This window comes from Carassius auratus, unplaced genomic scaffold (genome assembly GCF_003368295.1).
Source record: "Carassius auratus strain Wakin unplaced genomic scaffold, ASM336829v1 scaf_tig00016635, whole genome shotgun sequence".
Taxonomy (NCBI): Eukaryota; Metazoa; Chordata; class Actinopteri; order Cypriniformes; family Cyprinidae; genus Carassius; species Carassius auratus.
The window spans coordinates 83253-217219 of NW_020524698.1; the positions used below are offsets into that span (position 1 = coordinate 83253).

The window sequence follows — 133967 nt, forward strand, 5'->3', positions numbered from 1 at the left end:
AACATATTTTCAAACATTCTAACAACACTTACTATGTGCTAAAGGATGCTATTAATACTATGAAACAGGAAGTTGTTGTAACCTATGCATACAATTCCCAATCTGACCCAAACTTCACATGTTTTATAAGAGTCCTGGCCTGAACACAACTAAAGGCCAATATTCAATTATAAGTATAGCGCCGCCTGCTGGCAACAGGAATGACTTATTTCATACTAACTTAAACATGAGATGTCTGATCTCCCTGAAACTTTGCAAACTTTTCCCAACAGGAAGTAAGTTTTTTTGAATTTCCTGTATGATTTTTGTGCAGTTTTTTCCATTTCCATGCCTCGTACTTTGACGAACTCCTCCTACAGTTTTAATCGGATTATCTTAAAATTTGGTGAGCGTCATCATAAGACCTTTGTGATGTTAAATTGCAAAGGTTTTGAGTTTACACCAAGGGGTGTGTCCCTGGCGGCCTGACAAAATTTGATGTTTCACAGTGAAACAGGAAGTTGCTGTAACTCAGGCATGCAATGTCCGATCTTCCCCAAACTTCACACATGTAATAGGTGTTCTGTTCTGAACAAACACCTATGACCAAATTCAGTTATAGTCATAGTGCCACCTGCTGGTAACAGGAAGTGACAAGGTTAACACTGTTATGGACTCCTAGGAACAAATTAAAAAGTGTCAAAAAGTGTTAAATAGGCTGGCAACATGCTAGAAACATAATAAAACATGCTAGCAACACTTAGCTAAGTGTTAAAGCATTCTACTAAGGCAGTGAAAAAGGAAATTGCTGTAACTCAGGCAAGCAATGTCCGATCTTCCCCAAACTTCACACGTGTGATAGGTGTTCTGTTCTGAACAAACACCCATGACCAAATTCAGTTATAGTCATAGTGCCACCTGCTGGTAACAGGAAGTGACATGGTTAACACTATTACAGACTCCTAGGAACATATTAAAAAGTGTCAAAAAGTGTTAAATAGGCTGGCAACATAGTAGATACATACTAATACATGCTACCAACACTTAGCTAAGTGTTAAAGCATGCTAATAATGTAGTGAAAAAGGAAGTTGCTGTAACTCAGGCATGTCCGATCTTCCCCAAGCTTCACTTGTGTGATAGGTGTTCTTTTCCAAACAAACACCCATGACCAAATTCAGTCATAGTCATAGCGCCACCTGCTGGTAACAGGAAATGACAATGTTAACACTGTTATGGACTCCTAGGAACAAATTAAAGTGTCAAAAAGTGTTAAATAGGCTGGCAACATGCTAGAAACAATAAAACATGTTAGCAACACTTAGCTAAATGCTAAAGCATCATATTACTGTAGTGAATTAGGAAGTTACTGTAATTCCAAAATGCAAATGTAAGTCCAAAATGCAGCAGCAAGAGTTCTTACTAGAACCAGGAAGTATGACCATATTAGCCCGGTCCTGTCCACACTGCACTGGCTCCCTATCAAACATCGTATAGATTTTAAAATATTGCTTATAACTTATAAAGCCCTGAATGGTTTAGCACCTCAGTATTTGAATGAGCTCCTTTTACATTATACTCCTCTACGTCCGCTACGTTCTCAAAACTCAGGCAATTTGATAATACCTAGAATATCAAAATCAACTGCGGGCGGCAGATCCTTTTCCTATTTGGCGCCTAAACTCTGGAATAACCTACCTAACATTGTTCGGGAGGCAGACACACTCTTGCAGTTTAAATCTAGATTAAAGACCCATCTCTTTAACCTGGCATACACATAACATACTAATATGCTTTTAATATCCAAATCCGTTAAAGGATTTTTAGGCTGCATTAATTAGGTAAACTGGAACTGGAACACTTCACATAACACCGTACTTTCTACATCATTAGAAGAATGGCATCTACGCTAATATTTGTCTGTTTCTCTCTTGTTCCGAGGTCACCGTGGCCACCAGATCCAGTCTGTGTCCAGATCAGAAGGCCACTGCAGTCACCCGGATCCAGTACGTATCCAGACCAGATGGTGGATCAGCACCTAGAAAGGACCTCTACTGCCCTGAAAGACAGCGGAGACCAGGACAACTAGAGCCCCAGATACAGATCCCCTGTAAAGACCTTGTCTCAGAGGACCACCAGGACAAGACCACAGGAAACAGATGATTCTTCTGCACAATCTGACTTTGCTGCAGCCTGGAATTGAACTACTGGTTTCGTCTGGTCAGAGGAGAACTGGCCCCCCAACTGAGCCTGGTTTCTCCCAAGGTTTTTTTCTCCATTCTGTCACCGATGGAGTTTCGGTTCCTTGCCGCTGTCACCTCTGGCTTGCTTAGTTGGGGTCACTTCATCTACAGCGATATCATTGACTTGATTGCAAATTAAAACAGACACTATTTCAACTGAACAGAGATGACATAACTAAATTCAATGATGAACTGCCTTTAACTATCATTTTGCATTATTGAGACACTGTTTTCCAAATGAATGTTGTTCAGTGCTTTGGCGCAATGTATTTTGTTTAAAGCACTATATAAACAAAGGTGATTGATTGATTGAATTCAGGCATACAGTGTCCAATCTGCCCCAAATTGAACAAGTTTGATGAGAGTCCTGCCCTGAACACATAAATGGGTCAATATCAGTATCAGCCTTTTGGTGTCCTGAACATAAATAACTCATTTGCCATGATAACTCAACATACAAATGACTATGAAAGGTGTGTTATATTAGCTAAGTTTTTTTTATTCATAACAGAAGCATTACTTGGCTCTTTAGATACATTTTTAATATTTTCTTTAGTTTTGTTTGAGAGGATGTACGTTGTTTTGCTATGTCCCAGGCACTGCTCATTAAATTTGAATGAGAGTAAAATAGCCAAATCAAAAAAAGAAAAAAAAAAGTTTTCCTATTAATATTTTGTTAAATACGATATTACTAAAATTGAGTGTATTGATCATTTTGTAATAAAAACAATATTTTTATTTAATAAGAAAGAAGAGTTTGTCCATGTCCCTTGAATGGTTGTCCACCCTGTTGTATTGCGGAATCTGTCCCTTTAAGAAGAGGCCATCACCATTAGTGACATCATTACAACAAATTTTTTATATCTTCAGTGGCGGGAATTTCAACTGCTGAGGTGAGTAGCAGTTGACTTTTCAACTGACAAATTTTCTTCATATAAGTTTGCTTACTTGTTTTGCCAAAGCTTAACATGTCCACCCTGTCGCCATAAAATATACAGGAAGTGATTAAAATACACTATTTTCAAAATATGTAAGTTTAAATATACCAAATTCTTTTCAACAACCAGACTAACTATTTAGCTAGTCACAGTTTGTTGTAAGCTAATATGCTAATTGAAGCTCAAAATGTCCACCCTGTCATTGTTAAAAAATGTCCACCCTGTTGGCCACTTAGACTTGACGGGGTGGACATACACATGACAGGGTGGACATAGCACTCATTTGTAGTTAATATTGCAATTTATAGAAATGTTATATTACATTTTATAGAAACATTTGCTGTAGATAATAGTTGTAATAAAAAAAAAATATCAATGCGATTGAGAATGTAATTGTATATTTATTTTTTTAAGTTGATGTTTCATTGTCATATTTTGTCATGCTTTTTGTGTTCTGCTCTATGTGTCCACTCCGTTGTGGGCTCGTCCACCCTGTCATCTTGGTATTTTTAAATAATATTTAAAATAATAATGTAATCATACCTATATAATCCATTGTGCTAGGTGTGGGGGCAATAACATGCAAACAAAAAACTGCGTCCAAATATTCAAATATTTCTCCAAATAAGAAAAAATACATGTGCAAATTGTTTGAGTTTCTTTAAAAAACATTGTTTACATAAAATCTTTTAGGTATTTATAATTTGAAAGCAAACAAATAACCCTATTTAGGAAAGGGACATCATACCTTTCAGAAATTATAATTTGTATCTCAATAGTGCAATGAAAACATATTTAACTGTAATTTATATGTCCACGACAGGGTGGACATATCTATGCTTTATGCTCTAAAAAATGGACCATAATTAAAAAAAAAAAAAAACATTGTGGGAGCTCAGATAATATATTTATTATAGCATTTGAGTGTCTACTATTATGACATGACATAAAAAGAATGGTAAATTAAAATCAAAATGTGTGAATATTGTGAGGGTTGAAAGGCACTCTATGATGAAATTGACCCAATTATGCCCGTATTCGATTCTAGTCATAGCGCCACCTAATGGCAACAGGAAGTGGCATGTCTAATACTGTTATGGACTCCTTACAAAATAATAAAAAGCAACAATAAGTATTTAATAGGCTGGCAACATTCTAGAAGCATACTAAAACATGCTGGCATCACTTAGCTAAGGGCTAAAGCATGCTACTAATGCAGTGAAAAAGGAAGCTGCTGTAACTCAGGCAAGCAATGTCCGATCTTCCCCAAACTTCACACGTGTGATTTGTGTTTTGTTCTGAACAAACACCCATGACAAAATTCAGTAATAGTCATAGCGCCACCTGCTGGTAACAGGAAGTGACAAGGTTTACACTGATATGGACTCCTAGGAACAAATTAAAAAGTGTAAAAAAATGTTAAATAGTCTGGCAAAATTCTAGAAGCATAATAAAACATGCTAGCTAAACTTAGCTAAGTGTTAAAGCATGCTACTAAGGCAGTGAAAAAATGAAGTTGCTGTAACTAAGGCAAGCAATGTTGGATCTGCCCCAAACTTCACACGTTTGACAAGAGTTCTGTCCTATACACATCAACATGCCTGTATTCAGTTATAGCCATAGTGCCATCTACTGACAACAGGAAGTGTCATGTGTAACACTGTTATGGACTCCTAGCAACATATTAAAAAGTGCCAGCAAGTGATAAATACATTGGCAGCATGCTAGAAACATACTAAAACATGTTAGCACCACTTAGCTAAATACTAAAGCAGCATAATACTGCATTGAATCAGGAAGTTACTGTAATTCAGGCATACAGTGTCCAATCTTCCCCAAATTTTATAAGTTTGATAAGAGTCCTTTCCTGAACACAATTTTCTCTGCAAAATTGGCATTTATTTGCCATGTTCAGGGGTTTTACATTGATGAACTCCTCCTAGAGATTTATTCCGATCAACACCAAACTTGCTCCGTTAAATCTAAAGGCCTTTGCGATGTTAAATTGCGAAGATCTTGAGGTTTCGATAAAGGGCATGTCCATAGCGGCCTGACAAATTACGATGTTTCGCCATTAAAAAGGAAGTTGCTGTAAGTCAGACATACAATGTCCAATCTGCCCCAAACTTCACATGTTAGATAAGACTTCTGCCCTCAACAGATCTACATGCCCATATTCAGTTATAGTCATAGCGCCACCTATTGGCAACAGGAAGTGACATATTTTACACTGCAACGCACTACTCCTAGAAATTTTATGACATCAATGTCTTTTTTGTTGTCATTCTAATCTAAAGGCCTGTGCGATGTTAAGTTGTGAAGATCTTGAGTTTTCATTAAAATGCGTGTCCATGGCGCCGTGACGAAGTTCGATGTCTCGCCATGGGAATAAAAGATGTTATAACTCAGGCATAAAATGTCCGATCTTCCCCAAACTTCACATGTGTGATAAGAGTACTGGCCTGAACACATCTGAAGGCCAATATTACATCGGGTGTGGCAAAATGGCTCGATAGCACCACCTATACACTTTCAACAGAGTGCGCCTCAAGCTATGTTTGAAATTATAGTCATAGCGCCACCTGCTGGCAACAGGAAGTGTCATGTTTAACAATTTTATGCACTATTTGCAACAAAAAATTTGCCATTGTTTGCTAATCATGCTAGAAATATTTTCAAACATTCTAACAACACTTACTATGTGGTAAAGGATGCTATTAATACTATGAAACAGGAAGTTGTTGTAACTCATGCATACAATTCCCAATCTGACCCAAACTTCACATGTTTTATAAGAGTCCAGGCCTGAACACAACTAAAGGCCAATATTCAATTATAAGTATAGCACAACAGGAATGACTTATTTCATACTAACTTAAACATGAAGATGTCTGATCTGCCTGAAACTTTGCATGTTTGGTAAGAGTCCTGGCCTAAAGACATTTACATGGCAACATTCAGTTATAATCATAACGCCACCTGTTGGCAGCAGGAAATGTGGCAAAAATATTTACTATTTTATAGGCATATGGTCCAACGTTCACGGTTCCTCCTATGGGCACCGGATGGTGTTGAGCCCTGGTGCGAGGGCCCGTTCATCGCTGCTTGCAGCTTTAATTATTAGGGCCCGAGCACTAATGGTGCGAGGACCCTCTTGGAATTGCTCCGTTTATTATTTTTATTATTATTAGGGCCCGAGCACTGCAGTGCGAGGACCCTATTGGAATTGCTCCGTTTATTCTTCTTCTTCTTCTTCTCCTCCGTAATGAAGCACATTTTTGAGGGCCTAAACATGTTCCAAAACTCACGAAACTTTGCACACGCATCAGGACTGGCGAAAATGTACATCTGATATTGGTTTCAGAAGTGGGTGTGGCAAAATGGCTCGATAGCGCCACCTGTTAAATTTCAACGGAGTGCGCCTCGAGCTGTGTTTCACGTACATTCATGAAAATCGGTACACACATGTAACACACCATTACCTACAAAAAACCATTTGCACCATTGGTACAAAATCCAAAACCCAACAGGAAGTAAGTTATTTTGAATTTCCTGTATGATTTTTGTGCAGTTTTTTTCCATTTCCATGCCTTGTACTTTGACAAACTCCTCCTACAGTTTTAATCGGATTATCTTAAAATTTGGTGAGGGTCATCATAAGACCTTTGTGATGTTAAATTGCGAAGGTTTTGAGTTTTCGTCAAGGGGTGTGTCCCTGGTGGCCTGACAAAGTTTGATGTTTCGCCGTGAAAAAAGGAAGTTGCTGTAACTCAGGCATGCAATGTCCGATCTTCCCCAAACTTCACACGTGTGATAGGTGTTCTGTCCTGAACAAACAACCATGACCAAATTCAGTTATAGTCATAGCGCCACCTGCTGGTAACAGGAAGTGAAAAGGTCAACAATGTTATGGACTCCTAGGAACAAATTAAAAAGTGTCAAAAAGTGTTAAATAGGCTGGCAACATGCTAGAAACATAATAAATCATGCTAGCAACACTTAGCTAAGTGTTGAAGCATTCTACTAAGGCAGTGAAAAAGGAATTTGCTGTAACTAAGGCAAAGCAATGCTGATCTTCCCCAAACTTCATACGTGTGATAGGTGTTCTGTCCTGAACAAAAACCCATGAAAAAATTCAGTTATAGTCATAGCGCCACCTGCTGGTACCAGGAAGTGACATGGTTAACACTGTTTCAGACTCCTAGGAACATATAAAAAAGTGTAAACAAGTGTTAAATAGGCTGGCAACATACTAGATACACATTAATACATGCCAGCAACACTTAGCTTAGTGCTAAAGCATACGAATAATGTAGTGAAAAAGGAAGTTGCTGTAAAAAAGGCAAGCAATGTCCGATCTTCCCCAAACTTCACACGTGTGATAGGTGTTCTGTCCTGAACAAACAACCATGACCAAATTCAGTTATAGTCATAGCGCCACCTGCTGGTAACAGGAAGTGACATGGTTAACATTGTTACAGACTCCTAGGAACATATTAAAAAGTGTAAACAAGTGTTAAATAGGCTGGCAACATACTAGATACATACTAATACATGCTAGCAACACTTAGCTTAGTGCTAAAGCATGCTAATAATGTAGTGAAAAAGGAAGTTGCTGTAACTCAGGCAAGCAATGTCCAATCTTTCCCAAACTTCACACGTGTGATAGGTGTCCTGTTCCGGACAAACACCCATGAATAAATTCAGTAATAGTCATAGCGCTACCTGCTGGTAACAGGAAGTGACAAGGTTAACACTGTTATGAACTCTTAAGAATAAATTAAAAAAGTGTCAAAATGGGTTAAATAGGCTGACAACATGCTAGAAGCATAATAAAACAAGTGTTAAAGCATGCAACTATGGCATTGAATAAGGAAGTTGTTGTAACTCAAGCTAGCAATGTCCGATCTGCCCCAAACTTCACACGTTTGACAAGAGTCACATACTGAACACATCAGCATGCCCGTATTCAGTAATAGTCATAGCGCCACCTACTGGCAACAGGAAGTGTCATGTTTAACAATTTTATGCACTATTTGCAACACAATAAAATTTGCCATTGTGTGCTAATCATGCTAGAAATATTTTCAAACATTCTAACAACACTTACTATGTGCTAAAGGATGCTATTAATACTATGAAACAGGAAGTTGTTGTAACTAATGCATATAATTCCCAATCTGACCCAAACGTCACATGTTTTATAAGAATCCTGGCCTGAACACAACTAAAGTCCAATATTCAATTATAAGTATAGCGCCGCCTCCTGGCAACAGGAATGACTTATTTCATACTAACTTAAACATGAGATGTCCGATCTGCCTGACACTTTGCATGTTTGGTAAGAGTCCTGGCCTAAAGACATTTACATGGCGATATTCAGTTATAATCATAACGCCACCTGTTGGCAGCAGGAAATGTGGCAAAAATATTTACTATTTTATAAGCATATGGCCCAACGTTCACGGTTCCTCCTATGGGCACCGGGTGGTGGTGAGCCCAGGTGCGAGGGCCCGTTCATCGCTGCTTGCAGCTTTAATTATTATTATTATTATTCCGCTCCTCCAAAATGAATCACATTTTTTAAGAAGTGGGTGTGGCAAAATGGCTCGACAGCGCCACCTATAGACGTTCAACGGTGTGCGCCTTGAGCTATGTTTCACGTACATGCACGAAAATTGGCACACACATATAACACACCAATACCTACAAAAAAGAGTCTTGGAGCTAAATTCTAAACCCAACAGGAAGTCGGTTATTTTTAATATTATGAGCAAATTTTGTGTCATTTTTGCCATTTCCATGCGTTGTATTTTAACGAACTCCTCCTAGAGCCACCAACTGGCAGCAGGAAGTGAATCATTTTCAGAACGCTTTGAATTTAGCATCTTATTTTTACTTGATTTGCTTCAAACTTAATCAGAATAATGACAAAACACGGCCGATGTAAATCTGTTGTGGGGATATTGATATCTAATATAATGTTGCCATGGCAACGTGTCAAACTTGAATGTTCTGTTCTGGTGATTTTTAGGCAGATAACTAGCTCAGATTTACATGAAACTCGAAACAGATATCAGTATTAAAGATAGCTAGACAATGGCAAAAGCTTTTAAAAGGGCGTGGAAGAGGCACTCTATAGCGCCACCTTTTGTCAAAAGTGGGGGGGTTAGTTTTAGCTACAGACACCAAACTTGGTACATAAATTGTTCTTATCAAGACGGACAACTTTCTAATTCGCAGTCATAAGCTACGACCAACAGGAAGTTGGTTATTTTGACTTGAATATGGATTTTTGGGAATTTTCTTTTGTGAATTAATGCATACTCCTCCCAGGGGAAGTACACTATACACACCAAACTTTGTCTACATTAAGAAAAAACATTGAGGAACTTAAATTGCGAATGAATTTTGGATAGCTTGAACAGTTTTGTCGTGGTGATTTTTTGAAATAACAGTAAAAAGTGAAACATTAATCGTCTTGTATTTTTAAATTGCAGCTTCCAAACCTTTAAAAAACATTTTTCATTTAGAAAACCAGTGATTCTGAGGAAATATGCATAGTTTCATGACTTTACAGCACTGTATGATTAAAAGAAAATTAAAAAACTGTCAGACATCTGATCTCACTCTGTCACTCTGTGTGAGGAATGTATGTGTGCTGACTGTGTGTGTGTGTGTGAGTGTGAGTGTGAGTGGGGGAGAGGTGTGAGGTGTGAGCTGAGTGGCAGACAAGACAGGGAGAGAGAGAGGGACTTAAACATCTCTTTAATCACCAGAAAAAAATATTATTTTAAATTGTTATTTTTTTGTTGTTGTTGCTAATTGTGCTGTTTTCATTACAGCTTAAGAAATATCTTAGGCCTTATCCTTTTCTGACAGTTTCAGGGATTAAAAAAATTCTAAAAATACTTATTTTAGCTGCAAATAATAATTTCAAATTAATTTGATACTGACCTCTGACACCCTGTGACATGACATTTATTTGAATTTACATAATCTCATGGATGTAACAGTAAAACTGTTCAGCTCACCGATGAAGACTAAGCAAGCAGAACTGTTTCACAAATGCTTAAAGGTTAATGAAATCATAACAAAACACTTTTAAATTATTTAAGGATTTGGTAACACTTTAAAATAATGTCTCAATTGTTAACATTAGTAAATGCATTGTTAACACTTCATAATAGCTGCACTCCTAGCTAAGCATTAGTAAATAGCCAGTTCATTCTTTATATATCCTTCTCCCAAAATTAATATTTTAGTAAGCATTTTATAAATACAGCTATAATTAAATTGTTCATAGTTTATATGCACATTTATTTTGAGGAGATTAAAGGCTGTTATCTTCCAAAATAAAAAATAAATAAAAAAAATAAAAATAAACAAACACAGAACTAAAAAGGGAATCATTAATTGGCTTGTATTTTTAAATTGCTGCTTCCAAACATTTCAAAGCATTTTTTCATACAGATATCAAATCATTCTGAGGAAATATGCATAGTTTCACGACTTTACAACACTGAATGGACAACAGAAAATTTAAAAACTGTCAGACTTCTTAACTAACATGATCTCACTCTGGCCACTCTGTCTGTGTGAGGGAAGGGAGGGGGAGAGGGAGGGGGAGAGGGAGGGGGTTGGTGACTGACTGCATTTTTGGTGACTGACAGTGTGTGTGAATTGTAGGGAGGGGAGGTGCTATCTGGCAGAGAGAGACAGAGAGAGAGAGATCTTTTTAATCATCAGGGGGGAAAAAATCTGTATTTTAAATGTTTATTGTTTTTGTTGTTGCTAATGGTGGTGTTTTTTTTCCCCTTTCATTACAGCTTAAGAAATATCTTAGGCCTTATCCTTTTCTGACAGTTTTAGGGATTTAAAAACATCCTAAGAATCCTTATTTGTGCTGCAAATAATAATTTCAAACTCATTTGATACTGACCTATGACATCCTGTGACATGACATGACATTTATCTGAATTTAAGAGTTATGAATCTACATCCGTCTGCATGGACTCTTGTTTGTAGGTGTTCTAAACTTGCTTACTCCTATTATCAATGGCAACGGCATTGGAAAGCCAGTACATTATATATATATATATATATATATATATATATATATATATATATATATATATAATTTGTTTATATTTCATTTTTGTAAATAACTTAATTTATAAATGATAAAAAGATCCTTAAAAAAGTATGAAAATTACAACAAATATTTTCCAGGACTTGTGATATCACAAATACGGACGAATGGGATGTAAATTGGTTGAGCTGCACTAGAAAAGGCAATGAGTGTTATATAGACGTAGTTGACAATGAAGACTGGAAAAGAAAAAAAACTCTGTATATTCAGGTGTGAAGAATTATTAGCCATTTTTCCTTTACTGATAAAATGAGCCAAAAACAAAGGTTTAACTCATACTGAAAATCCAAAATTATTAGATCCCCATGAGAAATATTCAAAATAAGTACAGTACAGTAATTGCAGAGTTAAGACATGACCACTGGACAGCAAAATGCTTACTGGGTCACAGGGGTCAGAAAAAAACAAGTGGAGAAGAACAGAAACACATTAACTGGAAAATAATTAAGAATTAAAGTGAAGAATTATGTGTGAAACTATCAGGGAGCATTTAGTCTACAGTCCCACCATTTTTCAGAGCTGCAACTTTCCTGGAGTCTCCAGAATTACAAAGTGTCAGGTTCTGAGAGACTTAAAAGATCCCAAAAATGACTTAATTAGAATAGCATGAAATATTGTGAAATACTATATATTGAGCCTTTATATATAGGCTTATGAACAGATGGGTTCTGAGTGACTCTTGTACGACGCTTTGGGGAATATATCTTCCAGAATCTAGCATTAGATTTAGGAGCTTATTTTTATTCCATTTCCTATCCTGAAAAGTCTGTCTTGCAGAATTGACTAAAATTAATATTCACATTAATTCTTAATTCTTTTGCAATTCTTTTTGTCATTTTTTTCACCTATTTTTTTTCTTCTTCTGCCCCCGTGACCCAGTCACCATTTTTTTAAAATGTCTTAACCTAATTATTGTTAATTATCTTAAAATAATTATTGTTCATGTTAAAATAGTTAATGTTTATGAATTAAATATTATTGTAATGTGTAACTAAAGTTATATAGATTGTTCTGTGAATGTGATTTCAAAGTCTAGATCAGGGATCCTCAAATCTGGACCTCGAGATCCACTTTCCTGCAGAGTTTAGCACTAACCCTAATCAACACACCTGAGCATGCTAATCAGTGTCAATCAATGTCTTTGGGATCATTCGAAAATGGCAGACAGGTGACTTTATCAGGGTTGGAGCTAAACTCTGCAGTGCATTGGACCTCCAGGGTAAGATTTGAGGAAGGGGGGTCTAGATGATTCGGATTAACCCTTTAACTGCCGTATCCTTTAAAACCTGACTGCCAGAGGGCTATTGTGAATGCATGTGCCCGCTGGGCACAATTTACCTGATGCCACAGAGGTGGCGTTGCACTGATGGCTTGAGCCCGCCATCGCTGCTTGCAGCTATATTTATTATTATTATTATTCCGCTACTCCAATATGAATCACATTTCTGAGGGCCTTAACATGCACGAAAAGTCATGAAACTTTGCACACACCCCAGAACTGGCGAAAATTTACGTCTGAAATGGGTTTCAGAAGTGGTTGTGGCAAAATGGCTTGACAGCGCCACCTATAGACGTTCAACGGTGTGCGCCTCGAGCTATGTTTCACGTACATGCACGAAAATTGGCATACACATGTAACACACCAATACCTACAAAAAAGTATCTTGGAGCAAAATCTGAAACCCAACAGGAAGTCAGATATTTTTAATTTTATGAGCAAATTTTGTGTAATTTTTGTCATTTCCATGCATTGTATTTTGACAAACTCCTCCTAGAGATTAATTCAGATCAACACCAAATTTGGTATGCCTAATCTAAAGCCCTTTGCGATGTTAAATTGCGAAGATTTTGAGTTTTCGTTGAAGGGCGTGTGTGTGGCGGCCTGGCGAATTTCGATGATTCGCCATGAAACAGGAAGTTGCTATAACTCAGACATACAATGTCCAAATTTCACACGTTTGATGAGACTCCAAACCTGAGCAGATTGACATGCCCATATTCAGTTATAGTCATAGCACCACCTATTGGCAACAGGAAGTGACATATTTTACACTGTGACGAACTACTCCTAGAAATTTTATGACATCAATGTCTTTTTTTGTGGTCAGTCTAATCTAAAGGCCTGTGTGATGTTAAGAAGTGAAGATCTTGAGTTTTCATTAAATGGCGTCTCCATGGCGCTGTGACGAAGTTCGATGTCTCGCCATGGGAATAAAAGATGTTATAACTCAGGCATAAAATGTCCTATCTTCCCCAAACTGTGTGATAAGAGTCCTGGCGTGAACACATCTGAAGGCCAATATTCCATTGAGTGTGGCAAAATGGCTCGATGGCGCCACCTATACACTTTCAACGGAGTGTGCCTCGAGCTACGTGTCATGTACATGTACGAAAATCGGTACACTGTAACACAACAATACCTAGAAAAAAGGTACGAAATCCGATTCCCAACAGGAAGTCGGTTTTTTAGAATTTTCTATGCAAAATTGGTGTTGTTTTTGCCATTTTCAGGGGTTGTACTTTAACGAACTCCTCCTAGAGATTTATTCAGATCAACACCAAACTTGGTCAGTTAAATCTAAAGGCCTTTGCGATGTTAAATTGCGAAGATCTTGAGGTTTCGTTAAAGGGCGTGTCCATGGGGGCCTGGTAAATTTTGATGTTTCGCCATGAAAAAGGAAGTTGCTGTAACTCAGACATACAATGTCCAGTCTGCCCCAAACTTCACATGTTAGATAAGACTTCTGCCCTTAACAGATCTGCATGCCCATATTCAGTTATAGTCATAGCGCCACCTGCTGGCAACAATAAGTGACATGTTTTACGCTGCGACAAACTACTCCTAGAAAACTTTTTACATTAATGTATTTTTTGTGGTCAGTCTAATCTAAAGGCCTGTGCAATGTTAAATTGTGGAGATCTTGAGTTTTTGTTAAAGGGCTTGTCCATAACGGCATGACAAAATTTGATGTCTCGCCACAGCAAGAGAAGTTGTTGTAACTCAGGCATAAAATGTTCAATCTTCCCCAAACTTCACATGTTCGATAAGAGTCCTGCCCTGAACACATCTGAAGGCCAATATTCCATTATAATGATAGCGCCACCTGCTGGGAACAGGAAGATTGGCACATATATGGAATAAACTGTGAAATATTCCACTTATATTTATCAGTTTAAATGCATATTTATCACCGTTCACCTATTTACTAAAGCCACTCTCTGCCGGTGAGCCTGGGTGCGAGGGCCCATTCATCGCTGCTTGCAGCTTTAATGTATTATTATTATTTGATATGCTTTGTTATGAACACAACATTTCAAACATACTGAAATACTTTATTCACGGAATGAAGGCGGAGCGTGTTTCTGGTATCAGTGCGCATGGGGGGGGGGGTTGTTGTTGCTGCTCACACACTCTGCTGCAAGTGAGAGAGATGTTTCACCTGACAAAATGAAAACGACCGTGGCAGCACAAGCACAGCACATCCACCAAAAATCAACCTGCAGCAATGCTCGTTGATCAACTCGCTAAGCTTTACTTTTGTTGGTCACATGGCAGTAAATAATTTGATAATATGGCCATGCAGTCAATACAGATATTTAATAAAAACATTAAAACAAGCAGGGCTGTAAAATAAAACAATAAAAAACGCATGCCAGGTCTACACCAGACACAAGTGGAACGATCCAACAAAAGACAACAGAACACAGTGGATACACTGGACACGATCCCCGTCATTGAACTGATGCTCGTTCTGTTTATGATGAAATGTTCTGACACTGCGTTCAGATGATTTGAGACTATAGTGTTATGTCATCAAGTTTAGACACACTTTTCGCTGTGGGGCACAGATGACAACTCTCGCGTCCGGTGTAGACACAGACAGTGACTGCTCTATTTACAAATAAGTTCAATAAGAAAAAAAAAAAAGAAAAAAAAAAAAACAAACCAGCGGCATAACTAGATGGAAATATAAACTAGAAAAAATATGAACAGGTCCTCCATCCATGACATTGACTCACTGCTGAGCTGCCAGTTTTAATCTGAACAGCTTTTAAAGCTGAGTGGATGGTTAGATGCATAATGGGCTAGTATTAAAAAATAAATAAATAAACAAAAAAATAAAAGGTCTTTCCAGCATTTAGGTATAACAGTACTGTTTTTTTTTTTTTAATCATCTTGTTGCAGTTATAAATTTGACTGCTAAGTGAATGATAAAGAGCTATATTAAAACTTGTTTTGTAAAATTTCTTTGTCATTTGAATATTGGTTTAAAAATCGGTTTAAATCATAAATCAGATTTTTTTTAGGCCATGTGATGTTACCCTACTTTAAAAGCAAGTCAATCAATCAATCACCTTTATTTATATAGTGCTTTAAACAAAATACATTGCGCCAAAGCACTGAACAACATTCATTAGGAAAACAGTGTCTCAATAATGCAAAATGATAGTTAAAGGCAGTTCATCATTGAATTCAGTTAGGTCATCTCTGTTCAGTTGAAATAGTGTCTGTTTTAATTTGCAATCAAGTCAATGATATCGCTGTAGATGAAGTGACCCCAACTAAGCAAGCCAGAGGCGACAGCGGCAAGGAACCGAAACTCCATCGGTGACAGAATGGAGAAAAAAACCTTGGGAGAAACCAGGCTCAGTTGGGGGGCCAGTTCTCCTCTGACCAGACGAAACCAATAGTTCAATTCCAGGCTGCAGCAAAGTCAGATTGTGCAGAAGAATCATCTGTTTCCTGTGGTCTTGTCCTGGTGCTCCTCTGAGACAAGGTCTTTACAGGGGATCTGTATCTGGGGCTCTAGTTGTCCTGGTCTCCGCTGTCTTTCAGGGCAGTAGAGGTCCTTTCTAGGTGCTGATCCACCATCTGGTCTGGATACGTACTGGATCCGGGTGACTGCAGTGACCCTCTGATCTGGACACAGACTGGATCTGGTGGCCACGGTGACCTCGGAACAAGAGAGAAACAGACAAATATTAGCGTAGATGCCATTCTTCTAATGATGTAGAAAGTACTGTGTTATGTGAAGTGTTCCGGTTCAGTTTACCTAATTAATGCAGCCTAAACATCCTTTAACGGATTTGGATATTAAAAGCATATTAGTATGTTATGTGTATGCCAGGTTAAAGAGATGGGTCTTTAATCTAGATTTAAACTGCAAGAGTGTGTCTGCCTCCCGAACAATGTTAGGTAGGTTATTCCAGAGTTTAGGCGCCAAATAGGAAAAGGATCTGCCGCCCGCAGTTGATTTTGATATTCTAGGTATTATCAAATTGCCTGAGTTTTGAGAACGTAGCGGACGTAGAGGAGTATAATGTAAAAGGAGCTCATTCAAATACTGAGGTGCTAAACCATTCAGGGCTTTATAAGTAATAAGCAATATTTTAAAATCTATACGATGTTTGATAGGGAGCCAGTGCAGTGTGGACAGGACCGGGCTAATATGGTCATACTTCCTGGTTCTAGTAAGAACTCTTGCTGCTGCATTTTGGACTAGCTGTAGTTTGTTTACCAAGCGTGCAGAACAACCACCCAATAAAGCATTACAATAGTCTAACCTTGAAGTCATAAATGCATGGATTAACATTTCTGCATTTGACATTGAGAGCATAGGCCGTAATTTAGATATATTTTTGAGATGGAAAAATGCAGTTTTACAAATGCTAGAAACGTGGCTTTCTAAGGAAAGATTGCGATCAAGTAGCACACCTAGGTTCCTAACTGATGACGAAGAATTGACAGAGCAACCATCAAGTCTTAGACAGTGTTCTAGGTTATTACAAGCAGAGTTTTTAGGCCCTATGATTAACACCTCTGTTTTTTTCTGAATTTAGCAGTAAGAAATTACTCGTCATCCAGTTTTTTATATCGACTATGCATTCCATTAGTTTTTCAAATTGGTGTGTTTCACCTGGCTGCGAGGAAATATAGAGCTGCGTATCATCAGCATAACAGTGAAAGCTAACACCATGTTTCCTGATGATATCTCCCAAGGGTAACATATAAAGCGTGAAGAGTAGCGGCCCTAGAACTGAGCCTTGAGGTACTCCATACTGCACTTGTGATCGATATGATACATCTTCATTCACTGCTACGAACTGATGGCGGTCATATAAGTACGATTTAAACCATGCTAATGCACTTCCACTGATGCCAACAAAGTGTTCAAGTCTATGCAAAAGAATGTTGTGGTCAATTGTGTCAAACGCTGCTCTAAGATCCAATAAAACTAATAGAGAGATACACCCACGATCAGATGATAAGAGCAGATCATTTGTAACTCTAAGGAGAGCAGTTTCAGTACTATGTACGGTCTAAATCCTGACTGGAAATCCTCACATATACCATTTTTCTCTAAGAAGGAATATAATTGTGAGGATACCACCTTTTCTAGTATCTTGGACAGAAAAGAGAGATTCGAGATTGGTCTATAATTAACTAGTTCTCTGGGGTCAAGTTGTGGCTTTTTTATGAGAGGCTTAATAACAGCCAGTTTGAAGGTTTTGGGGACATATCCTAATGACAATGAGGAATTAATAATAGTCAGAAGAGGACCTATGACTTCTGGAAGCACCTCTTTTAAGAACTTAGATGGTATAGGGTCTAACATACATGTTGTAAGTTTAGATGATTTAACAAGTTTATACAATTCTTCCTCTCCTATAGTAGAGAATGAGTGGAACTGTTCCTCAGGGGGTCTATAGTGCACTGTCTGATGCGAAACTGTAGCTGACGGCTGAATGGTTGCAATTTTATCTCTAATAGTATCGATTTTAGAAGTAAAGTAGTTCATAAAGTCATTACTGCTGTGGTGTTGGGAAATGTCAACACTTGTTGAGGCTTTATTTTTCGTTAATTTAGCCACTGTATTGAATAAATACCTGGGGTTATGTTTGTTTTCTTCTAAAAGAGAAGAAAAGTAATCAGATCTAGCAGTTTTTAATGCTTTTCTGTAGGATATGCTACTTTCCCGCCAAGCAATACGAAATACCTCTAGTTTTGTTTTCCTCCAGCTGCGCTCCATTTTTCGGGCTGCTCTCTTTAGGGTGCGAGTATGCTCATTATACCATGGTGTCAAACTGTTTTCCATAACCTTTCTTAAGCGTAAAGGAGCAACTGTATTTAAAGTGCTAGAAAAGAGAGAGTCCATAGTTTCTGTTACATCATCAAGTTGTCCTGAGGTTTTGGGTATGCTAAGGAATTAGGATACATCAGGAAGATAACTTAAAAAGCAGTCTTTTGTGGTAGAAGTGATGGTTCTTCGATACTTGTAACAAGAAGTAGAATTTACAATTTTGGCTATATGAAGTTTACACAGAACTAAATAATGATCTGAGATATTATCACTTGGCTGAATAATTTCAACACTATCAACATCAATTCCATGTGACAGTATTAAATCTAGAGTATGATTTCGACAATGAGTAGGTCCTGAAACGTGTTGTCTAACACCAATAGAGTTCAGAATGTCTATAAATGCTGATCCCAATGCATCTTTTTCATTATCGACATGGATATTAAAATCACCAACTATTAAGACTTTATCTGCAGCCAGAACTAACTCGGATGTAAAATCACCAAACTCTTTAATAAAGTCTGTATGGTGCCCTGGTGGCCTGTATACAGTAGCCAGTACAAACATAACAGGGGATTTATCATTAACATTGGTTTCTCTGGATAATGTTATATGAAGCACCATTACTTCAAACGAGTTATACTTGAAGCCTGCCCTCTGAGAAATCCTGAAAACGTTATTATAAATTGAAGCAACTCCTCCCCCTTTGCCTTTTAGACGCGGCTCGTGTTTATAACAATAATCTTGGGGGGTGGACTCATTTAAAATAATGTAATCATCAGGTTTTAGCCAGGTTTCTGTCAAGCAGAGCACATCTATATTATGATCAGTTATCATATTATTTACAAAAAGTGTTTTCGTAGAAATGGATCTGATATTCAATAAGCCAATCTTTATCATTTGTTTATCCATATTGCATTTGTTTTTTATTTGTTGAACCTCAATTAAATTGTTAACCTTAACTTGGTTTGGACGTTTTTTGTATTTTCTAGTTCGTGGAACAGACACAGTCTCTATAGTGTGATATCTAGGTGAAAGAGTCTCTATGTGCTGAGAATTAACTGACCTCTGTGACGGGAGGCAGCTAGCAGACGGTCGGTTTAGCCAGTCTGTCTGCTTCCTGACCTGGGCCCCAGTTAGTCAAGTATAAACACTAAGACTATTTGCCATATTTCTAGACAGAAGAGTGGCGCTACCCCAGGAGGGATGAAGACCATCTCTTTTAAACAGGTCAGGTCTGCCCCAAAAGCTCGTCCAATTGTCTATATAACCTATGTTATTCTGTGGGCACCACTTAGACATCCAGCCATTGAGTGATGACAATCTGCTATGCATCTCGTCACCACGGTAAGCAGGGAGGGGACCAGAGCATATTACAGTGTCTGACATCGTGCTTGCAAGTTCACACACCTCTTTAAAGTTATTTTTAGTGATCTCCGACTGGCGAAGTCGAACATCATTAGCGCCGGCATGAATAACAATCTTACTGTATTTACGTTTAGCATTAGCCAGCACTTTTAAATTTGCCAAGATGTCAGGCGCTCTGGCTCCCGGTAAACATTTGACTATGGTGGCTGGTGTCTCTATATTCACGTTCCGTACAATAGAATCACCAATAACTAGAGCACTTTCATCAGGTTTCTCAGTGGGTGCATCACTGAGTGGGGAGAACCTGTTTAATGTTTTGATCGGAACAGAAGAGCGGTGTTTTGACCCACGACTACGCTGCCTCACCGTCACCCAGTTGCCCTGCTGCAGGGGCTCTGCTGGAACCAGACAATGTACAGGAATCCCTGAGCTAGACGCATCCAAAGCCATATCTAGAGCCCTAACATTCTTACTGTCCTCAATTAAAGTTTGGATGCGTGTCTCTAATTCTGAAATCTTCTCTGTCAGCCTAACTGTTTCCCTGCATTTATCACATGTGAATCCCTCATCAGCGACAGAGATAGATAAACTGTACATGTGGCAAGAGGTGCAAATAACAATTGTAGGAGAAGCCATTACTCACCGTGCTTGATGAAATATTCTTACTGCGGTTGTTTGATGAACTTGTGGAAAACTGCAGCGTGAGAGAGGAGAGGAGAGGAGAGGAGAAAAGAAAACGCTAATGACAAGCTAACGAGTGCTTACGCTTTGCAGGTGTGCTGCAGTCACGGAAGAGTGAACGATCCTAAGTAAAAAAGGTTCCCTTTAAAATCACTTTAGTTGTCAATTACTAAAGCTTTTTTTTTTTTTTTTTTACATCGTGTGAATGTTGTTGATTATAATGAGAGAACTTGAGTTTAATCGTGAGGACGTTTTATTAATTCTTTAGAGTTTCAAAGATTTAATCGTGCCGGTTTAATTTTTTTCTTGTTTTAGGCAAATTAGGCCTAAATAATGGGAACGAAATTATACAGTGCTTCACATTTAAACATGCAACAATTTCTTAATCAGTTTACAGACAAATGTCTTTTTCCCAATAAGTTATGTCAAAATAAAGTACAGGTAACGAATAACAAAAATGCATGTTGTTTTATTAAAGGAAAAAATATATTTATATTTAACATATAAATTAAAATATAGGCATAATATATTAAAATATTGACATTGTACATAATCCATGTATCCTACCCCCCTAAAATAGGCTACCACTTTTAATGCTCCGATGCAAAGTAAACCACAATTTCTTTTGAACAATATAACGGATAATTAATATAATATAAATAATACAGCACACCTTTTAGATGTGTCAAATCTAAAATATGGTTTAATACCATGTAGCTTAGAAAATATAAGCACAGACTCAGGCACAGGCTTGACATTTATCCTGCCTGAATTTGTTCTAAGAAATGCACATGACTTCATAAATACCAAACATTCATCTGTGAATATTAAATATATTAAATATTTAAACTATAGTGTTTTTCTTTCATTTTCCGTGACTGAAGCAGTCAAATGTAACACATCAGCAAGGCAAAACTGACGTCTATTTGCGAAAATGTGCTTTGATACGCTTGTTTGATAACTTGTTGTTAAAGCGCCACTCAGCGGTCAAAAGCTGTAAATGCACTTTATACCGCCGCCGCCGCGGTACGTGCGGCGGTAAAAGAGGCGTTTTCGATGTCTACTTAGTGTACAGCTATAGTAAACAGTCACTTTTGGACATCAACAAACAGTGTTCCAACATAGTTTTAGATCATCCTTTCGACTTCAGCGCACCGCCGCTGGAGCTACAGAGATCACCACGGACAAGCGAGCGGAAAACTCGCACCGACTGGAAGTGTTTGGCGTCGGGATCGTAAACAACGATGGAGAAAGCGTGGAGGGCTGCGTGTTAAGCTAAGGCTAAACCCACACCGACCATCTCTACCCAGCACCTTGCTTGCCAAAGTATGATCTCTGATGAACAAGATGGACGAACTAAATATCTGGTTCCTCTCACAGAAATGGCTTATGGACTGTAAATGTTATGTTCTTCACTGAAATATGGCTTTGCAACGATGTCTCAAACAGTGTGGTGCATATGGATGGACGCTCTTTCTTCAGGGATGACAGAGTAGCAGCAACCTCTGGTAAAAACAAGGTAGGTGGAGTATACATTTATGTAAACAAATCATGGTGCACAGACTCTGTCATTGTTGATACCTACTGTTCTGCTGATCTGGAGTTCCTGATTATCAAGTGCAGGCCATTCTATCTACCTTTTGAGTTTACTTGCATTCTTGCTGCTGCAGTTTATGTACTGCCTGACGCTAATGCTAGTGTGGCTATGAAAGAACTTTGGGCTGCTACTAGCAAACTACAAACCCTGCACCAGGATGGAGCCGGTATTGTTGCTGGGGACTTTAATCACTGCGCTTTAAGATCTGTTCTCCATAAAATTTTCCTGTCTTCCTGCTACACTAGACCCATTCCAATTTGCCTATCGCTGCAGTAGATCAACAGAGGACGCCATCTCAACGGCACGTCACTCTACTCTATCCCACCTGGACAGTCAAAATACACATGTGAGAATGCTGTTCATTGATTTCAGTTCTGCATTTAATACTGTAATCCCCTCCAAGCTGATCTCAGTCTGTTAAGGTAGATAACCTCTCATCCTGTGTGGTGTGCCACTAACAGTCTGGAACTAAACACCCAGAAGATTAAGGAGATCAATGTGGACTTCAGGTGGACTAGGAGTCATGCACACACACCCATCTATATCAGCACGTTTATTTCTTACAGTGCCTTAAGAGTCCCAGGATCCTTGTTGAATTCTACCGCTGTACCATTGAGAGCATACTCACAAACTGCATCTCAGTATGGTACAGCAATTGCTCCGCATCTGACCGCAAAGCACTCCAGCAGGTGGTGAAAACTGCTCAATGAATCACTGGCAGCCATTTAACTTCCATTGATAACATTTATCACCAGAATGCATTGATTGACAATACTATTGCACATTCAACTGTATTTACAACCACTGTTCTTACGTTGCTGCTGTACATAATGTATATATAATCCTATATTGCTCTGTTCATAATGTAGATATAATCGCTACATTTCCTATTTATATTCTGTATATACTAGCAACTCATAGCAACTCCACTGTACATTCTGTAAATCAAAGCTTCACTTACTCTGCACCATATTCTTGCATTTCTGGTTAGATGTTAACTGCATTTCATTAGCTCTGTACTTGTACTCTGCATAATGACAATAAAGTTGAATCTAATCTCATCTAATCTAAACAGAGTTACAAATGACCTGCTCTTATCACCTGATTGTTGTTGTATCTCTCTATTAGTGCAATAGTATTTTAGCACTGCATTTGACACTATTTACCACAACATTCTTCAGCATAGTCTAGAAAACTTGGTTGGCATTAATGGAAGTGCCTTAGCATGGTTTAAATCGTACTTATATAACCGCCATCAATTCGTAGCAGTAAATGAAGAGGTATCACATCGATCACAAGTGCAGTATGAAGTACCTCAAGGATAGGGCTGTTATTCTTCACGCTTTAAATGTTACCCTTAGGAGATTTTATCAGGAAACATGGCTTTCACGGTTATGCTGATGATACTCAGCTCTATATTTCTTCACGGCCCAGTGATATACCATACCAATTTGAAAAATTAGCAGAATGCATAGTCGATATAAAAAAATGGATGACGAGTAATTTTCTTACTGCTAAATTTTGAATAGACGGAGGTGTTAATTATAGGACCTAAAAACTCTGCATGTAATAATTAGGGCTGGGACAACGCGTCGAGGTCATCGATGACGTTGACGCAAAATATGCGCATCGATTCGTTGACCTGTTTTTATTTCTCAGAAAAACGTTTGCAAAACGTTTACCTTATGTGCGCTGAATATACGCGATGGCCGGATCAACATTCTGTCCAACGTTATATAACCAATCCAGGGGTTTTTCTGCATTGATCTTTTTTTTTTTGGCGGCTGTCAAAGCCTTATTTGATCGGTGAGTGATGTAGAATAGAATGACTGCTGCGCCTGACATGGCGCGTACGAGAGGAACTTTTTTGGAAAAGCACTCTCTGTATTAGCTTAAAGCCCTCAAGTTACATTGGTTACTGTATTTTTTCAGTTGCTCTAAACAAGTATTTTAGGTGACCTTTTTTATTGAATGCTAGACATCAAGTTGTTGCTATTTTCATCTGAAAGAAGAACTTTTTTTAGTAAGCTAGGCCCTATGTGTTCAGTAAGCTTGTTTCAGTAAGCTATGTGTTTTCAAGGCTTCAAGGTTTTATTGAATGCTATCTCTATACAAGTGCAAAGTAATGCATTCTTAGTCAGTCTTTTATTTTGTAATTTTAAGAGCAATAAACATATATTGCAATGTTAAGGAATTCATGTTTTTTTTTATTTCATTCAGATATGTAAATCAACATGTATAAATTGTTAGTAGTCAGTTAACGGGGAGATAATCGAAATTTAATCGGTCTGAAAAATTAATCGTTAGATTAATCGATGCATCGAAAAAATAATCGCTAGATTAATCGTTTAAAAAATAATTGTTTATCCCAGCCCTAGTAATAACCTAGAACACTGTCTAAGACTTGATGGCTGCTCTGTCAGTTCTTGATCATCAGTTGATAGCAATCTTTCCTTAGAAAGATTTCTAGAATTTGTAATACTGCGTGTTTGGATCTCAAAAATATATCTAAATTATGACCTATGCTCTCAATGTCAAATGCAGAAATGTTAATCTATGTATTTATAACCTCAAGGTTAGATTATTGTTATGCTTTATTGGGTGGTTGTTCTGCACACTTAGTAATCAAACTCCAGCTGTTACAAAATGCAGCAGCTAGAGTTCTTACTTGAACCAGGAAGAATGACCATATAAGCTTGGTTTCTATCAACACTTCACTGTCTACCTATTAACCTGTTTTCCAGCACCCCCATTATGGGACTCACAACTGAAAGTGCCCTACCCAACTTAAAATTCCTTACTTCATTGTGTTACACGCATAATTGTGGTGTCTTTGGAAAGAAGACCCTTTGGGCTGTACTTATTATCATCCAGAATTGATAATACTCAAAACTATTCAAAATTATAGACACTGAAGTGCCTTGAATTATTATTATTTTTACCACACTGAATTTTTTAAATGTTTTTATTTGATATAAAAATACGTGAAATCAGTCCTGGAGCAATCTAGAAAAAAATAATGGGTTGAAAGTCACATGTCTCATGAGTTTATATTTCAAATCTGATGGAGGTACCATGAAAAATGAAATTCCTGGAACCATTTTTTTGAGACTATAGCCCTATAAGGAACGGGACTAGTTTTACAGGGGGTCGTTAGAGAAATCTGCGTTTCCCAGACGTACTTGGTGATTTTAATCCCGTCCGAATCTGCCACGTCTGTGTTTTTCTCACACAACCTCTGTGATAATTCCAGAGCAAATTACCTACCGTTTTTCAGCAAACTCAGTGATGCTCTGAGAAAACTAATCCCGTCCGAATGCGAATGTCTGTGATTGCCGGTGATATTTTATTTCACAACGCGTTTCCTTGTGTGTTTTGGCCAACGTGAATTAACGTAGATGCTCTTACCACGCGGATGTTTGATGTATTTGCTTAGCGGCCAATAAATAATAATAATAAAAAATAATACAAATAATAAAATCAAGAGCATGATCGCGTAAAATGTTAATACCGGTTATTGTAATATCAGCATCAGGTAAGATTACTCACGTTCATTTATGTATTCAGTTACATAATGTTTTATTTACATTTAATTAAAAAAGGAAAAAAATTAAACTAAAGGAACCACACATTAACATTGTTATACTAGCCATTTAGTATTTATTGTGTAATAATACTAAGGCAATCATTCTGAATGAATGCAATGCACGCATACAGAGTGCGTGATCTCTGTGACGCCCAGATGCACAAATCAGACCCTCCCACCTCTGTAATAAACACGGAGATGTTAGTCCCGTCCGAATTGGTACATGAAAATCACAGATGTCAGGTGGTAAGAATAGAAACTCAAACGTACATTAGAAAACTAGTCCCGTCCGAATAGTGCTTATGTCTAGTGCCCCCACCCCCAACATATAAAAAAATATTTACCAACTGTTTTGAAGGGTTCTACAAACTATTTTAGTCATTAAACATATCACTGCTTATAAAAAACTAGACAGAAACTTAAGCATCATATAAGTGATTTACACTTATATGAAAATACAATAAGAATAATTTGAGTAAGAAACAAATAAAAATAAAATTAAGATGTAACTTTGTATGCCAATTACAGAACATCCTGAGATTGTTAAAAATTCAGCATTTACAATGACTTACAATGAAAATACGTGCTGATGTGCTGATGGCCAGTTATAGAGATGGTAATAATATAAATGTGCCATAAACTCAAAAAATTGCACTCTATTCATATAGATGTGTTCACATCAATAGCCGTGATTACACAGTAAAAGCGATCTGATTAGCACTCAAACAGATGTTAATCATGAAGATACAGGCACATTCAACATAAGACACACTCACACATATATGAAAACTGTTGAAAAATAAAACGAATAAATTAAAAGGCGATTGCTAAGTTCCGCTTCCATCAGATGACAGGTGTGTCACAAGCCATCACAAGAGAACGCCAGAATTCAAATAAACAGTCTTCCATTTTTCTTTCACTTTTTTTTTTTTTTGTGGATCCTCTCATCCTGTTTGTGACACTGTGCGCTACAAAACCATGCTGTTTTTTTTACTACCAAGACGCAGTTTCTGAGGTTGAGTTATTCAATAACGGACACAAACAATTCTGTCCCTGATAAACTGAAACATAAACAAAGGAATTATCATCCATATTACAACATTATTGCTTCGTTGGACTAAAAATGCTACATGAGATTTAATTCAGTGGACCCTTACCTTTCTAACTAAACCGGGATTTACAGCTGTGAATTTGTTTATGACTCGTTATTACGATGAATCATGTATGTACTGTGTTTTCATTCATCATGTTTTCATGTGTACTACTTACAAAAATCTAGCAAATACATTATTTAAAAGCTTGCCATTGAAAAAACAGTGATCTGTCTTAGATGCTTGAGACTTAGATGTTTATAGTGATATATAGTTTGTCAAGATTTAATTTGTCCCGTTTCATTTAATCTATTTGTAAACATTGACACGTGCAAACATGGGTAGTTGAGGATGCAACAGGTTGCAGGCTAACAGGTTAAACAATGTATAGATTAAATTTAGCTTATTACTTATAAAGGCCTGAATGGTTTAGCACCTCACTTTTTGAACAAGTTCTTGTTACAAAACAGTCCTTCACATTTGCTGCATTCTCAAAAGTCTGGCAATTTGATTCAATTCAAAATCAACTGCGGGCATCAGATCCTTTTCCTATTTAGCACCTAAACTCTGGAATAACCTGCCTAACATTGTTCGGGAGGCAGACACACTGTCAAAATCTAGATTAAAGACTAGTCTCTTTAACATGGTTTAAACATAACACACTAATATGCTTCTAATATGCAAATCCCTTAAAGAATTTCTATGCTGCATTAATTAGGTCAACCGGAACCTGGAACACTTCCAATTACACCCGATGTACTTGCTACAATATTAGAAGAATGGCATCTAAGCTAATATTAGTCCATTTCTCTTTTATTTCGAGGTCACCAGAGCCACCAGATCCAGTCTGTAACCAGATCAGATGGTGGATCAGCACCTAGAAAGGACCTCTACAGCCCTGAAAGACAGCAGAGACCAGGACAACTAGATGAGCCCCAGATACAGATCCCCTGTTAAGACCTTGTCTCAGACGACAATCGGGACAAGACCACAGGAACCAGTTTAGTCCTTGCTTAGTGGGGGACACTTCATTTACAGTGGCAGGACCTGCTCTTCATCCTCCCTGACCTTGCACATTGTCTTTGCCAGATAGATCACTGGGACAAACAAATACTTGCATGAGCCCTCTGGACATCTGTGTACCAATGTGTCCATGCCAAGTGTACCCTCAGTCAGGGAGGGAACAACTGGCAGTGAGAGATTTCTGGAGAAGCAAACAGGTCTACCAGAGTGGCTCTAAAAGTTTTCCAAATCAGCTGGCCCATCTGGGGATGGAGTCTTCATTCTACCATGAGTGTAGCTCGTGATAGCTCACCAGCCGTTTGGTTGAGGAGACCTTGAATGTGAATGGCATGAAGTGACCTCAGAACCTTCCAAAGGACTCCAAAGGAGTAGGAGCTGGGCGAGTTGTGACATGCAACCACCTTGTCAGATGATGTATGCAACGGTACCCATGTTGTCTATTCGAACCAGCATTTTTGAGACTGTTCAAGATAAGGTGCACTGGGTGACCACAGGGTGAAGGTTTGGCAACTGGCTGGTGTGACTTGGATTCAGTGAGTACTACACTGCCATGCCAACCTGGGGACTCGACCATGAAGCCAGTGCTGCAGCTGCCATATGCCCAAGGAACTTCTGAAACTTCTGAATTCAAGCAGTTCAACACAGACCACGCATGTTCCACTGTGAGTATCCAACTCCATACCGAAAAAGAGGTCCTCTCCTTGCTTTTTTTCCCAGTTGACACGAAAACCCAGCTAGCTGAGATGCTGGAGCACCAGGTCCCTGTGCTCGCACAACTGAACCAGAGACTGTACTAGTACATGCCAATCATCAAGATAGTTGAGGATGCCCCCTAAGAGCCCCCTCTGCAACTTTCGTGACGACACGGGGAGACAGGGACTGCCCAAAAGGCAGGACCTTGTACTGATATGCACGTCTCTCGAACTAGTGTCTCGACCGTGTCACCAAAGAGGCCAGCCTGGGACACAGGAGCATTAAGGAACCAAACTTTGTCAGCATCCCTTATATAAACCAGAGGTCAGTAGCAGTTCGAAGCTCTTTCAGAACTCATACAGGAAAATCTGGTTCAGTAGATCAGCCTGATATGCCCGGAGAACCGCCATTGTGTGCAAGAAAGCCACATCCTGACCTGCTGCTGCGTATGCCCTGCCATTTAAGCGTGATGTATCCTGAAGGGGCTTAGATGGCAAGGAAGGAGTATTAAGAGGACATCTCACTAATAGAGAGATAGCTAGCCAGCGTCTCTTCTACAGGGGGCATCCTCTCATAATCGTTTTTGTGCATCACCTTGAGGTTGGCATAACTCGTATTGTGGAATTGATGGATGAATGAGGAAATCATCCTCTTCCATTCCTTCTGGATCTCTGTATGGAGGTCAGGAAGAAATGGAAGTCTCACTTGAGCTGGAGGGCTATGGCCAGAAAGATAACGTTCATCAAGATTAATTTGCAGCGTTACTTTCTTAGCCCGCTTCCATGGGATGTCCTGCCTTGCCGTGGCGTGATCCATAAACTCCAACAGCTCGTCATATGCAGGGCAGGAGGATTGGGAAGGTTCAGCCTCAGCTTCTTTGCCATCCACAGACATCTTGCTCTTCCTGGGCCGAACCCAGCAGAGCACTGGCCCACAGATCAGACGATGTATGTTGTATGTTAAAGAAATAACATCATCCTCCAGCGGCTCTTTCTCAGATTTAGCCTACTACAGTCTGTGTGCACTGAATTTATTTAATAAATGCATTTAACAATTTGAGTTGAATAAAAAAAAACACACTTGATTGATTGATGTTGTAGCAGAAATGACTCGAACCAGACAAATTAAAGAGTCGATCAGGGCTGTGGCTGAAACACGAGCTGAATTCCTCAGTAAGGCAACTGGAAGTCATAAAACATTCTGTGCCTCAAGTCCCAAGCAAGATAACCAACCAACCAACACTTTCACAGAACAGCTTTCAACATTAACACCACTAGAACAATTATTGACAATTTGAATTCGCAGAAGAGATTGTCAAATTTGTTGTTCGTAATTGAAATGCAACGCTGGACATCACATGTAAACCCATGAGAGTACTACACAAGTTCCATTGACTTCCCCCAGCAGAATCAGACTGATATTCCTAAGGGGGGGGGGGGGATTTGAACCTCTGGTCTCCACAGAAATCTTTGTCAGATAATGAAACTGTCTTTTCTACATATATATGGATTATATATATGGACCAAAATGAACTCCAAAATGACTTCTAAATGAATATCAGTCCATCGCTTAACTCCATATTCATTTATATATAACCCACACATTTGACTATCATGTTATAATCACTTATTTTGTATGTCTTTTGATAACTATGGGATAGCTTAAGGATACATATTCATGTCTAGTATCGATGTAATCGAATCTGCTTGCTTGAAATAGTCCTGACAATCATTTATTTGTCAAATATATCATATTCTTGTTATAGGAATCATGTCCAAAATTAAACCCTGCAAGAGCGGAAAAATTCGGACCACATGCTTGGTAAGATAAACATATGATTTATGATACCCCCGAGCCAAGACAATATCTGATTGGTCAAGACAACATTTGAGGTGTGGCCAACAGGCCAGTTCAAATACTTAGGACACACTAAAATCTTGCTTTTAGTCTCTAGCTATGCTTCTGCTATTAGTCATGTCTGCTTTTAGTCTTTAGCTATGCTTCTGCTATTAGTCATGTTAGCTTTTTAGTTCTAGCCTTGCTTTTGCTGTCAGTCATGCCAGCTTTTAGCTTTGCTTCTTAGCTTCAGCTTTTAGCCATGCTGTTTGTCATCACTGTTCTTTGAGCGCGGTTCCAGCTTGCTTCAGCCTGCACGCCTGCTGCTACTTAGCCACGATGAGAAGAAACACAACTTTGTCTAGTCAAACTTTATTTCTTTTGTTTTCCGTTTGAGAGTTTCATGTTCTGAGTTAAGTTTTGTAACTTCGAGTCTCCGACGCCTGACCTCGGGTGCCCGTTCAACTTCAACCAGCGCACACAACTCTGCACCTTCAGCCAACGCCCCACCAAGGGCCTTCCCAAGACGTCACTTCAACGACTACTGAACTTCCAGCCAATCAGCGACAACTTTACACAGACAATGTACCTTCAGACATTTGTGCTGGTGTATCTAATATAATTTTAACCTCAGTGAGGAACTCAATTCGAGGGTTTATTAAGTGATTGATGGCTGTTCATGTCTATGCAATTTAACGTATTGCTGTAAACTTGGGATTCCATATTTCCATTCTCTTAAACTCATCTTTCCCTAACTTTCGATCTTCCTGCAACTTGTGTGAATGTGTAAGTGCGTGCGTTTATGTGTTAGATTAGTTTATATGTCTTAGATTTATCTAATAAAGCCTTATTCATATTGAAAAGAGAAGTATCTTGTGTTTTGTGCTTACAAGTTAATGGGCCCTATTTTAACGATCTGAAACGCAAGTGTCAAAGCGCGAAGCGCAAGTAATTTTGTGGGCGGGTCTCGGCGCTGTTGCTATTTTCCCGGCGGGATAAATGGCTCTTGCGCCCGGCGCAAATCTAAAATGGGTTGGTCTGAAGTAGCTTCATTATTCATAGGTGTGGTTTGGGCGTAACGTGAAATAAACCAATCAAAGCGTCATCCAACATTCCCTTTAAAAGCAGGTGTGCAAGTTCCATTATGGATTGCTATTATTATGGCGTATTTACCAGGCGCACGCCAGGAGCGGTTCACAGCCGAGGAGACTGATGTTCTTGTAAGAGCAGGGAAAGACAGAGAAGTTGTGTTGTATGGGGATGGGAGAAACCCGCCCAAAATTGCGTCGGTTAAACAGACGTGGGAGGAAATAGCCACAATTGTTTCATCGATTTTTTTCCTGGTTCTTGACGGACAAACATATTTGTCAGATGTCCTTACATAGCCTATATGTCTTGCCACTATTGGGCAAACAGGTCTGATCCTTAATTACTAAAATTAGCCTGAATAATTTGTAAGCTAGATTTATGCCTATTTTTTCACATCTTCGTGGCACACCACAATGATTTCCGTCATCTCATGTGTTAATATTTTTTTTTAGTGTAACAGTTTATGATTTGCAAAAATAACTGTTGCATCTGTGTAGATTACATGAGCAAAGTGTATGCGCAACGCGCAACGCGCCACTGACTTTAGACTAGGTTTTTTCTGGTCAGTGGCGCAATTGTTTAATGGAACAGCAAAATAGCACCAGGGATTGTTTGCGCCGGAACACGCCTCCTTTTTTGCGCTGAACCGCCCAGGGAGCGCAAGTTCATTCACTAGTTTAGCGACGTGCTTCTGTGGAGGGAAAAGCGTGCTTTGCGCAGGTGCAAAATAGGAATGACACATGCGTCGGTGTACAAAGTCAATTGCGCTGGGTGCAAGATAGGGCCCAATGTCTTAAACTGCCGATCTTGTTACTGTGCTAATTGATAGTGTTTTCACTATACTTTGGATATTAATATTGATGTTAAACGGCTCGTTCAGTGAATCAAGGGCGTCTCAGTGATCAGCCGTGAAACAGTGATTCTGTTCAAATTCCCTTTAAAATCTTAAATGATTCCCTTTGAGGTAAATTGACCTGTTTCCCTTACAATGTTACTTTTGAGTCCATGAGTTTGCTTACCAATGTTATGAAAGGAGCAGCTTTCACTTTCAACCAAACTAACATAACTAGCCAATAAGAATGTTTTGCTATTATAGACACAAGACATGCATAATAGTATCTAATTGCAGAGTCGCAGCCCTAATGAATGGAGGTAAAAAGATGCAAGGCGCAATGGTCAAAGATGCCCGGGAGATGACATGGTTGGTTCACTTAGTTTTGTCGTGGACACAACATAATAACATATGTCATGGCCACGAGATCATTTTGTCGAGGTAATGACATCTTTATGTCGTGGCCTCGAGATGCTATGTTGAGAGAACAACATTCATTTCTCGTGGCCACGACTTCTAATGTTGAGGGAACGACATGTTTTTCTCATGGCCATGAGAGAATAACTGTGTAAATAAATTATAAATAAAACAATAAAACAATGAAAAACAAAATTTCTAGTTTTCTCTCTTTTCTATGTGTGTTACAGAGGAGGCCCTAGAGGGGACTGTCCCCTGATTATTAGCGATCTCTTATCGGACTCCAATTCCCATCATCCCTCATACTGATTACATTACAACACCTGATTACAATCACACCTGATTATGCAACTACATCTACTCACCACATTATAGAGGAGCTTGTTAGACTTTGCAAGACCTCAGCATGTCACCACCCAGAGCCGGCTCTAATCCACCACCTGTCGCTAGTCAACCCCTCCTGGTTCAAACTCCCCCAGTCAGCCCACAACTCGCTTTCCCTGAGAAATTCAATGGAGAACCTGCCAAATGCAAGGGCTTCCTACTTCAGTGCTCGCTTTTTGTAAACCAACAGCCCTTGCTGTAGCCCACAGATTCCTTCCGCTTTGCATTTGTTTGTTCATTTCTGACCAGGAGAACTCTACCTTTGAAGCCTTTCTCCAAAACTTCTGCAAGGTTTTTGAACACCCAGCTGAGGTTAGATGAGCAGCTAGCAGCAGAGTCCTTCCATACACTAGCGGCTCAGACTGTCTGGATGGAGGACACATTAAAGCACTTGTTTTGGAGAGGATTCAGTTCAGAGCTCCAGTCCGAATTGGCTTGCCGAGATGAGGGAAGAAGTCTGGTTGAGTTAATTGATCCTACCATCCCTATTGACAATCTAATCCACTCTCAATGCTCAACTCGAGCCTGCCTCGTTTCCCCACTGAAACCAACAGTGGAGCCGAACCTACGCAGTTGGTGTCACACTTCAGAATCAACTGTCTCTCTATTGTGGTCAGGCGGGACAGCAGAAGATTTCTTGCCCAGTCCATCCATCATCCAGTACCCGACCGGTGAGTGTAAACTCGCATTGCAACCTCCAGATCAAGGAGACTCTGGAGAAGTGGACAGCTCTGTTCCTTATGAATACGCTAAGCAACATAAACTAAAACTCTCCCATAAACTGTAACTCTCCCCTGTCAGTGGAGGTGCTAGATGGACAGCCCCTTGGAGAGGGAAACATTCTAAGTATCACTGAAGAACTCAAGCTACAAGTTGGAACTCTGCATTCTGAACTCATTTGATTCTATGTCATCCACTTATCCAATTATACTATCATTCTCGGGCTACCATGGTTATGCACACACAATTCACTCAACTCTTTGAGGGAAGGACAAATTACTCAATGGTGCGCCACATGTCAATATTGTTGTCTGTCTAAAGTCGCTTGAACCTCCAGTAGTTCCTAACATCCGGTAGAGGCTAACTGCATTTTGTTCCCTTGTACCTTACATTTTCAATGACAAAGTTGAATCTAATCTAATTATTCTCACGTCCTGGGAACTCGTGGGAACTTGTTTAAAATAACAATCCAAAAACCTAGAGGTTTTAAACATTGTACTATAGGTAGTACTATGTGTACACCTCTGTTAAAGAAATGCATGTGTTAAGCCATTAGAATGTAAAATTTACCGGTGGTTAATCATAAGCCATTGCTATGACCTAACATCTGCCCTACCTAAATTTATGGTCAAGAGCCACTACTGGGCTCAACAATTCAAATATTTTTAAAAGAAGAAAATCAAACATACAAGTCATTGTCTGTGCAGGTCCAGTGGAACCCTCGTTTTTTTAAAACCTCTATTAGTCCAAGGATGGATCCCTGAGTGCAAGACTCCCTAGAGGGACAAAAAAAGGAAGCCAGCTATAAGATTAGTGTGTCATATAAAAACATTATTATATAATATTCATTATCCTGTTCTTGATCTGTATTCATTTCACAGCAGTATTTAAGTGTGCCGTTCACACAGCAATTATATCATTGGAGGTCACCAGGTACAGAAATTGTACCATTGGAGGTCACCAGGTACTGAAGATCACTAATAAGTGTTCCTGGATGGCCAGATATATTGACTGATACATTCATACTTGAAGTAAAGCATATAAATCATCTAATAATTAAAAAAAATGTTAGACAAAAAATAAGACTCCATTCCCAGGGAACACACATACTGGTAAAAAAAAATATATATATATATATAGCCTGAATGCACTAAGTTGCTTAGAATAAAAGCATCTGCAAAATGCATAAATGTCTCATTAGTGATTAATGCAGTTGTTGTTACTAGGAAACACTTGTTTGTTTACGGTGTTGAGACGTGCTGATTTTTGTCTCATACTCTATTGCATATGTTGTCAGTGTTGTGCGCTTGCTTAGACAGTAACAGTAAAGTCTGTTCAAGTGTTAGCAAAATACAGTGTGAAGAAATACCCTTTGAGAGAAGCAGTTAAATCAGTAAAGTGTGTTCAGCTGGATACAATTTCCATTTTGTCTGACGGTATAGAAAAGATTAGGTCGCGGCAGCCCTTCAGTTAAGACCTTCTTGTATGAAGACCAAAGAGTGTAAAGACCATCGACTCTACCTACCGTGCAACTACACCGGGCAGGGACACTGACAAGGGATAAAAATATTGTGTTGAGTAATGATTTTTTCCTTCTACTTGTTTTACTGCTGTTTCAGTTTTTATAACCAATTCTTACTATGTGTTTCCAGATCCCTACTATCACTACCACTCGCAAACCATGTAGGCTGCGCAATCTTAAAAACCTGCACACTTTGCCTATGTCTGCTAATACACTACTTTCTTTTTCTATTGGTCTCTGAAATTGCCAGTTTTCTGTAAACAAAGCCGATTTCATTACTTCTATTATTAGTAGGGCTGTGAATCTTTGGCAAGGCAGCAATTCAATTCAATTACGATTCATAGGTTTTCGATTTTTGCAAATTTAGAACGATTCGATACGATTCACAATTAAATTCAATTAGATTTGATTCTGTTTTCTTTAAGTGCATTCACGGGATTATTTAAATGCTTCTACTAAATTCTTTAAATGCTTAGTCAGGCGGCAAATTACAGTAGCATTTATGGTTAGAGAACCAGGTTAGAAAAAAAGAAAAAAAAACTTTTGTCCATTGTTAAATGCTAGTTTAATGTCAAATACAATTATTTTATGTATGTAGCCTATATAATAATAATAATAATAATAATAATAATAATAATAATAATAATAATAATAATAATAATTATTATTATTATTATTATTGTTATTATTATTGTATTTTTTTTTTTTTTTTTACAAGGAATTATCTTCTTTTTTAATTACTTTTAATTAGCTGTAATAAATCAAATACACTGCTGGAGAATAATCAATCATTTGTAATCTATATTTTTTTCCTAATGGCAATTTTATGATTGTTTCATATACTAGGGTACATTTAATTAGCAATTATTTAAATTTTCTGCACAGAATAAGGTAGAAAATATACTTTATAGTTTTTGTACTGTAATAAATTTCAATTAGCACTGCATCATTCATAAATTGTTTGTGGTTTTTTTTTAGTTTCATCAGTTCATTCTGCTTTTATTCAGTTTAGCTGCAGATAAAGCCTGGCACGTCTATGAGAGTGAGATCGCTTCTCTTTCAGTGTGAAAACGTCTTCATCTCTATTTAACTTTTCATCTCCATCAGCGAATGATTCTGAGAGAAAACGCGCCAGATGTCTGTTTGCTAATGAAACAAACGCTACTTTCATGCATCTGATTATCAGATAAATCTCGTGCTCTTGTTTCAAGGTCGTTGTTAATGCTGTGGTTAATTTTAAGTTTCCTTCGTATATTCGGTTCATCCACATTGTTTAAAAACATGTATCATTCAATGGATCTGTGCATATGATTTAGACACTTACATTTCTGCTCCGTCCATGCAATACAGCTGTCGACGGCTCTGGCACTGGCCACGAGTCCTAGATCACACGTCAGCTGCGTCAGAGACGAACGGAGCGTGAGCGCAATCCTGTGGCAGTCTCAGGGCGGTAAACAGTCGAGCGCGTTAAGGACAGATAAGAGGCACGATTCACGAACACTCTTCAAGGTCTCCATTAATTCATGCGTGTGGTAATTTAATGTGTATACATTTTGAAAGCATTGAATCTCTATAGAAATCGCGATTCATTCATTTCTTAGAATTTTGAATCGATTGCTGTTTAAGATCGGGCGATTCATGATTCAAAAATGTTTCAATATCGATGCATATGAATCGACAGGGTTTGTAATCGATGCATCGAGAAAACGAGTGAATCGTTACACCCCTAATAATTAGTCATTCAAATCTTAATCTCATGACCCTGAGAGAGACCTGGATCAAACCAGAGGACACTGCTACACCTGCAGCACTCTCCAATAATTTCTCATTTTCCCACTCCCCTCTTTTTCCTGGAAGAGGTGGAGGTATTGGTCTGCTCATCTCTGTAATCCTTTACCATTTTTGTGTATCAACCTTCCTAGTCAACTTCCAACCTTCCTAGTATCCAAAGTATCTTTGAATCTCATTCAGTTACGGTTACCTACCTCCTTAAAATACATTTTGTAGTTTTCTATCAACCCCCAGGACCTTATTTAGACACAACACTGCTCCATTGATAATGTACTGACTACTCCACTGCACACCTCGGATCACTTCCTCCTCACTTTTAACATCAACATGGTCCCTGACACATCACTTACCCCTCCACGTCATCGTTCAACGTAACTTATGCTCACTGTCACCCTCCCGGCTATCTTCACTGGTTTATCTTCGCTACCTTCCCCTAAACTTTTAGCATATTTCAATGCTAACAGTACTACTGATACTTTCTGCTCCACTCTTACATCTTGTTTAGACACCGTTTGCCCCTTGTCTTCCAGGCCAGCCAATACAACCTCTTCTGCCCCTTGGTTTTCTGATGTTCTATGTGTAAGGGTGTGGTGCAAATCCAAAAATACTACTGACCTTAATGTGTATCAGTCACTCCTCTTTTCCTTCTCTGCTAATGTTTCCCCTGCTAAAAGGACATACTACCAGAACAAAATTAATAATTCGTCTAACTCTCGCATGCTTTTTAAAACATTTCTCCTTTGTCCTCCTGCTCCCCCTCCTGCTTCATATCTAATAGCTGACGACTTTGCCACATTTTTCATTTATAAAACATATCTAATAGCTGACGACTTTGCCACATTTTTCATTTATAAAATTAAAAACATCAGTGCACAATTTTCCACACCACAATCTGTTATGCACATATCACCAGCAGACATGCCTTCATTCACATCCTTCTCTTCACTCTCTGAGGCAGAAGTCTCCAAACTCATCCTTTCTAATCATCCTACTGCTTGTCCACTTGATCTTATTCCATCTCATCTCCTTCAAGCCATCTCTCCTGCAGTTGTACCTGCACTTACTCACATCATTAACACATCCCTCCACACTGGTGTTTTTCCCACATCATTTAGACAGACTCATATAATTCCACTACTTAAGAAATCCAGCCTCAAGCCATCTCTTTTAGAGAACTACAGACCAGTTTCCCTTCTTCCTTTCATTACAAAAAATACTTGAACGAGCTGTGTTCAACCACGTTTCTGTCTTTCTCACACAGATCAACCTCCTTGACAGCAACCAATCTGGTTTCAGAGGTGGACATTCAACTGAGACTACCTTGCTCTCAGTTGTTGAAGCCCTAAGACTGGCAATAACAGAATACTCAATACTTATCTTGCTTGATCTGTCTGCTGATTTTGACACAGTTAACCACCTGTCAATCCTACAGGCAAAGCGCATCTCAGGAACCACACTCCAGTGGTTTGAGTCTTACCTATTAGATAGGTCCTTCAAAGTATCTTGGAGAGGTGAGGTGTCCAAGTAGCACCATCTAACTACTGGGGTGCCTCAGAGCTCAGTTCTTGGACCACTTTTCTTCTCTGTCTACATGGCATCATTAGGATCTTTCATTCAGAAACATGGCTTTTCATACCACTGCTATGCTGATGACACTCAACTCTACCTCTCAGTCCATCCTGGTGATCTGACGGTAGCTGCTCGCATCTCAGCTTGTCTAACAGACATTTCTTACTGGATGAAGGACCATCACCTTCAACTAAATCTTGCCAAGACAGTGGTTCCAGCAAACCCATCGTTTCATCACAATTGCACCATCAAGTTGGGCACATAAACCATAGCTCCTTCAAAAACAGCCAGAAACCTTGGAGCTATGCTTGATGATCAGCTAACTTTCTCAGACCACATTGCTGAAACTGTCCGGTCCTGCAGATTTGCTTTATTCAACATTAAGAGGATCAGGCCCTTTCTTTCAGAACATGCTGCACAATTCCTTGTTCAAGCTCTTGTTCTGTCCAGGGTGGACTATTGCAAAGCTCTCTTGGCAGGTCTTCCATCCAGTTCTATCAAACTTTTACAATTAATTCAGAACGCGGCAGCAAGAAACATTTTTAATGAGCTGAAAGAATACACGTCACACCTCTGTTTATCAGTTTACAATGGCTACCAATAGCTGCTCACATAAAATTCAAGGCATTGATGTTTGCATACAAAACCACCACTGGCCCTGCACCCCTTTACCTAAATTAATTACTTTTGACGTATATGCCCTCTAGAAGCTTGCGTTCTGCAAGTGAACATTGCTTGATTGTGCCATCTCAAAAAAGCGCAAAGTCATTTTTACGGACTTCAATTAAATGTTCCCTCCTGGTGGAATGACCGTCCCAACTCAATCCGAGCAGCTGATTCCTTATCCATCTTCCAGAATCGGCTTAAAACACATCTCTTCCATCTTTGTATGACTTTAGCACTCACTATTTAAATCCTTAAAAAAAAAAAAAACTTTCTACTTTTCTACTTTTCTACTTTCTAATATTTTTTGTATTATATACATTTTCTTTTCATTTATTATACAATTAGAAAAAAATTGTATAATAAAAATATTCTTTTTCTATTCTATCTGTTTTCTTTTTATTTATTATATTATTTAAAAGCCCTTGCTACATGTTCTGCATTTAACCTAACTGAGACTTGTTATTGCACTTATGTATCATTGCTCTTTTGTTGTTGTTGATTGCTTCCATTGTCCTCCTTTGTAAGTTACTTTTGATAAAAGCGTCTGCTAAATGACTAAATGTAAATGCAAATTCAATTTCGACAAGGATCTTAATTTTTTTTTTTTTTTTTTTGAGAAGGTTTTTTGTAAATTAACTGCAGTGTCAGTGCATTGTATTGAAAACAATATGAACAGGAAGAAATTTACTTACAAAAAGGGTCCCTCTAAGTTGTAGATGACTTTAATGTGTACATGAGTGACCATCCTTGGGTTTAGATTTCCCAGTTCCACACTGCCAAACATGCTGAGGAATGAAAACAAATATACACAAAAATACATACAAAACTGATTCCAAAAAAGTTGGGACACTGTACAAATTGTGAGTAAAAAAGGAATGGAATAATTTACTAATCTCATAAATCTATGTTTTATTCACAATAGACTATAGATATCAAATGTTTAAAAAGTGAGACATTTTGAAATGGCCTGCCAAATATTGGCTAATTTTGAATTTCATGAGAGCTACGCATTCCAAAAACGTTAGGACAGGTGGCAATAAGAGGTCGGAAAAGTTAAATGTACATATAAGGAACAGCTGGAGGACCATTTTGTTTATTAGGTCAACTGGCAACATGATTGGTATAAAAAGAGCCTCTCAGAGTGGCAGTGTCTCTCAGAAGTCAAGATGGGCAGAGGATCACCAATTGCCCCACTGCTGCAGCGGAAAATTGTGGAGCAATATCAGAGAGAAGTTTCTAAGAGAAAAATTGCAAAGAGTTTGAAGTTATCATCATCTACAGGGCATAATATCATCCAAAGATTCAGTGAATCTAGAACAATCTCTGTGCGTAAGGGTCAAGGCTGGAAAACCAAACCAGATGCCCATGATCTTTGGGCCCTTAGACGGCACTGCATCACATACAGGAATGCTACTGTAATGGAAATCACAACATGGGCTCAAGAATACTTCCAGAAAACATTGTCGGTGAATACAATCCAATGTGCCATTCGCCGTTGCTGGCTAAAACTCTATCGGTCAAAAAAGAAGCCATATCTAAACATGATCCAGAAGCGCAGGCATTTTCTTTGGGCCAAGGCTCATTTAAAATGGACTGTGGCAAAGTGGAAAACCATTCTGTGGTCAGACGAATGAAAATTCTTTTTGGAAAACTGGGATTCCATGTCATCTGGACTAAAGGGGACTAGGACCACCCAAGCTGTTATCAGTGCTTAGTTCAGAAGCCTGCCTTTCTGATGCTATGGGGTTGCATGAGTATGCGCAGCTTACACATATGGAAAGGCACCATCAATGCTGAAAGGTATATCCAAGTTCTAGAACAACATATTCTCCCATCCAGATGTCATCTCTTTCAGGAAAGACCTAGCATTTTCCAACATGACAATGCCAGACCAAATACTGCATCAATTACAACATCATGGCTGCATAGAAGAAGGATCCGAGTATGGCCAGCCTGAAATGGCCAGCCTGCAGTCCAGACCTTTCACCCACAGAAAAAATTTGGTGCATTATAAAAAGGAAGATGCAAGACCTCAGACAGTTGAGCAACTAGAAGCCTGTATTAGACAAAAATGGGACAACGTTCCTATTCCTAAACTTGAACAACTCAGTCCCCAGACGTTTGCAGACTGAAAAAAAGAAGAGGGGATGCCACACAGTGGTAAACATGGCCTTGTCATAACTTTTTTGCCATGAAATTTAAAATCAACTTATTTTGTACCTTAAAATTATACATTTTCTTAGTTCAAACATTTGATATGTCATCTATGTTGTATTCTGAATAAAATATTTGAAACTTCATTGCATTCTGTTTTTATTCACAACTTGTACAGTGTCTGAACTTTTTTGGGATTGGGTAATTTATTTGTCAAACGAAAAAAAAAACAAAAAAAAAAACAAGCTGATTACAGTTAATGTAAACAATGTTCTATAGTTCAACATGGTTTTGATAAAAAAAACTAAAACAACAATAATAATAATAATAATAATAATAATAATGAGCCATTGATATAAGCATGTGTGAACTGAGCATTTGAATGTAATTTAAAATGGTGAGTTGATTAAGACAATCGTGTAATTGTTAGTAATTGTGCATGTTAAAGGGTTAGTAGTTACTTGTTTAAATAACCAGTTCAGCAGTTTGTTTACATTTATCACGCAATAGTTTAAAGGGTTAGTTCACCAAAAAATGAAAATTATGTAATTAATAACTCACCCTCATGTTCCAAACCCATAAGACCTCCATTCATCTTCAGTACACAGTTTAAAATATTTGAGATTTAACTTTGACTAAATCAAAAATATCTTAAACTGTGTTCAGAAGATGAACGGAGATCTTACGGGTTTGGAACGACATGAGGGTGAGTTATTAATTACATAATTTTCATTTTTCGGTGAACTAACCCTTTAAACTATTGCGTGATAAATGTAAACAAACTGCTGAACTGGTTATTTAAACAAGTTTATTAAAACAAACTGCCAAGAAAAAAAGGTTTGCAGAAAAAAAAAAATTCAACATTCCCCAATTCACGGACACCATAGATTAAGTCAAGTCAAGTCGCTTTTCATGAGTTCACCCTTACATATAATCTGAAGGCGAATAGTAGGTATATTTTGGCGTGCTGTCCTGGGGGAGGGGTCCGGGCCCGGAGCATAGCCTGAACCCAAATAATTCCCCAAAAGAAGCTTAAAGGCATAGGACAGTAGCCAGAGAGCTAAATTTAGTTGCCCCCCAAAATATGCGTGTTGAGAAGAAAAATGCAGAGCGACCGGGAGAGCCCGTGCAGTGTTCGACGAGAGCTGCGGCTCGCAACGTCTTACCGGCGAGCCCTCCATGCCGCTTATGAGAGGAGCACGATGCCAGATATCAAAAAATGAGGGACTCCTGCTGCCTCCAAAGGGAGATGCGGCTCTGCTGCACCGGGAGAGTCCCTCTTGCGGCTGAGTACGAGGCGCGGTTTGGTGCATCTGATGGAGGGTTCACACTGCGACTGAAGGGAGCCAGCGGCTGTACCCCATCGGGAGGGAGATCCCAGGCCGCCATTGAGTATGTGACATAACTCGGACGGGGGGTTCACACTGCGACCGAAGGGAGCCGTGGGTCTGCTGCACCAGAAGGGAGAGCCCTGTCTGATGCTGAATAGGCAATGAGATTCGAGCTGCGGTTTGGCATGTCGGATGAAGGGCTCCAGTGGCTGTACCCCATTGGGAGGGAGATCCCTAGCCACCGTTGAGCATGCAACATAACTCAGATGGGAGATTTCCTGAAACGATTCCTCGAGTAACTCGATTACAAATAAAATGATCGTGGCAAATTCCTCTGCCTTTAAGCTTCTTTTAATTTATTTTAATTCTCATTCTTTCGCAATTATTTTTTTTTTAAATGTGACAACGCGTTTATGTTGGCGGAAAGAGATATAAGCGCTGCGTCCGAATTTGCATTCTGCATGGATTCAGCAGTGTTTTGATTTGAGGACACGGGCAAATGTCGAAAGAATGTTGTGGCGTGTGTCCATTGCAAGATAGAGCTTGCATACCACAACTAGGGCCCTATGATTTCTGCAATGCAGAAAGCACAGAGGGAATCGCGGAATCCAGTCATAAAAACTGAATTTACAGTTTAACGTGGAATGGCACGGAATTTGCCAAATTTGAAATGAATTAATAAAAAAAAAAACTGGTCATTGCACTTGCATCAAATCACGATATGGACTAATATATGTAAATATTAAGCCGGAACAATCTATTTAAATGTAAATCCTGCATGTTCTGTGTGTCTATGTTAATGAATGGAGCAGAAGCGCGACTTCCTTTATCACACACACTGAAGCGCGTGTGACGCTCGCGGTAATTTCAGTGTCTGCTGTCTCACTAAATAAGGATGTGAACACATGAACAACATCTCCAGAACTGCTCTGACAATCACTTCATGAGCATTTGACCGTTTGATTTAAGTAAAACTAGCGTCACCTCACATACACAGAATTATAAAGCTACGTCAACCCATCAAAATAAAAGTTCGGTGTCTTGACATTTTATCCTGCCGGTCAAATTTACTGCGCATGCGCACATCAATATCGTGCCAATATAATTAAGCCAAAACACATTTTATCCGATAACTTGATTAATCAATGGAATTTTTGGTAGAATACTTGATTACTAAAATATTCGATCGCTACAGCCCTACATAAGTTGCTTCCCCGATGCAAAATGAGTGACTGGAAAATTTTCTGTTGGTAGGCCTGATTGAGCATGGATCAGTTAATGTATTTTTTTTTTTTCTTTTTGAGGCTCCTGCGGGAGCGAGAACTGCTGCGGCAGTAGGGAAGGATGGAAATGGCTCCTGCGGGAGCAGACACTGCTGTGGCAGTGGTGAAATATAGGTGGAGGTTCCTGTGGGAGCGGACACTGCTGCGGAGGTGGGGAGATACAGAGAAGGCTCCTGCGGAAGCAGACACTGCTGCGGCAGTGGGGAGATACAGTAAAGGCTCCTGCGATACAGTGAGGCGAGCTCGGGGATTTGCACAATCTTTTGGCCACAACTTGTGGCTTGACATTGGACCTGTGTGTGGCGGCACAGTTGTGTGTGTACAGGGAGGAGTACAGGAGTGGGCTGAGGACACAGTCCTGAAGAGCACCAGTTTTAAGGGTCAGCGGGGATGAAGTAATGTTGCCCATTCTGACCACTTGACTTCTGCCTGTCAGGAAGTCCAGGGTCCAGCTGCACAGAGATCTGTTTAGTCCCAGATTCTGGAGCTTCGCAAAAAATGTGTCAGGAAATATGTTGTTAAATGCTGAGCCGTAGTCCACAAACGGCATTCTCACATAGGTGTTCTTATTTTCCAGGTGGGAGAGAGCAGTGTGTGGGGTGAAAACAATAGCATCGTCTGTAGAACGGTTGCTACGATATGCAAATTGTAGCGGATCCAGTAAGGCAGGCAGCACAGAGCAGATGTCATCTCTGACAAGCTTTTAATATCCAAATCCGTTAAAGGATTTTTAGGCTGCATTAATTAGGTAAATCAGGAACACTTCCCATACCACCCGATGTACTTGCTACATCATTAGAAGAATGGCATCGACGCTAATGTTTTCCGTTTCTCTCTTATTCCGAGGTCACCGTAGCCACCAGATTCAAGATTTGTATTCGTCACATACAAAATTATATATAGCATATAACCAGCAGTGAAATGGGAGTCAGGTCCGCTCCATGGACAGTGCAATTATTAAAGAAAACAACACAGATGAAAATATACATTAATATAGCTATGTAAGAATGTAATAAAAGTAAACAATAAAAATATAAGAATAAAATATGAAAAAGATGTATATTGTAGAATTAAATATAGAACGCAAAATAGTATGCATGAAAGTAAACTGTAGTCTTAAATATTAAGATATACAGGGATGTACAATGTGCATATGTGCATTATACTGTGGTCTTAAATATTAAGATACACAGGAATGTATAAGAGGCAAATGTGCAAACAGAGTGACACTGTCAGTGTGTCAATGTGAGGTAGTGAATAATGAATATCTTACTGATAAAGTGTAAATTAAGTGGAGGCATGAGGATGTAAAGAGGCTGGTTTAGAGTTTAAGAGCCTGATGGCCTGGGGGAAGAGACTACTCCTGAGTCTCTCGGTTTTTGCCATCAGGCTACGGAAGCGCTTACCAGATGGCAGCAAAGTGAAAAGATGGTTACTGGGGTGGGTGGAGTCTTTGATGATTTTAGCAGCTCTGCTTCTGCAGCGTTTGAGGTAGATGTCCTACAGAGAGGGGAGAGCAGACCCTGAGATGCACTCAGCTAAGGGCACAACTCTCTGCAGGGCTTTGCAGTCCTGACTGGAGCTGTTCCCATACCACACTGAGATACACTGAGTCAGTACACTTTCTATAACCCCAGAATAGAAAGTTTTCAGGATTGCTGGTGAGACCCTTAATTTCCTCAGCTGTCGCAGATGGTACAGTCTTTGCCTGCTTTATTAACCTGTGTTTGAATGTGAGTAGTCCAAGTCAGGTCCTCTGAGATGTTTACACCAAGGTACTTAAAGCTGCTCACCCTCTCCACAGGTGTCCCGTTGATCATAAGAGGTGTATAGGGCTACTGTTGTCTCTTCCTGATGTCCAAAATCAGTTCTTTAGACTTGCTCACATTCAGAGAGAGACAGTTGTCCTGGCACCATGATGTTAATTTCTCTACCTCATCCAAGTATGCGGTCTCATTATTGTTGTGAATGAGGCCCAGAACCACAGTATCATCAGCAAATTTGATTATAGATGTGGAGCTGTGCGAAGACACGCAGTCATGTGTGTAGAGAGAGTAGAGCAGGGGACTCAGGACACAGCCCTGCGGGGCTCCTACGTTAAGGGTGATGGAGCTGGAGATGTACTGGCCTAGTTTCAGCACTTGAGGTCTGCCGGTGAGGAAATCAAGAATCCAGTTGCAGAGTGAAGAATTCAGGCCGAGGTCTATGAGTTTAGAGGCTAGCTTTAAGGGGACTATAGTATTGAAAGCTGAGCTATAGTCAATAAATAGCAGCCTTACGTATTTCCTGTTATTGCTGTCAATGTGTGTGAGAGAAGAGTGCAGGATGTGAGAAATGGCATCATCTGAGGATCTGTTTGGGCGATAGGCAAATTGAAGAGGGTCCAAAGTATCCGGTCGGGAGGAGCAGATGAAGTTTTTAACCAGTCCCTCAAAGACCTTCATGACTATTGATGTGAGGGCAACACAGTCTTTATACAGATCAGAGGGTCACTGCAGTCACCTGCATCCAGTACGTATCCAGACCAGATGGTGGATCAGCACCTAGAAAGGACCTCTACTGCCCTGAAAAACAGCAGAGACCAGGACAACTAGAGCCCCAGATACAGATCCCCTGTAAAGACCTTGTCTCAGAGGACCACCAGGGCAAGACCACAGGAAACAGATGATTCTTCTGCACAATCTGACTTTGCTGCAGCCTGGAATTGAACTACTGGTTTCGTCTGGTCAGAGGAGAACTGGCCCCCCAACTGAGCCTGGGTTCTCCCAAGGTTTTTTTCTCCATTCTGTCACCGATGGAGTTTCTTGGGCAGAGGAGTGTCTGTAGCGACTTTAAGGTAGGCAGGAACAGAGCCAGTTTGGAAACACTTATTAATAAGAGACAGCAAACCTGGCCCAATCGAATCAATAATGAATTAAAACAAATTGGGGTTAATGATATTGTTAGAACAGAAAGAGGGTTTAAGATTGTCAACCACCTCCTTCAATTGCTGGAGATTGATGGGTTCAAAAGCATCCAAAAATGCAGAGGAAGATGACATGATTGGAGACATGGTTAAAGTAAAATTGGGGCAGATACCAAGTCTTAAGTTAGTAATTGTCACTAAAATATCTCAAGAAGCTTTCACAGAGAGCATCAGAGGCAACAGGCAAGGTGTTAACCGAAGGATTGGTAACATATTGAATAACTGAAAATAAAACCTTAGGTTTAGAGTGATTATTTCCAATTAGGTTAGAAAAGTACGCAGCTTTTTTACACCTAGCTGCAGTCTGGTAAAAAGTAAGAGAGTATCTGAACATTTGAAGAGAGATATGCAGCCTGTTTTGTTTCCATTTACATTCTGCCTTTCTATTGTTTTAGGAGATGGGTATCAGAGTTTTGCCACAGAACAGATTTTGTTTTTTGCTTGTAAGGCTTAAGGGGGGCAGTTGCATTGCTGCCTTAAACCAGGCAGAGTTCAAATGCTAAGATGTTGATCAGCATCCAAGTCAGATAGCGATTGATCCAAGTGCAACTGTGAGCAACATTCAGAAAAAAACAAGTTATAATTTGTGCTAAACTGTGCAGAGTAGAAATAAAACTTAGAGTTGTATTTGAAAAATAAGAGAGCTCTGGAAGAGACAGTGTGAATAATATAGGCTTATGGTCAGAGATCATAAAATCAGAGAGCACAATATCAGTCACATCAAGCCCATGTGAGAGTACAAGACCCAACATATGAATGTAATATGCAAAATGACAATGCAATATGTAAAATGGCAATGCATTTCTGTATTTACATTTACATTTTCCAGTACATTTGTGCAACGTTTGGTGCAAAATGAAAATGAAAATTAAATTACATAATTTTCATTTGCCATTTCACACACTAGTTTTAATATGTAAAATGAATACAAATTTTAATGCTTTATAAGTTGCAAAATGAAAATGAAAATGTATTACACAAATGATTAGATATGTATAACATGTTCAAGCAAAGACTGTGGCAAAATTATCATTCAAATGCTATTTTTCTTAATTGCATTAACACTCACAGTCAAGACACTTGACGCAATGAATGTAGCAAAATTCAATGTGCACATTGAAAATGCATTCCGAGCCGATCATGTCTTCACCCCCTCCCGCCATGTCAATCACTGCATGCACAAGGCAGGGCTTGCAGAAGATCAAGAGATTCAAGATTCAAGAGGATTCAAGTGAGAGAACATGGACAAGACAGTTGGATAGTTTGATCATTTCGGTTTATGGCTTCAATATTTAATTCGCACTTGTGGGCAGAGCTGAAACGCTGCTTTCATCTGATTGATCTAATCGCTCCACCTTCAGCTCGGTCTTTTCATTCTTTCAGGCAGAATAAGAGCCAGGACGAGTGTGGCACTATAATGTCTGAAACCACTGCTCACTGTTAATTAGCATCATATCTGAATCAGATGTAGCTGGGCACATAATTCGTGCTGCTGCGACCTGCAAATTATTTCTAGGTTGTAGTATTGTATGAATACTGTCCCACCGATAAATACAGTGCAAATAGTTCTGTCTCTTTGGATAAAAGTGGAAATAAAAATCAATAATAGACTGAACAGTTCCATGTCTGTAACATTTACCACTCTCATCTTTTAAGTCATAAGGCATTAGGTATGTGTGTATGACATTAATAAATAATTGTGAAAATTAATATAGTTAAATTTCTTAAATAAATTAGTAATATTAGTTTTATTACATACTAAATTAAATGATGTTTCTCTTTTTAGTCTTCTTTGTTGGGCTTGAGAAAGACAACATATATTTACCGTATTTTCAGGACTATGAGTCGCACTTCTTTTCATAGCTTGGCCGGTGCTGTGACTTACAGTCAGCGGCGACTTATTTATCAAAAGTAATTTGACATAAACCAAGAGAAATTAACCCAGTGAAATGAACCAAGATAAAACATTACCGTCTACAGCCACGTGTAACATTATTATTATTATTTATTATGAGAGCAATTGACACAGACTAGAACTTTAATGTTTCACCAAATTCAGCTCAGCTCTTCAGACTCTAATAAATGTAACTATATTTATTTCCACTTCACTGTTATCCAAGGAGACAGAATTATTTGCACTGTTTTTACCAGTGGGACAATATTTATACAATAAATACTTTAACTTTATGTCTATGTGCTGAGAATTAACTGACCTCTGTGACATGAGGCAGCTAGCAGACAGTCGGTTTAGCCAGTCTGTCTGCTTCCTGACATGGGCTCCAAATAGTCAAGTATAAACTCTAAGACTAATTAGACATCCAGCCATTGAGTGATGACAATCTGCTTTGCATCTCGTCACCACGGTAAGCATGGAGGGGACCAGAGCATATTAAAGTGTCTGACGTCATGCTTGCAAGTTCACACACCTCTTTAATGTTATTTTTAGTGATCTCCGACTGGTGAAGTTAAGAAGCTAACATCATTAGCGCCAGCATGAATAACAATCTTACTGTATTTACATTTAGCATTAGCCAGCACTTTTAAATTTGCCAAAATGTCATGCACTCTGGCTCCCAGTAAACATTTGACTATGGTGGCTGGTATATTCACGTTCTGTATAATAGAATCACCAATAACTAGAGCACTTTCATCAGGTTTCTCTGTGGGTGCATCACTGAGTGGGGAGAACCTTTTTAATGTTTTGATCGGAAGAGAAGAGCGGTGTTTTTACCCACGACCACTCTGCCTCACTGTCACCCAGTTGCCCTACTGCAAGGGGCTCTTTTGCCGGAACTGAACAATGTACAGGAATCCCTGAGCTAGACGCATCCAAATCCTTATCTAGAGCCCTAACATTCTTACTGTCCTCAATTAAAGTTTGGATGCGTATCTCTAATTCTGAAATCTTCTCTGTCAGCCTAACTATTTCCCTGCATTTACTACATATGAAACCCTCATCACCGACAGAGATAGATAAACGGTACATGTGATATGGAGCCAAAAGAGTCTCAATAAAGATAAATGCACACTCTCCATTCACACATGCACACATAGGATTCATACATGCACACACATGATTCATAAATAGACACACAGGATACACAAATGCGCACAAAATTTACAAATGCACACACAAAATTTTAAAAGCACAGAAGATTCACAAATGCATACAAAATTCAGAAATGCACACAAAATTCAGAAATACACACACAATTCAGAAATGCAAACAACATTTACAAATGCACTCAAGATTCACAAATGCACAGGACAAGATTCAGAAATGCATTTCTGATGCACACACACACACATATCTTGATTTACAAACTGCTTGGGGTCTGTGAACTTCACTGCATTCGTGTGTGAATTTTGAGACTCCCCTCACTTGGCTCGACACACAAATGCCTTTTTTTTAAACAGGGAATGATCTGCAACCAATCAGATATCTCCCTTGTTTTATCCCCCACGTGGGGGATTGTTTACTTATGAGCCAATCAGCGAACGACTCACTTTCCTCAGCGAACAACTCCCTTTCCACACGCAGCGAACGACTCACTTTCCTCAGCAAACGATTCACTTTCCTCGCAGCGAACGACTCACTTTCCTCAGCGAACGATTCACTTTCCTCGCGCAGCGAACGACTCACTTTCCTCACGCAGCCGGCGACCCACTTTGCGCAGCAGGAGACTCACTTTCCGATAGTCACTTACCTCTCGCAGTGAACGACTCACTTTCCTCATCGAAAGATTCACTTTCCTCACGAGTCACGCAGCGAACGACTCATTTTCCTCGGCGAACGATTCACTTTCCTCACGCAGCCAGCGACTCACTTTGCGCAGCCGGAGAGTCACTTTCCTCTCGCAGCGAACGACTCACTTTCCTCATCGAACGATTCACTTTCCTCACGAGTCACGCAGCGAACGACTCACTTTCATAAGCGAACGACTCACTTTCCTCACGAGTCACGCAGCGAACGACTCACTTTCCTAAGCGAACGATTCACTTTCCTCATGCAGCCAGCGACTCACTTTGCGCAATGCGCAGCCGGTAGAGGTGTGCGATACCGCTAGATTTGGTATCGATCCGATACCAAGTAAATACAGGGCCAGTATCGCCGATACCGATACCAATATCGATACTTGATTTGCATTTTGGGTTATTAATCAGTACTACGAAAGCTTTTGTTCAGAAACAACTTTTGGTTACTTCTGATTTATTTAAATAAACAAAGTTACAAAATGATTACTTCACAAATATAAAAAATGTAAAAACAAATTCTCTTTTCAAGTAGCATGTTAATAAAAAAATGTTTCTCCTCTTGTGCACTTCTTTTCAGGATTGTTTTCTTAAAGTCACAACATTTTACTTCACAATGTAAAACAAATTCTCCTTATACAAAATTCCTGAAGCCGACATCTTCCACTATGGAAAGAGGCTGCAGGTCCTTCACAATCATTTCTGATAGGCGCCTTGTAATATCCACTGCTCTTGGAGAATCAGTTATTGATAAAATAATAAAAAATAATTAATTCTGGTGCACATCTAGGTGAAGTTTAAATATAGAAACTAGTATCCCTTTCACAGCTAACACAAAAAGGGTAGATCGGCCTGAAAATACAGCCATACAACGCTCTTCTTTCTCTCCGCCTCTGACTGACTGCTGTTAGAAATGCGCGGCTGAGCGGTGCGCGCGCCTGACTGCTGGTGGTAGCGCTAGTGGTGAGTCACGTGACGGTACAACACAGGAGAGGGGGCGGAGAGCAGTGTCGAGCACGAGCAGCACTCTTAGAGCTTGCTCTGCTCTGTGACAGCAGCAGCATTTTGACAAACACGGCCAGGTGGCAAAACGAGAGAAACTGAAACTTAAGTATCGATATTTTCCCGTTGGTATCGATCAATACCGATACCAACGTTGGTATCGATATTATCGATATTAGTATCGATCTGCCCACCTCTAGCAGCCGGAGAGTCACTTTCCTCTTGCAGTGGACCACTGACTCTCTCTTCATTTGTGAATCTTGAGTGCATTTGTAAATGTTGTTTGCATTTCTGAATTGTGTGTGTATTTCTGAATTTTGTGTGCATTTGTGAATCTTCTGTGCTTTTTAAATTTTGTGTGTGCATTTGTAAATTTTGTGCGCATTTGTGTATCCTCTGTGTGTATTTATGAATTATGTGTGTGCATGTATGAATCCTATGTGTGCATATGTGAATGAAGTGTGTGCATTTATCTTTATTGAGACTCTTTTGGCTTTATACGTGACAACAGGTGTTGACATTTCCCAACAGCACAGAAGTAATGACTTTATGAATTACTTTACTTCCAAGATTAATAGAGATACAATTCTAACCATGCAGCCGTCAGCTACTGTATCACATCAGATCTATAGCTATAGATCCCATGAGGAGCAATTCCACTCATTCTTGTATATTCTTGAATTGTATAAACTTGTTAAAACATCTAGACCAACATGTTAGACCCTATTCTTTCTAAGCTCCTAAAGAGGTGCTTCCAGAAGTCATAGATCCTCTTCTGTATTTTTAATGGGGCATTGTCATAAGGATATGTCCCCAAAACCTTCACACTGGCTGTTATTAGGCCTCTTTTCCAAAACACAACTGGAACCCAAAGAACTAGTTAATTACAGACCGATCTCGAATTTCCCTTTTCTGTCCAAGATACTAGAAAATGTAGTATCCTCAGCCCTGCGAAACATACCAGTTTGAAAAACTAGCAGAATGCATAGTCAATATAAAAAACAGGATGGGGAGTAATTTCTTACTTCTAAATTCTGAAAAAAAAGATGTTAATTGTAGGACCTAAAAGCTCTGCTGCTCTGTCAATTCTTTGTCAGTTAGGAACCTAGGTGTGCTATTTGATATCAATCAATATTTCTAGAAATTGTAAAACTGCATTTTTCATCTCAAAATTATATCTAAGTTACAACCTATGCTCTCAATGTCAAATGAAGAAATGTTAATCCATGCGTTTATGACCTCAAATTAAGATTATTATAAGACTTTGTTGGGTGGTTGATCTGCATGCTTAAAGGGGGGGGGGGTGAAATGCTATTTCATGCATACTGAGTTTTTTACACTGTTAAAGAGTTGGATTCCCATGCTAAACATGGACAAAGTTTCAAAAATTAAGTTGTACGTTTGAAGGGGTATTTTTGTTCCAAAAATACTCCTTCCGGTTTGTCACAAGTTTCGGGTATGGGTCTGTGTGACGTTAGATGGAGCGGAATTTCCTTATATGGGTCCTAAGGGCACTTCTGCCGGAAGAGCGCGTGCTCCCGTGTAACAGAGCAGAGACGAGACATTCACTGACCAGAGCGAGAGCGAAATGTCACAAAAGAAGTGTGTTTTTGGTTGCAAGGGCAAGACAACCCTGCACAGATTACCAAAAAAAAAAAAAAAAAACATCAAGGGACCAGTGGACAGAGTTTATTTTTAAAGAGCATCGACGGAGTTGTGCAAGTGTTTTTGTTTGTTCCCTGCATTTCGAAGATGCTTGTTTTACAAACAAGGACCAGTTTGACACCGGATTTGCATATTGTCTATTTCTTAAGGATAATGCAGTCCCAACGAAAAAGGGTCACGATCGTGTGTTAATGTAGAAAGCTGTTGTGTGAACAAGTTGGTTGGTCATCTTGCTTGGTTCTTGTGGCACTAGAACTGATTTATGGTGCAGGCATCAGGATAGGTAAAAGAAGAACAGAACAAAACAAGGCTGCTGTGTGTGTTACTGGTGTAGTGCATGTGTGGTCTGATCTGTTCAAGTCTGTGTTGTCTCCCCCTTTTTCTAGTATGTCACTGCAGACTGGCTTTCAGCATCCTTGGCTTGGATGAGGGCGTGTCCATGGTCTAATGAGGGTCAGTTCTTTAGCACACAGTCGGAGGCAGTTTGGCATGGCTGTGTGAAGCTGGGTTGCAAAACTTTGTCTCCTATGTGTCATTCTACTTGTGGTGCCTTCTGGCTGTAGCAGACTTTCTGACCTTCTGTGCTCTGGTGGTTGCTGTTGCACAGACAGGGAATGTGGTTCTTGGAGTTGGAGTTCATTTGACAGTTTGTTAGTGACTGAGGTGATGTCCTTTAGTACCTCAGATTTTTCATCAACAGTTGGCCGTGAAAGACTTGTTCGTTCTGGGTCGTTGTTGAACAGGTGCTTGTCATCTCTGATGTGGTGCACCAGGTGATCACCGGCCTTCCGTTCTGTCGCTGGTCACAGCGAGCATGACTCAACTTTGTGGTCATATGCATGTAAATGGTCTTGAAGGAACTCTCTCAGTTGTTCCATGACTTGTTCCGTGTCTTCTAATGGTAAGCGGTCATGTTCTTGTGCATACTCAGCACTGTGCATGTCTGAGTGGTGCTGAGGTGGGTTTTGTTGTCGCTTACCCACACGAGTTGCTCTTGGATGAGTCAGGTGATTACCTTTGGATATCTGGTTAGGTTTCCAGATGTTCTTATCCTTTTGGTTTCTTGAGAAGCGTGGCTGGTCCCATGGATTTTTCCAGCAGTTGGGCTGAAAGCGGTCGTGGATATGGGCGTCACGGAAGACTCTGGTGTTGTGATGCCACTGGGTGTCATCCAGTGCAAGGCTTGAGTCTTTGTTGACAGAGTTCAAGAGTGTGGAGGTTCTGTTACCTTTCTTTGAGGCCAACTTCTGTTTGTTATAGGCCTTCTGTGTAAGGTCACGCAACTGATGGATGGTCATGGAGTTCGGACAGGCCATGACACCTAGATGGTGACTGACTCCAGGGTGCAGATTTTTTAGGAAGAGGGTTTTGAAGTTCACATCCTCTTCAAGGTCAGGGTTGTTGTGTGCACCAAAGTAGGCTTGTTGGAGTCGGTTGTAGTAAGCTTGTGGAGTCCCTTGACGACCTTGTTTGGTTTCCAAGGCAGTTATAAGTCCATGTTCAGACTCTGGGTCTGTAAACTCTTTAATCAGGACCTCACAAAGTCGCTGGTAGTTTTACTTGGTTTGACTGGGCTGTCGATCTAGAAAGTTTCGTACCTCGGGACTGGACGTGGCTCTAAGGAGATATAACCAGTCTCTGTCAGTCACATGAGGTCTCACTTCCAGATGAAATTCGATATCTCGCAGGTAAGCTTGGATGTCGGGGCTCTCTGTGGAGTCCAGGTTGAACCTGCTGATGTTTTCAGACAGCTTGTTTAGGTCTTTGATTGTCATCCTGTGTGCTGCTCCAAGGCCTTGGACGGGAGGTTTTCTTTCGTTGGCAGGAAAGGGTTGTGTGGCGAAGGCAGGTCAGGTTTTGGGTTGTGGCCCTTCGCTCCTTTCGTCATATGCCAGTTTTCTGACCATATAGAGCTCATCGTTGGTATCGTCTAGTTGTTGGGTCAGATTGTCCGTTTCAGTTCTGTACCTTTCAAGGTGGTCTTTCAAAGCACTATTTTCAGAATTCTTGTTTCTGATGTCTATCTTGGCTTTCTCTAGTAGCTGTTCGGCATACTGGAGTCTGTTTACCAGGTCTTTCTGAGCAGCCATTGCATGTTGCTGGTCAAGCTGAGCTGCTGCCAGGGCTGCTTGGAGCTTCATAACTTGTTCCGTTGTTTCCTGCTCCCTCTCGCTGGGTGCTTTTGAGTTGATCTTGAACTTTCACTTCCAGCTTGTCTATGCGACGTTGAGCACGTGTCAGCTCCTCTTGAAGGTGGGTTATGTGCTTGTCGCTCAGTTTCAGCTGGGTTGTGAAGGCATAGCTTAGTGAGCTCGTGATCTTGACTAGCTCCTCGTGGTTGTTGTTCTGGCTTGAATCTTGTGTCAGGAATCTTCTCAGGATTAGGATTATTATTAAAAATAATAACAGTTCAAATGTCTTTGGAGTGAGGCTGTCTGTCATGCCTCTCAGCCAAATGTTCACATCTTCCCCATGGGAAATGGGGTCTGCAGTCTGCGGCATGTTGGCACGCTGGGGAGAAGAGAGACTGACACAGATCTGTGTGGAGTAAAAGCCTATGTGTGGTGGGACAACTAAGTGTTGTATCAGTGATTGTGAACCACTAGTGAAATGTGGTGATGACTGTGTTGGTCTCAGGGTGTCTAAGTAGACTAGAGATGCGAAGACTTTGTCACTCTAATGAGGAGGAGGAAAAGAGAGAAAGAGGTGAAAAACAAATTAAATGACAAGCAAAATTTCTGTTTTTCAAATGAGGAAAATTATTATTTCTCCAATTCAACGTTATCAAAACGGTAAACAATATTATTATAATTATTGTTTTGGACTAAAGAATACAATAATAATTTTGATATCTCTTTTTTTAGTCTGACAGGATTGACACCATACACCTTTCAGTTGGACCGCTCACCAGGGAGGCTGCGAAGGCGACAGTTGTTCAACACGTATCTCTATTAAATTGATCTCAACGCTGGATGAGATGCTAAAACTTGGATTGCGTTTCCAAATGTAGGGGAGGTTAGGAAGAACAAAGGAGAGGATGATTACAATCAAAATTCATAAGGATGATTCGTCGTCTTTGGCACGATTGTGTATTTAATTCACTTAGAATTGATTGATGGTTCTTACATGTCCTACAAATGTAAAAAGAGAAGAGGAAAGTAAAGGAGAGAGAGGAAGGAGATGGTAAGTCTCAGTAGCGGTTATCTCAACTACAAAGAGAGCGTAGTGTTAGTTGCTATACAACTAATCAAACAAAATAAACTTTAAGTGAAAGAGAGTTGTCTTTCTAATTTATTTGAACTCGTAGTGAAGGATAACAATGTCTCCTTTTAGGGCTCAGGTGTGTCGTTCCCAGGCTAGGATACACAAAGTAAAGAAATGGTAAGCAAAAGTAAAAAAAATAAATAAATAAATAAATGGGCAAAATATGCAAAAATGAAATTAAAAAGAGGAAATCAATAAGTAAAACAATAGTGGTTAAGTGTATAACTAAAACAGGAAGAGGGGTAAAATGCAATCAAATAAGTAAAGGTCTGAATAGCATATATTCAGATGGGTAATAAATAGTGCTGTCAATCGATTAAAAAAAATTAACTAATTAATCGCACAATTTTTTAAAATTAATCGCGATTAATCGCAATTAAAAGACTGAAACTTTTTGGATATGTAAATGTAAAATGTAAATAATTAATGTAAACTCAAGACAAAGAAACTATTTAAATTCAAAATATGATTGTTTATTGGAATTTTTGTTTAACTTGTAACACAGATTTTCTCATGTAAACAACATACCTGCAATAAACCATCAATATCCTCCAAATTAACTGTTGGCTTGAAAGCCATATTTATTACAGAAATAAAAGCACAGGCATGTAAGTACCATTTGAATTTCAAAACAATCAATGCCAATAAAAAACAAAAATGATTTCTGTTATGTTGAATTCTAAGTGGACTGCAAAAAAATTCCAAAGTATAGTCATTGCCAGTGCTTTAAGTGGGCTGGTATGCACTCAGTACCGCCACTTCCAAATATAGCTCTTGAGCGTACTGCCACCTCTCCGTGCGCCCAGAATGTGCTTGTAGCGTACCGGTACGCTCATCTGGACATCTGTTTTAATAGAGGTTTTAATCTTTTACCTGCACTGCCGATTTTCAGAGCGCCCTTCACAATGCAAGCTTCCTAATTCATCCCACCCAGAGCAGAAACTACATTACCCATTCACCCTTAAGTTATACAAGTGAATAGCGCATGTGTCGCTTTCCCACTGTTAAGTGTCAACAACTCAACGTGGCCGGAGAAGGTGTGTGAAACTCGTTGTGAGTTATACTAAAGCAAAATCTTGAGTATTTATTGTCTGATAAACATTAAAAACTGTCTGCGGAGGTTGAATCGTCCTGCAGCCCCCGCTGGCTGTTGGCTGCAGCATCTTTTTTCTAAGTTCTAAAAAAATCCCGTAGACGGCAAGGCACAAATTTAGATATTCATTTATCTAATCAATCTATAGCCTATGCACAAAGACAATATGATCTTTTTGTCCCCTTTTTGTTTTAAAGCTTGATGAAGAGAGAGAGCGCAAGTTGCTGCAGCTGAGGAGGACAGTGATGCACGCGCACAGGAGTGATTGACAGTTCGCGGCACTGTGTACAAAAAATACTCCTCTACACAATTATTTCCTTATATTCGTTTGAGCTTATTAACGTTAGCGTTACAGAAAGGTCTGATTTACGCACTGTTACAGTCATTGTTTTTTTTTTGTTTTTTTTAAACAATGACATTTGAGTTCATGATTTTAATGTTGCTGTTTCTTGTGGCAGATTGAAGAGTAATCCGGCAGAGTTTTATACTGAAACCTTCCGTCTAAAAGTCCTTCCTTGGTCTTATCCATATTTCTTTGCACGTTGAACACACATAGGCCACAACTAGAAATAAAAAAAAACTGCAACCGCGTTAATTGCGTTATTTTTTTTTAACGCGTTAAATATTTCAAATTAATCGAATGCGTTAACGCGCTAATTTTGACAGCACTAGTAATAAATAAATTAAGAAGAATAAGTTTACTTAAACTTTCAAAGTTCACAGCTTATTCATTCCTAAAATAATTAGGCCCAAAAGAGAATGCTAGAAATAAAAGAAATGATCTGAGAGGGAAATTTTAAATACTTCAAAATAAATTTAATGTTTCAATTAAATTTCAATCTGTCACAATTAATAATTCTGAGTTAGTATTTCCCTTTCTAGTAAAATGAAAATAAGTGGTATAGTGAGAAAAGAGACCAATAAGTGAGAGAAAGAGACCAACAAGTGTTAGTTAAAATGTTTAAAGGGTTAAATCAAGTCAGCGTTGCCCAAACAAACACACCCTATTCATCCACCGAATTGTAATGCAAACGGCTAACCTTTGAGGCTAGTGGCTTTAGCATAGACTTCAATGTAAATGCAACGGTTTCGTTAGCTTAGCAACACCGTGGAATTTGTTTACACTAGTGCGCTGCGCGTGCACAGTTCAGAGTTGCTCCGGAAGTACGTTAAGGCTTCCGGGTCACGGTCGTCACTATGGCAACCAAAACACACTCTTAGTGGATTAACGTTAGCACATGAATCGTTGCATTGTTGCAAATACAGTTAAGCATGTTACATGAAATGTCGGCTCATTTCAACACTGTACAAATAACAACACCGCCTTCAGTTGGTTTTGCGATGTGGCACTTAAACTCTCAGTTCGTATAGAGTTAAATTTATCTTAATTCAAATAGCAGCTTCCTGCTGTAGTTAAGGGAACACAGTGATGGCGATCTGAATCTCGGTGCCAGTTTCACTGGACACAAACACAAAAGTTTTCCTTCGCTGTTGGTACACAGTTAAAATTTACTTGATTCAAATAACTCTCGGGCACATGCAGTGTTCGGTGAGAATGCATTCACTCTGTGAACAGACACAAACGGGCAAACATTATTCTCTAATGTTTAACGTTAACTTAACGTTAAAATATCAAATTTGATTCAGCAGTGGAACACGTACTGGCAATCAGACTATATGAAATATGAATACGGGAGCTTTGATAAATAGATTGAGGAACACGCTCAAAACTATTCTTTATTCACCGATTTATATCCCTTTTGAAACACTAACAGTTTAGCTCCGTTCAGCAAACAGTGACTGAGATAGCTTTTGAGAGAGACACTGGAACACGCAGTAAAATCCAATCAGCTATAAACAAGGCATTACAAAAATGAGGAACACGCTCAATTTCTACCTTATTGTACGATCTCAGATGTTCACTTACTGCTGTTAACAACGGAGAGACGGACTTGAGTTCTAGCTGCTTTCATTCATTTGAGGGGGCGCGCGCTGCTTACGTCACGCGTCACACAAATACACACACACGTCTCGCTAACCTCTCATCTGTCATTCCTTAAGCAAAATCAAAGATTAAATAACTTAGTTTATGCTCACAATTAAGATTAAACTGCCCGCATTCTCCACCATTAAAATGTAACGGAAACAGGTCAATTTAACTCAAAGGGAATCATTTAATAATTTAAAGGGAATTTGAACAGAATCACTGTTTCACGGCTGATCACTGAGACGCCCTGCAATTAACTGAACAAGCCGTTTAACATCAAATCTGCGCTGGATATTAATATCCAAAGTATAGTGAAAACACTCTCAATTAGCACAGTAACAAGATCGGCAGTTTAAGACATTAACTTGTAAGCAAAAAACACAAGATACTTCTCTTTTCAATATGAATAAGGCTTTATTAGATAAATCTAAGACATATAAACTAATCTAACACATGAACACACGCACTCACACATTCACACAAGTTGCAGGAAGATCGAAAGTTAGAAAAAGATGAGTTCAAGAGAATGGAAATATGGAATCCCAAGTTTACAGCAATACGTTAAACTGCATAGACATGAACAACCATCAATCACTTAATTACGCTCGCCTTGAGTTCCTCAATGCGGTTAAAATTATATCAGATACACCAGCACAAATGTCTGAGGGTACATTGCCTTGGTTTCCTGTGAAATGGGGTCCCGTTGAAAGGGGTATCCCGGCTGGAAGTTCAGTAGTCGCTGAAGTGACGTCTTGGGAAGCCCGTGGTTGTTGGGCGTTGGCTGAAGATGGAGTTGTGTGGCTGGTTGGAGTTGAAACGCGCAGACGAGGTCGACGTTACAAAACTTAACTCAGAACACGAAACTCTCAAACGGAAAAGAAAAGAAATAAAGTTTGACGAGACCAAGTTGTGTTTCTTCTCATCGTGGCTAAGTAGCTGCAGGTGTGCAGACTGAAGCACGCTGCAACAGCGCTCAAAGAACAATGATGACTAACAACATGGCTAAAAACTAAAGCTAAAAGCTAAAGCTAGGTAGCAAAGCTAATAAAAAGCAGACATGGCTAATAGCAGAAGCAAGGCTAGAACTAAAAAGCTAAGATTTTATGGTGTCCTAAGTATTTAAACTGGCCTGTTGGCCACACCTCAAATGTTGTCTTGACCAATCAGATATTGCCTTGGCTCGGGGGTATCATAAATCATATGTTTATCTTACCAAGCATGTGGTCCGAATTTTCCTGCCTTGCAGGGTCTAATTTTGGACATGATTCCTATAACATGATTATGATAGACTTGACCAATAATTGATTGTCAGGACAATATCAAGCAAGCAGATTCGATTATATCAATACTAAACATAATTATGAATCATTAAGCTATGCCATAGTTATTAAAAAAAACAACACACAATAAGTGATTATAACATGATAGTCAAATGTGTGGGTTACACATAAATGAATATGGAGTGAAGCGATGGACTGATTCATTTATAAGTCTTTTTGAGTTCATTCCGGTCCATATATATGTACAAAAATAAGTATCCTTGTCACTCTCTGACATAGGGATGTTCTGTGAAGAGGTTCAAAGCCCCTTCCCCCCCTTAGGAATTTCAGTCTGGTTCTGCTAGGTGGGGGGAAGTCAATGGAAGTGTTTAACTCGATCTCATGGGATTGCATGTGATGTCCAGCTTTGCATTTCCATTACGAACAACACATTTGACACCAAATTTCTCTTCTTCGAATTGAAATTGTAAATAATTGTTCTAGTGTTGTTAATGTTGTAAGCTGTTGTGTGAACAAGTTGGTTGGTCATCTTGCTTGGTTCTTGTGGCACTAGGACTGATTTATGACTTCCTGAGGAATTCGGCTCCGTGCTTCAAACATCGCTTTGATAGACTCTTTAATTTGTCTGGTTCGACTCATTTCTGTTACAGTGAGCACCACTCCTTTGCGTCCGAAAACCAGTCAGTATCTGGTATGACCACCATTAAGCATCAGGTTGTTGATTGTGGCCTGTGGAATGTTGGTCCACTCATCTGCAATAGCTGTGCGAAGTTGCTGGTTATTGGCAGGAACAGGACACTATTTAAACTGAACAGAGATGACATCACTGAATTCAATGATGAACTGCCTTTAACTGTCATTTTGCATTATTGACACACTTTTCTTCTAATGAATGTTGTTCATTTGCTTTGGCGCAATGTATTTTGTTTAAAGCGCTATATAAATAAAGGTGATTTGACTTGACTTGACAGGAACACGCGGTCGTATACACCTATCCAGAACATCCCAAACATGCTCCTTGGGTGACATTTGCGGTGAGTATGCTCGCCATGCAAGAACTGGGAAGTTTTCAGCTCCAAGGAATTGTGTACAGATCCTTGCAACATGGGGCCGTGCATTTTCATGATGTTTGTGGATGAATGGCACAACAATGGGCCTCAGGATCTCAAAATGCTATCAATAAAATGCACCTGTGTTTGTTCTCCATAACATACGCCAGCCCATACCATAACCCCACCACCACCTTGGGCCACTCGATCCACAACGTTGACATCAGCAAACTGCTCACCCACAAGATGCCATACACGCTGTCTGCCATCTGCCCTGTACAGTGAAAAGCGTGATTTATCCTTCAAGAAAACACCTCTCCAAAGTACCAGACGCCATCGAATGTAAGAGTTTGCCCACTCAAGTCGGTTTGACGATGAACTGCAGTCAGGTCGAGACCCTAAAGAGGACGATGAGTACAGTATGCAGATGAGCTTCCCTGAGACTGACAGTTTGTGCAGAAATTATTTGTGGTCTGAAGTTGTGAGGCCGGTTGGATGCACTGCCAAATTCTCTGAAAGTTCTTTGGAGACAGCGTATAATAGAGAAATTAAATTAACGGGCAACAGCTTTGGTGGACATTCCTACAGTCAGCATGCCAATTGCATACCAATTGTATTCTGCAGTTTGCAGGTTTATTTTATACCATTTTTTCTTTTATACAGAGCATTTCCATTTTACACTGAGCAACCAGTAGTGTGCATGAATTAAGTCCAGCTGGAGGAGGTCGAGGTTTGGGGGTAGTTACCTTCATCATGGGGGTGTTGACATAAAGGTGTGAATCTCTTCCTCTTTTATATGGAGAGTGATGAGTATTTCAAACTTGCTCAGCAGGTTATGGCAAGGTGTCTGCTTTAGGACAAATGCCTGGTTTGATTTGACATTTGCAACGGCATACAGAGTATTACTTACAATATAATATGTTTTGTTTTTTTCCTCAGGAGAGATGAGGCACATCTGAGAGAGAGACAAAAACTTGTGTTCTTAATTGATATGCTGCTTTGTTCTAATTGTACATGGAAACGCTACAGTCGTTTTTCAATACAAATGTAAAAATATAGTGCAGTAATAAGTAGTGATACACCTAATCCAGATTTTTTGGGTTTGGCCGAATACATAATCCAATGTATAAGATTCGACCGAATCCGAAACCAAATACCGACCATTGTCTATCAACCCCAAGGACCACAAAGTAACTTTTTGAAGAAACTAGATGTGCTGCTCTCAACCTTTCCTTAAGATGGTACTCCCCTAGTTATGCTTGGAGATTTCAACATCCACCTAGATACACCTCTTTCTGCTGATTTCCACACTCTGCTTGCCTCTTTTGATCTCAACTAATGCTACTCACAAATTAGACAACCAACTGGACCTTATTTATACATGACACTGCTCCACTGATCATGTACCGGTTACTCCACTGCACACCTCGGATCACTTCCTCCTCACTGTCAACATCGACATGGTCCCTGACAAATCACTTACCCCTCCACATGTCATCTTTTGACGTAACCTACGCTCACCCTCCTGGCTATCTGCAATGGTTTCATCTTAACTTCCTTACCCCTAAACTATTAGCATATTTTGATGCTAACAGTACTACTGATACTTTCTGCTCCACTCTTAGATCTTGTTTAGACACTGTTTGCCCCTTGTCTTCCAGGCCAGCCAATACCACCCCTTGGTTTTCTGATGTTCTACGTGAACACCATTCTAAACTTAGAGCTGCTGAGAGTGTGTGGCACAAATCCAAATATACTACGGACCTTAATGTATATCAGTCACTCTTCTCTTCATTATCTGCTAATGTCTCCACTGCTTGAAGGGGGGGTGAAATGCTATTTCATGCATACTGAGTTTTTTTACACTGTTAAAGAGTTGGATTCCCATGCTAAACATGAACAAAGTTTCAAAAATTAAGTTGTACATTTGAAGGAGTATTTCTGTTCCAAAAATACTCCTTCCGGTTTGTCACAAGTTTCAGAAAGTTTTTTTCGAGTGTGGCTCTGTGTGACGTTAGATGGAGCGGAATTTCCTTATATGGGTCCTGAGGGCACGTTTGCCGGAAGAGCGCGCGCTCCCGTATAGCAGAGCACTGAGAGCACAACAGACTTCACTGATCAGAGCGAGAGCGTCGCGAAATGTCACAAAAGGAGTGTGTTTTTGGTTGCCAGGGCAAGACAACCCTGCACAGATTACCAAAGAAAAAAACAGCATTAAGGGACCAGTGGATGGAGTTTATTTTTACAGAGCATCAACGGAGTTGTGCAAGTGTTTGTGTTTGTTCCCTGCATTTCTAAAATGCTTGTTTTACAAACAAAGCACAGTCTGACGACGGATTTGCGTATCGTTTATTTCTTAAGGATGACGCAATCCCAACGAAAAAGGGTCACGATTGTGTGTTGGAACCACAGGCGGTGAGTAAAACTGCTTCAAATATCTCTGCCTCCTTGTTAGTGCGTCCGCCTCCCATCGGAGACCCGGGTTCGAGCCCCGCTCGGAGCGAGTCCTTGCTGCTGCTTCTCTCGTTCAGTTTCAGCCTTCACAGCTGTCACAGCTTCCAAACGCTCTCAACGCAACTGGCGCTCGTGATTCTTTAGCTCCGCCCACACGTCACGCCTCCAGGCGCTGTTTTTCCGGGAAAAATCGGAACGGACAATCTTTCTCTTATGAATATAATAAAACTAAATACTTTTTGGAGTTATGAAGGATGCAGTACTACTCTATAGGTACTCAAGATTAACATGATATTGAGTGAAAACGAGCATTTCACCCCCCTTTAAATTCTTAAAATTAAAAAGTGACTAGCATAATGCAGGCATGACTAACAAGTGAATAGCATGTTGTTAGCATGATTAACAGTTTCTAAAATTTGGTTAGCCTGTTGCTAGCATGATTAGCAAGTGACTAGCATGTTGTTAAGATGATTAGAAAATTACAAGCATGTCGCTAGCATGTTATTACCATGATTTGCAAGTGATTAGCATGTTGCCAGCATGATTAACACATTGCTAGCATGACTTGCATGTAGATAACATAATTACCAAGTTAGCAGCATGTCGCTAACATGTTTCCAGCAAGATTAACAAGTGACTAACATGTTGCTAACATGACTAGCATGTTGTTAGCATGATTAAAGTTACTAGCATGTCATTAGCATGTTTCTAACATGTTGCTAGGAATATTAAAAAGTGATTAGCATGTTGCTAGCATGTTGTTAGAATTATTAGCAAGTGATAAGTATATCATCAACATGATTAACAAATTACTAGCATGTCACTAGCATGATCAACAAGTGACCAGCATGTTGCTAGCATGTTTATCAACTGAATATGATGTAATTAGCATGATTAACAAGTTACTAGAATGTCTCTAGCATTATCAACAAAGGACTAACTTGTCATAGGCATGATTAGCAGGTGACTAGCACATCATGAGCATGTTGTTAACATGATTAGCAAGTAATTGGCATGTTTCTAGCATGATTAGCAAGTGACTAGGATGTTGGTAGCATGACTAGCAAATGCCTAACATGCCATTAGCATGATTAGCAAGTTATTACCATATTTCTAGCATGATTAACAAGTTACTAGCATGTTGATAACATTTTTATATGCTATCCAGCTAAACCAGATAAAACCAATTGATTCAGTAAAAAAATAAAATAAAAATAAAGTGGCCTATGGATTTTAGGCAATAAAAGATCCCAGGAAGAAAAATCCCTTTCTCAAAACAACTTATGTCCCCACGAGGCTGTTTTGTGATCATAGCTCTGTGTAGCTTTGTTTTTCTGTAGAATCTCTTACTATCTTACTATCACTCTCTATTGTTTAAAGTGATAAAATATAACTTAATTCCCACCATATTTCTGATATTACCTATAAATCTAATCAGATCAATTTGATCGTTCACTACATTTTAAATCCATGAGTGCAGTGCACCTGCATCACGTTAGCACTCGTTAGCTTGTCATTAGCGTTTCCATTTGTGCCTATCACTGTTTTCCATCTCCTCTCCTCTCTCTAGCCTCTCTCTCCAGTTTTATCACAAGTTTTATCAAACAACTGTGGTAAGAATCATCAAGCACGGCTTCTCCTGCTGTTTTTATTTGCACCTCTTGCCACATGTATAGTTTATCTATCTCTGTTGGTGTCGGTGATGAGAGATTCACATGTGATTAATGCAGGGAAATAGGCTGACAGAGAAGATTTCAAAATATGAGACACGCGTCCAAACTTTATTTGAGGACAGTAAGAATGTGAGGGCTCTAGATATGACTTTGGATGCGTCTAGCTCAGGGAGTCCTGTACATTGTTTGGTTCTGGTAAAGGCTGATAGTCGTGGGTCTAAACATCGCTCTTCTGTTCCGATCAAAACATTAAACAGGTTCTCCCCACTCAGTGATGCACCCACTGAGAAATCTGATGAAAGTGCTCTAGTTATTGGCGATTCTATTGTATGGAATGTGAATATAGAGACACCAGCCACCATAGTCAAATGTTTACTGGGAGCCAGAGTGCCTGACATCTTGGCAAATTTAAAGTGCTGGCTAATGCTAAACGTAAATACAGTAAGATTGTTATTCATGCCGGCGCTAATGTTCGACTTCGCCAGTCGGAGATCACTAAAAATAACATTAAAGAGATGTTACATTAGATGCAAGCATGATGTCAGACATAATGTAATATGCTCTGATCTCCTCCCTGCTTACCGTGGTGATGAGATGCATAGCAGATTATCATCACTCAATGGATGGATGTCTAAGTGGTGTCCGCAGAATAACATAGGTTTCATAGGCAATTGGATCCCTCCTTGGGTGGTGCTGCTCTTCTCTCTAGAAATATGGCACATAGTTTTAGAGTTTATACTTCACCAACAGAGGCCCAGGTCAGGAAGCAGACAGACTGGCTAAACCGACCGTCTGCTAGCTGCCTCACATCACAGAAGTCAGTTAATTCTCAGCATATAGAGACTCTTTCACCTAGATATCACACTATAGAGACTGTGTCTGTTCCCCAAACTAGAAAATACAAAAAAATGTCCAAACCAATTTAAAAGAAACAATTTAATTGAGGTTCAACAAATAAAAAACAGATGCAATATGGATATACAAATGATAATGCTTGGCTTATTGAATATCAGGTCCTTTTCTACGAAAGAGCTTTTTGTAAATAATATTATGACTGATCATAATCTAGATGTGCTCTGTTTGACAGAAACCTGGCTAAAACCTGATGATTACATTATTTTAAATGAGTCTACCCCCCAAGATTACTGTTATAATCATGAGCCACGTTCAAAAGGTAAAGCGGGAGGTGTTGCTTCAATTTATAACAATGTTTTTAGGATTTCTCAGAGGGCAGGTTTCAAGTATAACTTGTTTGAAGTAATAGTGCTTCATATAAAATTATCCAGAGAAACAAATGTTAATGATAAATCCCCTGTGATGTTTGTACTGGCTACTGTATACAGGCCGCCAGGGCACAATACAGACTTTATAAAGAGTTTGTTGATTTTACATCCGAGTAAGTGCTGGCTGAAGATAAAGTTTTGGTTCCTTGCCGCTGTTGCCTCTGGCTTGCTTAGTTGGGGTCACTTAATTTACAGAGATATCATTGACTTTATTGCAAATGATTGCACAGATTAGATCAGATCAGATTCATTCAAACTGAAGTGAGAAGATGACATCACTGAATTCAATGATGAACTGCCTTTAACTATAATTTTGCATTATTGACACACTTTTTACATTTACATTTACATTTTTCATTTAGCAGACACTTTTATCCAAAGAGACTTACAAATGAGGACAGTGGAAGCAATCAAAAACAACAAAAAGAGCAATGATATATTAGTGCTATAACAAGTCTCAGTTAGGTTAACACGGTACACATAGCATGGGCTTTTAAATAAAATAATAAATAAAAATAAAATAGATTGAATAAAAAAAGAATAGAGCAAGCTAGTGTTAGAGGCCGTTACACACACATACATACACACACAATTGCATAATAAATGAAAAAAAAAAATAGAATACAAAAAGTTTAGAAAGGTTGTTAGATTTTCTTTTAAGAATAGAATTAGAATAGTGAGTGTGAAAGTTAGATGGTTAAATAAAGATGGAAGAGATTTGTTTTAAGCCGATTCTTTAAGGACTCAGCTGCTCGGATTGAGTTGGGGTGATTCCACCAGGAGGGAACATTTAATTTAAAATGGGTCCACAGCCAGTGGTAGTTTTGTAGGCAAACATCAATGCCTTGAATATTATGTGAGCAGCTATTGGAAGCCAGTGCAAATTGATAAACAGAGGTGTTACGCGTATTCTTTTTGGCTCATTAAAAATGAATCTTGCTGCCGCGTTTTGGATTAATTCTAAAGGTTTGATAGAACTGGCTGGAAGACCTGCTAAGAGGGCATTGCAATAGTCCAGCCTGGACAGAACAAGAGCTTGAATAAGGAGTTGTGCAGCATGTTCTGAAAGAAAGGGCTTGATCTTCTTGATGTTGAATAAAGCAAATCTGCAGGACTGGACCGTTTTAGCTGATCATCAATCATATCTCCAAGGCTTCTAGCTGTTTTTGAAGGAGTTATGGTTGATGTGTCCAACTTGATGGTGAAATTGTGATGAAATGATGGGTTTGCTGGAATCACAAGCAGTTCTGTTTTGGCAAGGTTGAGTTGAAGGTGATGGTCCATCATCCAGCAAGAAATGTCTGTTAGACAATGTTACGGCTTGTGCCTTGTGAGTTTCTTATCTACAATGTCCTGATTTTTTCTTTTTCTGCGTCTTGAGTTTGATTGCTAGGTCTGCCCCGTGCACCTGCGCGTCGTTGTACACCTGCGACTCATCGTACTCGTTGGTGAACGACGCTATTAAGGACGCTGAAGCAGAGCATGACGGGGTGAGGGAGGAGAGAGGAGACTCACCTGCCAACAGCTTGCTTTTCTTTTCTTGTCTTTCTTAATTGGAATTTATGGTTGTTTTTTGTTGTTTTCATATCTTGAAGTGTCTTGTTGTTAGTTTCTGTTTATCATAGTTTGGCAATCTTTTGTAGAAGTATTTTGGTGTTTATTCCGTTATGATACGTGTTTTCTTAGTTTTGTTTACTTAAATGTTCTAGCCTTTCATTTAGGTCTCACGTATCCTTCTTTATGTTATGTAACCCTTTTCTCTGAGTTCTAAAGAGGGGTTCGTAACATAAATTGGGGGCTCGTCCGGGATTAATTTGGTTAATTGATTTGTGTAAGCAGAAGATTATGTTGGTGGTGGGGCTGAGCGATCTCCGGGTAGGCAGAGTAAACCAGGGGGACCGTGTTTAGCGCCGGTTCTCGCTACGGTTTACTGATTTATTATTTTCTTTATTATGTTAGTTTGTTATTTTTGGAGGTATTCCGGGGGAGAGGCTTGCCTCTCAATTGGTACCCTCTGAAGATTAGAGAGGTCTTAGTTAGGTCTTGGTTAGGTAGGTGTAGGTCCGGAGACGTTTAAAGCCTTTAGCTACCTTTTTTTTTTTTTCTCATGTTAATTTTCTGCTCATCAATTTACCATGGCGACGTTTGATGTAAACGAGTTTATAAATCAACCTAATATTGCGGTGTTAGAAACGTGTAGAAAGGACGATTTGATCCTTATTGCTCAACATTTTGAAATACCTGTTTCTAGAACATTGCTTAAGAAAGACTTAAAAGCTTGTTTGGTAGCTGGTTTAATTAGTAAAAGGGTGTTGCCTTTGGTGGAGGATGTTCCTACATCAGCAGAATTTGTTGCAGCTGTAATGAATAAAGAGGAACAAGCTCCACCGTGTTCTCCTATCTCGCGGTGTTCTCTTGTTGGCGATCCAGTTACTCCGGGTACCAGTGATGGTGCAAAGGTAGGACCACCTCTTTCTTTGCCTAAATTCGAACCTTTTTCTCTCTCTACCGAAGCATCCCCCGCAGATCGTGGAGATTTGCGTTTAAAATTACGGTTGGCTCGATTACAGTTTGAGACGCAAGACAAAGCTCAAGCACGGAAGGATGAATTACAGCATCAGCTCGAAGTGCACCGTATTGACGCGGAGATGAAAGTTAAAATGCGGCAGTTAGAGTTGCAGGCTGTTCGAGACGATCCAGAAAGATCTAAAAAATCATCTGCGTTTGAAGGTAGGGACAGTTCCGAGCATAAAGCAGCTGCGGTAGTGTCAAATGATCCTGTTAGGTCTACAGCTGACTCTATATCTGTGTTAACAGATTCTGTAAATGCTCATTCGTCTTCTCCGTTTAATGTGGCAAAGAGCATGGCGATAGTTCCACCATTTCGTGAGAAAGAAGTTGAGGCTTATTTTCAGGCATTTGAGCGAATAGCTTTAGCTTTGAAGTGGCCAACTGAGGTCTGGTCATTAATGTTACAATGCAAGTTTACAGGGAAAGCTCAAGAAGTTTGTGCTTCTCTTTCTTTAGAAGAAAGCGTTCAATATGAGACGGTGAAAAATGCGATTCTCCGTGCCTATGAGTTAGTGCCTGAACATTATAGACAACAGTTTCGTACCACGAAAAAATCTGCTTCCCAGACATATGTCGAGTTTGCCCGCGAGAAGGGTATACTTTTTGATCGATGGATAAAAGCGTGGAAAGTCAAGGACTATCAATCTTTGTGTGAACTTTTGCTCATTGAGGAGTTCAAGAATTGTGTTCCTGAGCGTACTGTTTTGTACCTAAATGAACAGAAGGCTAGTACTGTGCAACAAGCGGCTGTTCTGGCAGACGAGTATGCATTAATTCATAAACCTGTGTTTGTAAAGCGTCCGAGGGATTTAATGGGACATATTTCACAAAGGGAGAATGAAGTTAATTCTTTTGACTTTAAAGTCAGCCCTAATTCATCGAGCCCGAAAACTCGGAAGGAATGTGGCTATTGTCACAAAATGGGACACATTCTCGCTGAGTGTCGAATTTTAAAACGAAAGCAAGAGCGTCAGGATGGTTCAATTCAACCTCGCGGGTCAGTTTTAGTAAAAGTTGTGTCTCAGCAGCCCACGTCTTTTGTAGCACCTGATGAGTGTTTTCAACCTTTTGTGTTTGAGGGTTACGTATCGTTGACTGGTCGTGCGGAGGATCAGAAGGCTGTGAAGATCTTGCGGGATACGGGGGGATCCCAGTCCTTTATACTGTCCGACATTTTGCCTTTGTCCGCGGAGTCCGCATGTGATACTAGTACTATTGTACAGGGTATAGAAATGGGTTTTGTAACTGTACCTCTTTATCGTGTCTGGGTGTCGTCTGATTTAGTCTCTGGATGTTTTAATGTAGCGGCTCGTTCTTCCCTACCTGTGAGAGGTATTGATTTTATTATGGGAAATGATCTCGCTGGAGGCAAAGTAATGCCAGTTGTGCATGTTGTTAATACTCCATGTATTGATCAACAACCTGATGCGCTTGCACAACATTTTCCAAATGTTTTTGCTTCTAGTGTAGTTACGACGCGCGCTCAGGGAAAAAGTTTTGCGAAGGAGAATGAAGTGAATTTGGGTGAGTCTGTTTTTTCAGAGATGTTTGAGAGAAATAAACTTTCTGAAGATTTGGATGTTAACCCAATCAAAAAGTCTGTTTGTCCAGATCCTGACGTATTTTTGCCTATTTCGTGTGATGTTCTTATTGAGGCTCAGAAAAGTGATCCTACATTAGAGAAGTGTCGTCTCAGTGCGGACAGTGAAAAATCACCGTCGCATAACCATCAGTTTTATTGGAACAACACTGTGTTAATGCGTAAATGGAATGCTCGATTATCGAGTGATGAAAATTCAGACGATTGGAATGTGGTCCATCAGATTGTGGTACCCTCGAAATTTCGACAGCATATTTTGAGTTTGGCACATGATCCTTGGTCTGGGCACCTCGGTATAACGAAGACGTATAATCGGGTGCTCCAACACTTCTTCTGGCCTGGGTTGAAGACTGATGTGTCTCAATATTGTAAAACTTGCCATACATGTCAAGTAGTAGGAAAGCCCAATCAGATTGTGCCACCTGCTCCACTACGTCCTATTCCGGCTGTGGGTGAACCTTTTGAACGCGTCCTTGTAGATTGTGTCGGTCCACTTCCTCGAACTAAATCTGGTTCTCAGTATATTTTAACAATTATGTGCACTGTCACACGATTTCCGGAAGCAATACCGTTAAGGAATATAACTGCCAAATCCATCACCAAAGCTCTAACCAAATTTTTCACAACTTTCGGATTGCCGAAAATTGTTCAAACCGATCAAGGTACTAATTTTTTGTCTAAAATATTCCGAAATGTGTTGAAAGCCTTGACCGTGTCACATGTCACCTCCAGTGCCTATCATCCAGAATCGCAGGGGGCTCTGGAGCGGTGGCATCAGACACTGAAATCCAGTCTGCGAAAGTATTGCCTGGAGGCGGGGAATGAGTGGGATGATGGAGTCCCTTTGGTTTTATTTGCTTTGCGTGAAGCGCGACAAGAGTCACTTGGTTTTAGTCCGTCTGAATTGGTCTTTGGGCATAATGTACGGGGTCCTTTAAAAGTACTGAAAGACGAATTTTTTGTTACTGGTTCGACTGAGAAACGTAATGTGCTCTATTTTGTTTCTCGTACTCGTGAACGGTTACAAAAGGCTTGTGCTGTCGCAAAAGAAGCTCTTTCTCGCTCTCAAAAGAAAATGAAACGTTGTTTTGACAAGCAGACGGTGGTGCGGAAGTTTGAGCCTGGAGAAAGAGTATTGGTGTTGCTCCCTTCACCTGGTTCTGCACTAGCTGCACGTTTTGCAGGTCCTTATTTGATTAAGAGTAAGCTGAGTGACACTGATTATATAGTTCATACCCCAGAACGACGACGGAAGACACGTTTGTGTCATGTGAATATGTTGAAATCATATAAGGCCCGAACGGAGAAAATTGAGGGGAGTAACGTGTCTGAATGTGAGAAACCGGTGTCAAACGTGGAGCGAGTGTCGTTGCTGTCCCATACAATGGATGCTGAGGATGTAGATGATGGGTTGAAAATGTCCACGGAAATGTTAAATGGTGGCCACTTAAAGAATTCTGAGGTTTTAAGAGTTTTACCATCTCATTTATCTTATTTATCTAGCGACCAGCGTCAGGATGTGATTGACTTAGTAGAGAGTTATCCTAACCTGTTTAGTGATGTTCCCTCTGGAACTTCTGTCATCCAGCATGATATTAAAGTGGGTAACGCAGTTCCCATAAAACAGCATGCGTATCGCTGTCCCGTAGGTAAGAGGGAAATCATGAAACGTGAAGTGAACTATCTGGTCCAGAATGGTTTTGCCAAAAAGAGTAGTAGCCCTTGGAGTTCACCATGCATTTTGGTACCTAAAGCTGATGGTTCATTCCGTTTTTGTACTGATTTTCGCAAGGTGAATTCTGTTACTGTACCTGATGCATTTCCGTTGCCTCGTATAGAGGACTGTATTGATAATCTTGGCACAGCTCGGTACATTACGAAACTAGACCTTTTAAAAGGCTATTGGCAGGTGCCATTGACTGAACGTGCTTCTAACATTTCTGCCTTTGTGACTCCCGATTTCTTCTTTCAGTATACGCGGATGGCATTCGGGCTACGAAACGCACCAGCAACTTTTCAAAGATTAATGTCTATGGTTTTGGGTGATGTGCCAAACTGTAACATTTATCTGGATGACGTAGTTATTTATTCTTCTACGTGGATTGAGCACATTTCTACCTTGCACAATGTTTTTAGTCGCTTGACAGCCGCCTCCCTAACGTTAAATCTGATGAAATGCGATTTTGCAAAAGCCTCTGTTACCTATCTAGGAAAACAGGTTGGAAATGGTCAGGTACGTCCAGTAGACGCAAAAGTGACTGCTATTCTAGACTATCCTGTACCTACTACGAGGCGAGAGTTGCGCAGATTCTTAGGGATGGCTGGCTATTACAGGTGCTTCTGTAAGAATTTCTCGACTGTGGTCGCTCCTTTAACAAAGATGTGCAGTCCTAAGGTTGTTTTTAATTGGACTGACGAATGTCAAAGTGCTTTTCTTTGTGCAAAGTCTCTCCTTTGCAGTGCCCCGGTGTTGTCTGCTCCTGACCTAGCTCGTCCGTTCAAGCTTGAGGTAGACGCCAGCGCGACCGGAGTTGGAGCTGTCCTGCTTCAAAGTGGTGCTGATGGCATATCCCATCCAGTGTCCTATTTTTCTTCTAAATTCAATCGTCATCAGTTGAATTATTCTACTATCGAGAAGGAGACTCTGGCTATGTTGCTTGCTTTGCAGCACTTCGACGTGTATGTTGGATATAGCTCTACTCCCGTCATCGTCTACACTGATCATAATCCGCTGGTTTTTTTAAATAAAATGTACAACCATAACCAGCGTTTGATGCGTTGGGCGTCAATGGCTCAATGTTATTTTCTTGAGATTCATCACAAGAAAGGAAGTGAAAATGCCGTGGCAGATGCCCTTTCCCGGGGCTAGGTAAACGTATAATGAAATGTCTATGTCTGGGTTGGTGTAACTCTTATGTGCTAATACTGTAGCTTCACTCAGAACCTCGTTCTTTTAAGTGTGGGAGTGTTACGGCTTGTGCCTTGTGAGTTTCTTATCTACAATGTCCTGATTTTTCTTTCTTTTTCTGCGTCTTGAGTTTGATTGCTAGGTCTGCCCCGTGCACCTGCGCGTCGTTGTACACCTGCGACTCATCGTACTCGTTGGTGAACGACGCTATTAAGGACGCTGAAGCAGAGCATGACGGGGTGAGGGAGGAGAGAGGAGACTCACCTGCCAACAGCTTGCTTTTCTTTTCTTGTCTTTCTTAATTGGAATTTATGGTTGTTTTTTGTTGTTTTCATATCTTGAAGTGTCTTGTTGTTAGTTTCTGTTTATCATAGTTTGGCAATCTTTTGTAGAAGTATTTTGGTGTTTATTCCGTTATGATACGTGTTTTCTTAGTTTTGTTTACTTAAATAAATGTTCTAGCCTTTCATTTAGGTCTCACGTATCCTTCTTTATGTTATGTAACCCTTTTCTCTGAGTTCTAAAGAGGGGTTCGTAACAACAAGCTGAGATGCGAATAGCTACCGTCGGATCATCAGGATGGAATGAGAGGTAGAGTTGAGTGTCATCAGCATAGCAGTTGTATGAAAAGCCATGTTTCTGAATGACTGAACCTAATGATACCATGTAGACAGAGAAGAGAAGTGGTCCAAGAACTAAGGCACCCCAGGAGTTAGATGTTGTGACTTGGACACCTCACCTCTCCAAGATACTTTAAAGAACCTATATTATAGGTAAGACTCAAACCATTGTGGTTAACAGTGTCAAAAGCAGCGGACAGATCAAGCAGAATAAGTACTGAAGATTTGGATTCCGCTCTTGCCAGTCTTAGAGCTTCAACAACTGAAAAAACAAGGCAGTCTCAGTTGAATGTCCACTTCTGAAGCCAGACTGGTTGCTGTCAAGGAGGTTGTTGTGTGTGAGAAATGTAGAGACTTGGTTAAACACATAGGAATAGGATCAAGCTGGCAAGTAGTAGGGTGATTAGAAAGGATGAGGTTTGAGATTTCTGCCTCAGAGAGTGAAGAGAACGATGTAAATGAGTGTATGTTTGCTGGTGATATAAGCTTGACTGATTGTGGTGTGGAAAATTGTGCACTGATGTGTTTAATTTTATTAATGAAAAACGTGGCAAAGTCGTCAGCTATTAGAAATGAAGCAGGAGGGGTGGGGTGGGGTGGGGTGGGGGACAAAGAAGTGAGGAAAATGTTTTAAAAAGCATGCGAGAGTTAGACGAATTGTTAATTTTGTTATGGTAGTCATTTTAGCAGTGGAGACATTAGCAGATAGGAGTGGAAGATAGGGGCAAGGAAAATAGGAGTAGGAAAATAGGAGTGACTGATACACTTTAAGGTCAGTAGTATTTTTGGATTTGCGGCACACTCTTTCAGCAGCTCTAAGCTTAGAATGGTGTTCGCGTAGAACATCAGATAACCAAGGGGCAGAAGGGGTGTTACGGGCTGGCCTGGAAGCTAAGGGGCAAACAGTGTCTTAACAAGATGTAAGAGTGGAGCAGAATGTATCAGTAGCACTGATCCAAAGATGTTAACAGTTTAGGGGAAGGAAATGAAGATGAAACCATTGCAGATAGTCGGGAGGGTGAAAGTGTGCGTAGTTTACATTGAAAGATGACATGTGGAGGGGTAAGTGATGTGTCAGGGACCATGTTGAGGTTAAGAGTGAGGAGGAAGTGATCAGACGTGTTCAGTGGAGTAACCAGAACATGATCAGTAGACCAATGTCACCTATGAATAAGGTCCAGTTGGTTGTATGATTTATGAGTAGCAGTAGTTGACACTCGGTTGAGATCTAAAGAGGCAAGCAGAGTGTGCAAATCAGCATACAGAGGTTTATCTAGGTGGATGTTGAAATCTCCAAGCATAACTGGAGGAGTACCACTCTCAGGAAAGGTTGAGAGCAACATATCTAATTCATCCAAAAAGTTACCCAGTGGTCCTGGGGGTCGATAGACAACTAGAAAATGTATTTTAAGAGGGTAGGTAACAGTAACTGATTGAGATTCAAAGGAGCTGTTGATACCCAAAGATGGTAAAGGATTAAATTTCCAATCATTAGAGATGAGCAGACCAGTACCTCCACCTCTTCCAGTCAAACGGGCGCAATTCCAGAGACCAATAGAAAAAGAAAGTAGTGTATCAGCAGATATAGGCAAAGTGCGCAGGTTGTTAAGATTGTGCTGCCTACATTGTGTGATGTGTTGTTTGCGAGTGGTAGTGATAGTAGGGATCTGGAAACACATAGTAAGAATTGGTTATAAGCAAAAAACAGCTGAAACCTGCCGGTGTCCCTGCCTGGTGGAGTCGCACAGTAGAGTCGATGGTCTTTACACTCTTCGGTCTTCACACAAGGAGGGCTTAACTGGAGGGCTGCCGCGGTATACTAACCTTTTTTAATACCCGACAAAACGGAAATTGAATTCAGCTGAACGCACTTTACTGTTTAGCACAACAAGGTCTAAAAGAGCACAACACTGTATGCGATAGACTAGGAGACCAAACGCAGCACGTCTCAACACAGTAAACAAACAAGTGTTTTGTAGCAACGACAACTGCGCTAAACACTAATGAGACAAGAAATAAATACACGTATGTTCTGTGTGATTTAACTGCTTCTCATAAAGGGTATTTCTATATACTGTCTTGACTAGCGCTTGAACACACTTTTTGTCTTTGTTTTCCTAATCAATGTTGTTCAGTTACTTTGACGCAATATATATATATTTTGTTTAAATTGCTATTTGAATAAAAGTGACTTGACTTTACTGGATGTAAAAAATGCTTTGTTTGTAATGGGTTATATTGGCTTTGTCTGATCGTGCGGGGAGATAACATCACAGTATGGTGAGGGGCATAACATTTCTGTCACATGCTTAGGTATTCGGCCATTCACAATTCACTGGACAGCTGGCCAATCAGAGCACACCTTGCTTTTCAGACCAATTACTCTTCTGAAAGGTGGGACATAGAGGAAAAACAACAATGTACATCATGTGGAAAATTTGAATCTTTATCTGCACGAATGCATTTCATTACACCAAATATACTACATAATATTTTCTTAGCCACATTATATGACCCCTTTAAGGAGAGCCAATAACAAACTGTTAAAAAAAAATGCTTGATTGACCCCAATCACGATCCTTGAGATCGGCTCGATATCCCTATTTATAATTTATTATGACCAGTTATAGTTAATAAATATTTCCCCATTGAGATAATTTGCTACAGAATTCCTTAGCCAACTTGACTTGTAATCAAAGATTAATATGTTTATGACACATAGACATCTTCACGCTTAATATGTTACCCTTGGGAGATATCATCAGGGAACATTGTGTCAGCTTTCACTGTTATGCTGATGATACTCAGCTCTATATTTCTTCGCGGCCCGGTGAAACACACCAATTTGAAAAACTAATGGAATGCATAGTCAATATAAAAAACTGGATGAGGAGTAATTTCTTACTGCTAAATTCTGAAAAAAAAACAGAGGTGTAAATTATAGGACCTAAAAACTCATGCATGTAATAACTTAGAACACTGTCTAAGACTTGATGGCTGCTCTGTCAATTCTTCGTCATCAGTTAGTATCCTAGGTGTGCTATTTGATCACAATCTTTCCTTAGAAAGCCACGTTTCTAGCATTTGTAAAACTGCATTTTTCCATCTCAAAAATATATCTAAATTAAGGCCTATGCTCTCCATGTCAAATGCAGAAATGTTAATCCATGCGTTTATAACCTCAAGGTTAGATTATTGTAATGCTTTATTGGGTGGTTGTTCTGCACGCTTAGTAAACAAACTACAGCTAGTACAAAATGCAGCAGCAAGAGTTCTTACTAGAACCAGGAAGTATGACCATATTAGCCCGGTCCTGTTAACACTGCACTAGTTCCTTATCAAACATCGTATAGATTTTAAAATATTGCTTATTAATTATAAAGCCATGAATGGTTTAGCACCTCAGTATTTGAATGAGCTCCTTTTACATTATAATCCTCTACGTCCGCTCATCCGCTCTATGTTCTCAAAACTCAGGCAATTTGATAATTTGGATGTGCTGCTATCAAACTTTCCTGAAGATGGTACTCCTCTGGTACTGCTTGGTGACTTCAACATCCACTTAGATAAACCCCAGGCTGCTGACTTCAAAACTCTGCTCACCTCATTTGATCTCAAGCTAGTGTCCACTACAGCGACTCACAAATCGGGCAACCAACTTGACCTCATATACACGCGCTGTTGCTCTGTGGACACCACTTCAGTTACTCCACTGCACACATCTGATCACTTCCTCATTACTGCTAACCTAGCACTTACTCCTGAAGTGGCACACACTCCAACGCAGGTCACCTTTCGACGGAACCTACGCTCACTCTCTCCATCTCGCCTATCTGCTGTGGTTTCATCCTCTCTTCCACCATTCTCTCAGTTTTCTGCTCTGGACATTAACAGTGCTACGGACACTCTTTGCTCCACTTTAACATCTTGCTTGGACAACTTTTGCCCACTGTTGTCTAGACCAGCACGCACTGCCCCATCTGCCCCCTGGCTGTCCGAGGTTCTCCGTGAACATCGCTCTAAACTCAGGGCTGCAGAGAGGAAATGGCAGGAATCAAAAAACTCTATGGACCTCAGTGTGTCTTCCTTCTCTGCAAATGTCTTCACAGCTAAAACATCCTACTACCACAACAAAATTAACAGCTGCTGTGATGCTCGGACACTCTTCAAGACTTTCTCTTCTCTTCTTAATCCACCGCCTCCACCTCCTCCATCGACTCTTACAGCGGACGACTTTGCAGCTTTCTTCACAAATAAGACAAGATCCATCAGTGACCATTTCTCCACACCGCAGACTGAGGAAAACTTCACAATGACCGATGCACACTCTTTATCCTCCTTCTCCCCACTCTCAGAGATGGACGTCTCCAAAATTCTCATGTCCAATCATCCTACTACTTGTCCACTTGATCCTATCCCCACTCACCTCCTTCAAGCGATCTCTTCTTCAGTCATACCTTCACTTACTCACATTATCAACTCTTCTCTTCAATCTGGAACATTTCCCTTAGCATTCAAGCAGGCTCGGGTAAGCCCACTGCTCAAGAAACCATCTCTAAATCCAGCGCTTCTTGAAAACTACAGACCGGTATCCCTGCTTCCATTCATTGCAAAGACACTTGAGCGGGCTGTGTTCAACCAGCTTTCTATGTTCCTTGGACAGAACAACCTCCTGGACAGCAACCAATCTGGCTTCAAAAGTGGCCACTCAACTGAGACCGCTCTGCTCTCGGTTACTGAAGCCCTGCGACTAGCAAGAGCAGCTTCAAAATCCTCGGTACTCATCTTACTGGACCTGTCTGCTGCTTTTGACACTGTTAATCACAAGATTCTCCTGTCCACCCTCAGAAAGATGGGAATCTCTGGAACTGCTCTCCTGTGGGTTAAGTCCTACCTCTCTGACAGATCATTCAGTGTGTCTTGGAGGGGTGATGTTTCAAAGTCACACCACCTTGCTACTGGGGTTCCTCAAGGCTCAGTACTTGGACCACTTCTCTTCTCCATCTACATGACATCTTTAGGATCTGTCATTCAGAAGCATGGCTTTTCTTATCACTGCTATGCTGATGACACCCAACTCTACTTCTCATTCCAGCCTGATGACCCGACGGTAGCTGCTCGCATTTCAGCCTGTCTAAGTGACATTTCTAGCTGGATGAATGACCATCACCTTCAGCTTAACCTTACAAAGACTGAACTACTGGTGATTCCAGCTAACCAATTGATTCATCACAACTTCTCTATACAGCTAGGCTCGTCAACCATAACTCCTTCGAGGACAGCCAGAAACCTAGGAGTTGTGATGGATCATCAATTAAGCTTCACTGACCACATTGCTACAACGACCCGGTCCTGCAGGTTTGCCTTATACAACATTAGGAAGATTAGACCCTTCCTGTCAGAGCAAGCAACCCAACTTCTTGTCCAAGCTCTTGTTCTCTCTAGACTGGACTATTGTAATCCTCTCTTGGCGGGCCTTCCTGCATGTACTGTCAAGCCTCTGCAAATGATCCAGAATGCAGCAGCGAGGGTTGTCTTCAATGAGCCAAAAAAAGCTCATGTTACTCCTCTCCTCATCAGGTTACACTGGCTACCAGTAGCTGCTCGCATCAAATTCAAGGTACTGATGCTTGCCTACAAGACGACCACTGGCACGGCACCAACTTACCTAAACTCACTGGTTAAATCCTATGTGCCCTCAAGAAGTTTGCGTTCTGCAAGTGAACAACGCCTTGTGGTGCCATCCCAAAGAAATTCAAAATCACTCTCACGGACCTTTTCCTGGACTGTGCCCAGCTGGTGGAATGACCTCCCAATCTCAATTCGTACAGCTGAGTCTTTACTCATTTTCAAGAAACATCTAAAAACTCATTTTCTTTCGCCTGCACTTAACCTACTAACACCAGTACTTTTCCTCTTCTTGTTTTTTTTTTTTTTTTTTTTTCCATTTAATAAAAAAAAAAAAAAAAAAAAAAAAATTATATATACCTGGCTATGCGTTCTATACTAGACTAACTGAGACTTGTCATGGCACTTGTATTCTGTTGTTGTTCTCTTGTTGACCTGACTGCTTCTATTGTTCTCATTTGTAAGTCGCTTTGGATAAAAGCGTCTGCTAAATGATTAAATGTAAATGTAAATGTAATACCAAGAATATCAAAATCAACTGCGGGCGGGATCCTTTTCCTATTTGGCGCCTAAACTCTGGAATAACCTACCTAACATTGTTCGGGAGGCAGACATACTCTTGCAGTTTAAATCTAGAGTAAAGACCCTTCTTTTTAACCTGGCTTACACATAGCATACTAATATGCTTTTAATATCCAAATCCGTTAAAGGATTTTTAGGCTGCATTAGTGAGGTAAACCGGAACCGGGAACACTTCCCATAACACCCGATATACTTGCTACATCATTAGAAGAATGGCATCTATGCTAATATTAGTCTGTTTCTCTCTTATTCCAAGGTCACCGTAGCTACCAGTTCCAGTCTGTATCCAGATCAGAGGGTCACTGCAGTCACCCGGATCCAGTACGTATCCAGACCAGATGGTGGATCGCACCTAGAAAAGACCTCTACATCCCTGAAAGACAGCGGAGACCAGGACAACTAGAGCCCCAGATACAGATCCCCTGTAAAGACCTTGTCTCAGATGACCATCGGGACAAGACCACAGGAAACAGATGATTCTTCTGCACAATCTGACTTTGCTGCAGCCTGGAATTGAACTGCTGGTTTTGTCTGGTCAGAGGAGAAATGGCCCCCTGACTGAGCCTGTTTTCTCCCAAGGTTTTTTTCTCCATTCTGTCACCGATGGAGTTTCGGTTCCTTGCTGCTGTCGCCTCGGGATTGCTTAGTTGGGGTCACTTCATCTACAGAGATATCGTTGACTTGATTGCAAATAAATGCACAGACACAGAGATGACCGATCACTGAATTCAATGATGAACTGCCTTGAACTGTCATTTTGCATTATCGACACACTGTTTTCCTAATGAATGTTGTTCACGGCTGTACTGTTGACGGCTGTACTGCGTTTGAGCTCCGTCACTATCTTCTTTTCATTGACTATTTTTAACTTAAAAATCAATTTTATACATCATCGTTTCCGTTTATATAACGCGTGAATATATCCTCTATTGTATTCTACAACAAAAACAATCAGAGCGCCTCGCTATCACTAGTTTTATTTTGATCTCCCGGGTCCGCTATTAGCTTTTAGCCAGTTAGCATCAGCAAGCGTAGTTGCTGCTAACTGCGCTTACATTGCTAATACTCTATTCACACACATTACCACTGCTGTACTCACTGTTACTTGCTTTAATGGCGGATGAATGTCTCCACTCTGTGCAGCTCGAGCTCGAGGCCGTGGGGAAGCAGATTCGCGACCTGGAACAGAGGCAGGCCCAGCTGAGAGAGCGGAGAGCCGCGCTGGAATCATCCCGGGCTGACGCTCACAAGTCCGGGGTAAGTATACAGCGTGCTGTTAACAGTCCCACCACGTCTACTCCGTGTGTTTCTCTGCGCAGGCCCGGTGCATCCAGGACGCGATCTTCCCAGATGTCCTTCACTGCGACACCGGGACACCACGGACCCTGGGTGCATCCACAGCGGAGGACGCGAGCTGGGTCCCATGCAACGACTTCTCCCCCTCCTGCCTTCGAGATCTCCATCCAGAACCGCTTCGCTCCCCTCCGCGAGACAGGACGCGATGCTGTGATCATCCGAGAGTCCATCGTCCGACACGTAAGTGCTACGTTAGCTGAAGGTAAAGTGCACACTCATTGTTTGCCTGGTGCTCGTGTACTCGATATTTCTGCGCAGATACCCGCGATCCTGAAGGCCGACGAGAGCCCCAGAGCGGTCGTGCTTCACACCGGGGTTAACGACACCACGCTGCGGCAGACGGAGGCGCTGAAGAGGGACTTCAGGAGCCTGATCGAGACGGTTCGCAGCATGACGCCCGCGGCGACGATCGTCGTGTCAGGACCACTGCCCACGTATTGACGAGGACACGAAAGGTTCAGTAGACTTTTTGCTTTAAATGAATGGTTGTTGTCATGGTGTAAAGAACAGAAACTGCTATTTGTTAATAACTGGAATCTTTTCTGGGAGCGTCCTAGACTGTTTCGCGCTGATGGATTACACCCCAGCAGAATTGGAGCGGAGCTTCTCTCTGACAACATCTCCAGGACACTTCGCTCCATGTGACTAGTAAGACAATTCTCAAATAACCATTATGATGAGTTTTGTTCCACCCGCTTCAATGCTAAAAGTACTTGCGCTGTAAAATCTATTAAGACCGTGTCTGTTCCCCGAATAGTGAGGTCAACATATAAATATAAATATAATGTAGGATCTAGAAAAAATCTTATCGTAATTAAACCAGAAAAATGTAAAGTAAATGAACAAAATTTTTTTTTTAAAGTTTGGGCTCATAAATATTAGATCACTCTCACCAAAAGCAGTTATTGTAAATGAAATGATCACAGATAATAGTTTTGATTTACTCTGCTTGACTGAAACCTGGCTAAAACCAAATGATTATTTTGGTCTAAATGAGTCTACTCCACCAAACTACTGTTATAAGCATGAGCCCCGTCAGACTGGTCGTGGCGGGGGTGTTGCAACAATATATAGTGATATTCTCAATGTTACCCAGAAAACAGGATACAGGTTTAACTCTTTTGAAATACTTCTGCTAAATGTTACTCTGTCAGACATGCAAAAGAAATCTAATGTATCTCTTGCTCTGGCTACTGTGTATAGACCACCAGGGCCGTATACAGAATTCCTAAAAGAATTTGCAGATTTCCTCTCAGACCTTCTAGTTACAGTTGATAAGGCGCTAATCATGGGAGATTTTAATATTCACGTTGATAATGCAAATGATACATTAGGACTTGCATTTACTGACCTAATAAACTCCTTTGGAGTCGAGCAAAATGTCACCGCGCCCACTCATCGTTTTAATCATACACTAGATTTAATTATATTGCATGGAATCGATCTTACTGCTATAGATATTGTACCTCAAAGTGATGATATTACAGACCATTTCCTTGTATTGTGCATGCTGCGTATACCAAAGAAAGATTCGCAAATAACCTGCCTGATCTATCTCAACTGCTATTTGTACCCAAAAATACACATGAATTAGACGAAATTACTGACAACATGGGCACTATTTTCTCTAATACATTAGAAGCTGTTGCCCCAATCAAATTGAAAAAAGTTAGAGAAAAACGTACTGTACCATGGTATAACAGTAATACTCACTCTCTCAAGAAAGTAACTCGTAGTCTTGAACGCAAATGGAGAAAAACTAACTTAGAAGTTTTTAGGATTGCATGGAAAAACAGTATGTCCAGCTATAGACAGGCTCTAAAAACTGCTAGGGCAGAGCATATACACAAACTCATTGAAAATAACCAAAACAATCCAAGGTTTTTATTTAGCACAGTGGCTAAGTTAACAAATTACCAGATGCCACCTGATTCAAATATTCCACCAACGTTAAATAGTAATGACTTTATGAATTTCTTCACTGATAAAATAGATAACATTAGAAATACAATAGCGAATGTAAATTCTACAGCATCTAGCACTTCAGTTTCATCCATCGCACCCAAAGATAAACTGCAGTGCTTTACAACCATAGGACAGGAAGAGCTAAATAAACTTATCACTGTATCTAAACCAACAACATGTTTATTAGATCCTGTACCCACTAAATTACTGAAAGAGCTGTTACCTGTAGCCGAAGAACCGCTTCTCAATATCATAAACTCGTCGTTATCTTTAGGACACGTCCCAAAACCATTCAAGCTGGTGGTTATCAAGCCTCTTATTAAGAAACCAAAACTAGATCCTAGTGTACTGGCAAATTATAGGCCTATTTCAAATCTTCCATTTATGTCTAAAATTTTAGAAAAAGTTGTGTCTGCTCAATTGAGCACCTTCCTACATAAAAATGATCTGTATGAAGAATTTCAGTCAGGTTTTAGGCCCCACCATAGCACAGAAACTGCACTTGTTAAAGTTACAAATGACCTGCTCCTTGCGTCAGATCAAGGCTGCATCTCATTTCTAGTCTTACTTGATCTTAGTGCTGCGTTCGACACCATAGATCATGACATACTCATAGATCGATTACAAAACTATACAGGTATTCAAGGGCAGGCTCTAAGATGGCTTAGATCCTACCTGTCCGATCGCTACCATTTTGTTTACTTAAATGGGGAGTCATCTCATTTATCATCAGTAAAATATGGAGTGCCACAAGGATCCGTCCTAGGTCCCCTTCTATTTTCAATATACATGTTGCCCCTTGGTAATATTATTAGAAAATACGGAATTAGCTTCCACTGTTATGCTGATGATACTCAGCTATATATCTCAACGAGACCAGATGAAACTTCCCAATTATCTAAGCTAACAGAGTGTGTTAAAAATGTAAAAGATTGGACGACAAATAATTTTCTCCAATTAAATTTGGATAAGACAGAGATACTAATTATTGGACCAAAAAACACTACACAGAATCTTGTAGATTACAATCTGCAACTAGACGGATGTACTGTTACTTCCTCTACAGTCAGAAATCTGGGTGTTATATTAGACAGCAATTTGTCTTTTGAAAATCATATTTCCAATGTTACAATAACTGCATTCTTCCATCTTAGAAACATTGCCAAGCTACGAAACATGTTATCTGTTTCTGATGCAGAAAAGCTAGTTCATGCATTCATGACCTCTAGACTGGACTATTGTAATGCACTTCTAGGTGGTTGTCCTGCTTCGTCAATAAACAAGCTACAGGTAGTCCAAAATGCAGCAGCTAGAGTCCTTACGAGGTCAAGAAAATATGATCATATTACCCCAATTTTACAGTCTCTGCACTGGCTACCTATTAAGTTCCGTATCAGTTACAAATTATCATTACTTACCTATAAGGCCCTAAATGGTTTAGCTCCAGCGTACCTAACTAGCCTTCTACCACGTTACAACCCATCACCAGGCCCGTGGAGACAAGGCAGGCAAACCAAGCAATTGCTTGGGGCCCCGAGCTGGCCTGGGGCCCCAAGACAACGACTGGTTAAGAATAAAATGCAACGACACTGTTTGAGCGCCTCTTTGATTGTCAATGCAGTAACGTGCAATGACACTGTTATCGCGATCCCCCTCAAGGGGGCCCCTCTCAGTAGTCGCGGAAAGCAGCCAGCCAACACGTGATCTCTGCAACCGGCAAAATACAAAACCTCCTCGGCAGTCATGAAGCGGAATTATGCTTCAGGAAGCCAGAAGAGAAAGGAAGAGGAGAATAAGAAAAAAAAAAGATAGTGGTAAGTGATAAATTACACTGGATATAATAGCTCTACCTTGTCAGTCTTGTACAAATGGTGAAATTTTGCAGCAGGTTGGCTAGCGAAAATATGTTTATGTTAGCTACCTGCCTGACTGCAAATGCTACTTGTAACGAACAGTTAGTGCATTTTTTTTTTCGAAAGGAAGGAATATGGTTACTGTAACATGTTTTTTTAACGGGACAAGGAAGACGCAGAACAGAAATCGCGTACTGCAAGGAGTCTGCAAGGAGCAGTGTTTTGATTTGAGGGCGAGGGCAAATGTAAAGAGAACGTTGTGGCGTGTGTCGATTTTGAATGAATTAATAAAAAATCGGTCATTGCACTTACATCAAATCACGATATGTACTAATATCTGTAAATATTAAGCCGGAACAGTCTATTTAAATTATGAATCCTGCATGTTCTGCTCGTCTCTGTTAATGAATGGAGCAGAATCGCGACTTCCTTTACACTGAAGCGCGCGTGACGCTCGCGGTAATTTCAGCATCTGCTGTCTCACTAAAGACGTGAACACATGAACAACATCTCCAGAACTGCTCTGACAGTCACTTCATGTGCATTTGACCGTTTGATTTGAATAAATGGTACGTCAACCCGTCAAAATAAAAGTCGAGATGTATTACTATTGTTCAGCAAAACATAGCCTACTGCAAAAAAAAAATCTAACTTTTTTTTTAAAGTTTAATCACACAAAATTTTTCCATGTTTTATTTTTAATTGTAAATCCCCTTTGTTTACCAAAAAGTTAAGTTTGCTTAATTTTCAATAATTTAAATATAAATTAAATTTTGTTTTGTGTTTAATGTTTAATGTGCATCTCAGAAAATGCTTTATTTAAAACCCCAACTGAATGGCACTTAAATGCACTTAATTCATCTGTCAACTTTATTGTCATTGTTCACAGTACAATATATAATTATAGCTGATATCCTGCACAGCCCAGGGTTTAAACTGATAAGTGTGTGCTGTCATATTATTGCAAATCACTATTGAATTCCCACCAAACAATTTTTTCATGCAGTATTTGCACTGTAAACCTTTTTTATTTATATAAAGTGTGGGTGAACTTAAACTGTATGGCTATGCTGTGGTTCCTTGTAGGCTTTGCGTGCGTGAAGGGGTCGGGGGGCCTCTATGTCCATTTTGCTTGGGGCCCCCAAATTCCTTCAAACGGCCCTGCCCATCACGCACCCTAAGGTCACAAAACGCTGGACTTTTGGTCGTTCCTAGGATAGCGAAGTCCTCTAAAGGAGGTAGAGCTTTCTCACATTTGGCTCCCAAACTCTGGAATAGCCTTCCTGATAATGTTCGGGGTTCAGGCACACTCTCTCTGTTTAAATCTAGATTAAAAACACATCTCTTTTGCCAAGCATTCGAATAATGTATCTTTTAAATTGTGAGTGTAGTTGGATCTGATCAAAGGTGCTTTTTTATTCATTAGCTTGGGTTAAACTAATTTTACTTTGTTGGATCAGCAGCTATGCTAATGATGTCTGTATTTTGTTTCTATGTTTCGCCACGGGATTTACATCCCGTGGTAACTAGGATTTACACAAGCTCCAGTCTGGATCCCGAACACCTGAGAAGAGATGATGCTGACCCTCAGAGGACCTCAGATGATGCTAACCCTGAATCAACAAACAGAACTAACAATTATTGCTAAATGTGTGACTGAATCATATAATAACTTAATTAATAATATTGATAGTTCATCGTCTAGCTGACTACGTCTTGTATTATTATTATTATTTTTATTTTTATTTTTTTCTAAAATCCTGTCAAATGTGCACAAACTACTAGCTACTACTAAATATTGTAGAAACATAATTTTCTGTAAAGTTGCTTTGTAACGATTTGTTTTGTAAAAAGCGCTATACAAATAAACTTGAATTGAATTGAAAACTTGAATTGTTCAGTTGCTTTGATGCAATGTATTTTGTTTAAAGCACTATATAAATAAAAGTGACTTGAATTGACTTGACATACTTCAGACACTGGCCATGCTGAGGGTGTTCTATGGCATCGGCAGATGCACTGTAATATCCCATTTGAAAGTCAACATTTAAAGGGGGGGTGAAATGCTATTTCATGCATACTGAGTTTTTTTACATTGTTAAAGAGTTGGATTCAAAAAAAAGTTTTGAGTATGGGTCTGTGTGACGTTAGATGGAGGGGAATTTCCTTATATGGGTCCTAAGGGCACTTCTCCCGGAAGAGCAGAGCAGAGACATTCACTGACCAGAACGAGAGAGCAAAATGTCACCAAAGAAGAAGTTTGTTCTTGGTTGCCAGGGCAAGACAACCCTGCACAGATAACCAACAAAAAAGAAAACAGCATTAAGGGACCAGTGGATGGAGTTTATTTTTACAGAGCATCAACGGAGTTGTGCAAGTGTTTTTGTTTGTTCCCTGCATTTTGAAGATGCTTGTTTTACAAACAAGGCCCAGTTTGACGCCGGATTTGCATATCGTTTATTTCTTAAGGATGATGCAGTCCCCACGAAAAAGGGTCACGATCGTGTGTTGGAACCGCAGGCGGTGAGTAAAACTTTTACAAATATCTCTGTGTTGTTAACTATCGGCGCGTAAGCACATCAAGTAAACAACATGCGATGTTGGTATCAAACTGCACTTCCCACATGTACACCTTTAAAGAAAAAAAAAGACGACATAAAGAGGAACTTAGTCATTTTCCAAAACCGCTAAGCAAATATATACAGTTTCAATACGTACCACATAGAGACGTCCTGCTGTAGTCGTTGCTGCTGCTGCTGCTCTTGTCAATTTCAGCCTCGGGATCTGATTATGGATCATAAATATACGGCTGAATCTGACTGTTAGCCATGGTTTGTTTTGGATGATGGTTTCTCCTCACAGTAATGTCACAGCTTCCCTCTCAACGCAAAAGCTTATGCGCGCTCGTGATTCTTTAGCTCCGCCCACACATCGCGCCTCCAGCCGCTCGTGTTTTTATCATAACACACACAGTTTCACCCAGTCTCATGTTAATATTGAGTAACTATAGAGTAGGACTCCATCCTTCATCTCTTTAAAATATTTAGTTTTAAATACTTTAAGATACAGCTTTACCATTCTCTCTGGAAAAAGCAGAGCTCCTGAAGGTGTGCCGTGAGTGGAGCTAAAGCACTTTAGCACCAAATGCCAACAAAACAGACATTTGATGCCGTTTTAACTTACCGTCTGCAGTTCTGAATCATGACCAGGATCTTTTATAGCTGGGACTGCTTAATCATTCAGTATCAAACAATGTGCAAATCCTGCGTCGAACTGGGCCTTGTTTATAAAACTTTCATCAACAAACACTTGTGAAACTCCTTCGCTGACCCAGATAAACAGACTGTATCCACTGTTGACATAACACTGGGTTTTTTAAGAAGCTGAACAGTTATATTTTCCTTACAACCAAAAAAACACTTCATTCGAGACATTGTTCCCGAACAGTCCCGTCCAGTGCTGTCACCAGATGTGAAGTTGTTGATGGCCGCATTTTTTTCCAGGAGAAATGCCCATATAAGGAGTTCTACCCTCGTCTACATCATAAAGAGCCACGATCGAAAAAACTCTGAGAAACTTGTACGAACCTGGTAAGATTTTTGGCACAGAAATATTCTGTCATATGTCCAATTTTTTATTTTTTTATTTTTTACTTTGTCTATGCTTAGCATGAGAATCTAATTCTTAAACAGTGTAAACAACTCTGAATTCATGAAACACCATTGTACCCCACTGTATTTTTTGTATGTTAAGCTTTCCTGGTGGATGGTAAGGTAAAGACATAGCCTAAGTTTAAACAAGATTATGATCTGATATAAAACATGTCATATGTCCACAAGCGTTTGAGCTAAAGATTTTCTGTGATTTCAGAAAATACATGGCTTTTTTATGTTGGTAAGCAATTCAGTTTTTAGTAAAATTTGAATAATTTAGAAAGGACCAAAAACATTCTCATCATGATTCACATTATAGCTAGTGAGCATATATAAAGCAAGCATACACACCTTTTTTTGTTGAAAGCATGATGAATTGATCCATTTAGTAAGACAGTAATATTTCCACATGCAGCCATAGCAAACTGCAAAGACAGATTAAAACCAATGATATGCATTAATGCAGCTGAATTCCACTTAAAAAAGAAAAAAAAAAGAAAAGAAATAATTTAATTTAGACATTTAGACAACTCCTGGTCAGTAGGAAGCTTGTATAATTTTTTTTACATATAGTTTATATATGTTTTTAATAATATGAAATGAACAAGACTTACATTCTGAGAAGCCTGCTTCCAAAGTGAATACACAGGATGGTACGAACACGTTGACCATTTTGGACAGGACTGATAGTCAAAACCTAAGGGTAGACAGAGAAAGAGGGCTGTAGTAGCATATAAATATCTTATATCTATAACATGTATACAAGCATTAAATGTTTTCAATAAAAGTAGTAACTGCAGGGGCGTCGGACTGGGGGGGTAAAGAGTACAGAGTACCCAGGGCTCGAGGCGGGGGTGGGGTGGGGGGGGCCCTTAGAAGTCAGTTTTCTATACATACATGTACATGCACTAAAATTTGTATAGCATTTATGTACAAATAAAAAAGTTCCTGTGCAAAACTAAACTTGTAGTTAAGCACTGGTTTGGTATGAAAAAAAAAGTCATTTCCATGCTGTGCAGGGCCCCACCACCCCTCTCGAATCAATGTAATGGTTACGACCCGCAGGTCAGGTGCTTCTGCTGCGGACCTGCGGTGAATCAGTTAACGAAATAGGAGCTGGAGTTAGCCGTGATATGAACTAGGAAGATGGGAAGAATCATGTCTTTCCTTAAGAAAGGAAAATCAGGGGCTCAAAAACGAAAAGAAAAGAAGATTAAAGAGAGAAAGGCAAATTAGGGCAAGCAGTTGCTCACTCATTGAGCTCCAAATAGGGTGGCCACCTTCACTTCCCCATAGGCATCTCACCGCAGGCATACAATTTCCACAAAGCCTTGTCCCTTCATCACAGTAATTGCACTCCTGTTCATTGCACTCAGGTGTCTTCACTTGATAGTCATTAGCCTGCCTATATTAACCGGTCTGTTTCTGTTTGTTTGCATGGAGTCCTTTCTTTCCGTCACCCCATTTCCTCGCCTTCCAAGTTTCCAGTTCCTGTTCCTATACCTGTTGTTTGTTTTGGATTGATTTCTGGTTTTGACCCCTGCCTGTTGGATTCTGATTTGGATATCATTAAAACCCACACTGCGTTTGGATCTCTTGTCTTCCTGTTCCCGTTGACCCTCCAGAGTCGAGTCAGGTTCTCGTTGATCCTCCAGAGTCGAGTCAGGTCACCGTTGACAGTCCAGAGTCAGGTCAGTTCACCGTTGACACTCCAGAGTCAGGTCAAGTCACCGTTGACACTCCAGAGTCAGGTCAAGTCACCGTTGACATTCCAGAGTCAGGTCACGTCGCCGTTGACACTCCAGAGTCAGGTCAAATCACTGTTGACATTCCAGAGTCAGGTCAGTTCACCGTTGACACTCCAGAGTCAGGTCAAGTCACCGTTGACACTCCAGAGTCAGGGCAAGTCACCTTTGACACTCCAGAGTCAGGGCAAGTCACTGGTGATCTTCATGGGCGAATTCAAGTCACCAGTGTTCTTCATGGGCAAAGTCAAGTCACCAGTGTTCTTCATGGGCAAAGGCAAGTCACCATTGATCTTCATGGGCAAAGGCAAGTCACCAATGATCTTCATGGGCAAAGTCAAGTCACCAGTGTTTCTTCATGGGCTAATTCAAGTCACCAACTATCTTCATGGGCAAAGGCAAGTCACCAATGATCTTCATGAGCAGAGTCAAGTCACTATTGATCTTCCTGAATCCAGTCTAAACACCACGGAATTACCAGAGTCTCTCCAAGTCTCTGCGGAACTACCAGAGCCTCCCCACGTCTCTGCTGAACTACCAGAGCATCTCCACATCTCTGCTGAACTACCGAGCTTCTCCACACCTTTGCTGAACTACCAGAGGTTTCCATGTCTCTGCTGAACTACCAGAGTCTCTCCACATCTCTGATGAACTACTAGAGCCTCTCCACATCTCGGCTGAACTACCAGAGCCTCTCCTCGTCTCTGTGGAACTTCCAGAGCCTCATCACGTCTCAGCCGAACTCTCAGAGCGCTCGACTGATCCTGTCGTGGCCACGGAGGACACCCTTAACTTGTTCATGTTCTCTGTTTCAGACTTTCCTAACCAGACTTGCTCTCCTGTGTCATCGATCCCACTGTGGTGGTCTTCTGCGCCGCCCGGGTGGGCTTCTGTCTCGACCGCACGGCTGTGGTGGTCTTCTGCACCGCCCAGATGGGCTTCCGTCTCAACCGCATAGCTCTAATTCCATCTTGCTCCTCTGGATTCCTGCCCTGTTGGTTCAGCCCTGGGCCACGGAACTTTCTGTTCCTTCCTGGACTTGTGTTTTGTTTTTTTTTTGTTTATTATCTCTCTGTCTCCCTCTATGGACCTGGCCCTCCGTCCCTCCCCCTGATCCTCCGCTGGTCCACCTCCCTCCTGGGCTCCTTGTTTTTGTTTTTTTTCTCTTCTTCTCTCTGTTTCCACTATTACCAGGCCCCTTGATCACAATAATTGCACTCCTGTTAATTGCACTCAGGTGTCTTCACTTGATAGTCATTAGCCTGCCTGTATTAACCGGTCTGTTTCTGTTTGTTTTCATGGAGTCCTTTCTTTCCGTCACCCCGTTTCCTCGCCTTCCGAGTTTAGTATTCCTGTTCCTATCCCTTGTTGTTTGTTTTGGATTGATTTCTGGTTTTGACCCCTGCTTGTTGGATTCTGATTTGGATTACCCATTAAAACCCACACTGCATTTGGATCTCTAATCTCCTGTGTTTCCCTGGGTTCCCGAACGTAACAGCCTGGGGGGGGACACCCCTCAGGGCCACGATAACCACAGGTCCGATGACATGCCAGTGGTGGTAAATCACAACTTAAAACATGTTTTCATAAAAATACTAAATGCTTATGAACCTTAGTAATTGTATAAGGTGGCGTGAAGACAGATTTTGGATAAAATATTTGTCATTGTTTGCAGACAGTAACACCATCCAAACAGTGAAACCACATAATAAATAACCGATCTATAAACATTTCTAAATTCATGTAAAACACACATTTTTTAATTATTATTATTAATAAGTTAATGTTTTTATATGGTGTATTGTTAATTCTACAGTAGCCTATTAAAGAATGCAATCATTTAAATTAGTTAAGTTGTTTATTTTCACATAGGCACTGTATTTTTATTATTAAATATCTCTCTCTTATCTCCTATAACTGTAATAAACAAATCGGTAACACTTTAAAATAAGGTTCATTAACTACATTAACGTTAACTAATAATGAACTGCACTTATACAGCAATTGTTCATCTTTGTTCATGTTAATTTCCACATTTAATAATACTTTATTAAAATCTTGTTAATATTAATGCACTGTGAACTAACATGAGAACATTTCTATTAACTAACATTAACAAAGATTATTAAAAACTGTAACAAATTAATTAATACACTTATATTAATACACTAATGTTTAATAAATTAACCTTATTGTAAAGTGTATGAATGTTGTTCTCCCGAGGCATGCTGTCGCACATCTGACAAGCCACCATGTGAAACCTGTATGATTTCCTTTCTTCTGCTAAACACAAAAGAAGATATTTTAAAGAAGGTTTGTAATTAAACAGTTGCTGGTCCCCATTGACTTTCAAAGTAATTTTTTTTCCTACTATGGAAAACAATGGGGTTCATCGGTCATTTGATTACCAACTTTCTTCAAATATCTTCTTTTGTGTTCAGCAGAAGAAAGAAAGTCATATAGGTTTGGAACAATTTGAGGGTGAGTAAATGATGACAGAATTTTCATTTTTGGGTGAACTATCCCCTCAAACTGTAATTACTAATTACAGTTTAAATTTAAATGTGTACAATAACAATGTACCCATTTTGCTTATTTCCTCTTGTAGCAGAGGCAGAAACAGAAAATGAGGTTGATATTTATATAAGTGATGAGAGGGAAAGTTAAGAATGTGATGAAGGTAGTCAGGAGCAAGAGGACAGAGCTGAAGAGGAAAGAGAAGAGAATGAGAGACTTAGGGATACTGGTGAGGGATTGTCAGAGGACCCAGGATTATGGCCAACAACTCTTACTGATAAGCACAGGAAAACTATTGAATATACTATTGATAAAAATGCAAAACCCCACCGGGTGGGTATAGGTTTAGGGGGGGACGCTAGGTACTAGTCCCTATCAATATTTTGAGATGACAAATTTGTCCCCTCCAATATTTAGCAAGCTCCTTTGAACTGCTATTTGTATCTTTGCACTGCTATTTGGATCGATTCTAACGGCCATGACGACAGTACAAGAAGCGCTGTAATTTGATTGGAGCCGGGGTATCTAACAGGCTACACGCACGGGCCGGGACTACTTTTGTGCTTGCACTAGCAGCGAGCGAGTGGTGTGTGTGTGTGTGTGTGCGCGCACATGTTGATGACTGCCGACGGTAAGTTACCAGGGCTGTCTCTGTGCCACATACAAAGGCCAGTAAAAAACATTTTAATATTCAGTTTTATTCTACTGTGGAAAATACTATTAACTGGTGATAGTATGTGTTACCCAGGATGATTTTTTATTTGTATTTTTTGAGAGTGCATTTTTGAGATTATACAGTTATACTAGTTCTTTAGGGACAGTATACAGGATGGTATATCGGGGTCAGGATACAATATAATGAGATGAAGTATATTCACTGATATTCTTCTGGGGGGGGGGGGTTCCCGGGGTGTCCCCAACAAAGCTGAGACCAAACCTACGCCCATGGCTAACTGTATCATCTTTTGGGGGTACCTCTCTCTCTCTCTTGCTGTCCACACCAGATCAGATCATTGAACATGAATCCCAGCAGTGTGTCTTCTAACGTCCAGAAGGAATCTGTGACAGCTACATAGCTGTGCATGAAGTCTCTCGTCTTACTCCAGAACAGCAACTTTAAAATTAGAAAAAAAAAAAAAAAAATAAATGAAAGATCAAACCCAGTTCAACAGAATTTCGCAACAATTTATAACTTTTTAGATTATTTGCTATTTTTTTAATGAATTTGTTCAACCTCTCCACTCACTCAAACGAAGGGTAGATTTAGGCCCAATCCCAATTCTATTTTATACCCCTACCCTTCCGCCTACCCCTTCCTCCTGTCCCTTGAAACAGTGTGTCAAGGGGTAGGGGAGAAAATATTCCCCTAAGGATTGGGACACCACTACCATGACATCACACGCCATCATTCGCCGTCTAGCTCTTACAATACACACATATACTGGTGTGCATTAGAGCCTTTAATTATCATTCTGGATTAATGAGCTGCTTACTGACACATATGACACATATCAGAAATCGCACAGCTCACACATCCAGGAGAAAATAAACTTGTCAACGCTGCCCCACGACTTTTATTAAATACAGTTTAAATGCTGAATCACTACATTATATTTTCCAGCAACGAGAGGAAACAATTGCTGTTTTTAAGTAAACTCAATCTAAAAAGATAAATGCACAGACGCAAATACACACAACTTCCATCTCTCTCTCTCTCTCTCTCTCTCTCTCTCTCTCTTTCTCTTGAATAGGCAATATTTGAGAAAATGGTTTAGCAATTTCTAATTGTTGGGGGGATTAGCCTCCATCAATGTCTACGGCAGTTATGGCCCTGATCAGACATGCTGTGGCACTATCATGCAGTCTGTTATGAAATGAAGTTAGCAAATATTAGCAATTTTTTGCAAACATTTCTTTGAGTAACATGACCATTAATATGAACTCACAATTGAATGTAAAATTAAAACAAATGATTACTTTTCGTTAAAATCTTTATTTATGCCAAAATTATGCAAAGACATTGTGTGTCTTTTTGTTCGCTGTAGCAGCCATGTTGCCGAGATAATTCATACCCCTTCGTTTGAAGTGTGGTCCCGAAAAATCTTAGTTTGAAGGGCTATATGGCCCTTCTCCTTGCACCTACCCCTCCAACCAAAAGAGAATCGAGACACACCTATGCTGTAAAGTGAACGCGCAAAACAGAGGGGTAGGGGAAAAGGGTAGGGGTAAGGGGTAGAATTGGGATTGGGTCTTAAGGTTGGGATTAGGGATGGAGCTTACTTTTTACATACAAATCATACACTTTTATACAAACTAAATTGTAAGAATTCACAAAAAATTGCAGCTTTTTGAGACGTAAAAGAAACATTTATCCAAATAAAATCATCTCAGAACTTTTTCCATCTTTAATGTAATATTGAAACCTACAAAATGTAACAAACCAACAGAAACCTTTAAACCTTTAACCTTAAGGCGTCTGGAACCCAGTGGGCCGTGACAGAGAGCCGTAAGTCTCATAAAAAGCATCATAAGCCATCAAGCATAACCGGGTAGTTCAATAACACTGCTGTGCCTGCTTGCACGAAACAGCATCAGCAGAGGAAAGTAGGTATTATTGGTTCTGGCATTGAGAGCAACATTCAAAACTAAGCTGGTGAATGTGTTTGCAACTAGATTTTCCTTTGGCTGGCAGGGATTTATGTTCACCATTATTTTGAGGCTCGTAAAACCTAGAGTAAACAGTGTCCGTGCAGCCCTTGCATCAAAAGGCAGGGGTGTTTTGCAAGAACATTGCCCAGTGCCTGACATTACACCTACAGGCTTATAGAAGAGCAGTAGCTTTGTGGGTGCTTGGGATATACTTAATTACATGAAAATAAATACTGTGTCATATAATGCTTGAGAACTGCGTATTGGCCACAGTTATCTTCGAGTCAATCATTTGTTCATTACCTGGCTCGGTTCTGTGTTCATCTTCAGTTCTCTCTTCACAGCAGTTCAGTCAGTGTACTGTTTGAGTACATGAATTGCTCTGAGATATTGGTTTGTTTTAACTCACAGAGAGTGTCAGCCACATTAAAAAAGTTAACACCTTAAGTCATTTGTGTGTTAATGTTTATTGGAGACGAGAACCATTTCAAATGATTCAGTTCAATATGGTGAACTGGTTCAAGAAGATCCGGTTACATCTAGTGATTCGTTTGTGAACCAGATATCATTGAACTGTTGTGTTTTGATCTCGCTCACAACAGACACGGAAGAGAAGATAATGCTGAATAAAGTCATAGTTTTTGCTATTTTTCTACCAAAATGTATTTTCGATGCTTCAAAAAATTCTAACTGACCCTCTGATGTCACATGTACTACTTTAAAGATGTTTTTATTACCTTTCTGGAAATGCACAGTATACCATGTACACAGTTTCAGTGGAGGGACTGAAAGCGCTGGGACTAAATCTAAAATATCTTAAAATGTGTTCCAAAGATGAATGGAGGTCTCACAGGTTTGGAACGACATGAGGGTGATTTTTTAATGACATAATTTTCATTTTTCGGTGAACTAACCCTTTAAAATATGTAAAGATGGAATTATATAACTGATGATCTGTCTGATGATTGGGATATTTATAGACAGTGTTGTACGCTGTATGCCCAGGCCATTATGTTGATTCGCAAATTTGGTATGTCCTCAGGATCTGTGAAGAGTACACTTTTAAAGCGTTGTGTACTGGTCATTTGTGGCGACATTGCAGAGTGCGGAGACTTATAGTAATGTAGCTTATAATGAAGGTGTGCAATTGCTGCTTGATGGATCAGTGCAAGCTAAATGTTTGTCAGTATTCCTATGCCAACCCACACTGCTGTGTTATGTAATCTCATGTACGTATGTGTAGGTTATCAGAATATGTATACAATAATTTTAACACTGACGAACTTGACACTAAGTTCAGTTATGCTTTTTTCAGATGTGTAATCATTGGTGTTTTAGTATACAGGTGTGATATTCTCCTTGTGTGTGTGCTTGTATGTTATTGTTGTCTCTTTTCTTTGGACTGAATGTGTCCTTAATTAAGTCTGATGATAATTTTTCCTTATATAGGATGCGTCTTTGTTGTTTTTGCTTTCTATTTTACTTAAAATACAAAGTTAATTCACACTCTGTTCTTGAGCACAGTTTTAGTTTTAGCTTCTAATGCTCAATATAATGATTTAATAAATCTTTCTGAAAATGTTCTATACTGTTGTTTTGTTTTCAACCTGCATGGAATCACCTTGTCACATGGCAAAATCTGAGTGATGACCTGGAACATTTTTTGGTAATCTTTAACACTGACATCACAGGGGGATCTCCTAACCACAGCCTTTTCAAACTCCTGCCATATCTTCTCACAATTGTACCTGTTAGACAGAAAATGTAAACATTTCTCCAGTTTGCATTTTTAAAGACTAAATGCAATAATAGCTAATGAAAGTGGAAGTTATGAGACAGATACAGATATAATTATTTTTCTCTAAACAAGTTTATGAAATCGTGTGAGAGACTGACTACATAAAAACATATTACATTTTCCTATTAGAAATTTCAAAAGTATTGTTTATAAGACACTGGGTTAAAAATAACAATCTTAATCTTACCTGGGGTTAAAATTAGCCAGGGCTACATATTCAAAACACCGTCCAATGACAATCTGTTTAAGATTTGGTGTGGTCCCAGACTCTGCTCTTACATCCGTGAGAACAAACAGCAAGGCAAATCCTAAAATTATAAACATGAAAAAAAACATAGTGTAAGGGATAACAAAACTAGTCATCTGTCTTACAGATGCTTACCTAAAATCATCCTGAAAACGGTTTACTTTCCTCCTTTCTAGCAGTTTAACATGCTTCACTAAATCTGGGGTAAAGAAAATTAGATGGTCTTGTGTGCAGAACACTACAGGGCAGCATCAGGGATCAGGGAGCAGGGAGGGACAACAACAACATAAGCCTGTGTCCTTAGAAATTACCAAACTAATTTAATCACTGCAAAAATGTCCTTCACCCTCACATTCTCAAGTCATTCTGTATGCATTATGCGGTTTAGCTGATCTTAAAGAAGAATGATTAAGATAGAACTCACATTTTGTAAAGATTAATAATACATATAATAGCAGCACTTGCGAATATTTGCAAAATGTGAAGAATAAAACTAGGCCACAGGAATCAGAATATCTGAATGCAGTAAAGGAAATTAAATTACCCAAGCACATAAAATATAGGCTAATATTATACATCATATCATGAAAGACTAAAATGGATACCACTTTGGTCTCGTTCCTCTGAATAAAGAAACCACAAATTCCTCCCATAAGCCATTCCACACTCTACAAAAAAAAAAAAAAAAGTAAATAAATAAAAAAAATAAATCAGGTTCTCATGATTCTAATTATGATGCACGTTGGGCATTTTCACGGAGGGAGGAGGGAATGATGGTGTACACTTAAGTAGAACAGTTGTATAAATTTCTATAGAGGAGAGTGTCTTTAATTCACTAAATAATTTTTTTCTTCCCCACATAGTTTCACAATGGAGCTAATAATTATTAAATCACACATATCTGTTGCCATTTCTATTTCAGCATAACTTTCAGGCCGCATGTCCACCAAAGCTTTGTTCACCACAGCTATATTTCTTCAGTTGTCACACCAGGAGCGTGCCGAGTGGTAATTGTTCAGGATTTTTTTCTTTGGTTTTGTTTAAACAAACGGAATAGAAACAATGTAATTACTTTTTCCAGAGTTGACTTCTTACCCTGATCTAAAAAAAAAAAAAAAAAAAGAAGTCCTCAAGATACATTCATTAAACAATGTGGCAGTTTTTCTTTGTTTTTCAATCGATAAGTCCAATTTCTCAACCTCACCTTATGTGTCTGATGGTGTCACATGTGGTGTGCAAAACAAGCACACGAAAAAGGAGTACAAAAAAAGAGTACTTTTAATATTCCACAGGTGAGACCAGACACAACCAAACACTAATACAAAAAAGCTTTAGATTGATTAAAACAATTGAGTTTATGCATTTCTCTTGAATATGTATACAGTTGCCATTGAGTACATGAAGCAGAATAAATACAGATAACCTAATAAATCATTGTTGTTCTACCATGTTAATCAATAATAAAAAAAAACTAGATAAAAAAGTTTGTCAAGACAAACTTTAAGTTGGCTTGAGAAAGCTTGACCAGAAAGTTTGAAAAGTTTAGAAAGTTTAGAAAGTTTGAAAAGTTTGAAAATGTGAAAAGTTTAAAAAGTTTAAAAAGATTTAAAATATTAAGAAGTTTAAAAAAGACAGTGAATAACATATTGCTAGCATTACAAGAGACTACCATGTCATTAGCATGATTAGCAAAGTTGCTAGCATGTTGCTAGCATGATTAGCAATTTACTAGCATGTAATTAGCATGACTAGCAAGTTACTAGCATAATTAGCAAGTGACTAGCCATGTCGCTAGCATGATTAGCAAGTTACTAGCCATGTCGCTAGCATGATTAGCAAGTTACTAGCATAATTAGCAAGTGACTAGCCATGTCGCTAGCATAATTAGCAAGTGACTAGCCATGTCGCTAGCATGATTAGCAAGTTACTAGCATAATTAGCATGTGACTAGCATGTTTCTAGCATGATTAGCATGTTGGTACCATGTCGCTAGCATAATTAACAAGTGAATAGCCATGTCAGTAGCATGATTAGCAAGTTACTAGCATGTCGCTAACATGTTGTTAGCATGATTAACATGTTTCTAGCATGGCTAGCATGCGACTAGCATGTTGCTAGCATGCGACTAGCATGTTGCTAGCATGATTAGCATGTTGCTAGCATGTTTTTTCTAGCGTGATTAACATGCGACTAGCATGTTGCTAGCATGATTTTAGCATGATTAACATGTTGATATAATTTTTCTAGCATGATTTGCATGTTTGCTAGCATGTCGCTAGCATGTTTCAAGCATGATTAGCATGGTGCTAGCATTTTGCTAGCATGACTAGCATGCGAATAACATGATTTAAACATGATTTGCATGATTTTAACATGATTTGCAATGTTGTTAACATGTTTCCAGCATGATTTGCATGTTGCTAGCATTTTTCTAGAATGATTAGCATGCGACTAGCATTTTATTAGCATGATTTTAGCAAAATTAGCATGTTGCTAGCATGTTTCAAACATGACTAGCATTCGACTAGCATGTTTCTTGCATGACTAGCATCCGACTAGCATGATTTTAGCATGACTAGCATGTTGCTGTCATGTTTCTAGAATGATTTGCATGTTTGCTAGCATGTCGCTAGCATGTTTCAAGTATGACTAGCATGGTGCTAGCATGTTGCTATCATGTTGTTAGCATAGTTGGCATGTTGGTAGCATGTTTCCAGCATGATTAGCATGTTGCTAGCATGTCGCTAGCATGTTTCTAGCATGATCAGCATGTCGCTAGCATGTTTCTGGCAAGATTAGCATGCTGCTAGCATGTTGCTAGCATGTTTCTACCATGACTAGCATTTTTCTGGCATGATTAACATGTTGCTAGCATCTTTCTAGCATGCGGCTAGCCTGTTGCTAGCATGATTTTAGCATGATTAGCATGTTGCTAGCATGTTGTTATCTTGTTTCTAGCATGACTAGCATGCGACTAAGTTGCTAGCATGATTAGCATGTTGCTAGCATGATTTTAGCATTATTAGCATGTTGTTAACATGTTTCTAGCATGACTAGCATTCGACCAGTGGCGGTTTCTCCATTAGGGCGATTGGGCGACACACCACCAAAGGAAAGGGAGGGTTTTTTTTTTCTTTTACATTCAACCATAGTGTTACGCTAGCGTTCACTATTTTAGACTGTTTTTGCTGCCTCTAAATAGTCAAATCAGCATCGAGTTGTGTTCTGGGTAGTACCCATAGACAGTAAAAGAAATGGACACAACGACTCCATTGGAACTCAATTGAGACAAGTGAAGCCCATTTTTAGAACTTCCGTTTCAGACGCGCAGACTCAAACTAAGCTTGATGATGTCAGCAACCTGTCTGACAGATGTAAATCTTCTAGTAGCTGTGCGTGAATACTGCCATCGTTAATCTTGCAGAGACGGCGAGCTTGAGCGGGGAGCTCTCTGCCAGTGAGTGGCATTAGTAAAAGGGCGAGTGGTGAGAAATATGCATTTAAAGTCATAAATATAAGTGGAATATATCAAAGTTTATTCCATATATGTTCCAATCTTCCTGTTGCAACAACTTCTCTTGCTGTGGCGAGACATCAAATTTTGTCATGGCGCCATGGACACGCTCTTTAACAAAAACTCAAGATTGCCACAATTTAACATTGGACAGGCCTTTAGATTAGACTGACCACAAAAAAATACATTAATGTCAAAAAATCTCTAGGAGTAGTTTGTCTCAGCGTGAAATATGTCACTTCCTGTTGCCAGCAGGTGGCGCTATGACTATAACTGAATATCGGCATGTAGATCTGTTAAGGGCAGAAGTCTTATCTAACATGCGAAGTTTGGGGCAGATTGGACATTGTATGTCTGAGTTACAGCAACTTCCTTTTTCATGGCGAATCATCAAAATTCGCCAGGCCGCCACGGACACGCCCTTCGACGAAAACTCAAGATCTTCGCAATTTTACATCGCAAAGGCCTTTAGATTGGGCATACCAAATTTGGTGTTGATCTGAATAAATCTCTAGGAGGAGTTCGTTAAAATACAACGCATGGAAATGACCAAAATTACACGAAATGTGCTCATAATATTAAAAATAACCGACTTCCTGTTGGGTTTAGAATTTTGCTCCAAGAGTCTTTTTTGTAGGTATTGGTGTGTTACATGTGTGTGCCAATTTCCGTGCATGTACGTGAAACATAGCTGGAAGGCTGTCGAGCAATTTTGTCACACCCTCTTCTGAATCCTATATTAGATGAAAATATTCACCAGGTTTGATGCGTGTGCAAAGTTTCATGACTTTTTGAGCATGTTTAAGCCTTCAAAAATGAGATTCATTTGAGAAGAAGAAAAATAATAATAATTAAATCTGCAAGCAGCGATGAACGGGCCCTCGCACCTGGGCTCACCACCACCCGGTGCCCATAGGAGAAACTGTGAAAGTTGGGCCATATGCTTATAAAATAATAAATATTTTTTGCCACATTTCCTGCTGCCAACAGGTGGCGTTATGATTATAACTGAATATCGCCATGTAAATGTATTTAGGACAGGACTCTTACCAAACATGCAAAGTTTCAGGCAGATTAGACATCTCATGTTTAAGTTAGTATGAAATAAGTCATCCCTGTTGCCAGCAGGCCGCGCTATACTTATAATTGAATATTGGCCTTTAGTTGTGTTCAGGCCAGGACTCTTATAAAACATGTGAAGTTTGGGTCAGATTGGGAATTGTATGCATGAGTTACAACAACTTCCTGTTTCATAGTATTAATAGCATCCTTTAGCACATAGTAAGTGTTGTTAGAATGTTTGAAAATATTTCTAACATGATTAGCACACAATGGCATATTTTATTGTGTTGCTAATAGTTCATAAAATTGTTAAACATGACACTTCCTGTTGCCAGCAGGTGGCGCTATGACTATAACCGAATCTGGGCATGTTGATGTATTCAGGACAGGACCCTTGTAAAACGTGTGAAGTTTGGGGCAGATCGGACGTTGCTAGCCTGAGTTACAGCAACTTCCTTATTCACTACATAAGTAGCATGCTTTAGCACTTAGCTAAGTGTTGCTAGCATATATTAGTATGTATCTAGTAGGTTGCCAGCCTATTTAACACTTTTTGACACTTTTTAATATGTTCCTAGGAGTCTGTAACAGTGTTAACATTCCACTTCCTGTTACCACGGGTAGCGCTATGAATATAACCGAATCTGGGCATGTTGATGTATTCAGGACAGGACCCTTGTCAAACGTGTGAAGTTTGGGGCAGATCGGACATTGCTTGCCTGAGTTACATCAACTTCCTTTTTCACTACATTATTAGCATGCTTTAGCACTTAGCTAAGTGTTGCTAGCATGTACTAGTATGTATCAAGTATGTTGCCAGCCTATTTACCACTTTTGGCACTTTTTAATTTGTTCCTAGGAGTCATAACAGTGTTAACATTGTCACTTCCTGTTACCAGCAGGTGGCGCTATGATTATGACTGAATTTGGTCATGGGTGTTTGTCCGGAACAGAACACCTATCACACGTGTGAAGTTTGGGGAAGATCGGACATTGCTTGCATCAGTTACGGCAACTTTCTTTTTCACTACATTATTAGCATGCTTTAACACTAAGCTAATGTTGCTAGCATGTATTAGTATGTATCTAGTATGTTGCCAGCCTATTTAACACTTGTTTACACTTTTTAATATGTTCCTAGGAGTCTGTAATAGTGTTAACCAGGTCACTTCCTGTTACCAGCAGGTGGCGCTATGACTATAACTGAATTTGGTCATGGGTGTTTGTTCAGAACAGAACACCTATCACACGTGTGAAGTTTGGGGAAAATCGGACATTGCATGCCTGAGTTACAGCAACTTCCTGTTTCACGGCGAAACATCGAACTTTGTCAGGCCGCCAGGGACACACCCCTTGACGAAAACTCAAAACCTTCGCAATTTAACATCACCAAATTTTAAGATAATCCGATTAAAACTGTAGGAGGAGTTTGTCAAAGTACAAGGCATGGAAATGGAAAAAACTGCACAAAAATCATACAGGAAATTCAAAATAACTTACTTCCTGTTGGGTTTGGGATTTTTGTAGGTAATGGTGTGTTACATGTGTGTACCGATTTTCATGAATGTACGTGAAACACAGCTCGAGGCGCACTCCGTTGAAATTTAACAGGTGGCGCTACCGAGTCATTTTGCCACACCCACTTCTGAAATGCGCTTCATGACGGAGAAGAAGAAGAATAAAATATAGCTGCAAGCAGCGATGGCGGGCTCAAGCCACCAATGCCATCGCCACCCCCGGTGGCATCAGGTAAACATTCAGGTAAACAAATGCATTCACAATATCCCTCTGGCAGTGAGGTTTTAAAGGATATGTCAGTTAAAGGGTTAATCCGAATCATCTAGACCAGTGGTTCCCAACCTTTTTCAACTCGCGGCCCACACAACCAAACACATATGTTTGCGCGGCCCACTTCAAAAAAATTAACTGACCCCGCTATTGTTGGGTTAATAACTTAGTACTCAGAAGCTAGATTTTAAACTATATTTATTGAATAAACTAGGGCTGTGCGATATGGACAAAAAAAAAAAAAAAAAAAAGCTATCGCGATTTTTTTTAAATCAATTTTGCAATTGTGACACACACCGAGTTGCTTTTACAGTCATAAATGCATTCAGGATTAATTTGAAACATATTTCCAAAAGAAAACCAATCAGAGCTTTATCAAAAAGTTGTAACATCTCTAGAACAGACATAAGTCAAAATTATCACTATAGTGAAGATGTAAAAAAATTTATAGACTTGTGGCAAAAAAAAAAAAAAAAAAAAAAAAAAAAAATCCTGTATACAGGGACTTTTTTTTTTTGGCCATGCATTGTTCATAGAGCTCATTAATTGTAGCGGTGCCTCAGGTGTTTGCAGTGTGTATACAGTATGTGTATGCGGTCAGCAGTGAGAGCGAATAAATATAACGCGAAAGCACATTAAAATAATGCAGGAGTGCGAATCTCTCTGTTCGCAGCAGATTTCCTTTGCTCTGTCACAAAACCAGTCGTGCTTGCTCAGATACACGCTGCTTTGCGAGGAGAGAGTGTGCACACTTAAAACGTGTCTCCTCTCACTTAAACTGCATCCTGTTCACTAAAAAATTCACTCTATGCTCATGTGTTAGACATGAATTATTTTTGCATGTTTTTATTTCTAGCCTTTTACCGCAGTGAGAACGCTCTGATCCGTCAACATTGGCTCAGAAAAAAGGCGCATCACAGACAGTGTGTGAACCTGGAGTTAGGCATATGCCCAGTCTCTGTTCTCGCGCTAGGCACAATGCATTCTGATGGGATCGGATACGAGAGGTCAGGGCCACGGAAAATTGTGTTATAAAGCGATTTAGAACCGCGGACCACAGGTTGAAAACCACTGATCTAGACTTTAAAATCACATTCACAGAACAATATATATATTGTGACGAGTCAGCTGCCTCCTCCCTGATTGTCACCGGCACCCCGTCCTAAATCGCCGCCCTTCACCAGGCTCCCGACAGGAGTGGGTGTGTGAGAGGAGGGGCGCTGGACGAGAGAGGGCTGGCGGCGTGTGATGGGGCACACCTGATGTGAATGGAGCCTCATCCCCGCCGCTGTTTAAAAGCCCAACGCGCCTCTCCTCGGGAGACCGGTCTCTTCCCCGTGCATGCACACTGGTGTCCTCGTAGGTCCAGGAAGGGTGTGTTGAGGGACTCCCGCGCCACCAAGACGTGAGCTGCCGGACCCGCGATCCGGAGGAGAACCGCACCCGTTTACACAGCCGACGGGCCAGGATGCTGGGCCGTCCATCCCCTACCAGCGCCGCGGCCGACGAGAGAGATGCGGCCGCTAGAGGAAGCCGCCGCCCCTCGCGCCCCGGACCAAGGAGGGGAGCGCGTGCGGCCGCCGGACTCCGCCCCTTACCTGGACCCTTCCTCCATGAACACTGCCCGACCCACACGAACCCCGCAGCACAACGAGGACACCAGATTCCCTGTTATTTTGGACACTTTCCCCCTTTGGCCACTTTTATTCCCTGTGTTTTATGATTTCTGTTAATAAAAGCCTCTCCGAGGCCTGACGCTGTGTCTGTCTTGTGCTCCTCCCTTGACGCTGGTGGAGAATGCGGGCAAGACGGAGCCTAGACAGCGCAGTTGGGAAACATCTGGTGACGTCACACCCTCTCCCTTGCAAATGTTCGTGAGAACCCGGACTGGGACGGAGGAAAACCGGGGACAGCCTCCCAGCCACAAAGGGGTAAGTGACTTCCGTTATTGTCATTTTACCCTGTGGTTGGTTGAGGCTGTCACTAAAACCCGGTTTCTCTGTCCCTGTTCCAGCGCGCTGCGAGAGGGAGGACCGCCCGGAGAGGAATCCCCGCCCACTCCGACCGTTGGGAGTCTGGTTGAGGATGGTAGCACTCCCGTGTGGGTGGCGCCCTGGGGACGGGGAGGTCGCTTGGGAGGGGGAATGTGACGAGTCAGCTGCCTCCTCCATGATTGTCACCGGCACCCCGTCCTAAATCGCCGCCCTTCACCAGGCTCCCGACAGGAGTGGGTGTGTGAGAGGAGGGGCGCTTCACATTATGTTAACATGAACAATATTTATATAGCATTCATTCATGTCAGTAAATATTCCAAACTTAAACATTAAAACATTGTTTTATTGTGATTTTTTTCCAAGCACATTTTACCAATTCCAAACCATATCAATCTTAATAACTACCATTATTTTTTATTTAATCATTTATGAGTGCTATACAATAGTCCAGGAAAGCTGGAAGAGAAAAACTCTTTATATTCATGTGTGCAGAATTATTAGGCATGTTTTTTTTTACAGATGAAATGCGCTAAAAAAGAGTTTTAACTCAAACTGTTTTAATAATTTTTTAAGTCGAAAATTATGAAATACCCATGAGAAATATCAAACACAAATGCAATACAGAAATGGATAAGTTAAGACTTGACCATTGTACAAAAAATTCTGACTGGGTCATGAGGTCAGAAAAGAAGAATAAAAAAACAGGTTAAGAAGAACTGACAAAAAGAATTGCAAAATAATAAGGAATTAATGTGAAGATTAATTTTTAGTCAATTCAGCAAGACAGACTTTCAGGAAAGGAGGTGGAATAAAAATGAGCTCCTAAATCTTAATCCCGGATTCTGGAAGATATATTCCTCAAACCATCAGACAAGAGGAGGTGGTGCTGTTCCTTCACGAGTCACTCTAATCTGTTCATAAAGCCTATAAATAAAGTCTTAATATATAGTATTTCACAATACTTCATGGTATTCTAATTAAATATTTTTTTGGAATCTTAGATCTCTCAGAACCTGACACATTGTAATTCTGAGACTCCAGGAAAGTGGCAGTTCTGTAAAATGTTGGCGATGGAGACTAAATGCTCCCTGATAGTTTCACACCTAATTCACTTAACACACACACAAACACACACACACACACACACACACACACACACACACATTACCCACAGTGACAGAGGAACAGAGTGACATCAGATGTATGATAGTTTTTTTAATTTTCTATCATCCATATAGTGTTGTATAGTCATGAAACTATGCATATTTCCTCAGAATGACTTGTCTTCTATGTATACATTTTTTTGAAGTGTTTAGAAGCTGCACTTTAAAAAAATAAAAGACATTTACTGGTTACATTTTACTGTTATTTCAAAAAATCACCACGACAAAACCATTCAAGCTATCCAAAATTCATCCGCACCTGTTCTGTAAGCTACATTCTTTAAACAGTGGTAAAAGAGGATGTGGTGCTGAACCTTCAAGAGTCACTCAAAACGTATCTGTCCATAAAGCCTATAAAGAATTATTCTTAATATACAGTTCACAATACTTCAGCTTGTTATTCTAATTAAGTGAAGGTCATTTTATCAGTAAAATACATAAAATTCCTATTATTTTTCTTTGAAAGATTTCTATAAATGATTTAAATCATACTTGTTTCTACAATAATTAATTAAAAGTAATCATATCGCTCCATCTGGTGGCCATTATTGGTACTAAGAATTGCAAGCTTGATTTATATGTTATGATAGTTTTAATTTTATGCTGGCTCTTGAAAATGATAAAGCTATGACACTTACTGTGCTTCCTTCAAATGATGACTTCTACGTATATAAAAAATTATGAAAAGTTGGAATGAAAAATTTTAAAGATATAGTAAAATAACTATTGTATTTTTTTATGTTACTTTAATAAATCGCTATGGCCACACCATTTAAGGTATCCTAAACCCATTCGCAATTTAACATCTTCAGTATATTGGCTTCATGTTAAAAAAGTTTTGTGTGAACTACTTGTGTCTTCTTGGAGGAGAATGAATTCATTTACAGGTTGAGTTTATCATAAATCCACAATAACATTTCTGAGTTCTGTATCAATCTGTGTTGTTGTTTGTTTATTTTTTATTTTTATTTTTTCATAGGAAGAAAACTGACCCTTTACTCTGCTTTTTAATAAATGAGCTATTTATAGCTGTATTTATAAACTGCCTATTACTGACTATTAATATTGGGACAAGGCTTTATGAAGCATGAACTGACTATTTACTAATGAGTGCAGTTATTATAAAGTGTTATCAATGCATTTGCTAATGTTAACAAATTAGACATTATTTTACAGTGTTATCAAATCCCTTAAATGATTTGTAAGTGTTTTGTAATGATTTTATTGACCTACAAGCATTTGTGAAAGTTCTGCTTGCATTACAGCTTAGTCTTGATCTGTGAGCTGAACAGATTTACTGTTACATCCATGAGATTATGTAAATTCAAATAAATATCATGTCACAGGATGTCAGAGGTCAGTATCAAATTAGTTTGAAATTATTATTTGCAGCACAAATAAGGTTTTTTAGGATTTTTAAAAATCCCTAAAACTGTCAGAAAAGGATAAGGCCCAAGATTTCTATGTGACTGGCTAAATTTATTTGTTTTTATAACTATAATGCATAAACTATGAAACTATACAAAATGTATAAAAAAGTACAAGTTATTATTTTCCAATGTTTTTTATTTATTTATTTTTTTTATTATTATTATTATTTTTTTGGATTTACATTTTAAAAAATTAGCCTAAGGCAATCATTCTAAACAGCTTGAATAAAACCTGTCAATATTTATTATATACCACTATAACTGTGTATAATCTAACAAACGAGTTAATTATGAAAATAAAAGCGTGTACACCAGATAGATTTGACGATAAAGAAATTGCTAACAATAGTATAATAGAGCATGTTTTAGGTTTTTAGGCGTTTAGATGCAGAAATGGACAAATCAAATGTAAAATAAAATGTAATTGTTTTAATTAAATATAGATTAAGTCTTGTTAGAGCAAAATAATAAATAAATACGTACACACATTAAAAAAGCAGCCAAGATGAATGAGTTTAATTTTTTATATAGATTAAAATTGAAGACAGAAGCAGCTGGTATATGCGGTCACTTAATATTAAAATCCAGTATATCCACTTCAGATTTATTTCTCAACAGTTTATGTTCACGTGGCTGTTTTCGTTTATATTAGCCAAGCTATTATGTATTTTGAAATAATCTTGTCCGTGTTGTGTTCGTTCTTACGACGAAAGGCAGAATCCTGCAGCTCGAGAGATGTTATTCTGCCAGTCGCGCTTTCAAATAGTCTTGCACACTTAAACGGGTCACAAACACCTGCATTTAGCTTGTGTTGTGTTATAATGGATATATTGTGTGCATTTATGGCAATAATTTATTTTAAAAAGCTCTTAAACAAGAATAAATTCGTTAGTTTTGAACTTGTGACACTGCGCTCTGATCGGAGGCAGTGAGATAGGCAGCCGCGAATATTTCATTTTCACACAAACAGTTCAAAAACATCTTAATTTAGCTCTTGGTGTGCTCTAATTGGTGAATTGTGTGATATCGCTGCAATACTTTATTTTTAATAGCTATAAAACAAGAATAAACTCGTTTTTTCTGAGCTCGTCATTCCACACGCTCCTGCTCAGAGCGGTGATTCATCTCTCGTGTTTCTCACGTATCACTGACCACACATCAATTATTAATGAGCCCTGACCTGATAATAATCATATATGTTGGTTTAGCTTGTCATTGTGAATTAAATCCAAGTATTTATTTGTATTTTAACCGATTTAAAAGTGAAAGCAAAAGACAGTCTCCTCCCTTTTTTAGTCCGGTAACTGCACCTGTAGGGGCGCTATTTCTCTCAGACAATGGAAGTCTAAGCACACTCAAACAGATGGACAGAGTGATATGAGATGTCTGACAGTTTTTTAATTTTCTGTTATCCATACAGTGTTGTAAAGTCATGAAACTATGCATATTTACTCAGAATAACTTTTTTTCTGTATGAAAAAAGGTTTTGAAGTGTTTGGAATTTAAAAATGCAGGAAAATTAATAATTCCATCTTTATTGTCATTTAAAAAAATCACCACGACAAAACCATCCAAGCTATCCAAAACCCATTCACAATTTAAGTTCCTCAATGTTTTTTCAACATGTACACCAAGTTTGGTGTGTATAGTGTTGCTCTCCTCTGAGCAGTATTCATTAATTCACAGCTAAATGTAAAAAACAATCCACATTCAAATCAAAATAGCCGACTTCCTGTTGGTCGTAGCTGATGACTGTGAATTAGAAAGTTGTCCGTCTTGATAAGAACAATTTTTGTACTGAGTTTGGTGTCTGTAGCTAAAACTAACCCCCTCACTTTTGACAAAAGGTGGCGCTATAGAGTGCCTCTTCCACGCCCTCTTATGAACTTTTGCCAGTGTCTAGCTGTCACTAATACTGATATGTGTTCTGAGTTTGATGAAATTCCAAGCATGTTATATGCCTCAAAATCACCTGTGAAGTATTCCAGTTTGACATGTTGCCACGGCAACAATATTTTTAGATATCAATATCCCCCCAGCAGATTTATATCGGCTGTGTTTTAACATTATTCTGATGAAGTTTGAAGCAAATCGAGTAAAAATAAGATGCTGAATTCAAAGCATTTTGAAAATGACACACTTCCTGCTGCCAGTTGGTGGCGCTATAACTTTGACTCCTAATAGTCACATATATGCGATCGACATCATACAATGAATAATCTGATGAAGTTTGATTAAAATTAGGAAATGTATGTGGATGGTATTAGACACTTCCTGTTTCTCAATTCTCGCCATAAATTCAACACCTCGCTACGAGCAAACCGTTCGAGATATCAAAAATCCCCTGGCAATTTTTCATCCCCAATGTCTTGAGATCATGTTGACCGAGTTTGGTGGCAATCGAGTAAAAAACCTATGACAAGTATATCAAATTCCAGAGCATGCGCTTTTTACATAACTCTAAATAGCTGACTTCCTGTTGGGCGGAGCCTATGACATGCAATACGCAAGTTGTTCGGCACAATGAGATCTATATGTGTAAAGAGTTTCATATTAATACGTGCAAGTATGTGTGAGCTGTACATCAATATTTATGACTGTTTTCCAGGGGGCGCCGTAGAGCCCCTGTGCCACGCCCGGGTCCCAACCTCTGCAGGCTCCTAAAGGCCACAGATCCAAAGGTGTGTGCAAATTTTCAAGAGTTTTTGAGTATGTTAAGGACTCCAAAAGCCCCCACAACTTTGACGACAAATATGAATAATAAACCCTAAATAGCCAACTTCCTGTTGGGCGGAGCCTATGATATGCAATACGAAAGTTGTTTGTATTGATGAGTTCTATATGTGTACCGAGTTTCGTATGTCTACGTACAAGTATGTATGATATATGGCCCTCCATATTCCAGGGGGCGCTGTAGAGCCCCTGTGCCACGCCCGTGTATCAGTCTCTGCCCGGCCCTAATGGCCGCAGGTTCCAATGTGTGTGCCAATTTTCAAGACTTTTTAAGCATGTTAAGGGCCCCAAAAGCCCCCGTAACGTTAGAAAAAAAATAAAATAAATAATAATAATAATAAAAATAATCTCGCCCTCCAGGCTTGAGCCCTAATAATCTTAAGGAAAACAATAGGGCTCTCGCCCTCCAGGCTTGAGCCCTAAAAATATAGCTGCAAGCAGCGATGGCGGGCTCAAGCCATCAGTGCAACGCCACCACTGTGGCATCAGGTAAATTGTGCTCAGTGGGCACATGCATTCACAATAGCCTTCTGGCAGTCAGAATTTAAGGGATACGGCAGTTAAAGGGTTATTCCGAATCATCTAGACTTTGAAATCACATTCACAGAACCATATATATAACTTTAATAACACTTTACAATAATATTTCATTCATAAACATTAACTATGTTAACATGAACAATAATTATTTTAAGATAATTAACAATAATTAGGTTAAGACTTGACCATTGGACAAAAAATGGTGACTGGGTCACGGGGGCAGAAGAAAAAAAAAACAGTGAAGAAATGACAAAAAGAATTGCAAAAGAATTAAGAATTAATGTGAAGATTAATTTTTAGTCAATTCTGCAAGATAGACCTTTCAGGATAGGAGATGGAATAAAAATAAGCTCCTAAATCTAATGCCAGATTCTGGAAGATATATTCCTCAAAGTGTCGTACAAGAGTCACTCAGAACCCATCTGTTCATAAAGCCTATATATAAAGTCTCAATATATAGTATTTCACAATACTTCATGCTATTCTAATTAAGTCATTTTTGTGATTTTTTAAGTCTCTCAGAACCTGACACCTTGTAATTCTGGAGACTCAAGGAAAGTTGCAGCTCTGAAATATTGTGGTACTGTAGACTAAATGCTCCCTGATAGTTTTACATCTAATTCTTCACTTTAATTATTAATTATTTTCCAGTTAATGTGTTTCTGTTCTTCTCCACTTGTTTTTTTTCTGACCCCTGTGACCCAGTAAGCATTTTGCTGTCCAGTGGTCATGTCTTAACTCTGCAATTACTGTACTGTACTTATTTTGAATATTTCTCATGGGGATCTAATAATTTTGGATTTTCAGTCTGAGTTAAACTTTTGTTTTTGGCTCATTTTATCAGTAAAGGAAAAATGCCTAATAATTCTTCACACCTGAATATAAGGAGTTTTTTTCTTTTCCAGTCTTCATGGTCAACTACGTATATATCACACTTGTTGCCTTCTCTAGTGCAGCTCAACCAATTTACATCCCATTCGTCCGTATTTGTGATATCACAAATTCTGGAAAATATTTGTTGTAGTCCAAACAAGTTCGTTGTTATTTTCTAAAATGTGATTTTTTTTAAATAAAATTTCTCCTATTGAATTGGACTTTGAGCTTTGAATCTTTGCAGAACTTTTTTATGCTGAAACAACAACATTACAGACTAACTAAAGTTGAAAGTGTGAAACAGCATAATAGCACTCCTTTCATAGGGATTATTAAGTATTTAATAAATACAGCTATAAATGTTTTGTTCTTGAGCACATCTATAATGTTCAATCATTGTATTTTCATACTTTTTTAAGGATCTTTTTATCATTTATAAATTATTTACAAAAATGAAATATAAACAAATGCTATATATATATATATATATATATATATATATATATATATATATAAAATGTACTGGCTTTCCAATGCCATTGCCATTGATAATAGGAGTAAGCAAGTTTAGAACACTTACAAACAAGAGTCCATGCAGACGGATGTAGATGCATAACTCTTAAATTCAGATAAATGTCATGTCATGTCACAGGATGTCACAGGTCAGTATCAAATGAGTTTGAAATTATTATTTGCAGCACAAATAGGGATTCTTAGGATGTTTTTAAATCCATAAAACTGTCAGAAAAGTATAAGGCATAAGATATTTCTTAGGCTGTAATTAAAGGGGGAAAAAACACCACCATTAGCAATAACAAAAACAATAAACATTTAAAATACAGATTTTTCCCCCCTGATGATTAAAGAGATGATAAGGTATCTCTCTCTCTCTGCCTCTCTCTCTGCTAGATAGCCCCTCCCCTCCCTACAATTCACACACACTGTCAGTCACCAAAAATTCAGTCAGTCACTCACCAACCCCCTCACACTCCCCCTCCCTCTCCCTCTCCCCCTACCTTCCCTCACACAGACAGAGTGGCCAGAGTGAGATCATGTCAGTTAAGAAGTCTGACAGTTTTTTAATTTTCTGTTGTCCATACAGTGTTTTAAAGTCATGAAACTATGCATATTTCCTCAGAATGGTTTGATCTCTGTATGAAAAAAATGCTTTGAAATGTTTGGAAGCTGCAATTTAAAAATACAAGCCAATTAATGATTCCCTTTTCACTGTCATTTAAAAAAATCACCACGACAAAACTGTTCAAGCTAACCAAAATCCATTCGCAATTTAAGTTCCTCAATGTTTTTGCAACATGTAGACAAAGTTTGGTGTGTAATTCACAAAATAATTTTCCCAAAAATCCATATTTAAATCAAAATAGCGGACTTCCTGTTGGTTGTAGCTTATGACTGTGAATTAGAAAGTTGTCCGTCTTGATAAGAACAATTTATGTACCAAGTTTGGTGTCTGTAGCTAAAACTAAATAAAATGCATTATTAGTATTATTATTATTATTACTATTATTATTATTAGCTGTACACTTGATAAAAAATAAATAAATATAAACTTATGCAATTGTATATATATATATATATATATATATATATATATATATATATATATATATATATATATATATATATATATATATATACATAAATTCAAGTGTACAGTTTTCTTTTATTGCATCTTGAAATAAATATTTCTGAGTTCTGTGTTTATTTATTTATTATTATTTTTTTTTAATTTTAGGAAGATTACAGCCTTTAATCTCCTCAAAATAAATCTGCATATAAACCATGAACAATTTAATTATAGCTGCATTTATAAAATGCTTACTAAAATATTAATTTTGGGAGAAGTCTATATAAAGCATGAACTGACTATTTACTAATGCTTAGCTAAGGAGTGCAGCTATTATGAAGTGTTACCAATGCATTTACTAATGTTAACAATTGAGACATTATTTTAAAGTGTTACCAAATCCTTAAATAATTTAAAAGTGTTTTGTTATGATTTCATTAACCTATAAGCATTTGTGAAATAGTTAAATAGCTTGCATCACAGCTTAGTCTTCATCTCTGAGCTGAACAGGTTTACTGTTACATCCATGAGATTATGTAAATTCAAATAAATGTAATGTCACAGGGTTTCAGAGGTCAGTGTCAAATGAGTTTGAAATTATTATTGCAGCACAAGTATTTTTAGAATTTTTTTTAAATCCCTGAAACTGTCAGAAAAGGATAAGGCCTAAGAGATGTCTTAAGCTGTAATGAAAACAGCACAATTAGCAACAACAACAAAAAAAATAGCAATTTAAAATACAGTTTTTTTCTGGTGATTAAAGAGATGTTTAAGTCTCTCTCTCTCTCTCTCTCTCTCTCTCTCTCTATCTGTCTGTCTGCCACTCAGCTCACACCCCTCCCCCACTCACACTCACACAAACACACACACAGACACACACATAGTCAGCACAGAGTGACAGAGTGAGATCAGATGTCTGACAGTTTTTGAATTTTCTTTTAATCATACAATGCTGTAAAGTCATGAAACTATGCATATTTCCTCAGAATCACTGGTTTTCTAAATCAAAAATGTTTTTTAAAGGTTTGGAAGCTGCAATTTAAAAATACAAGACGATTAATGTTTCACTTTTTACTGTTATTTCAAAAAATCACCACGACAAAACCGTTCAAGCTATCCAAAATTAATTCGCAATTTAAGTTACTCAATGTTTTTTCTTCATGTAGACAAAGTTTTGTGTGTATAGTGTACTTCCCATGTGAGGAGTATGCATTAATTCAAAATTAAATCAAAATCACCAGAACAGAACATTCAAGTTTGACACGTTGCCATGGCAACACTATATTAGATATAAATATCCCCACAACAGATTTTCTTCGGCCGTGTTTTGTCATTATTCTGATGAAGTTTGAAGCAAATCAAGTAAAAATAAGATGCTGAATTCAAAGCGTTTTGAAAATGATTCACTTCCTGCTGCCAGTTGGTGGCGCTATAACTTTGATTACTAATAGTCACATATATATGATCGGTATCATACAATGAACAAACCAATTAAGTTTGATCAAATTCAGGAAATGTATGTGGATGTTATTAGACATTTCCTGTTTCTCATTTCTCGCCATAAATTCAACGCCTCGCCACGGGCAAACCGTTCGAGATATCAAAAATCTCTTCACAATTTAGCATCCCCAATGTCTTGAGATCGTGTTCACTGAGTTTTGTGGTGAACGGGTGGAGTTCCTCAGAGGAGTATATCAAATTCCAGAGCATGTGTTTTTCATAAAACCCTAAATAGCCAACTTCTTGTTGGGCGGAGCTTATGGCATGCAGTGTGAAAGTTGTTTGGTTTGATGAGTTGTATATATGTACCAAGTTTCATATGTATACGTGCAAGTATGCATGATATATGGCCCTCAGTACTACAGGGGGCGCTGTAGAGCCCCTGTGCCACGCCCGTGTATTAGACTCTGCCCGGCCCTAATGGCCACAGGTTCCAAGGAGTGTGCCAATTTTCAAGAGTTTTTGAGCATGTTAAGGACCCCAAAAGCCCCCGAAACCTTGGAAAAAAATTAGAAGAATAAAGAAAAAAAAAATAATCCTAAGGAAAACAATAGGGCTCTCGCCCTCCAGGCTTGAGCCCTAATAATAAACGGAGCAATTCCAATAGGGTCCTCGCACTGCAGTGCTCGGGCCCTAATTAAAGCTGCAAGCAGCGATGAACGGGCCCTCGCACCCGGGCTCACCGCCAGCGAATGGATTTAGTAAAAGGTGAACGGTGAGAAATATGCATTTAAACTCATAAATATAAGTGGAATATATCAAAGTTTATTCCATATATGTGCCAATCTTCTTGTTGCCAGCAGGTGGCACAATCATTATAATGGTACACTGTCCTTCAGATGTGTTCAGGGCAGGACTCTTATCTCAACATGTGAATTTGGGGAAGATCAAACAAATAATGCCTGAGTTACAACAACTTCTCTTGCTGTGGCGAGACATCAAATTTTGTCATGGTGCCATGGACACGCCCTTTAACAAAAACTCAAGATCTCCGCAATTTAACATTGCACCGGCCTTTAGATTAGACTGACCACAAAGAATACATTAATGGCCAAAAATTTCTAGGAGTAGTTTGTCGCAACATAAAACATGTCACTTCCTGTTGCCAGCAGGTGGCACTATGACTATAACTGAATATGGGCATGTAGATCTGTTAAGGGCAGAAGTCTTATGTAACATGTGAAGTTTGGGGCAGATTGAACATCGTATGTCTGAGTTACAGCAACTTTCTTTTTCATGGCGAAACATCAAAATTTGGCAGGCCGCCATGGACACGCCCTTTAATGAAACCTCAAGATCTTCGCAATTTAACATCACAAAGGCCTTTAGATTACACTGACCAAGTTTGGTGTTGATCTGAATAAATCTCTAGGAGGAGTTTGTTAAAGTACAGCCGCTGAAAATGGCAAAAACAACACAAATTTTGCAGAGAAAATTCTAAATAACAGACTTCCTGTTTAGATTCGGATTTCGTACCAAAATACTTTTTCGTAGGTATTGATGTGCAGTGTTGGGCAGTAGCATCGCTACAAGTAGCGAAGCTACTAGTTTAAATACATTTCTCAGTAGCTTGGTCGTAGCTTCGCTACTTTCTGAATCAAATAGCTTTTCAGTAGCGAAGCTCTTTTTTTTTTTACCAAGTAGCGCGGTAGCTTCCACACAAGCTACATTTTCGCAAGCATTTCTGAAGCTCAAACTCAAATCGGGAAATACAACTGCTAAGATCGCTGATCCTGGATCAGTAGTGACGCGACGGCGCTACTTCATCTTGTTCGTGTTCACGGTGGATAGCAACCAACCATCTTTATGATGCATTACCGCCACCTTCTGCTCCAGATGGTACCACTCCTTGGCCAGTCAGGCAAAAAATTATTTGATGAAATGATGGCATAGGATGAGGTCGGAGAACAGTTAATCCCGAGGAGTGAGCCGCCGTGGCCGTACCTCGACAAGTACATGGCACTGACCGAGATAACAGAGAGAAAATATGTTTTCAGATGCTGCTTGTAAAAATGATCAGGGTCCGCCCTTACGAAAGGAAAATATGTTTACCAATATATTTCTTAAAATATATTGTGATATATTGTAATATATTATTTTCCCTTTTTATTTCTAATATTTTATATATTTAACTACATTTAATAATATATTGATGACACATATATTATATAATATATTACAAAATATACAAATGATTGCCGCTTTCAATATATTGCAATATATTGGAAAAAATAAATATAAATATATAAGAATATATGCCTAATATATTACATGATATTTTCCAATATACTGCAATATATTTTTGTTTCATAAGGCCCAGCCTGGCCATTTTTTTGTACTGTTTGGAGGTCTTGCATTTTGTTCTGCAAAGTCCTACAATATATTAAGCATGCCCATGCAACAGGTGCATACACTTACTTGTGCGCACATTGTTAATTACATGTATTTTGATTGTTTTTGTTGCCAAATTGATAAGGAACACAAAAAACTATTAAACTAAACAATTACACCTGCCTATCTGTTTGACTGGCAGTTTGGAGCACTGAGATAGCATTGACTTGTAATAAAACGTGTTCAACATACATATTTAATTTTAAAAGTAGCTTAGATGTAGCAAGCTACTGTTGATGTAGCTTAGCTTGCTACATTTCCCAGGCGGTAGCTTCAGTGTAGTGAAGCTTCATTTACTGTAGAGTAACTGGTAGCTTAGCTCACTACATTTTCCAAGTAGCTTGCCCAACACTGTTGATGTGTAACATGTGTGTACCGATTTTTGCACATATACGTGAAACATAGCTCGAGGCGCACTCCGTTGAATGTGTATATGCACTCCGTTGAAAGTGTATAGGTGGCGCTATCGAGCCATTTTGCCACACCCAATGGAATATTGGCCTTCAGATCTGTTCAGGCCAGGACCCTTATCACACATGTGAAGTTTGGGCAAGATCGGACATTTTATGCCTGAGTTATAACATCTTTTATTCCCATGGCGAGACATTGAAATCGTCACGGCGCCATGGATACGCCTTTTAACAGAAACTCAAGATCTTCACAACTAAACATCACACCGGTCTTTAGATTAGACTGACCACAAAAAAGACATTGAAGTCATAAAATTTCTAGGAGAAGTTTGTCGCAGTGTAAAATATGTCACTTCCTGTTGCCATTAGGTGGTGCTATGACTATAACTGAATATTGGCATGTAGATCTATTCAGGTCAAGAGTCTTATCCAACATGTGAAGATTGGGGCAGATTGGACATTGTATGTCTGAGTTATAGCAACTTCCTTTTTCATGGTGAAACATCAAAATTTGTCAGGCCACCATGGACACGCCCTTTAACGAAACCTCAAGATCTTCGCAATTTAACATCGCAAAGGCCTTTAGATTTAACTGACCAAGTTTGGTGTTGATCTGAATAAATCTCTGAGAGGAGTTCGTTAAAGTACAACCCCTGAAAATGGCAAAAACAACGCCTATTTTGCAGAGAAAATTCTAAATAACTGACTTCCTGTTGGGAATCTGATTTCCTACCAAGATACTTTTTTGTAGGTATTGGTGTGTTACATGTGTGTACCGATTTTTGTAGATGTACGTGAAACATAGCTCGAGGCGCACTCTGTTGAAAGTGCATAGGTGGCGCTATCGAGCCATTTTGCCACACCCGATGGAATATTGACCTTCAGATGTGTTCTGGCCAGGACTCTTATCACACATGTGAAGTTTGGGGAAGATTGGACATTTTATGCCTGAGTTATAACATCTTTTATTCCCATGGCGAGACATCGAACTTCGTCACGGCGCCATGGACACACCTTTTAACGAAAACTCAAGATCTTCACAACTTAACATCGCATAGGCCTTTAGATTACACTGACCACAAAAAAGACATTGATGCCATAAAAATTCTAGGAGTAGTTCATTGCAGTGTAAAATATGACACTTCCTGTTGCCAATAGGTGGCGCTAGGACTATAACTGAATATGGGCATGTCAATCTGTTCAGGTCCAGAGTCTTATCAACCATGTGAAGTTTGGGGCAGATTGGACATTTAATGTCTGAGTTATAGCAACTTCATTTTTCATGGCGAATCATCGAAATTTAACATCGCAAAGGCCTTTAGATCAGACATACCAAATTTGGTGTTGATCTGAATAAATCTCTAGGAGGAGTTCGTTAAAATACAACGCATGGAAATGGCAAAAATGACACAAAATTTGCTCATAAAATAAAAAATATCTGACTTCCTGTTGGGTTTAGAATTTTGCTCCAAGAGCCTTTTTTGTAGGTCTTGGTGTGTTACATGTGTCTACCGATTTTCGTGTACGTGAAACATAGCTTGAGGCGCACACCACTGAACGTGTATAGGTGGCGCTGTCAAGCCATTTCAAGGCAAGGCGATTAATTTGGCACCGTAATAATAATAATAATAATTAAAGCTGCAAGCAGCGATGAACGGGCCCTCACACCCGGGCTCACCACCACCCGGTGCCCATAGGAGGAACCGTGAAAGTTGGGCCATATGCTTATAAAATAATAAATATTTTTTGCCACATTTCCTGCTGCCAACAGGTGGCGTTATGATTATAACTGAATATCGCCATGTAAATGTATTTAGGCCAGGACTCTTACCAAACATGCAAAGTTTCAGGCAGATCAGACATCTCATGTTTAAGTTAGTATGAAATAAGTCATCCCTGTTGCCAGCAGGAGGCGCTATACTTATAATTGAATATTGGCCTTTAGTTGTGTTCAGGCCAGGACTCTTATAAAACATGTGAAGTTTGGGTCAGATTGGGAATTCTATGCATGAGTTACAACAACTTCCTGTTTCATAGTATTAATAGCATCCTTTAGCACATAGTAAGTGTTGTTAGAATGTTTGAAAATATTTCTAGCATGATTAGCACACAATGGCATATTTTATTGTAATAGTTCATAAAATTGTTAAACATGACACTTCCTGTTGCCAGCAGGTGGCGCTATGACTATAAATGAATACAGGCATGTTGATGTATTTAGGACAGGACCCTTGTCAAATGTGTGAAGTTTTGGGCAGATCGGACATTGCTTGCCTGAGTTACTGCAACTTCCTCTTTCACTGCATTAGTAGCATGCTTTAGCACTTAGTTAACTGTTACTAGCATGTTTTAGTATGCCTCATGAATGTTGCCAGCCTATTTAACACTTGTTTACATTTTTAATATGTTCCTAGGAGTCTGTAATAGTGTTAACCATGTCACTTCCTGTTACCAGCAGGTGGCGCTATGACTATAACTGAATTTGGTCATGGTTTTTTGTTCAGGACAGAACACCTATCACACGTGTGAAGTTTGGGGAAGATCGGACATTGCTTGCCTTTTTTATGGCAACTTCCTTTTTCACTGCCTTAGTAGCGCTTCAACACTTAGCTAAGTGTTGCTAGCATCTTTCGTTATGTTTCTAGCATGCTGCCAGCCTATTTAACACTTATTGACACTTTTAAATATGTTCCTAGGAGTCTGTAACAGTGTTAACTATGTCACTTCCTGTTACCAGCAGGTGGCGCTATGACTATAACTGAATTTTTTCATGGATTTTTGTTCAGGATAGAACACCTATCACACGTGTGCAGTTTGGGGAAGATCGGACATTGCTTGCCTGAGTTACAGCAACTTCCTTTTTCACTACATTAGTAGCGTGCTTTAGCACTTAGCTAATTCTTGCTAGCATGTATTAGTATGTATCTAGTATGTGTCCAGCCTATTTAACACTTGTTGATGCTTTTTAATATGTTCCCAGGAGTCCATAACAGTGTTAACCTTGTCACTTCCTGTTACCAGCAGGTGGCGCTATGACTATAACTGAATTTGGTCATGGGTGTTTGTTCAGGACAGAACACCTATCACACGTGTGAAGTTTGGGGAAGATCGGACATTGCTTGCCTTAGTAACAGCAAATTCCTTTTTCAATGCCTTAGTAGAATGCTTCAACACTTAGCTGAGTGTTGCTAGCATGTATTAGTATGTATCTAGTATGTTGCCAGCCTAATTAGCATTTGTTTCCACTTTTTAATATGTTCCTAGGAGTAGGTAACAGTGTTAACCTTATAAATTCCTGTTACCAGAAGGTGGCGCTATGACTATTGCTGAATTTGGTCATGGGTGTTTGTTCAGGACAGAACACCTATCACACGTGTGCAGTTTTGGGAAGATCGGACATTGCTTGCCTTAGTTACAGCAACTTTCTTTTTCACTACATTATTAGCATGCTTTAACACTTAGCTAATGTTGCTAGCATGTATTAGTATGTATCTAGTATGTTGCAAGCCTATTTAACACTTGTTTACACTTTTTAATATGTTCCTAGGAGTCCATAACAGTGTTAACCATGTCACTTCCTGTTACCAGCAGGTGGCACTATGACTATAACTGAATTTGGTCATGGGTGTTTGTTCAGAGCAGAACACCTATCACACGTGTGCAGTTTTGGGAAGATCGGACATTGCTTGCCTTAGTTACAGCAACTTTCTTTTTCACTACATTATTAGCATGCTTTAACACTTAGCTAATGTTGCTAGCATGTATTAGTATGTATCTAGTATGTTGCCAGCCTATTTAACACTTCTTTACACTTTTTAATATGTTCCTAGGAGTCTGTAATAGTGTTAACCATGTCACTTCCTGTTACCAGCAGGTGGCGCTATGACTATAACTGATTTTGGTCATGGGTGTTTGTTCAGGAAAGAACACCTATCACACGTGTGAAGTTTGGGGAAGATCGGACATTGCTTGCCTGAGTTACAGCAACTTCCTTTTTCACTACATTAGTAACGTGCTTTAGCACTTAGCTAATTGTTGCTAGCATGTATTAGTATGTATCTAGTATGTTGCCAGCCTATTTAATACTTGTTGATGCTTTTTAATATGTTCCTAGGAGTCCATAACAGTGTTAACCTTGTCACTTCCTGTTACCAGCAGGTGGCGCTATGACTATAACTGAATTTGGTCATGGGTGTTTGTTCAGGACAGAACACCTATCACATGTGTGAAGTTTGGGGAAGATCGGACATTGCATGCCTGAGTTACAGCAACTTCCTCTTTCACGGCGAAACATCGAACTTTGTCAGGCCGCCAGGGACACAGCCCTTGACGAAAACTCAAAACCTTCGCAATTTAACATCACAAAGGTCTTATGATGACCCTCACCAAATTTTAAGATAATCCGATTAAAACTGTAGGAGGAGTTCGTCAAAGTACAAGGCATGGAAATGGAAAAAACTGCACAAAAATCATACAGGAAATTCAAAATAACTTACTTCCTGTTGGGTTTGAGATTTTGTACCAAGAGACTTTTTTGTAGGTAATGGTGTGTTACATATGTGTACCGATTTCCATGAATGTACGTGAAACACAGATCGAGGCACACTCCGTTGAAATTTAACAGGTGGCGCTAACGAGCCATTTTGCCACACCCACTTCTGAAACCTATATCAGATGTAAATTTTCGCCAGTCCTGATGCGTGTGTAAAGTTTCGTGAGTTTTGGAGCATGTTTAGGTCCTCAAAAATGCGCTTCATGACAGAGAAGAAGAAGAAGAAGAAGAAGAAGAATAAACGGAGCAATTCCAATAGGGTCCTCGCACTGCAGTGCTCGCGCCCTAATAAACAGAGCAATTCCAATAGGGTCCTCGAACTGCAGTGCAGTGCACCATCGGTGCTCGGGCCCTAATAATAAACGGAGCAATTCCAAGAGTGTCCTCACACCATCGGTGCTCGGGCCCTAATAATAATAAACGGAGCAATTCCAAGAGGGTCCTCACACCATCAGTGCGCGGGCCCTAAATATAGCTGCAAGCAGCGATGGCGGGCTCAAGCCACCAATGCCAGCGCCACCCCGGTGGCATCAGGTAAACTGTGCCCAGCGAGCACATGCATTCACAATATCCCTTTGGCAGTGAGGTTTTAAAGGATATGGCAGCATTAAGGGACCAGTGGATGGAGTTTATTTTTACAGAGCATCAACAGAGTTGTGCAAGTGTTTGTGTTTGTTCCCTGCATTTCGAAGATGCTTGTTTTACAAACAAGGCCCAGTTTGACGCCGGATTTGCACATCGTTTATTTCTTAAGGATAATGCAGTCCCAATGAAAAAGGGTCATGATCGTGTGTTGGAAATGCATGCGGTGAGTAAAACTGCTTCAAATATCTCTGTGTCGTTAACTTAGCTATCGGCGCGTAAGAATATCAAGTAAACAACATGCGATGTTGTCATCAAACTGCACGAGTGAAACTACTTCAAATATCTCTGTGTTGTTAACTTAGCTATCGGTGCATAAGCACATCAAGTACACAACATGCAATGTTGTCATCAAACTGCACTTTCCACATGTACAGCTTTAAAAAAAAAAAAAAAAAAGACGACAAATTGGAACTTAGTCATTTTCCAAAACCGCTAAGCAAATATATAAAGTTTCAGTACATACCACATAGAGACGTCGTTGCTGATGCTGCTCTTGTTAAATTTCAGCCTCTAGATCTGATTCTGGACCATAAATATACGCTGAATCTGACTGTTAGCCATGGTTTGTTTTGGATGTTTTTTTCTTCACGGTAATGTCACAGCTTCCAAACGCTCTCAACGCAAAAGCCTACTGGCACTCGTGATTCTTTAGCTCCGCCCACACGTCACGCCTCAAGCCGGTCGTGTTTTTCCCGGAAAAATCGGTACAGACTATCTTTCTCTTATGAATATAATAAAACGAAAGACTTTTTGGAGTTATGAAGGATGCAGTACTACTCTATAGGTACTCAAGATTAACAGGATATTGAGTGAAAACGAGCATTTCACCTCCCCCCCCCCAACAAAAACTCAAGATCTCCACAATTTAACATTGCACAGGCCTTTAGATTAGACTGACCAAAATGAAATGTTGATGTTGTAACACCAATGAGCGGATGGTATTCAACCATCTGTTCCATGTTAATGAACCCTGACCCTGTTGACACATTCTACACTCAAAGACCAGAACGTGAGTTAAAGAAAAAACAAGGACTTTCGTTTTACAACCCTCTTACAACATAACTCACCACCCTGGGCGCCGCCATGACGGCAATGTCCTGGCGGGGATGAGAGTTATAACACCTTGGAGACTATCCAGAGATGCGATATCGAACTTCAAAAGGGAAGACAAACACCCCCCCTTCTCGATCGCACATTCCAGTGAAACAGACGCACACATTCATGAGACGCACACACACTCAAAAACAGGCACAAGCATTTTTGCTGGCCCATTGACCTTCTTTTACTAAAACTACCTCTAAATGTTTTTTAATGTCTCCCTTTTTGTGCTCAAATGTATGTATACGGCATAGTGGAATATATGAATGTTACTGTGTGTTTAATGCAAACTTTATATGCATTTCGTTAAGAATAACTCTGTACCTTTGGATACGGGACTGGTAAAATCATAGTTCTTAGTGTCTGGATAATCGTAAAAACACGACTTTAACGAATCTTGATAGTAAATTACAAAAAGATGCATTGTTTCAGAGGAACGATCTTGCTTAAGGAAAATGTGTAACTTTGACATCGCCATAAATTAGACCAGTGGGCGGAAATCAGCAAACAAAGAAGATTTTTCCCGCCTTAGTTTGTTTACACTTCATTGGCTCATACAAAAAATAGGTGTAAACCTAGATTTGCGTAAAAGCTCAGGGAAACCTGTATTCTGGGCATTCCGCCAGAGAGAAAAGAGGATTCCCAGCTTTGCAACCGGACTTCAAGAAGTTCTCCGTTACTCTTCTTTACTTTTCGTTTCATTCTAGTTTTTCTTTATTGTCTGCTGATATTTGACTTCGTTCAATTGCCTTCACGAGCCAAACGAACTTAAGTCTAGTCATCTTTTGGCAAAGTTTACCTTCGCGTTAACCATCGAGCTCGCGTATCATCTGCTCTGGAAAGAACCACGCTGAGGCCGCCCAGACCGGACAATTTGAGCGCAGCTACGCACAAGAGCCAGATCAAAGCAAGTACTTTCTTATATCGCAACTAAAATTGCTGTTTAAGGTTGTCTAGGCTATTCCATGTTTGTGAAATCATTCAATGACTTGGGGTCTCTTGCAAAGTTAACTGTTTGAAATTGCCACGCTGAGATTGCTTTTCACTTTCACTTTCTCTCTCTCTCTCTCTCTTTATCTCTCTCTCTCTCTCTCTCTTTATCTCTCTCTCTCATTTATCTCATTATTATTCTTGTTCATTTACCTTGTTTAAATTGTATTTTCGTTTTGCTATATACTCATATTTACTCCGTGTGAATTGTAGTTATGTACTCTTTAGTCTGTTTTTATTAAATCCTATAATTTGCTTGAATTGAATTGTTTTATTGCTCATTGAGATCGAAGTCCCTGAATCGTGTGATCTAGCTACGAGCTTTGTTTTATATGAATTAATTTTCAGTAATCTTAGTAGTACAGACACAGAAAATATTGTTTTTTCCTGATCAGAAGATTAATATTTCTTGGAGTTTGTAAGAAGGGTATTTTTATTGAATTTTGATAAGGAAGTCTAGCTTCCAGTTCGCTGGACGAACAGATTGTCTAGAGTAACTTAAATTAATTCTAGTAAAGGTTACCTTTAAATGATTAAATATTCCCTCTTTGGGTAATTTAATATTTGTAAGCAATAAGCACGTTATATTCATAGACTCATGAATATTCACTTCATTTGAGTTAATTATTCCCCAGAAAGTGATTGTTGCTACATTAAATGGTGGAGTTAAATTTGGGCAGCGTTCAAACTTTGTTTTTGTGAGCAATATTCATTTTCATTTCCATGAGCATTTTTGGATGTTAATATTATGTATGCGCATTTTTGAATTGTGAGTTAAGTCGCGCTTCGAGCGAACTCATTTGGCACAAAGGCAACTGTTCAGCACAGCAGCCTAACAGTTTCTAAAAATACCTATAGTCACTGTTATTTTAATAAAAATAAACTGCAGTAAATGTTAAAAGTCTCTTGTCAAGAGAAGACCAACATTTTCATATGAATAATTAAAAGATGAAGAAATCTTTTATTAATTGTAATATGCAAATCTGAACCTGAGCGATGTTCCTCTGATTCAGTTAAAAAGGCCTTGCATATTAAGTATCGTTATTGAATTTCGTGGTGAGCCACAGTGATATTCAAAATTTAAACGATAAAAACTCCTGGTCTAAATTGGCTTAGCTACCCGATTTTAAACCTAAAACATTTAAATCATAAGTGCTGTTTTGTTAAATGTTTATGGGAGGTAAAACAGATGGACAAAATCTGTTATTAACAGTCTTGTGTTGGTTAGAGAAAAGCTCCGGCCTCACGCGCTGTTTAATTTAGCACCTCAAGGGTCATAAAACCTTTGTCTGTTTGTGAGTTGCGATTTTGATGCAGAGAATCAGCGCTGATGAGCGCACAGAGATTAGATCATAGTGTAACTGACTGTCATTCCGCTATCTAAACACCAGAGGGAATTTTAGACGTTTCAAGTTGCCCTGTCTTCTGATTCCAGCTTGCATGAGTGCCATCTCTGGCCGTTTCAGATAAGGCTCTCGAATTACTAACCTCTATTTCTCTCTGTGATTTATTGAATTAGCTGTCTAAATTATCAATAATTATTTGCATTAACAGCTTTGCTCGTGCGAATATTATTTCAGCATTAGACAATTTTTGCCTGTTTTTGTTCACATTTACTTTGAATTTGGTTCAAACATGATTTGAATTAGAATTTAATTGTTTAATAGTGCAAATTAAGTGTCTCAGCCCAACCACTGATTAACCCATTTAGAAGGAAGTAAACCATCTAGTGGCAGTAACCTGTTAAGTCAGTTCACAGCTTGCATCTCTCTGATCTCTTTCTTTTCGGTTCTGTTTTGAATTGCTTCATCTACTTTTACCCTTTCTGATTAATTTCATAATTATTAATGATACATTACTGTTATCGTTGGGTATTATAGGGCATTTATTCCGATTTTTCCAATTAATTCTTCTCACCTGCTTATTTTAAATTTAGATTTAAACCAGTTTTGAATTTTTAATTTGAATTAAGTTTTCTGCCCAACAGGTTAAGCCACAGAGAGTGAATACGCCCCTTTGTGGTGAAAACCAGCTTCTTCTTCTCCCGTGCTCATTCCTGTCTTTTGTTATTTATTTTATTATTATTATTATTATTTTTTATTATTATTATTATTATTATTATTATTTTTTTTTCCTCTTTAATTTTTTTTATTATTAATTTTTATTATTATTATTATTATTTTTTTTTTATAGTTTTATTCAATTTTTTTATTTTATCTTATTCTATATAGCCCTTTTTGTTGTTTATCTTTCCTCTCTCTTTTTGCTTAGATTATTTTGATAATTACCATCATTATCATAAGCTTTTGTTTTTGTTTTATCATCATTAGGTAAAGCTGTTTACCTCTCATTTCTACATATATATTTACTCAGTTGATGATTAAACAAACCAAACCTTAATTCACTTTAAGTTTCCTTTGTTCATCCTTTGTGTATTTGATTGTAGAACTCCTTTGGTGATAGGACAGTCATCTCAGGTTTCCAGTGAGCAAGGGGGCCAACCGGCGTTGCCAACACTGGCCGTGAGTGAAACTCGGTCCCTCTTATCTCTGTTCGTTTGCGCCACGCAGTGGAAGACATCAGCAATTTGGCACTCCAACGGTGATCAATCAGTCCAGCTGACACACGACGCAATCTCTGGGACCAGTACCTAAACCGGGGGCTAAATCGGGGCCCACTTTCTTTTCTAAAGAGAGGGTTCTGGGGAACAGCCCAATTTTGTAGTGCTGTCTGGCGGTTGACATCTTGGTGTTGCCGGTTGTGTTAAAAGTCACAAGCTGTTTGAGAGGGCGCAACGTCAGAGTAACGGAGGGCCAGGGACACTGCGGTTGAGTGTTTGGGAGCGCCAGGGAGGCTGACCGTGCCGCTGGATTCCACCAGGTGAACCAAAAGTGATAAAACCTATCCACTTATTATAAGGCGCAGAATATTAGATATTCCCCCTGATATTTGTGTTAAGTGTTTGGTCCATTTTCCTCTGTAAGCCACACCCTTTTCCTAGGTCTCTTACTCCCCTAGCCGCACGTGCTGTAGGCCCCTAGCAGAAACTCTTGTGAAAAACAGCAGGCTTAATTTTTTTTTATTCTCTACCTAACACTTCTAGCGTTCTTATTCATTCCATTTCATTGCAGACCAATTTATTTGGTGTTTTGTTTTCACGGTGCTCTTTCCTATCTTCACCTTTTTGCATGCTGTTGTGATTCTGTTTCTTGCAGTTCACCGAGAGACCCCAAGGAGAGCTAAGTAGTAGAGCGACAACCGAGCAGCCGGTGTCACCAGGTGACCCACGAGGCTATCCCCTGTCAAGTCTCTATTTTGGGCCGACCCTAATTGGACCCGCCTCCCTGTCTAACTGTCTGCATCAGTTAGCCAAAATTCTTAGAGACGGCATAGCCGTACGATAGCTCGTTAACCAGAGAACGAACTTGCATTGGCCTCTTTGTGTGTGTGTTGTGCTTCTCTTGTCTGCAGTGAGCCAAGATGTCGCGTGCATCCAGTCCCGCAGTCCCTTGGGATCAGCTAGCGACATGGCTGGAGACGATGACGACCTCCTTCCTGCCAAAGGACACCAGTGACCTGCAGCACTTGAGCCAGGGACAACTGGATACTGAGATGGACCAGCTGATGGCGAACGATCCAACGCAGAGTTACACCCACAAAGAACTTGCCAGGATCACAGGGACCCTAGCTCACCTCCTCATCGCCCAGGCAAGGATCAGCGAAAGGAGCAACCACGACTTGGAGCAGGAAGCCGCGGCTCTGAGACTTCGAGTGGAGGAAGCCCTACAGCATCAGGCCCACACCCAGAGTCGTCTAGATAAGCTACTTCTCGAGACCCAAGACCAGCACGAGAAAGAGAACGCTACAGATCCAGAACTACAGAAAGAAGTGGAAAGACTTCAAAATGCCCTGGAGAATCTTCGTCTGGACACAGACCAAAGAGAACATTTGGAGAGAGAAACCCGAGAGAGACTCGAGGCAAAGCTCCGACAAGGTGACGCTCTCCTTGAAAGGGCTGAAATCGAACTGAAAGAAAGAGATGCTAAAGTGAAGGCCTATGAAAATCACCTGGAAATGGCCCGAGCTGAAATCCACGACCTTACACAGCGTAAAGACTCTCTAATAGATGAACTTGACATGGTTCACAGAGAACTGAAACATTCTTATAGCCTGCAACGTGAACAGAAAGAGGAAACACACTCCACAGAGTTTCCCCTGGCCAGTGAACCCCAGCGTGTCAGCCAAGAACTTCGAGCTGGAAAAGGGGGTGAAAGCCTGCTTTTCAAAATGTCACCAGCCAGCCTCCACGAACCCCTGTCAGCAGTGGGGGAAGGAAAACCCTTCCAGAAAGTCCGGGTCACCAGCCACGGACACATAACTCCAAAAGAACTGGACAAGCTGGCTAGAAACATCCCTACGTTCAACCCAGATCCTGCAGGAGGCCACGACATTCACGCTTATTTACAAGATATAGACTTTCACTTGCAAACTGTCACCAACGTAACCACTTGGGACAAATTGTACCTGCTCAGAATTACGTCCAGTCGTGAGGTACGCAGTTTCTTAGACCGTCAACCAGAGACTGTCAAAATGGACTACCAGCAACTGCGAAAAGCTTTGGTGCGTGAATTCTCTGATCCAGAATCAGACCAAGGGCTAGTAACCGCAATGGACCTCAAGCAAGGTCGACTTGAAACCCCACCAAATTTCTACAACCGACTGCGACGTGCCTACTTCGGAGCGAGGAATGAACCAGGCATGGAGGAAGACGTCAACTTCCGAACTTTGTTTCTGCGAAACCTCCATCCTACTGTCAGCCACCATTTGGGAGTGTTAGCGTGCCCGCGTAGCATGTCAACGCAACAGTTACGTGATTTAGCACATAAGGCCTACACCAAACAAAAGACTGTGTCAGAAAAGACTGTAAAACACCCAACTATTTGCTCTGTCTCTGAGTCCCATTCAGAGTTGACCCTAGAGGGCGCCCAACAGCACCCCAGTTATACACCCATCAACCGAGAGTCAAGACCGTTCCAAGCCAGCAGAGGGCAGCGCGGTCGCGGTGGTGGTGCCCGTCCGAAGCACCAGAACGACCGCTCTGGAATATCCTGGGACCGACCTCGCCCCTCCCATAACCAAAAGGGGGGGGCACCTGGGAAGCCGGCCGGCGACCCAGAACTAGCCAACCTCCAGCCTCCAGAACACCAAGCCCAGGGAGGCGGGAGGGGGAACACTCTCGACGTGATGCTTGGAAACTAAAGGCTGTGCCCACATCTAAAAAGGAAAGTGCAGCCACATCCGAAGCTGCAGAACTTCTGAGAATACTGAGAGAGTTCCTTCAACAGAAACCTCACAAGGAGGACAAGAAGGATAAACCAGACACCGCATGACTAAACCTTATGCCTGAAACAGCACCACTCCCAACGTCTCCACAACTGAACCAAGCAGACAGAACACTGTTTGTCAACCACGAACTATTGAACTAGCTGTTGCCTCATCAAACAATAGCAACACCCACTCAGTCCAGCTGACGTCTGTACCTCCTGACCAAGAAAGCATCATCCCACACACTGAGGTGCCAGAAAGTGCTGTTTTGGTTATCTGTACCCACAACGAAACACACAAAACATACCCTAACTGCTTATCGATCAACACACAAGCCCCAACACCAAACTCCTGGGGAACCTGATCGAGAAGGGAGTGGCTCGGAAACTCTACCTAACCATCACTTTAGAAAAGGAAATGAGACTCGAAGCCCTTGTGGACACAGGCTCAGACCTCACGTTGATTTCGGCTCAACTATTTGAAAAGCTCAAATTTGAAGCTCAGAGACAGAATCGAACTCTAAATTTTCACACTTGCAAGCTGAATGTGCAGTCATACAGCCCAAATGACATCCAGCTCAGAAATGTAGCTCCCCATCCACCTGACGATCGGACCTATGAGCCTAGTACATCCTATTTATTGTCTCACCAATGAACAATTATTCATTTCTCATCGGGAAAGACCTGCTTGATCGCTTTGAGCCTTTACTAGATTTCAAACAGCTGAAAGTCTGGGCTCAAGTGCGAGAACCTCTTCCCCTCCAACCACACAGGTCGCCGGTGCCAGACGGTCAGGTCACAGAGGTCACGAGAATTCCCACGGTGCCAGACGGTCAGGTCACAGAGGTCACGAGAATTCCCACAGACCCAGACTGTCGGGTCACAGAGGTCACGGGAACCCCAGCAAGCCAGCCATAGGTATCCAGCCTCAACAACAAACCAAGCTCAAGTTCGATCCTCTGTACCTTTCAAGGCCACTAAAGACTCTGATACCTACTGCCCCCAAGGTCAAAACCGAACTGCAGCTGCATGATATAACAACAACGGACAGTATTCTGGCCATATGGGCAGACAACTCAGCCATTAGTCTGTCACTATACAATGCAATCACTGAGAAGACACCTGACCTCCCTTATGCCAGCAAGCGCACTCGTTTCCCTTTGAACTCACACCCATCCTCAATGGTGTCT

The 133967-nt window shown here is 39.6% G+C and overlaps 1 protein-coding gene across 1 annotated transcript; it reads right to left on the reverse strand.

The window, feature by feature from the left end:
• Nucleotides 1-34388: 34388 nt before the first annotated feature.
• On the reverse strand, nucleotides 34389-99720 carry LOC113075268 (ADP-ribosyl cyclase/cyclic ADP-ribose hydrolase 1). The gene is made up of 7 exons (XM_026247963.1): nucleotides 99126-99720; nucleotides 98762-98888; nucleotides 95467-95605; nucleotides 90844-90926; nucleotides 90581-90654; nucleotides 39950-40042; nucleotides 34389-34485 (listed from the first exon to the last, which is right to left on the reverse strand). Exons 1-7 carry the CDS (start codon nucleotides 99299-99301, stop codon nucleotides 34389-34391), a joined length of 789 nt encoding a protein of 262 aa, XP_026103748.1. The 5' UTR covers nucleotides 99302-99720.
• Between the last annotated feature and the right edge of the window lie 34247 nt (nucleotides 99721-133967).

Bases quoted from the DNA above. Each gene is read 5' to 3' on its own strand.
- LOC113075268 (XM_026247963.1), bottom strand. From the start codon at position 99,301: ATGACTAGTTTTGTTATCCCTTACACTATGTTTTTTTTCATGTTTATA. The intron at 40,043-90,580 runs GTGTGTATGCTT...TTCATTCCTCAG, and splicing joins CATGCTTTCAACAAAAAAAG to CATGTTTGGCAGTGTGGAAC. The intron at 34,486-39,949 runs GTAAGTAAATTT...TTGTCCCTCTAG, and splicing joins AACTTAGAGGGACCCTTTTT to GGAGTCTTGCACTCAGGGAT.